At 39.5% G+C, this 144,179-nt stretch overlaps 4 protein-coding genes across 10 annotated transcripts; 1 reads left to right on the plus strand and 3 right to left on the minus strand.

The window, feature by feature from the left end:
• Positions 1–8,839: 8,839 nt before the first annotated feature.
• Positions 8,840–20,400, minus strand: cfap65 (cilia and flagella associated protein 65). Of its 2 annotated transcripts, none has more exons than XM_019268923.2 (35): positions 20,273–20,400; positions 19,907–19,989; positions 19,346–19,518; positions 19,151–19,253; positions 18,631–18,797; positions 18,170–18,378; positions 17,717–17,853; positions 17,404–17,629; positions 17,002–17,270; positions 16,719–16,901; positions 16,407–16,624; positions 16,145–16,301; positions 15,934–16,059; positions 15,418–15,669; positions 15,187–15,326; positions 14,980–15,064; positions 14,713–14,859; positions 14,435–14,597; positions 14,122–14,250; positions 13,795–14,008; positions 13,450–13,578; positions 13,182–13,272; positions 12,945–13,030; positions 12,721–12,787; positions 12,400–12,510; positions 11,878–12,069; positions 11,419–11,580; positions 11,122–11,265; positions 10,813–10,929; positions 10,532–10,666; positions 10,398–10,448; positions 10,057–10,277; positions 9,766–9,894; positions 9,260–9,616; positions 8,840–9,176 (listed from the first exon to the last, which is right to left on the minus strand). In XM_019268923.2, the coding sequence occupies exons 2-35, from the start codon at positions 19,985–19,987 to the stop codon at positions 9,107–9,109; spliced, it is 5,241 nt and encodes a 1,746-aa protein (XP_019124468.2). In that variant the 5' UTR covers positions 19,988–19,989; positions 20,273–20,400; the 3' UTR covers positions 8,840–9,106. The 2 variants fall into 2 exon arrangements, with proteins under 2 accessions (XP_019124468.2, XP_019124467.2); XM_019268922.2 differs by having other exon boundaries at positions 16,407–16,627.
• A 343-nt stretch (positions 20,401–20,743) lies between these two features.
• Positions 20,744–24,830, minus strand: mnx2a (motor neuron and pancreas homeobox 2a). The gene is made up of 3 exons (XM_027291079.1): positions 24,143–24,830; positions 23,042–23,202; positions 20,744–21,915 (listed from the first exon to the last, which is right to left on the minus strand). Exons 1-3 carry the CDS (start codon positions 24,609–24,611, stop codon positions 21,565–21,567), a joined length of 981 nt encoding a protein of 326 aa, XP_027146880.1. The 5' UTR covers positions 24,612–24,830; the 3' UTR covers positions 20,744–21,564.
• A 12,949-nt stretch (positions 24,831–37,779) lies between these two features.
• Positions 37,780–91,403, minus strand: myo1b (myosin IB). Of its 6 annotated transcripts, XM_027290969.1 has the most exons (33): positions 91,103–91,403; positions 82,789–82,935; positions 79,770–79,885; positions 66,330–66,424; positions 63,677–63,781; positions 62,169–62,215; positions 60,082–60,145; positions 58,136–58,234; positions 56,938–57,041; positions 55,457–55,604; positions 54,671–54,789; positions 54,058–54,144; positions 53,890–53,955; positions 53,233–53,238; positions 51,100–51,204; positions 49,391–49,453; positions 48,975–49,175; positions 48,475–48,701; positions 47,777–47,977; positions 46,656–46,749; positions 45,620–45,769; positions 45,431–45,499; positions 45,239–45,325; positions 44,792–44,878; positions 43,702–43,788; positions 42,720–42,806; positions 41,133–41,207; positions 40,902–41,036; positions 40,431–40,537; positions 39,996–40,128; positions 39,444–39,596; positions 39,056–39,186; positions 37,780–38,964 (listed from the first exon to the last, which is right to left on the minus strand). In XM_027290969.1, the coding sequence occupies exons 2-33, from the start codon at positions 82,912–82,914 to the stop codon at positions 38,832–38,834; spliced, it is 3,507 nt and encodes a 1,168-aa protein (XP_027146770.1). In that variant the 5' UTR covers positions 82,915–82,935; positions 91,103–91,403; the 3' UTR covers positions 37,780–38,831. The 6 variants fall into 6 exon arrangements, with proteins under 6 accessions (XP_027146770.1, XP_027146771.1, XP_027146772.1 ...); XM_027290970.1 differs by lacking the exon at positions 53,233–53,238 and having other exon boundaries at positions 91,103–91,402; XM_027290971.1 differs by lacking the exons at positions 43,702–43,788; positions 44,792–44,878 and having other exon boundaries at positions 91,103–91,401.
• Positions 91,404–92,263: 860 nt separating this feature from the next.
• Positions 92,264–98,497, plus strand: LOC113748180 (basic leucine zipper and W2 domain-containing protein 1-A-like). Its single transcript, XM_027291152.1, has 12 exons — positions 92,264–92,389; positions 92,919–92,992; positions 93,540–93,716; positions 93,930–94,024; positions 94,135–94,200; positions 94,344–94,479; positions 95,772–95,881; positions 96,126–96,296; positions 96,558–96,704; positions 97,006–97,144; positions 97,444–97,566; positions 97,770–98,497. Exons 2-12 carry the CDS (start codon positions 92,929–92,931, stop codon positions 97,799–97,801), a joined length of 1,260 nt encoding a protein of 419 aa, XP_027146953.1. The 5' UTR covers positions 92,264–92,389; positions 92,919–92,928; the 3' UTR covers positions 97,802–98,497.
• Positions 98,498–144,179: the final 45,682 nt, after the last annotated feature.

The raw sequence follows: 144,179 nt of genomic DNA on the forward strand, positions 1-144,179 counted from the left end.
TCTACCTCTCCACCTCACCCTCGGTTTCTTCCCCGGTTTCTTTCTGCATTATTCTATCTGTGTCTCACTCACCCCCAATTTCTCTCTCATCTTGTCCCTCTCTCTGCTGGATGAGTGTGTTTTGTTAGGGAGGGCTGATTCTTCATACTTGGCTGAGGCTTTATGGACAATAAAGATCTGATTTCAAAGTCCGGCAGGGTGTTGGGCCTGGGGTCTTGGCTCACAGCTTTAGTTGCCTGCTGGGAGGAGACACTGTACAGCCTCTAACCAGATGGCCATCAGCCCACATACAGTAGATTCATATTGTACATTATGTGTATTGTTCAAATTCTTCTATATACGTCACCACCACAGTGTGGATAGAGTCACTATGCTGCACTGAACACCTTAAAACGACTGTTAGTGTTACCCAGGAGGCAGATTTATTTCTGATAAATAGATTATTTATTGTTGACTGAACAGAACTGGTTCAAGAACCAGAGTAAATTAACTTAACAAGCTGATATTGAAACAAAATATTACAGGAAATGCAAAACATTTTATTTTTTTTTTTATTTTTTTTAGTATTTAAAATGATCTTCTTTTATTATTTGAGATATTTCAGAGATTCCTCCATGTACCACTGGAGGGAGGTTGTGTACCACAGGTGGTACACGTCGTGGTGGTTAAGATATGATCTAGACTTCATTGGCATACATTTACAACATAAGTTTGATCAACGTTCAGTGTGGTAAATCACTTGCCAATTTCAAGCCGGTTTTCATGATAGATTGACCAGAAACCAGCTGACTGGTTGCTCAATATTTAAAAAGTCAAAACCACATGTACTTTTGCAGAAGGAACTTGTGGTTAATGTGCTAAAACCACGTTTCTTGTCCTCCTGTTTGCCTGTTAGTAACAACTCTCAGAGCAAGAGATTCAATGTCCTACTCAAAGACACTTCCACAGGACAAATGGTAGCCAACACAGGAGCTGGACCCAGAGTTCTATGGTTGAAGCGTAGTCTCTCTGCCCTCTTAGCCTTCTTTCCCATGACGACATGTTGACCTTAAACAGCTTTGTGATCAACTTGAGACCCTTTAGTTGTTTGTTCCCTGACTGTTTCATCTTAATCACATAGCTCAGAGTGTAGATATGTTACTTGTCCTTCCAGCACGTATAATACATCTGTAGGGACTTAGTTCATTGTTGTAAAGGAGAACGCCCTGATAGATACAGGAGCTTCACTAGGACCTGCCAACAGTGCATTTTTCAGTCATTACATTTAACTTATAACATTGTTTTTTGTTTTGTAAGATATTTTGAATGATGACAGGGATGAAATACATGATATGCGATTGTGTATAGAGAAAGATAAGAACGTTGGGGGTGAAACAGGGATTTACTTTGTGACATGATACAAGTTGGATTGGGTCTCACGGCATAGCATGGTCCAGAGTCTTATATTTCATTTTATTTAACTGTCGGTTGAATTCATGTTCCCAGTACTTTGTGTTTAGTGCTGTTTAGCAAATGTTATTATTAAGTGCTAAACTAGATTGTGAACATGGTATCAGCATGTTAGCAGAAACATGGCCTTGCAACCATATAGCATATGCTGTAGCTCACAGCACCACTGTACCTGAGTACAGACTCTCTGAGATGCCAGCATAGAGACAGAACTATGTCCAGTCCACTTTAGCATGGTCTAGATTGAAATATTTTCCCTTAATGTCACAATGTCACATTGAATATACTGTGCTAGAATAGAGTATTGTGCTGTGTACTATGTGTCATATTGGACAATACTCTGTGAGGAGGCTTAGCGGCACCGAAAAGAATTACAAAACAAACGGTTGCAATAACTTGCGGTTTCCCCGTGGGTCTGTCACTGATTGAACTGAAAGAGCATTGGTCCGGGTTACGAAGTGTTCCCTCACTCCCTCCTCCACCTAGGAAAAGCTAACAGGCCTAACCCCTGTCCTGCCACACCTATCATACACAGGCTACACACACATTCCCCCTCTCACACTGCTTTCATCTGGGCGTGAAATGGATTCCTACTGTCTGCCAGAATGCACCACCTATCTCTGTATGTGATTCTCTTTCACCCTCCTACTCTTTTCCTTTCTCTCTTTCCCTGTGCCACACATGTGCCCTTTTGTTTCCATAGAAAAATACCTCGCCCACACTGAAAAGTCCACAAAACACATTTTGCGGGTGGATGTGATCGAAAATGAGTAGAAATCCCACCGGAGCTAATATTTTATATGACAGCTCAAATTAGATCTAAATCAGAAACACATGACGGCCCTAACCTTTTTAAAACAAACCACAGTCATCCCTGGAATCCCCAGGAGAAAGGCATGTTCATAAAATTCCTTCATAACTGGCACACACATACACACACACACACACACACACACATAGTGAAAGTGTGAGAGGCTGTAGTATAAAATATTGATACCTCCCGCTGCCACATGATTTTACATGTCCAGAAGCAGAAAGTTTGTTTTCAGAGAGGAAGGAACTGAGGTTATGCAGAATTATGGTCTTGTTACAGCAAGTAATGAAAGTAAACCCTGTTCCACACAACTGCCTCTCACCAAGAATGGCTGCAATCTGTCAACAAAAGCTACATAATTTGGTGTGATTCCTGTTTTTGTCTCTCATTGGGCTGGCCCTTGTCGGCTCAATGACCCTATTATAATTGGATACACATTATTTAGATCATAACAATCTGCAGACACTTGGAATAGACCATCTTAACAGTTATCTGTAAGAATAAATTGTAACTCTGGTGATGATAAGGAGTTAAAAGGTTCCATGAACCAGGTATAGATCTTTTCTTAGTAAGGTCTAATTTACATCACTTAAATTGCCAGAGGAATTTGAATTCAAAGTTCAAATGATCTCTGACATAATCTCCTCCTGCAGCGCCATATTTGTACACAGACAGAGAGTAGAGGAGAAAACACACAACTACATAGTGTCTAATTCTCAAGGTTTTTATTCAATTTATGCATCTATAAATGCAATTCTTGTAATGTCTTTTTAGAGGATTATTTCATTGTTTTAAAGGAAGTACTAAAAAGAAAAAAAAGCCACATTCAAAACACAAGACTGGAAACACTTTTAAATTCTTAGTTCACATTATAAATTTACCAGCTACATAAAAGTGTTTGAGCTTTCTTGGAATTTTATAGCTTTGATAGAGTTATTAGTGAATTGTACCCAGCAGCAAGAAGTGTACTTAAGTAAGGGGAAGTCAGTCAGGGGGAACTATTTCAGTTTTTATTCTCTTTACTCTTCGATATTTATTTCACAGCTATAGTTGGCAGTGTCTTTGCAGATTAAAGGTGCCCTGTGGAGTGTTGAACCTCTTGTAGCAAACTTTTTCATTGTTATAGTTGCATATACACAAGGACACACATACACGTGGGTGGGTACACTTTCTGATTCCTTCTATTCCACTAATCTACAGGTGGTGAGAAATGCAGCAATGTGCCAGTAATGGCGGGAAGAAGAAAACTGCACACTAGCTAACATGGATGTAAACAATGGAGGTAAAAAAAACAACAAAAAAAAACATTTTAGGGTCATCATTATTTGCATTTATCAATTGCATTAATTGGAAGTTTCTTAGACTTCAAGAATATATACAGTATAATGACCTTTGGTGACACTAACAGCGGTAATACTGAATGTTTATACTAACTAAGCCCACAGGGGACCTTTAAGGTTTACATTCAGAACATGTTATATGAAATATGATTCAGTGTTACAGATTCAATTGTCCAACAGTATATCACAAAGTAGCAAAATGAGATCCCTGTTAATGAGTTAAGTGCTGTTTACATGTTTCTATAATAATAATCAAATTATACAATTTATGATATGGGGTGCCCCGATTTTCTTCCATCGTCCAAAGGTTGATTGGAGACTCTAGTGGGTAGAGTTATGGATGCATACGTTTACTTTTCATACTTGAAGTACATTTTACGAATAATTCTAGAGAGGTTTTGAACGCAGGATTTTAATTGTAATGTAATATTTTTAAAATTGTGGTATTGCTACTTTACTTAAGTAAAAGATCTGAATATTTCTTCCACAACCGCCCAACTAGAATGCCTTGGAATATATGCTTTAATTTATAGGGGTCAACAAAACGATAACAGCCGCCCAATATTACACTCAGGGCGTTACACATTGTGTTTTTTTTTTACGGGTTATGACATCAGCCCATCGGCAGCTAACAATAATAATAATTAATAACAGATTAATAACAGAACCAGAGCCATTGGGAACATGAAAAATGCTGTGCAAGAACCTAAAAACTCCTTTATTGATCAATTAAAATTTGAGCTGAGGCTTAACTGTGTCATAACACAAGAAAACCAATTTAAAGTCTCCTGTCAAGGTTCAAAACATTTGAGTATCAGTGTGATGAACTACCACACTGTCGTAATTTAACCATTTGGACTGTGTTATTTTTAATCGAATAGCGGCAATAATTTAGGCAAGACTGGGACAGAGTAGACAAGTTCTCCAAATACATCACATCCATTTGTGAGTAATGATAACATCACAGCTGAACTTTTGATTATTAGATTAGATTTGGCCAAAGCATAGTGTGATGTTATTCCCATACACTGTGTGTTTGTGTGTACATAGAATGATGTGTGTACCGGCATGTGTTTCCACTGTGTAAATAACATTTTATAAGTTTCCAACACTTTTGCCAGTTTCACCCAGGAGCACAAGGAAGTTCTTTTTGTCTTTACAGACGTTTTTAAATGTTCAATGTTTTACGTTTAAGTTCAAAAGCTAAATGTTATTACAGCAACACAAATGCCCTCTCAAGAAACGAAAACTTACATAATTTTTGCTCGCTTTTCTATTTTCGTCTCAAAGCACACACACTCAAAGCACACACACACACAGTCAGAGTGACTATTCAGTGTGATTCATCAGCATTACCGGCAGAACAGTAACTTTATTATAACAGATCTTATCTAGCCTGCCATGCTCTCCATTTGAAAGCTCTGGGTCTTTTCTACTCTTTCTTCTTTGTCCAACTCGTGTCCAGAGGGCTTGTGGTGTTGCACAGAGATAGAGAGTTAAACCAGCCAGATGGGTAACACACACACACACACACACACACACAGATTTTCTCGGAGATATGGGGTGCAGATGACTTTTGGATCAGCCTTCATTCACTGAGCTGTGTCTCACCAGCCACATGCATGCGCGCACACACACACACACACACACACACACACACACACACACACAGCACTTAGGACACACACATAGCTTTTGTAACAGAAGCACATTCCAGCATTGGCCTTCTTAAGCACCAATATCACAATCTATACTCATCACAAATTCCTCCACCGTTTGAAGAACAGAACAGAGGGTTTCATTTATTTAAGTGTAATTTTGATTCCAGAAAAGATCAACACAGGGTATGACCTCAACAATTAACACAAGAGACATTATCAAATGTGTTGTCCAAGCATCGAACTCTATGCGTTTGCACATATTTTAGACACGATGCATATCAGAGTAAAAGCTATGTATCTCTGGATAAGAAGTTGTAATTTTCTGTCTTTTATTTGACGAAAACAAAAACAGAATGTGGATAAAATTAAGCTCAGCTGTGACTCGAGGAAACGTGAACTATGAATGAATGTCAGTTTGTTTGTATATAGCACCATCTTGTGGACATTGTTAAAAACCTTTGACAGACAATAACCAGCAGAAGGAGGCACAAAGGGACACTAATTTTGTCAGTTTGAAGAGGACTTTATTGACTTCATTGCTATGCCAGCTACAAGAAATCAGCTGTCAATCATAAAGAGAGCCTCTCCCCCTTTTTAAGCTTCTTATAACTCATTAAAACCAAACCTATCAGAAAAATTCAATGAAAAGCACTTTAACATAAATCAGCCTGAGAAGAAAAGCGAGAAAATGAGAAAAACAAAATTAACAAAAATTAATTTCATGAGAACTTTGTCCCATCTATTTACATGGAGGGAGCAGGCATTGTGACCAATACTGTGCTCAAGCCACCAGGGGGAGATCGAGGTGTTCTGGCTTCACTTTTTGGGGGGATTTGTGTATCTTAATTCTTCCTAAATCTTATTTTTATTTATGAGTACTTTTATAATCCATTATGTGCTGCTGTGACAAGTGAATCTCCTCTGTGTGGGATCGTCTATGTTTTGTTGTTGTTGTTTTTAATATATTACCATAGATACCAAAGCTGTGAAACCCACAATAATGTATTATTAGATTACCACCATTCATAGCTCCATTATTACTAAACAGAAAGGTTAGCCAGAAGCCAGTTAGCCATTTGTATATTGTTTATGTATTTATGGTTTATACTGTAACTGATTTATAAAGAAGTTGTATATTACAATAAAAACACAACTTTTTTTTATATATATATATATATAAATTTAAATTACTTTTAGGTCAATAAATGTATGTATTCTGTATTTACCTAACATAGTGTTTTGTAGGACATAAATGATTTAGTGCTAGTAAAATAGATGATATAATATATATGTATGATCGGCCAATCAAAAAGCAGTATACGTTTTGACCACAGAGCACATGTAAACCATGTAATCTCCATTTTCGTAGCCACTGTGTTTACTTTTCATGGTGCGCACATAAACACAGCCGCAGTCCAACAGGTGAGCACAGCCCCTCTCCACACCCCGGTGCCCACACTAGGAAGATGAACTAACTGTGTACCAGCTTGGCAGACGTATGCCACCTAAAACAGCTGTGAGATCAGCCTCTCAGTCCACACAGCAAACCACAGAGTAATGCAGTTGGGCTTGTTAACATCCCCCCTCTGAAGGAGAGGTGATCCCTGAGCTGTGCTCCATGCTGGCAGGCTTCCCCAGCAATGACAGGGCAGAGGGACTGGCCACTTTACTCTGGAGCATGTGTTGAATTTGGCTTAGAGTCCTCAGACTGATGAATGAGAGCCTGGACTCTCTGTCCAACAAGGACATGAGTGTGACACAGCTCTGCCACCTGGGTTTTAGGTGGCATTCACCCTGGAAGTCCACCAGACAGCCATGCTGACACAGGTCCTGGACTGTGTAGGTGTTGCTGTAGAGGAGGACATTGTCTCTCCCAGGGAGGCTGCCAGAGTGTATGCCCTGCCGGCTCTGTGTTACAATCCTGCCAACCAGCAGCAGACACTCATGCTGTTCAGTTTGCAGAGGCACACAGCGGCTGGTCCATTGGCTGAAAGCTGCTCAAGTCAGCAATGTACTGCAGTACCTGTTGAAGTTACAACAGAGACGGGTAGGTAGAAAAGCCACTTCTACAGCTCCTCTTTGATTTGTGAAATAGGATTTCACATTTCTCACATCTAAATGGTTGTTAAGGCTGTGCTGCAGGTGTCTTAAGGGGCACTGTGGATGTGTATTTCTCACTCTGTAATTGGTCTTTATACACTTAAAACCAAAACCAATGTAATGGTATAGATCTGCCCACTATGTTAAGTATTATAAGAGGATATACTGATATCTGCCAGAGCTGATCAGCACCATTGTGAAGTACTGTCAGCAAATGAGGTGCTATTCCAAACTAATCTTCAGGGTTGTAGCTGAGAACTTTGTTGAGAGGCACACCACCCTACCAAACAGATAACCATAGAGGGACTCAACTATCTCCCAAAGGTGAGCGTTATAATTTTGTAATGCTAAATACAGATCAAAAGATAATAGAATAAGCAGTGTGAAAAAGCATATTTTATTATTGGAAGATATGTATCAAGAACTGCTCTCTGAAAGAGGTGCTGCATGCCTGTATCCACCTGGGACGCTTCCCTCTCAACTACATGTCCAAAATCTTCAGCCTGTTCTTCCTGCAGAGGCTGCAAGGTGTGTGTAAGCCTGCTTACTGGGAGAGAAGAGGAGGGGAAGAGAAAGTTTGTCACAACCAGTCATCAGGTGTTCCTTCATTTCCTGTCTGAGATTCATAAAGGATACACACACTGTTAAGCTGAATCATGTCAGGGTCAGCTGTGTGCTTTGCTGCTTGTTGCTGAAAACATCTGCCATGACAGTTTATATTCAGTTTTTACAGAAATGTGACCTCATTGCCTAAATCTCTATATGTCAAAAAAAGTGAACATTATACTATAGTATATATACTGGATTGCATTGTACTGGTGTGTTATCCAGACTGCCCTACTTCCTCCATGTGAAGAAGTTTTCCTCTGTGGACCAGGCCTTTCAGACACCTATGGAGAGTCTCTTGTACAAACAGGTCAAAGGCCCACTAACACAGCTGCTAGGAGAAAAGTTTTACCCAGCCTCCTGGCTGGGTAAAACTTTTCTCGCAGTGGATTCATTATAGGTAAGCAATAACCATACAAAATATACTATACGATCAAAATGAGAAAATGTGTCAATTTATGTACTGTAGCTACTGAACGTCAGTCTCATCGCATGCATGATATAAATGTTATTGGAGCATTCTATTGATCATAATTCAAAATGAGTCGATCGTGGCTCATTTATTCAGTGACTAACCTAAGAAGGAGGCTGCAAAGACGAGGAAAGAGACACGTGTGAACAGGAACCATTTTACAGTGCTGTGATTCTCTTGACAGCAACAGTCTATTCATTTGTTTCCTTTGAGCATCTTCAGACACAGGCTAAGCAAACAGTGCAACTGAGAACTAATATGAACGGTCTTTGTGGTGTTTTTGAAACTATCATAGTAAAGGAATACACATCAACCTATTCAAGAGTTAACTGATCCAAATAATCCCCCCCCCCCCCCAAAAAAAATGCACAGAAATAATGGATGTACTGAGGATGCCTTTGAGTCAGTTGTTGTATAAATATATCAACTCATGGGTCCAGCTTAATTTACACTGCAAATTGTTTTAACAATGAAGAAATCGTTTGCAAGTCCTATAGAAGCAGCCAACAATAGTTAGGGAGGAGCAGGACAAACAATGGATGGCACTGACTGGGATACAGGAGAGTGAAGATGGAAAAAAAGAAGGCCGATGGACAAAAAGTTGGATTTTAATGAAGATCGCAGAGGGAAGCAGACCTCTGGGATGTTGGATTGATGGTGGGACTCAAATTCCTGCTGGTTCTTTTCTGTTCCTCTCTCTCTCCTCAGCCATGGCTTTGGACGTCCTCCTGGTTCTAACAGAACACACAATATGGTAACCAACAAATAGATGAGTCACACTGCCAGAGTGTGTGTGTGTGTTTGTGTCTGTCTTTACCTGGTAGAAACAGGTGGCAAGATAACACTGCGTGGGTGCGCTGTAAGTACAAGCTCTCCTCTGACAGCTTCCATCATCAGGTTCTGGAGGGTGTTCAGCAAAACATCCTCACATATGTCAGCAGACACATGTTCCGCATGCAGTGTATTCTGTGTGTGGGATTTGGTTTCTGAACATCCTGCAGTGCTCTCACTGTCCACTGCGCTGTGCTGTTCCCTCTGCCCAGCGACTGTCCCGCTGAACTGAAACTGAGGTTGGACTGCAGGGTGAGAAGAAGTTTCTTGTTGCTGGTAGGTGATGGGCTTGGATGGCGAAGTAATCAGAGTCTGGGAAAAGGCTGGATCATCAAGTATGCCCCTGGAAAGGGAAAGAGGGAGAGAGACCATTTATTGCTACAATGCTCTTAACCTAACTGTACATCCAACCATCTCCATTAAAGCCAATCCTACAATTCCATCTGATGTCCCAGTGTCTGTGCATGATCAGGCTGTCTGTGTGAGTGTTACCTGAGCAAAGAGGTGAGTACGTGTGTGGTGATGTCTCTCACAGGGCCATGTGTTGGTGAAGGCTGCCCAGCAGGGAGGGATGTGCGTGAAGATGCGGTTTCAGGTTGTTGGGGCTTGACTGACTGGATACTTAGGAAGAGAGCACAGATGCAAAATGTTTTTGCTACTACATACAAAATAAAGATCAGGCTCTGCATATTAACAGTCACAACTTATTTCCTAGCCTATGTTTAGTTATGTTTATGTTTAGCATGAGAGTTCAGTCTGCCTTTGCGTCTGTGAAGGTTTTACCTATAGTGCTCATTGAACTGGTTGGGGAAGTGTGTGTAGCACTCCAGAAGCTCATGGGAGTGTGCTGTAACTCCCAGATGCAGCAGAGCAGGATGGGGGGGTTCAGGGCACTTCCATGCTTTTGCTGTTTCTCGCTGTGCCTTCCGCTCAGCTCTTGTTATCTTGGTACAAATGGTACCCACTGTTTCACAGCTACCACTGGCACAAATAGGAGGAAGAGTCTGGAGGGGAGAGAAAGTGAGACATAAAGGCACAGTATAAATGAAGCGGCACACTACTGCACAGCTATAGATGAATTTGATTACACAGGACAGGCCTTATATTTACAGTTAATGAACCACCTTGTATTTCCTGAGTGGTGGCCCTTTTCTTACTGGAGATGCTACAAGTTCCTGTAACAAGATTAAAAGGTGAATACAGCGCAGAAGACAGTTACATCACTGTCATAAATGTTACTTTCAATTTAAGGAAGGACCTTATCTGTCATAACTCCTTGGTTTTCTGGAAGGGTTTTGTCTGTAATAGTGAATTCATTTTGCTGTCTCTCTTTCTCTTCCTCCCAACGCTGCAAAGCATCACGATACCGAGTCAGTGTGGCTTCCTGAATAGCCTGGAGAGAGGAAGAGAAGAGAAGTGTGTGTAGTGATTTGCAGAAAAGGATCATTTAAAACAATAGTGTGAAAAATCAGGACTAAAATTTAATTGAATATTAGAAAGAAATGCAGCTTTAAAGATACACCAGTACTCCTGCGGTACCTGGCATATGACATCTAGCTGATAACAAGTGGGGTAGTCGGTAGAAGTGAAGGTAAGGACACAAAGGGCACTTTCCCCTGGACACAGACTACCTTGCTCTGGATAGATCTGCAACACCTGAACAAAGAATCTTAACGTCAGGCTTTACAAAATATCCAAAGAAGAGAAATATAAAGGAATCACTGATACACAACCTGCATATATTTATGACAGACACAAAGAGGAAGGATCGGCTTGTTTCTTCAAGAATAGTGAGATTTTGGCTCAATATATAGAACATTAAACAGGCTAGATATACACTTCCTGTACCTGCTGATTGCTCTGCTTGAGCAAGTCCCAAGAATAGTGGACAGTGTCTGTGTGAGACACATTAGTCAGGAAGAGGATTCTTGAAAATCTTGAGCACACAGGGATGTTGCCTAGCGAGACATTGTCTTCAGACAGGAATACCAACTACAGAACACACACACACACAGACATTAAGATTAATGCATACAGACTCAAATGGTCACAGATACAAAGACAAGACGGCTCATAAGGAAGACACTGATGGTATTAAACAGAATAAATTCAAATATGATTTGAAAAGATAAGAACTGCCCTCACCTGTCCTGGAAAGGGCAGCCTCTGGACACAGGGCTCAGGTGTCTCTCGAGTATCCCTAGAGGTAAATGGATTTTTAGAACCCACTGTGGGAGAATAAAGCCCACGTCCTTCAAACCTCACCAGCGTGGAGTCCCCATCCTGGACGTGGATAGGAATATCCATCTGGTGATACACAGAAAGAGACAAGACTCAAAATGTACTAGTAAGCTTAGGGTATAAATATTGTGGTATATGTCATTATTACAAATAAATGAACAAATGAAAAGTCATTAAATGATTTACTTGTTTAATAAGATGGCTTTCTGTTTCAGCTTGATTTCTAAATGTTCTCTTACCACACACAATGGAGAGAAACATGATGTCTACAATAAAAGTTGCTCAAACCAGTTGTATAAAGGGTTTGATGCGAGAGTTGTAGGAAGGCAGTGGAACATAGGATAAGTTTGCCTCGATCCTTACGTGGTACATTTTAGCCTCCAATGGAGAGAAGATCCATTCCACTCTGGCCGTCTCCCCAGGTAGGACCTCTCCTTCTGGATTGAGGCAGCACAGCAGTGGATGGTTAAAGTTGTCCACCTGTAGCTGTGACAACACAGCCGAGTCTACCTCATAACGGACCGGCAATGCACCACCATTGTGCAGTTCATACACCTACAGGACAAACAAAAATATATCAATTCTAGCCTTTTAAAGAAGCTGAGGTTGTAACGTTTGAAGAATTTTTAATGTACATGAACATATTCCAGTCAAACAAGCAATGGACCTCCAAAACAAAAGTATTATGAAAGCCTGTAAATAGTACAGAATGATCTTTGGTGGCCAATTGCTGCTTAGTGGAACACATATATGTTAAATCTGTGGAAGCTGTTTCACCGAATGAGTAAATGTGTGAAATACTATCAACTAGAGCACAAACTATTTCAATGCACCATTAATAGGCCACTCCTAATAGGCTTCATGTTAGAGAAATGAAATACACACCTGCCTTGGAGGAGTACAGTCCCCAATAGTTACAGGAGTAAAGACATGTTGTTTGGAGGCAAAGTGAAGATATGATCTGTCTCTTTCCACCGTCACCCCTTGAAAGTTCAGCTGCACACAGAGCCACAGAAGAAGCTAACATAAAATATCTAACAAATACACAGACTTCACCAGCCCTATAAAAGAGCCAATACTGGAATAGCACTACTGAAGTAAAAGAACTGTGACTTATAGCAAAGAAATTAGCATTTTGATTCTACCAGTATAGTGAAGTAGACTGATTGTGTGTGGTTATTGAGTCTTGAGTAATTCATGCCTCACCATGATCTCTCTGCCATAAGAAAGTTTGAATACGACAGGAAACCGATCTGTCCCAGCAAAGTCATGGCTGTGAAAGACAAAGTTTGGATTATTTTGCCTAGAAGAGACATTGTATACAGATACCTCCTGTGTCGAAAAAATGTCACTAATTTCTAATAATTGCTAATGATTTTAGAAAACCCATCCCTGTTACATGTGCTGCATCCTTTACATTGATTGCTGACCTGTAGCTGAAGTGTACTGCCCTCTGCTGGCCAGGGAGCAAAGTTCCAGAACGGGGAGAAACGCTGAACACATGGTTGTCCTGAACCTGCCAGTGAGATGAAGATATTTGTGTTTTGTCTGAATCTTTTTTTTTTTCAAAGGATCAAAAAGGTCAGATTTGAAATATCTAAATAGCAATCAATTTCAGTTTCAGTTCTATTCTAAACTATTTCATATTTTTAGGTGACATGCCTGACCTTCATCTGGTACAGCTCCGTGCTGCTGAACTCTCCTGTCTCTGCCCAGTACTCTAACTCTATCAGTTGGTCCTCTGGAAACAGGAATGACCTAATAGCAAAGAGAAAAGGTCGATTCAAATCGTCTCTGAGGCTCTAGTGTATATAATATTTTGCACTGTTTGTTCACTAAGTAAACAGAACAGTTTTGACAAATATAAAAAGAATGCTAAATGCAATTATCTTGGACTGGATTGACTGTATTCTCTAGAGTTTGATTTTTAATCACCAGTCTACAGGGATGGGGCCTGGGTTGTGAAACATCAACACAAAAGTTGAGTGGTCTGAAGTCAGTGGAGCAGCACTAAAGTTGAGATCCAGCATGGTTTTGGTGAAGATGGAAGGACACGAGCGCAGACTAGAAGGACAAGAAAGGACAGGGTCATCATTGTATATAAGTTATCTACTGAAATAATGTGTATTATAATATATACGTATTAAATAAAGTAATAAATAAACACTAAAATCATGAATGTAAAATACAGAATTAAACAAAATCTGGATGAAATTCAGACATTTACATTTCTCACAAAATAATCTGATGTTCTATGACGTGATTTAACGTGATACTAACCTGTGTCTGGTGGGGGTTGTATAAGTGAGTTCTACAGGGGAGGGGTTGGAGAGCAGGTGCTTGTTGAGGCTGTCCAATGAGAAGAGTTTCCACAGATGCACCTTGCTAAGTTTGTCGACACTGCCACTGCCGAAGACATCGATCACCTTTAGGGTGGGAAACACGCCGTTAGCTCGTACCTCACACAGTGCTTGGGGAGGGGATGACACAAAACCTGGGGGGAGAGCGAGAGAGAGATATAGAAAGATAGCAGTGGTCAAAAAAATGGCATGTGTTGCCATGGCTACATTTAGGTTCATAGTGTATATGTGTGGGTTTTCTATCTACCACTGGCATTCAATGTCTGGTAGCTGATAGTCCACAGGTACTGGGCTTGTCTCTGTGGTCTGATGGTGGATCGAAGCAGCATTGTGGAGTGTGAAGCGATTGTTCCCCTCTCACAATCCAGCTTTAGGGCTAAAAGCACCAAACAGGACATATTTAGTTCATTACACTGATTCAACCACTGTATATCTGTCTTTTGTTACATCTACAGCCCAGACAGGCTCTACAGTGAAGACTCCTCGGTCACCTTACTAAATGCACATGTTAAAATTAAGAAAACTGGTGAATATCATGCAAAACGTCAGAAAAAATATACTTGGTGCAGTTCTGGGATCATGAATAGGTTCCTCATCCAGAAGTATCTGCTGCACAGAGAGACAAAAGGGGACAGGACAGGGACTGCTGTTCACAAGAGGAACCTCAATTAACCGATAGCTTCCCACCAGAATCTCCCCAACATCCAGAAACGCCTTTTCTGCCTGGGGAGGAACAACATGAGTACACAGCTTGGTTGGGTTGTTCAGTCTTCAAAATGTGAATACAACAGCCATTTGAATTTAGTTGAAAAGTTCTAGTATGCACACACAGTCCTACCTTTATGAAGCCTTTAGAGCCCATTCCTATTACTTTAAGGGAAAGCTTTGACTTGTTACACCCAGGTGTCTGGATCGGCCAGAAGGTGAGACTAGGTTTGAGTGTGTATGTTTGTTGTGCCAGTGGGCTGAAGGACCATATCTGGGCCTGTAACGAGTCATGAAAAATAGTTTAAAAAAAAAAAAAAAAGGTAAATAAATTCTGATTTGTTTAAATCAGTTGCACAATTTCTGTAAATGAGTTTATGATTGTTGTTGTTTCTCTCACCGAGCTCTCATTAGGATGCAGTTCACCGGCATCTGGTTCAACAGAGATAAGCTCCTGGTCTGACTCTGGAATGCTCCACTGGAATCTATCATAAGGGACAATCACAGAAAGCCAGCTGTAGACAAGATTAATGATGTTTGGATAAATGCAGACTACAAACATTACAATGAAAAATGTCAGAAATACAGTACTGGAATAACAACCAACCGCAGAGGTAGGCAACTAAGGTTCCTGATGAGGTGGGTGCGCTGCGTCCCTGAGCCCACTGCTGTTGGGTGGAAATATAAACTGCCATCTCCTTCCAGAGACACACACAGCTTTTCCACCACACTGACGACTGCCAGTTCCTAAAGAACACAGAGACAGACGCACTGCAAGAACTGTGTGGTGAGTGCTATCATTTCTGCTTTCTGTGTTCCTGTGTTGTCTATATCGTACCTTTGTGTGTTTGGCTGAATTGAGCTGAAGGCGTACACTGTACCCCTGTTTGGGACTGTCTTCTGTGGGAGTTGTTCTGAGGGTGAGGATTTGGTGATTCCCAGGCTGAATCAAACCACAGCTCGGAATTACAGACACAGATTCTGCCAAGGCAGGGTCTGAGCTGTGGTCCAGACAGAAAGTGAGTGGCAAGTCTCCACAATTTTGGAGGAGCACTGTCCGATAGGAAAGAACACTAAGGGCTGGAAACACCTAGAAAGAACAAAAACAGTTACCAGGGTATCCTCTCATAGTGAATAGCAGTGTTATACAATGTTGTTTATACTGGTCTCAAAGGAACATTTTTAGGCATTTTTTCTAAGCTTACTAAGCATCTTTTTTTTTGCTGTTTATTGAGAGAATGTCAAAACTATAAATAAAGGACAGACTACAGGAGACAGATAAATATACAGAGGGACAGAGAAAGATATACTGTTTTGTGCTGATTTGTGTTTCTTTCTCATGCTTGTGTCTCACCACTCGTTGGGGCTTCAGGGAGCAGCATGGGATGAAATGCTCTTTGCCTGGCTGAAAGGAGTGGCCTACAACTCTGACAGTCACACACCAGGGTGGACACAGCAGTGGCTCCTCTGTATGCTGATTCTATGAGGACAGAGTGGCAGCAAAATATGTTGTATCTTATTCAAAAAAGAACTTACTACTTACTACTATAGATTATAAACATTACCTTATAGTATGCAAAGCACTCAAGTTGTGCTGCGTGCAGAGTATTGAGCTGCGCAGGGTCATAGGTCACTCTGAATGAGGTGGACTTCAATGGAGCCAAGTCACACAATGAGGGAGATATAGAGAATGGAGAGTCTTGGGCAGCAGTCCACACCAAGCTGGAGCAAAATCAAATGCAACAGAAACCATATATAAAACCGTATGTAAAAAAAATGTATGTAGTGCCATAGTAAGGAGCCACAATCCATGGCGTGCAAGGGTACCTGAGTTTCCCCCTAGTGTGATTGGTGATGGAGACAGACTGACTGGAAGTGGATGAAGTAGACAAAGAGGACATTTTGTGATTAAACAGTAGCTCACTGGGCACCACGGATACATGTGTTGATGATAAAGTGGAGGAGAGGGGATCCATGCGCCCCAAGCAGGATTGGTAATATTCCTCCATGGGAGAAGGAGCAGCATTCTCTGGTCTCTGGTGTGACTGCTAGAAAATGACAGAGGAACAGTGAAAAAGACAGTCCTATATTTATACTGAGTATCCTTCAAAGGATAGACACATCTCTTTGGCACTTTACCTCCTCCAGGGGGCAGAGCAGTCTCTGTTTATCCTGATCTTGCTGCATGACACTGAGAGTGTCTAATGGGTCCTGCCTGCGGTACCAGTGGAGCTTGTACAGTACCAAGTGTTCAGGTTTCAGTATGGCTGACTGCTGGAGCTCTGAGTGACAGGTACCAATCAGGTCACAGAACATGGGGTCCTACAGGGGAGGTTAGGTAAGTAGATAGAATGAATTGAATCTTGATGGCTTGTGTGTGTGTGTGCTGTGAGTGTGTATGCATCTGCATATTGGCTCCTACCCTGTGCAGTATGAGACATGCCACTCTCCTGTGATGTGCAATAGGCTGTGTGGGTCTATAGACTGCCTTTAGCGTGGTATGGCTATGTGGCAATACAATGCCACTTGCTGGCTGGATGCTGAACACACTGTGCCCACTGCAGTCCAGGTCCCATTGGAAGATAGCCTCAACTGACGAAGAATTAACCAGCTTCACAGTCTGTACGACTGTTCCTCCTTCCTCAACACAGCCAAAGTCCACCACAGAGGTGGAGAATGAAACTTTGGGACCTGGGTTCAAAAGAAATATTTTACACACATGTATCTAATTTAAGATTATGAGTAAATGATTTATTTCCCTCCTTTCTTTGCAAAAACATGGATTTTTAGATTGTGTATGTGTGTGCTTGTTTGTGTGCTGTACCTTCACAGTTTCCAGTGAGTTTAAGCAGTATGTTATTGAGCGCCCCTCTACATTTTAGAGATAGGTAATCAACAGAGACAGTATCCACCACAGCAGGAGTATAGGTGACTGTAGCCCGTAATGATCCACCAGGTGCCACCTTACCCCTAGTCACATCACAGCTGAACTCTGACCCCAACAGAGGCACCCCATTGGACAGCCGTGAAACAGAGAAAGATGCAGTCACCTGGAGGAGAAAGGGCAAAAAGATGGATGAGAGAGAAGGCCATCGAGACTGTACATTTGTATTTGTGTATCTTTGTGTGCTACTCACAGGACAGGGGTTGAAGATGTCAAAGTGTTTCTGCAAGCTTTGGCCGACAGCCACAGAGCCAAAGTGCAGCAATGGATCACACTGTTCTTTTTCAACCTTGGTACATGGATTTCTCAGCTGCAGACAGGGGTACTTGGCTGAAAAGGAATGTAGATGCAAGACAGCCTCACTAATGTAAACAGCAATACAAAACCAACAATCAACCTGAGAGCGATTTGCTTTCTCATTCTTATATATGTAATGAACCAACCCCAACCCCATATGGAAAACAAATTGTGCCCTGGACAATTCTTGTTCAGGCACTGATCATACAGACTGTGGTACTGATTTATGTATCTGACTGTGTTTTCAAACTGGGTAGGTTTGATTGGTAACCTTTGACATCTATCTAATCTGCATCCAAATCTGTGTATCTCCTAATCTTAAAATTTTGTCCTGTCTCAGTTGCAGTACCTAGCCCCTGCAGGAGCACAGTGCAGCAGCTCTCTGCCTTGTCCTCTTCTTCTCCAAACCAGCAGTAGACCTGTTGCTGGTAGACCAGTGCCTCTTGTGGCCGGAATACCACTGTGATGTGACACTGCTGGCCAGGCTTCAACAGGCCTTGCTCAGGGCTTAGTTGGAATGGTGCTGTGCAATCCCACTGAAAGTATGTCTGGAGTTTACTGTGGAAATATGAGTTTTCAGAGTAATCAGGAAAACACAAAAAAAAAAAAGGTAGAGAGGGGGACTGGGATTGATTAACAAGAGTGTAATAAAGGGAAATAGTAAAGAGTTTGACCTCTCCTTGCTGCAAAGCAGATACACATAGGTAAGAACATGAACACACACACACACCTAATATACATTCAAAGAAAGCATTGTTCATTTTCACTTCTTTTCTTTTCTGTATTAGTCTCAAACACACTTATATCTACCTGACATTTCTGAGCAGGAAAGTGGTATGTTTGGAGTGTTGAACAGCACAGAGTGGCAGCAGCACAGAGTCAGGCACCTCCAGGGCATGGCAGGGAATGGTGGCATGGAGGTATACTTGGAAGCTGCCATCTTTACTTTGAAACTCAATGCTGTCCTCGTACTCACACTGCCCCAAGCAGTCAGACAGACAGACAGACACAGATAGAGGACATGAAACAGGAGAAGTAGATCACATTACATCTCTATAAACGTGATATGAATAACATTATTTCATCTTTTTAAAGTCATATATGCTTGTTGTGGTGCTGTTTACATGTTTTTCCTGCTCAACAAAAGAGTACAGATTCAAATTCTAAGTAAATGTAATTATTTAGTCTTGTAGTACCTGACCATTTTTGGTGGTGAGACTACAAACGTACTTATCTTGAATTTAGACCACAGATGAAAACCCATGCAGCACAATATTTTATAAATTATTAATACTAATAGATGCAATTTTGTATAAGTGTGTTTTGTTACCCTCTGGACTGGTCTAAAGGTGACTGGTACTGAGAAAGAAGTCCCTGGGCTGAGAACAATTGTCTGGTGAATCATGGTGGTGAAAAACTTGGATACTGGAGGCCTGAGAGGGAGCAAAGATAAAATATTAAAAACAATACTCCTAACTTTTCTGTATGTGTTTATATGAACATGTTTATACATGTGTGTGTCTACCTGACGTGTAGCTTCTGCAGCTTGCTATGAATATTCTTTAACACTAATGTCTTGGTGAACTCTCTTTGTAGGTCCCAGTCCTCCCAGACCAGCTCTGGTTTCATTTCCAGACCTAAGAAGCAGCTTCCTCCTTGGCTGGATGCTTGTCGCTGGTGCTTTCCACCCTGTTGCCTCTGGTGGGTTGGTGGGGCATTGCAGAAAATGTAAGTTGAGATGAATGACTTTCCAAGAAATCTCAGAAGATGCCAAAAAGACATTATATACATGCTTAAGCAGCCACACTGATAGCCATATCAGAAAAGCATTGTGTACATCAGACGACAACATTATATTGTAGGATAGGCCTGGGAAGAGGAATGGAGATGTGTGACTGTGTAACTACTGTAACTGTTTTAGGACATACATAACAGACTTATATTACGGTAAATGTGACAAAATGTCAAAAATAAAATGGTGTATTTTTTCTGCCATAGAAAAGACAAAATTTCTTTCGTAAAGTGCCATAAAGCACAAAGAAAACATGAACCACAAGTCATTAATGATGACAGGCTGTTTAGTTACTTTGATATCTTTCCCAGCGGTGGAGGTCTTCCATGGTGATCCTGAACCTAAGCGGTCAGGACCCCGAGCCTCAGCTAACATGCCTGGAAGAAGAGACAATTCAATTATCTAGACATTTACAAAATATATATATAACCTGCTGTAAGTTTCCTGCTGCCTGGCGTTTAGCGTGGAGGATTTGTTATTGTACACAGTTTCATTTAAACATTTACACTCTGACTCTGTATTTATCACCACGTTTAAAGTGTTTTTCAGGTATTACGGTAAAAAAGCACCATAACTATTTGGGTAATACGTGATGTAGAAAGCTGTTTAACGTCACTGCTTAACTAAAACACGGCAGGTCTAACAGAATAACGTTCTTACCTCCTTTCAAACGTCAAAGAATATAACTTGTAAGTGTTGTTTATTTGATTTGGGGAGTGAAAACACCGACAGAAACACTCCCGCAATGGGCTTGAGAAGTTTGTCCGCCACCGCGTTGCCATGGCAACCAATAAACGTTTGTGTCACCATGGTAAATACGGCAGGCGAGGAGGGACATTTGCGGAACATCATTACATCGCGAAATAGTATAATAATTATTATTATACTAATAAAATTATTGTGGTACACAATGACACGAGGTTATGACGTACAGTTATCAAGACGTTGTGATGGGCTGTGTAAATGTTGTTCATGAATAGATGACAGTACCCAAGGAATCCAACTAACTCACCTTATGTTGAAAAAATCAGGACTTTACATTTCATACAATTTCATTCACTCTCACAATAATTCAACTTTACTTATTTATTTTATTTTTTTATTTTCTCCACAACAGCACTAATGTTGCATTTCACGTGAAATATATTAAATTCTATAATGTTAAATTATATTATAACATAAAAGCTTAACATGACAAAACGTTTACAAAATATTAACAGTCAGTTTCAAATACAATACAGTACGTGCAGCCATTCATTTCTGTGTTTCTGTGTGTGTGGATTTAACTAAAGATAGCATGCAGATTCAAGAAGTTAATACAAAACAAAGAGTTGCATGACTATATAGTCAAGAAAAAAAAAAGTACTTCCATAGCAACAGCTGCAATTTGCCACACCCAATGCCCTAAAAGTTTAACTGGATGAATGTGAATGGATTATTTTGTAAAGCCTTCTTAAAAATATTTTTCAAATATTAATAGAATATTTCAGTCCAGTCCAGTATTTGTAACAGATCAGGACCCACTGATAACAATGTAACACTCAATAACATGAGTCTTCAAGTTCATTTTTCTGTCTCTTAGTCCATGAAAGTGCTATTATCCATTCATACAGTTTAAGTATATGTACATCCATAAATAAATGAGCATATTGGCAGCACAGGAGCATAGGCAATCACTTTCTTTCAATCACATGTAAAGCATGCACAAAAATGCCCATTAGTTATTTGTAGGTTCTGAAGTCATAACTTAGATGTATTGCAATATGCACATATGTCAGTATATCCTTTTGCTAATTCGGGAGCTCCAGATGGCACTATGGGTTGGGCTGTGAAAAATGAATGATGCTCTTCATGCCACCATGTTTGTGCACCTGACTGCATTGTGTATTGTCTTCTCAAGAAGAGTAATAAACATATAAAGACATACAATAAAAGCATGCTGAGCTTTATGACTATGGGAAAACCCCACTTCCTGTTCTTGGCCCTCCCTCCTCCAGCTCCTCTTCTGAGTAAGAGCTATAGTTTCCTGTTCCTTCTCCAGCATGCCTCATGAAGCCTACTGAGCCTAAAGAACCTGCCCTCAGCACCTCTATCTCCTCTTTTTCATCCTCATCCTCAACCTCCCCTTCTAGCTCCTCTTCATCCTCTAGGCTCGAGCTGTGTGAATCACTCTGAGGCTTGGTGCTGTGAATATCCATCCCAGTTCTTTCTGTGTCAGTCAGTGGAGAGGTTGGCGTTGCTTGTTCCTTGGCTTTGCGACTTCTCTTCCACTTCATACGTCTGTTCTGGAACCAGATCTTAACCTGTTGGCAAAACAATGTCAAGTTAAGTTTAATTTCACTTCTTTATTTCCATTAACAGTTAATGTGAATGTTAACAGGAAACCATTAATCATATGTCATAAAACGGATGTGAGAAGCAAGCTTAAACATATAGCTTGTATGGGAACGTTCATAATAAGTAAAATTAACAACATATTGTCATATAAAACATATACAGTATTTCACACTTTAAACTTGTGGCCACACAAAAAGTAATATCATAGCAATGACACTGCTTTCCAATCTAAAATAACTATTATTGGTTACAATGACAATGACTCATTCAGTTATCATAAAATCATATAGCACAAATTTAAAGAGGCCACAAATGTTGTTTTTTAACTGCCTTCAGAAACCTATAGGTTTCTGAAGAACCTAACAGCAGAGTAATTTTTAACCCATTTTTGGGTAAACAGTCTCAACCCAACATGCTGGGTCAAGCCCATAACCCAACCCTGTTGGTCTAAAACAACCCAGCGTTGGCCAGGTCCAACTTTGGACCAGCGTTGGGTTACCCAAATAACCCAAATTGGGTTATTTTCAACCCAGCAGTTTTAAGAGAGGCAGCTCCATCAGCTGTGGAACAATTTAATGTGAGCATCTCTTTTTCCAGTAATGAAACTGGTCGATTAAGGAGTTGATTAATGAGATTAATAGATAATAATATAATCATTAGTTGTAGCCCTAATTTGTTTACCTATGTTGTTGACTGCCTATTGTGTGAGACCTTGGTTTAACTATGAAAACATGGAACATGGAAAAATAATTTGACTTTCTTTTTCCTAATAATGACTTTTTACAAACCACACAGCAGGTCATCAATACTGCTCAGTCAGCAGCTAACTATTCTGTCTGTAATGTTGCAATATATTCTAAAAGTAAATCAAATACAATACACACTTTTTAGTACATAGTGAGCCTATAAATAAATGTCTGACCCTGGCCTCTAAACAGACGTACATCAATTTACACTGTGCAACTACATTGCCCTGCAGCAGCATGAACCTGCATAACCTGACAGAGATTAGGAAGGATGGAGATAAGGGAATACAATAATGTACATTGTGATACAATAATTCAAAACAAAAACATCCTCCGGCCCTCTCACCTGAGTTTCAGTCAGCATGAGTGAAGTAGCCACCTCAAAGCGTTTGGGCCTGGACAAGTACTTGTTGAGTTTAAACTGGTTTTCTAATTCCAGCAGCTGCTGGCTAGTGAAAGCTGTCCTGGGCCTTCGACACTTCCCCAACATACCTGCCTGGGCTGGGGCTGAGAGGGAAAAGCAGACAGAGGCAGAGACAGACAACAGCAGAGAGAAGGGTTATTATTTGATTATTTTAATAATTTCTATAGGAGCACAATATCTGTATTAGGCCCACTATTCATAATAATACTGGACCTACAAGCAAAGGATGCCAAAAAAACTAAAAAATCACAAATCATTCCAAAATCTTCTAGTTTACAGTTCATTGTTTGGATTCCACAGGCCTATATCTACCTGTTTGTCCTCCAGCCTGTATATCTTAATTTCTCACTGTCCGTTAACATTTATTGCCATGATGTGAACTCATGGTGAGAGGATATTGCTTTGGAGGGGTAATAAACCATCACAGAGGGCCATTACCTTAATGAAAACACTGTAAATGTTACCAATTGATTAAGTAGTAGGTCTATTTCAGGTGTTACCTTTACCGTAAATGTTGCAGGTTTTTATTTTTTTATGAGATTGTCCCTTCAATGTCACACTGACACTGTCTTTAAAAACAAAAACAGTACCAGCACACACACAGGTGTTGTTAGGAGGCACTAAAATCATCAACATCCACTTAAATTAGTTTGCCTACTGTTTGATGTACTAAATAATAATAATAAAATTTGTGTGTGTATATATATATTTTTTTTATGGCATATATATATATATATATATTACAGGGAAACAAATCTATTATCTGAACGGTCCATATAAGGGGCGACATTACTATTTTTTCACTATTATAATTAATTCTATAGGCTATATTAAATATAATTATGTAGTATTTTAAATATTAGGTTATTATTACTGTTGTTACTCATTATTCTAGAGCTCAGAAAAATAAACACCTGCTGTCATGGGGATAGTTTAAACTCTGATCCACAAATTCAGATCTTAAGTTATAGGAAGTACGAATATTAAAGTTTGTAACTACAGGTAACAAGAAGATCCACTCACCTCCATACTCTCCCACTCTGGGTATCATCATCCCGGCTCTGATCCAGTGCTCCAACGGGAGCGTCGCGGCCATGGTGGCCCCCTTTAGCTGCTCTGGGTATGGCTGCATCAGCTGCGTGAAGCCGGGGTACATAAAGGCGTGGTGCTGGCCTCCGAGCGCTGTAAGAGGATACATGGAGCTCGGGTGCATTCCCAAAAGACCCCCCTGGTGCAGAGTAGTGAATCCTGATTGGGACAAGTTGACGAGGTGGGATTTGGACAGGAGTCCTGGCTGGACTGATGTGGAGTTTGTTGGGTTTGGATGAGGGGAGGGCGTCTCTGAGCCGCGGTTTGACACCGGACTACCGCCGGGGCTCCTGCTGTAATACAACCCTGGGGACGCACCGTCGCTGTCGGTTCTCTGTTCCAAGTCGTGCGCCAGTAGCGCATCAATGCGAAAGTTTTTAGATTTCTCCATGGTGGTGGTCATTCTGCCCCAAGACGTCTCCAATTAACACAACAACACAAAAACACAACTCCTGTTCTAGTTAATATATTGTATTTGTGTTCTGATGAACTTTAAATAAGTCTAATTTCTGAACTCCCTATGCAGGGTCTTAAAGTTAATAGAACCTACGAGCCTATATTGTCACTCCTCTCCCCTGAAAAAGTGTCTTCTCTCTGACCTAGGCTAGTCTTGTGCGGGGACCACTTCACTCACTCCAGCAGTGAGCTGAAAGATTACTCACACCCAATAGCACTATAAAGTTTGCTCTGTTGTGATTGGTCAGAGAGCCCTGCAGCTCAGGGGCAGGCTGTATTTCTAAATGGTTAATTTTAGGCATTTGTGCGCTCCTCTATCAGCTGTACATGTTGAATTTTGGACAAATACAGTAAAGTTGTGTCTTTACACGAGCAGTGTGGCAATAACATAATATTGTAGGATGTTAGAAATCAGGCCATATTGGTTACTTTCAGTTTAAGAATTTAAAATCCTAGTATAAGACGTAAACATATGCGAGTTTTTCAGTTTGTGTCTTAGCTGTCTGGCAGTTTGACCTCATTTTTTATCCCTGCGTCAGGTGTGATTGAGGTGTATCTTTCTCACACACAACATGCACACATTACACATTCACAAGCATGTGAGACACACACAAACACACTTGAAAAGTATATTGCGTTAATTACTGTAATGTCACTTTAGCATTATGACGAAATTCATCATTTTACAACTAACTCTTCATTAAATTTTATTGCCTGCTAAGGCTGCCATAAACCCAACTGTTGTTATCAGTGGTTGCTGCTATGATCGGTCATCACCACACTATGGAGCAGATAAAGGGGGCAGTAAAGTGACAGAGAGCAAACTAATTTTCATCTCCACGCAGAGTAGAGTATGGACAGGTGAGACAGAATCCTGCAGTAGTTCTCTGGAGTTTATTTTCTCATTGATCAGATATAGTAGCTCACAACTTCATGAACTGTGTTGGTGGCAACAGTACATTTTATATAGTACTGTAAACAAAGTATGAATCTAAATCCAGCTTTGTAGAAGACACCAAAGCTTATTCCTTCTTGACCTGAAAAGATAAGGCTTCAGGTTGACTCTAAATTGCATCTATGTAGACTCCTGCCATAGATTAACTAGTGATGATTTCCTGCACCCGGTTTATACAGGACTGATAAGAGACATTTACAAGCCTGGGAAAACAAACTGTTTTTCACACTTCAAAGACAAACACACCAACACCTGCTGAACTACCCAACATAAAAACTAAACGGCCTATGCAGATACATATATGTCTGTTCAGGCATGTGTGCACATCACCATCATGTCAAATGAGTATCTGAGTATAATTATATGAAAGTTTTCAGACATTAAAATTCAGAAGAAATCATAATAGATTGTGTTTTTTAAATATTTTGTATCATTACTCAGGATCACATAGAGCCATAGACCACAGGTGAGCTACACTGTATACAGAACAAATGGCTGTGGAAAGAAATCAGATTAGACATCTGATGATATTTTGCTGCTGCTGCTTATTGTTTCTATCTGTGAGACTATATGCACAATAACTGTTTAGAAAAGCAATCAGCCTAAACTTGTGCATAAACAAGACAACAAATAAATCTGTTTTGTTCCTTTATCACCTTTCTTTTTGTCTTTTAGCAAACTAAGTGATCCATTTGCAAATAAAAGCATATCTATGACAAAATAAATGCTTTGTTTGTTAGTAATTAGGGTTTTTTTTCCCACTGGCCTTGATAGTCAGAGAGGTGGGTGTAATGTGTGAAGAACCCGGGATAGGACTGAGGTTGTAAAAGATAGCTGTAAAATAATTAATACTCTGTGATCTGTTGTACTTTAGATAAGGAAGAGAGAAATGGTATAGTTCACCATTTAATAAAGTTTGTACAACATATATCGACACTGAAATCCAAGCACAAATATCACAGCGTTTGAGATAAGGTTCAGTAGATATAAATATCACACCACTGAGTTATTGCAGGATAATGGGACTGTGATTTATGGTCAATACTGTAGATTGCCATGTTAATAACCCTTAACAAAAAAGTCTTTGTATTCATTTAATGCACACGCATTGCTTTTCATCATTTTACAAACAGATAGCATAACTTGATACTTTGTTCAGTCCTCTAGTATATTACTGTACAATCAGGTGTATCAAGTCGACCTATCTGTGCCTTGTCTGATTGAAATGGAAACATTGTTAATCAATAGCATTCCTTCATCTACAGCTGTCTTTATTAAACCAGAGGTCACGGCCTAAACTGGACTGCAAGTCTGTTTAAATAAGTCTTTCAATGTCAGAAAAGTTTCGATTTCAATTTAGATTTGTGATTCAGCGCCCCCAGTTTCAGGGTGCAAGACCGCTGTCATAAATATGGACAGCTGCATCAACAACTTTGCTAACATCCAAAAATCAGGCAAGTACAACAACACAAGACATAGCAGCCGGATAATATTACTTACCAGTCCAACAACAGGAGGCCCAGGTCAGTGTCTGTCTTTCAGTCTTTTATTTTTCACTGAGCTCTCGCCAACAACTAAAAGACAGAAAGTCCCAGATTTACTCATGTCTGGTGGCTTCTTGCTCAGTCACTCTTCCCTTCTATGTTCTTCGCTTCCTCTGTCATCCTTTTATCTTTACCTCTGCCATGTCTACTGAGTCTGGTTACATGGCCCTCTTACCTGGCTCTGGTTCTGGCATGACACCAGCGCTGTGTTTTGTCAGCATTCGCCTGTGTCCCAGGCCTGAAAACTTCTTCCACCCAGTAGTCCAAAGCTCCCGTGCTAAATGTTAAACGGACTGTGCCTTACTAGTTTTCTTTTATGCAGATCATCTGATTAGTGGACAAACCGCTCTACCTCCTGAGCCAGCCATCCTACCAGTTTAAACACCAGCACTTCTCTGGTGCTCTGAGTACCAAGTTCTGGGCAGTACATCAGAGGGGAAATCACAAAACATAAGATATAAGGATCACTAAAATCAGTGACATAGTTGTGATGTGTGACTTCTTCTGCAGATGTACAAAGTTCCAAAGGTGCAGAGTGGGAATAAAGACATACTATTGAGAGTCTATAGTCATGAACATTTGGCATTACAACTGCTCTATTACAGATGGGATCGTTTTCTAATAGCCACGTTTGGGCTACAGCCACACAGGAAAGCAGGCACACATGTTTGTATTCATAGACTTTCTCTCTCTCACACACACACATACACACACACATGCACATTCACAAGAGCAACAATGCAGACGACAAAGTCAAAACAGACAAGAGCATGTCTGGGAGACACTGAACAACTACTCAGGCCATAGCTCCTCTCTACTCTAAGCTGTAAAGGAACCATTCATGTTGCCTCTATTCATACACAAATGTAAGAAAGGTTAACCCAGTGGGCGATTATGTCAGACCTCTCTATGTTAAAGGCAAAAAGGTTATGCTATTCTTGCACTGTGCATAGAAATCTAGGAGAGATAGAGGCAAAGAGTAAATCAAAAGTTGTTGTTTTTTTTTGCAATATGCCAAAAAAAGGCTTTTTGTGCAAAACAACATAATATCAATAACATAACATGAGTGAGAATTTCTCACAAATGAAATGAGACGATTACATTTGCACAAACTTTGTGTATGTTATGTCATGAAGAAGACATATAGAATACAATACTAATGATTATTGCAAGATATTGCGAGCTAAATATATTCCCATCTTTTAAATTTGTTGAGAAAATTTGACCATGTTTATTTTTATATTGCACATTAGGAATTTAACCACACTGAAGACATTAGTGACCCTTGGCAGATGTAAATTACACAGATTATCAGGGCCAGTGTGTTAGTGAAGTAAAATATGACTATGTATCCCAAGAGACATTAAGACTAGAAGAAAATCCCCTGAAATCCTCAACAGATAGAGTATAATAAAGCCTGTTGTTCTCCTGCTGTCTGTGTCCTATTGTGGTTTCAAGTCTAATATCTGCTTTTGGCTTCTATTGTTGTATCTATTGTCATGTCTCAGTTTTGCTCTGATTGGCCTAATGGGCCGCAGGGGAATATAACACTTCCTGGTTGAGCAGTGGTGGGTGTCCAGGGTTGCAAGGTTCAACGTCGTTCAAAATGAGTTGATTAATGACAGCCGTCACCGCTGAGAGCGGGCCATAATGAGGAGGACAAGCAGGAGGAGCGGAGGAGGGGAAGAGGAGGGAAAGGAGGGGAGGCAGGAGGAGGAGAGCTGAGATTAGATGATTATTACTTAGCACAGTAAACAGAGAGATGACAGTACAATGAGATGAAGCTTCAGGGTAGAAGAAGAGGAGGCACATAGCTAATTAGTCCTGAAAAGAGGTCTGTGAATGAGAGGAGGAGACAGACACACGTAGAGCTGGTTAACACACAAAGAGAGGGGCAGCAGAGTGGTGGCTGCAGAGAGTAGTTAAACATCTGTTGCTCTGTGGGACAGCCAGACTACTCTGCAGGGTCAGGTTCCCAAAATACTCAGAACCCAAATATGTTCTTCCTTTAACACAAAAAAAACCCCCCCACAATGGCTGTAAACTAGCTTCTACAAAATGTGTCTTCTCTGTAAAAGGTTTGGATAACTGGAACACATTTTCTTCTGAGAGGTGACAAATCACTTCTGTGGATGTGTTTTTCTTACACAGCAAACACACACATTTCATACACATACTCGTGCATCAGTCATACAAAGTTTTTCTTCATCAGACCATTCTTATATAATTTAAATAGTATATAATTTTCAATATTGTTTTGTGCCATCCTCATTACAGTATTTCTTTATCCGGTTAGACATGATATCATAAATACTATAATAATGCTAGAGATGTAAATGTTGACATGTACCAAGGGAGGAGATTAGAGTCAAATTATTTCCCCTCTTAATCATTAAACATGATGTGATAAAATTAAGCATGACTCCTGCAAGACTGAATCTGGATATTACTACACACATCTGTTAAAAAAAAAGTTCTCGATAGAAAATAAATATATAAAAGGCATACCAAGCAGAGCCTGCTGCAATAAACTAAAATAAAGTTTGACTTGAGAAAAGTGGGGCTTGGAGTCAGCTGGCTTAATCCTCTTGGGACTTTAAATATCTGTAAGAATTTATCTATCTAGAAGAAAATCCCACAATGGATGGATGGAGGTTGTAACAGTCATGGAAGGGGAATCATAGAAAAACAAGACAAATATAACAATCTATTTAAACATTTTTTCATTCACATTTTTTATTCTGAGTGTTCAGGTATGAGTGAACAACAACTCTCCATCAGTTGCTTCATTTCTATGCATTTTTTATACCACTATCACTCCTGCATGTTTAATCGAGTCCTCATCATTCTCTCCACACCCCTCCATCCTGTCAGCGTGAAGACAGTTCAATTAGCCTCGTGGTTCGTGGACACTCCCACCAATCCATGTTTGTGGGGTTTAATCAGATCGGCTGTGTGCAAGTGTTTGTGTGTGTGTGTGGGAGAGAGAGAGCGAGAATTAGGGTTAGGTGATGAAGGCAAATACATAATTCTTTATCACCACCACAGCTGACACTGCAACACCACCTCTCTTCCCCTGCTTTTATTTATTCCCTTTTGCTCTTGTTGCAGAACCTGAAGAATTCAGATGAAAAACATGAGGCAGATGAAATAATAAAAGACTGCAGGGAGAAGCTTATAACTCAGGGAATGAGTGTAGGTTACAGGTTTTCCTCGGAGTGACTGCATTGTCATGTTGCCATTGTCTGTATACATAAAAGAGTACTGAAATGACCTGTATGGTGATTTATGGCTTTAAAGCAATTTGGTAAAAGAGGCAATAAGCAACCTTGGTGACACGTGTCCTCTACTGTGACATCTTTATCATCGGATTTGATTGGAAAGATATTTGGTATACATAGTGCTTTGTGTTGTTCAGCCATAGTGTTAACTGAAAAAAATCAACAATGAGGGTAATTGTGTCACCTAAAAAGCTTTCAACTTTGATTTTAAAGTTCCTAATAATAAAAAGGGATACATTAACTTTAAGATTTTTTTAGCCTTCATAACAGCTTTTTCTTTATATAATGATGATTTGAAAAACAAAGTCAGTTCACTGCTACAATTTAATACAGGATAAAAAAAAAGTGTAGTTTACACTAATGCAAACACACAGAAATAGACCTAAAATCCACTCTGTGACGAATTTATGCTACAAATGTGTTCATGTGCTTGTGCACAACATGTTTGATTTCTCCTATACATAAGGGGGTTCGGTTCAAAGGCTATCCAGGGGTTAACGTGGGGATTAGCTTTGCTTTAATTGGTCGTTTTGACAGAGGCGGGACTGACAGGCTTAGAGGAGGTGCTGTCACCGCTTGATGTATGTTGTCCCACACTGAAGACGAGATTTCATTTCCCTAATTGATTCCCTCTCCACTTACTTTACACCTACTTCTCTTCTTGTTTTGCTTTACCTTCTGCCCGTATCTCCTCTTTGCCTTTGCTCCCCATCCCAGATGTTGCTTGTCTAATGGCAGTCTGAACAATTTAATCAGTAACAGTGATAGGCAATGAAAGACCAGGTGTTGAACCGATTAGCATCATTAGAGGACATATGAACTCTATGATGAAGAATCATTATTCCCAGTGTTTCACTCTGTTTCACTTTGAGCAGCTTCTGGGTCGATTAAAAAGTCAGTTTACACCTCTGTCAGCCAAAAAATAAACAGCTATTAAGCCCCCAAGGTTTGCACGTCGAAGAGCAATGTCCATTTTGGGTTATTATATCTGTTTCAAATGAAATTTCAGGGATCTTTGGACTAACATGACAACAGCGTCTGATAGCCTTGGGGCTATCAGTGAAGGGATAGACCTGACTGAGGCAACCGTGAGAAAAACATCACAAGTTCTAGGTAATTTTAGGCTTTTTCCTTTTACAACTAGTGAAGAGCAGTAGATAGTAAAGAGTAAAGTTTATGGGAAGACAACATTATGGCCCACATGAGATGACAATTTCCTTAATGCACAGGCTTTGGATGGTGGAGATGTACACGCATGCACATGTTAGTTCAGATCTCAGACAACTGAACTGATCAAGTTTCCTGCTCCTGTCTGTAAATGAGCACCTAATGATGTGTGTGCAGCTATTTGCCTATCCCTATCAGTTGCACAGGTGCTTGTTTTCACATGCAGACATACACATTCACAGACTCATGGACTACTTGGTGCAATGATGACTGAGCATAGAGATAGTGATGATTAATAGAAAAGGACCTGTTTTTTGTTTTTTTTTGTTTTTTTTACTACAAGATTTCTGTTGGTTGATGTGACCAGCAAAATTTCTCCAGAAGTAAAGTCAACAGTCTTAGATTCTACCAAAAAAACAACAACTTAGCTTTGGTTGGTTGGTCCACCACTTTGGTCTATACTTAATTACATATCTCAGCAGAGAATATTGATGAATTTAATCCCTTCGTTAATCCCTTAACATTTTATCTAATACAGTGCAAAATACCTGTAAAACTACTTTGTGTTTAGCGCTAATGTTGAACATTGGAGAACATTATACCTGTTAAACCATCATCACCATTTTCGCATGCTGTGATAGCACGCGAAGATGCCAGCATGGCTGTCGACCTTTAGTCACGTCAAATGGTGAAAGAGATTATTGAGAGAGACAGAATATATGAGTGAAAATTTGAGACCACCAAAGCTCAGTTTATATCTCTAAACTTTTTTTTTCGGGGCACAAAAACTCAAAAAAAACTAAAGACGATATTCTTATAATGAAAAAAACATTGTGTATGGTCAATGATTCGTTCAAATTTCTTTTATTGTCTCATAAGTGAGCGGCTCTGAAGCTGTGCCGGTGTCTTAAAAGTTAATCAGTCATAGCTAAAGTTATATATTATATATAAGCTTTTCTTTTATTTCAGCAAGCTACAAAGTGAAATGTCTGTGACCGAATTTTTCAAAGTTAGTAATAAGCCTTTAGCCGCATTCATCTTACATATATAGAAGAGATGAATAAAGTAATTGCTCCTTGCTTCACCCATGTTCAGCTAGCCACAGATGGTGCGGCAGAAGCCCTTTTTTTTTTTTGCCTCAATCCTTAACTCCCCTCCTCCTTCCATTCTTTCCTATTGACGTGATAATGGCTACAAATTGATGAAGCCATTGAGTGTGCCGGTGACACAAGGGTGAGTGGGGACACAAACTCTCCACCACCCAGTAACACTCATTAATCAGACCTCTTCCAGCCCTTGTCCCCTCCCTCCAGACTACCTGACACACTGCCAGGGGCAGTAATGTAACACTGTGTGTCTGTCCCCGTCTGTTGGGGTCCATCCCTGTCTGCCTTTAATTCTACCTAATTTCTACACACTTGTTCTCTTATGTCTGTATGTCCAAATCAGTCACCACAGTGTAGACTCATTATAAAAGTGAGAGTGTAATTGAAAAATGATGCTTCTAAAAAAAAATCTCAGATGAGTTAAACGATGAGTTAAAATTGTATTGTTCTTAAAAAAGACTAATTAAACATTTGGAGCCACCTCCTGTTCAACCTTAATTTGATATTACAAGGATATTACAAGGGGGGGGCAAAAATAAAAAAAAGATACTGAGAAGAAAACAAAATGACCTCCAAACCTGAACATTCACCTTATTAATCCTGCATGGAAGGTACACAAAATGAATTTCCTTCAAATGACAGATAGTCTGTTTCTGGTCTTGAGGGGTGGTTTCATTTAAATCACAACATAGATTTATGCCAAAGTAAATCAGTGGGCTGGTGGCCAATGTGTTGACATCTACATCCTAAACTCCCTCACTCAATAATGAAATCAGCCTTGACACTGTGACAACTCAATACAGTCAATACGATTAACTAACTTCCAGCACACGTAGGACATGTTTGGAACATATCACTGAGTAGATGGTTTGAGAACACAGTCAGAGAAATGCTTTGCTGCTGTTACATGTCCCTGGAGGCAGACAATATGCTAATTAAATTACAACAGAGAAGTCACAATATGGCAATATCTCATGGTCCAATATTTTATGTAGAAAGGAGGTTACTTATGAAGATTTCCATCTCCAATAATATTCAACATTAAATTAATGGCTGAAATATAAAAAAAAGGTTGGGAGAAGGAGAAAGGTGGGAGGAAGGGTTTATATGCTGAATTTAGAGATTCATTAGTTCACACTGAACTTTGATCTTATTGACTCTAGTCGGCAGTAAATTCAGGACTTGGAAAAACCCATGGTAATCATCCAGGGGCATAAAAATGGCAGCTTCCTGGGTTTAATATTATTTGGCTTAATTGGGTCACATAGTGTGCAAACTGCAGTCATGATTAACATAGTTCCAGTTGTGCATTATACATTTTTGCATTATGGAGGCAAGATTTAGGTTTTTTTTTTGTTTTTTGTTTTTAAAGGGAAGCAGGTCAAACATGCAAAGCATTTTCTGGCAATGTAAAATGTAAATGCATTAAAGCCTCATGAGTAATGTATTTAGAATAATAACATGCATCGTTTATCCATAAAATATTTGAGAAGATCTCATGTCAATATCAGATAAAGTTGAACACAAACAAGATCTTAACAGTTTTATTAGCATCTTCACCAATTTTCCAAGGCCTTCCAATTTCCTCTTTTCAGACCCCCTCTGACAATCAGTGCTTTTAAAGGGAAGTTATTGTTGACCCCACAAGCTGAATTTGACTGACCCCTAGTGTCCAGAGGCAATGCCAGCTATTTCAGGCCCTTTTTAATGAGAGAGCAAAGAAAGATAAAGCTCCACAATAACTAGATCTTGTGTCATCACAACAGACTCTTTAAAATGATATAATTTAGAAATTAAATATGGATTGTAACAATTGAAATAAATAAATAATGTACAAATCAATACCAGACAGTCTAAACTGTCATTAAGCGAAGTTTAAATGGTGGAAGCCTGGTGATCCTTGTGGTGCTTGAACTGAGGCGACTTTACAAAAAATGTAAGCTGTCATCAGAAATAACTGACAGCAATCAGCCACGATCAGACATATCTGAAAGAAATCTGTGCTACAAAATTGCAGGAAAATAGCACATTATCAGACACAACACTCTCCCAGGTCACCGTTTATCTTGACTGCTACCATCAGGTGAGCACTGCTATCACAGCATCAAGGCACACACCACTTTTCAAAGACAGCTTTTATCCCCGGGCAATGACTTTTCAGCAGTCAGTGATGAGTAGCTACAGCGGGGATTTTTTTCATTCATTCATGACCCCTCACTTATGTTTCTATTCTTTCTTTTTTTTCATTCTAATACTATACTTTGTTCATATGTAACAATGTGTGCTGTGCATACAGTATAGCATACAGTTGATCAGAGAACAGCTAATGGCACAGCTGGAGTACTGGATGGACTGTTTGAGTTTATTATGCACATTCTTCCCTTTCTTTTAAAAACATTACAGTAGGCTATGCTACCATCTAATCTTACTAAAAATAAAAAAAGAACCTATAACTAAAATAAAATCCTGTTAGTGGATGGTTAATTACAGTGGTTTGGGTATAAAATGTTGAGGAACAACACCTTTTCACCACATTTTAAAACATGGCTAGGTTTCATCTCCTTGATACCAAAAACATATTAAACCCATGGGCTCAAAAGATTAAATATCAATTGATACATTTCAGGTGAACAGTAGTAACCCAAAAAGGAGCTAGCACATTTTTATGAACTGAATTTCACAGCAGCACTACAATCCACTGCAACCGATAAGATTTTGGACAGGATGTGAAATCCCACAAGGAGAGTTCCCAGATTCATTCACTTGTTGGAGTTTCTCTAACTGCATGGTCACCCGGAAACATGAGGGATTATGCATACTGAGGCTTTTGAATATAGTTTTGAGTTTGAGGAAAGCTGCTTTATTCAGTGCAGAAATAATTAGTAGTTCAAATTACATACATTACCCAAACAATACAGAAGTCTTGTAAAACATGTGAAATACAGTCAACTATGTTAACGGAAAGAGAATATGCTTTACAACATATTTATTTCAAAAAGGCATATTTGCTTTACGGTCAACTTCAACTTCAGTCCAATAAAGAAAACTTTATATTATAAAAGGTTTATAAGTTGCACATAATGCTTGATCAGCTTATTAAGGTTTTTATTATCAGTAAAATATATCACTAAGGTAAATCTTCTACTGTACGGTATATCCTTGTGCTGTGCCCTTTTTTTATATTGTAATGTCATCTATAATCCATGGGATGTCACTAAAGACTACCTAATCCCAAAGCAAAAGCAGCGTGATCCTACTTTCTATTTGCCCCCACTCTGAGATGATCCAACTTTCACTAGAATATGTTAATATCATTCTGATCTTTCACAAACAAAACTCAAATGTGTGTTCCAAGTGAGAGCTGCAGTCATATAATCTAAGATGAATAAAGCAGATCTGATAAATGTAAAAGTCCAATATTAGACAAGTAAATGGCAACAAGGACAGTGAATTTCCACAAGCCGCTCTTGCCCAGTTGTGCTGATTTAATGCAGATCTCATCATTGTCTGAACAGTACAGGCTTTGCAGGAGATGGGATTGTGCATTGTACAATTCCTTTGCACTCCCACTGAGGGTTGGATATCCACTGGGAGGCTCGGGCTCCTCCTTCCTTTCCCAGCCTGCAGAGTGGTGGGAACCGGGTACTGGGCAGCCCAAAATGGTATGCTATTTTTACCACTCTGTGCTCGATCTGAGGGCTGCTCCCTGGAGACCTGTTGCCGGCAGCTCTCCCCAAGCCGCGGAATTTAACCCTAGGACAGCTCTCCCCAGAGGTGATGGAAAACATCTGGCCAGCTGCTTGACGACAAGGCTTGGTTGTCCGGCCTCAGTGCTACTTACCCCCAAAAGAGTTTTCAGTACTGGCCGACACCTTGTTGATTTGGCTGATTCCCTCACAGGAATGTAATATTTAATAATCTGATTAATTCTTTAATATCTGAGGGTAGGCTCTACAGAAAATACATCAAAAAGTGCCACTCATGAGTAGGTGTGGATGACTTTCAGAATAAAACAGCATGTGTTAACAAAATAATAAGAGTTTCACAAAATCTCAGAACATTTATTACTGATTTTTATTTAATTTAAAAAAGATTACTTGTAAATGTTACACTGAGTTCTATTGAAACATATCCAACTTCTGTCTCTCAGCACAAGTTAACATTAGGCACACAAGAATGCAGACATCATTTTGCAGTTTTAGCTGTTGTTCAAATACGAAACAGAGAAGAGAGAGGGGGAGGAAGATGTCACCTTAGCAAAACTCCACTGAAACTATGCAGTGCTAAGGAAGAGAATACATCAAAAGTGGCTTTCAGCTCAATCGTTCCCGTGCAAGGGACAGCAATGCCTGATTTCTCAAGTCCCTGTAACACGTGTGACATCAAAAAGGAAAAATACAAAAGCCAAGGTACTCTGGATTGCAAAAAAAAAAAAAAAAAAAAAAAAAGACTAGACCAACTTTGGCTGTGTTATTCCCTCACAGTCACCAGAGAAACATCTGGTTGACTTTGAAATCAACAGTACAAAACCCACTACCACCACATCCAAATAAAGATTATTATAGTAAACATACCTGAAAATATAGCACTCTGTTGCTTCTTTGAAAACGCAATTTTGGATTGTATAAGCTAAAAGAATCTATGGTCATGTGCGCTTAATATTTGGTCTTTCCCCTTCAAAAAAATACACATTAGGTCAGAGTGGGTCAAGCACTACTATAACTCAAGCTGCAGTGGCAAGAAACAGCTATTTCACGAACACAGCAATTAAAATTGGGATACTAAAGAAACCCTTTGTCCATGCCAGGGCTAAAGCCTATGGAGCCTATGTATAGCTTATGGTACAGTGAGGGCGACTGCTATGGGTTGGAGGAGAACAATCGAGACAAAGAACTGGATTTATTGCACACACACACACAAAAAAAAATCACTACCAAGGGTTTCACTTAATATGGTGAAGACACTGTGGAAGGTGTGGTTAGGTTCGCTTCTTCTGGTTGGATACTTGTCCTTCCACAGGAACGTCTGTGCTGCCTTTGTCAATATCTTTTAATTAAGTCCCTCTTAAAGGGAGGGGGTCTTCTAGTTATACGTGACATTCTTTGAGTTAAGGATATGATTTCAGTTTACCGTAGCTCTTCGATTAAATAAAAGCTTAGATAACTGCACTGTGCTCGGAGAGGAAATGAAAGTTGATCACATGTACAGTCAAAACTTACAAGAAATTACCACTATAGCTTGTCCCTTGTTCAAAAACATATGACAGTGATATTGTCAATAACAGTAAATGATCAGGGTGAGTCACCTACATGGTTTTTCTGTTTGTATTTGTACACTGACACGTGACAAGTCATGGGACCTGTTCAATGGCACGTAGGAATTGCAGACACAAAAAAAGTTTTTACAATTATCTAGCAAATTACATTTGACTTCTTAACTGCCCACCTTTTTTTCCCCTCCAGAAAAATACAACATACAATCAAATTTATTTTCATGTCATCCCCTTTTGGTTACACGAGGTGAAAACAAGTGCAGTATTTGGTCAGAAATACTAAATCTGACAGGCCAAGCCCAAAAGTTCCCAGGTCATCTCAAATTTTAAGCCAGAGCTGCTTAAATCAAAATAATGGATGAGTCAAGGCCAGTTGAGGCTGGAGCTTGTCATAGAGTTGTTATAATGACATTTTCTCTGAAGACTTATTAAACATACAGGCAGAACAATCATTATTAATGTCCCCACTGGTATAGTAAAGTCTCTTGTGCTCCACGAAGACTCTTTTTCATCCATCCCTTTACCCCAGTTTTACAAAACACCGGTTAAACATTTTACCAAATTTCTGTGGCATGCAACCCAGAGAAGGGCTTTCTTTGCCAAAAAAGTGGCACATGGTTACAGCTATAGTGGTGCCATAGTAAATCTGATAAGAGACTGGAGGACAGAACAACAACACAACAGGCCAAATAAATGTCATTTTTGGGCTCAGCGTGGGCGCTGGGGTGATGGTTCTTGAGACGAGAGGGTACGGAGTGGGTGGCGGTTCGGTGTTTTAAAATCGACCTCCTCCCAATCTGAGCACTCGGGAACAGCACTGGATATCTCGTGAGAGAGCTGCACTATGCCGTTGTGGGCACCGACACCTCTAGCAGGCGGTTGTTCTTGCGCTTGCAGGACACACTGTTGCCATTCTTGGGGGCTCCTTGGATGAATTTCACGCACACTTTATCTTGTTTGAACTGCACCAGAAATCTGCAACACACAAACACACCATTAAATGTCATCCGGGTTGGCAGACAGATCAAATCCTTTGACCGGGATAACCAGATTTTTTTTTCCTTACTCATCTGAGATGTCAACGAGGAGCTGCTCCCTGTCTGCATCCGTGGCCCCGGTGCGGTGAAGTTTGGTGATGATCTCAATGAGATGTTCACTGCTGAGTAAGAAATCTCCTTTGATGGCTGAGGCCGACCCCTAAAAACAGAAATCACACAATGAAAATTAAAGTCCAGTCCCCTGAAATCATAAATTAAGTAAACTGCATACAAAACATTTAATAAAAGTAAGGTAATAACACAATGGGCTGCTACTTAACAACTTCAGTGTCTCCATCTTTAGATGAGAAGATGGATACGACTCTCGTTTGTTATAAATGTGGGTTAAACCAACCAGACTATAACTGAATCATGATGGCACTAAAACTACACATTATAACACCAGCTTTCCCTCACCTCTTTGAGTTTGAGAGCAAAGAAGCCGTCGCTCTGTGTGCTGACCGACACACTGGCGAGGTCTGGTAGAGGAACGCTGGCCTTCACCTGACCTGTCTTCTGGTCAGCCAGGACGACGCTCTTCTTGGTCAGCAGGAAGATTCGAGCAGTTCCCTGCAAAGCACATTAAAGACAGTTCACCCTACGGTCTCTCAATATCACATTGTGCTACATCCTTTATAATAATGTGTTTTTAAGTTTAATTTTTTATTTTTAAGCGTCACTCTCGTCTTTAAATCCAGGACAAGGTTAAAAGTAAAACATAATACACCTGTCCAGATGTCTATGCTATCTTCTGGAACAAAAATAATGCAAGTTGTTAAGATGTCAAAAAATAAATAAAATACATATCAGATTGCTGCACAGCTGGGTGAAATACTGATTTACAACTTAATAGTTTTGTGCTCCGCTGGCCTGTGTGGAGCAAATCTCTAAAACAGCAGGGTCACGATGTAATCTCTTACAACAAGCTGAAAAGATTGTATATATTGTAGTGTGAATGATCTTTCTTACCTTGCCATTGGCCCTGTTAATCTTGTTAACCACATCAGCCAACAGAACCTTCTCATCCACGGCACTGTTGAGTTTCTGATATTTGGGGTTCTTGCTGATCTCCAGGTAGTCTCCTTTGAAGGGCTGGTTCACACTGAGGCACAAACAGAGACAAAGACACATAGGAGGTATGAGTAGGACGAGGGCTTTCTGTTTTATTCAGAGGTCTTCAACCTTGTTCAGCCCATTTGTTACATTTTTTTTTTAATTCTCACAAATTATTTTGGTATAAATTGTGAATTATGACGGAAATTGCCAGACCCCCTGCAGTACCTCTGTGGACCCCCTAGGGGTCACAGACCTGGTTTACATCAGTGGATCTCTTCATCTCATAGCAAATAGTATATTTATATTCTGATCAATAAAGATCAGTTTGCTCCAGTGAATTCCAGGTACCTGCTTGGGTAGAGAGCCTTTTTATCCTTGAAGATCTCACTTGCCTCCAGCTTCTCCTCATAAACTGCCTTCTTCTCCTCAGTGAATTGGCTTCTGTATTTCTTGCACTGAACACACAAACAAACACACACATGGTTTAAATAAGGGCTGCTGATAAATATTACATATTTTTTGAATCGCCTATCCAATATATTCTATTCCCTGGTTTCTGGTGTGTTGCATGGATCTTGCAATGTGTTATTTACCATTTACCAACAATACTCATTCTATGTCTATATTTGAGCTATAATAGGCAGGATCATTGCCCATTGACTATTTTACTGATTGGTTTAAAGATTTTGTTAAATTTAGTCAAATGCTTAAGTCATGCTCATAATCTTTATTTCATTCTAATATGCGTATGTGTGTTTGACAGCATAAATCATAAAATGACAGATGGTAGGAGAGAAGCTATGGTTATTTGTAACCAACCCTCCAGAGATGGAAGATTCTCCGCAACTCTTTGTGGACGCCATCCAGAAAGAGGTAAGGCCTAGCGGGCCAGTTCTTTTCTATGGGTGACATCGGGGGCATGGTGTTCTTCAAGCCCAAGAAGTATTTTTGCATCTGCACAAATAGACATGAATATAAGCTGTATTGCAAGGGCAAACATTTGATAAGTTTTTATGCATTTATTCAAGTAAATATTCAAGTCTAACTTACAATTCTCTGGATGATGAAGTCATAGATCTTCTTGCCGGCATTTGCCCTGAAGAATTTTCTGTACTCTCTGCGGACCTTTTTGAGCAAAAAAAAAGAAAAAGAAAAGAAAAAGTAAACAGTAAATAGCCTGTCAATCATCAGTTTGGAGTGAAGCAGGGAAGAAATGAAATACGCCGATAGAGTAGGGACAGTATACACAAACAATACTGGAGTAACAGACATTTGGTTAGTCACAAACAATGAACACCTGCAACAGACAAACTCCAAGCTGCTGGAATTAAAATGACAATGATTATAAAAAATAATTACTGAAAGTCAATGATGGTTATGACAAATGACCTTCATGGCGACCTCACTTGCACAGATTGAGTTATGAGCAGGTGCATTGTGGTCAATTAACATGATGAGAAGATTAACGCTGCAGCAAATGACGAGTGTGATGACAGTTCTTCTAAAACCAGACAGAACCGCAACATAAAAATCACCAAAAACAAGGACACATACACACACAAACACACCTAAAAGCAAGGAAATAACAAGCAAAACAATTACTGGTGGAAACTCAGGAAAGTGCTTCTTTATATGGGGTTAGTTGCACAGATGCAGAGGAAACAGTCAGAGTAGGACATTTATAAAAGGCAGGACAGAATGATAGAGAGAGAGAGAGACAGCCTCTGCTATGTCAGTCAGCCTCTGTTGGTTTACATTTTCAGCATTAAATTAAAATCTGTATCTAAAACTACAAAATTACAGAAGGAAGTTTAACCCTTTTTAGTTTGTCATATCTTACTATTTACTGCTAAAGAAACTGACCCGATGAAAACATTTAAAAGCTGTGTGTTACTTGGAGTAACCAGAGCCTGGTTTCATGGTTTCATTTCTTTGAACACCTCGAAAGATATTTCATTCTACTCCATTGCACTGGTTTGTCCATCAAAATCTCTGCATATAAAGCAAAACCGATCTGCATGGTAAAAAAAAAAAAAAAACTCATTGTGGTAAATTGGATTTTTTTCGTCTTCCGTTTCAACTTCCCCTTTAAGATGACATCACAGTTACTGTGTTAAACACATTTCTCTGGGCCACACAGGTGATGAAGGGGGAAATGCTGTGAGAGTGCAAGTCCTGCAAATCCCACATGGACTGCACTGCAGGGCACATAGCATATTGCAGGGCATATTGTAGGGAAAATATGAAAACCTGACTCTGCGATTATTCCAAACAGGAAAAAAGAAAAACAGTTTGTGCTCTGGTAATCTTTGTGAACAACTACACGTTGTGGTTTTTTGTATTTGCCTGGTGATTGTGCATGAAACCAGGTGTATCACTGTTTTGGTGGTGGGAACGGCAATAAAAGTTGATGTAATATATCAAACAATAACCTAACCTAAAGTCTTTTTGTTGAAAGCTGCACACAGTTTAAAATAATGCTATTGTGGGTGATGAAATTGTGATCGCAGCACTGAGCAGAAAGTGGCTTCCTGTAGAAGTGTGCAAAAAGTAGACAGTTGTGGAGGATGAAGAGGTTGAGGGGTGATGAGTAGGTGGCAGTCTTGGTCATGGCTGTGCCGTGGGGCTGGTAGGTACCTTGAGTCCCTGCCAGTAGGCCCAAATCACAGCGACAGCATGCTTACGCCTGGCCTCTTCCTTCAGTCTCCTCAGCTCCCTGCGAGCCTGTACAGTGGGTGGGCGGGAAGAGACAAGAGAGCGGGAACAAATGAAGCAAGAGAAGATGAGGAGGAAGAGGGATACATAGTTTTGCCTGAGGTCAGTAAACATCAAATACACACACACGCACACACACACACACGCTCGTGCACGCACACACACACTGCACACCAGCCATCTGTAACCATCAAGAGACTGTAAAAAGAACAGCTCTATTGCTCCAGACTCCAGAAACAAATGTGGCACACTGTGGGTCATTTGAACATTTGTTATCAGGAGAACTTCTGTAATGGAAACAGACTTGGGTCTTTTTAGTGGAAACGGGAGAAGAGCAAAAAGTCAAAAATCAGGCGGCAACGGATCCAAACAGTTCCATCTAAAAAAAAGACAAACTAGTACCGCAATGCAAAGAGCAAACATGCATTAACTACACTAGAAGGAAGAAGTCATGCAGACGGCAAGCAGCATGCACTGATAAGGCATGGACCATAGAGGAAAAAGCTGAAAACACAACCCAAAAAATGATCTCATCTGTCCCTGAGGTGTGTGTGTAGAGACTGTCGTCTTGGAAATGGGGTTGCCTACATAACCTTTAATCACTAATTAGTGCTTACATATGCAAATATATTATATCGCCAGGCAACAGAGCTATAAAGACAGGCTTCTGTGAAAATGACTGTTTAGTGTATTAATTAGTCTCCTCTTTTAACTTCAGCATCCAGCGGACGGGTGTGTATGTGAGATAATGTATGGCCTTACATAAGTGTTTAAAGTGGGTTGAGCAGAATGATGGATATATTGAGGTTTTCTTGGGGGTGGGAGATGGGAGGGGAGGAGGGAGTCGATGGAGGCGGCAAGTCACATAGTCACGGCAAGTCAAGTTAACAGGCTTCCCAAATACCTTGGTGCCCTGCCAGCCGGCCCAAATGACCGTTACGGCATGTTTATTCCTCGCCTCCTCCTTCAGTTGACGCAGCTCTCTCCGGGCCTGATGAAAAGCGATGGTAGTTGCGGAGGAGGTTAATTTCAGTGACAATCAAAACTTAATTGTCCCAGGAGAGGGTACTGGGTAGGTGTGGAAAAAGCATTGTGAGGAGACATTGACGAAGGACAACAAAAGATGTCGAAGAGATGGGACAACTGGGTGATTAACAGCGCTATGCGAGCAGCTTTTAGTGGCTGCTCACATTATTTGACTCTGTGTGCGATCGTGATTTTTGGGGGAATTAAATGGGAGAGTCTTTGTGTTTGCTAAGAACAAAGTTTGCTCATGGAATAGTTGTTACCAGCATCTATAATGAGTCAGAATCAATAGATGTGAGCAGGCTGTGAGACCTTGAAATACAATATTGATTGTTAACAACCAATGATATCTTAAACGATAACACACTAATGGCCGATAAGAAGATAATAATAATAATAATAATAATAATAATAATAATAATTCCATGCTAATTTATAAGCACTTCCTGGTGGTTTTGCTGTGAGCATAACCGTATATTAAAAGAGAGGCTTCTCAGCATGAGCTAAAGTAGATAGCACAGGGACATCTGTCATCTGTGAGGTGGTAGGCACTGTATGGCTGAACTGATTAGATTATAGAAAAGAAGGTAACACATTTAAAAACACCACATTGGACAGAAACCAAACCAAAGACATACACATTTAAAATATGTGTGCCATGTTAAAGGATCCATTTAGAAAGCTAATTCTGGTTTACAACTCCATGACTGAAGGAAAATCTTCAAAAAAAAACTGCCAAAATCTATCAAGACGATCCCACATGTGACAGCTACAAAACAGAAAACATGACGAACAATAATAAGGCACATTAAACAGGCCAGATGATAACGGTGGGACTGGGATTGAGGTTTATTCAGAGGAGCTGCTGCTACTCTATTAACCAGTGCCATAGAGGGGATAGGACGGGACACGGTGTATAGGGATGACAAGCTGGGACGGAAACACACTATGGGCTGGGGTTGAAATACCTTGGTTCCCTGCCAGTATGCCCAAATTACTGTCACAGCATGTTTATTCCGCACTTCTTGTTTTAGACGTCTCAGCTCCATCCGAGCCTGGCGGGACGTGGTGGGCATTCGGTAAGAGCGGATGAGGACGTGAGAAGGAAAAGAATCAAGGAAAGAAAGTGAAAGAGGAGTGGGGGGAAAAAAAAAAGAGAGAGAAGTGGCAGTCGTGTGATCAGCAAAAGAGGCAGGATTAAAAGGGAAACAGCAGCAGCAACAACATCACGGATGGCTTTGTTAAAGAACAGAATTTTTATGGTACTGTTGGGCCATTAGGCAGGAACACTGCATAAAATGAAAAAAGTATTTTAAGCAATTGTGTTAAGACTTTAAGAGCAGTTTTTTCTTCAGTATAAACCCAGGCAGACACTCCGCTGAGGTAAACATCTCTCCGCATTAATGAGTCAGTACCTGGGTGCCGTGCCAGAAGGCTGAGATGGTGGTGACTGCCTCTTCGCATCTCTTCTGATATTTTAGCTCTCGCAGGAGTTTGCGGGCCTGATGGAAAAAGCATACATATTAATGTTTTTTTTCTGTCTCTGCGTGGCTTCATGCTTCATGTCATATTATAAAAACAGAGTGAACTCATCGGAGGGTGCGCACCTGCCATCCTCTGGTGTAGGACTGCACCACAGTGGTGGCACTCTTGATCTTCTGGTATTTCTTTTGTTGCTGCAAGATTAAAAAAAAACACACAAACCAAAAGACAGGGAATTATTAACGCTTGATGAATTGACGCCTTTGTGTTTATGTGTGAGTTTTTGAGTCTTGAGTTCCTTAAAAGAGCCTCACCGCATATCGGCGGTACCATGCTGCCACCACGATCTGACTCTTTTTCAGCAGCAGGAATTGGCGACGGCACTTCCAGCCACGGTAGATCTTCTGAATGAGTGTGGCCAGATCTTGCAGGCATTGCCTCCTCCTCTCCTCCAAGAAGAAGAGCTATTGGGAAGGGGGAGGGGGTTTATGAAAGGGAAAGAAAAAGTATTTAAAAAAAAGTATAAAGAAAACACATTGCCCTCTGTGAGATCAATAGAAATATATTTTTATCAGAGGACAAACTGATTCAGTGATATTAAGAACAATCTATCTTCAGAGGGGGAAAAAAATATATACTTTCTTGCTTGGACTTCCAGCAAGATAATAAAAAAATGACCTATGTGAGTACATTTACAAATTCAGGACAATTTCATAGTCCTGCTGTGAGCCACTGCAATTTAATCTTGCATTGCATACATGTAGGAAAACAGAATCTCTCAATGACATATTTTTTATCTAACTTTATTTCACTGGTATTGTAAGAGAGCTCAAAGAGCTTCAACACAACAGAAATATTTTCTGGATTAAAAGCAACTCAGCTAGATTCGATGTAGCGATTTCCCAGCTGCAGATATTATAAGGGAGATAAGTTGATCAGATAGAAAAAGCATTTAAAGAAAAAAAAAATTCTTCTGCTATGAGATCATGTTATCCCAAGCTGTGTTTGCTCCTTTGCTCGGGTTGGGAGACTCCATTCAAACGCTGCAGGCTTCAGCAGTTGAAGGGCGCTGCGTAAAGAAGCTAATTTCCCATGTTAGATGGGATGACTAAGTGAAACCATGTGTTTTCAGACTGGTGGTTGCATGCTAATTGCTGAAGTGGGGGCTCCATGTGCAGCCCACCCTGCTTTACAAACATCTTACTGTGAGAAAACAGGGCTGCTGAGCACACTGGATTTAATCTTCAGACATTCAAACATAGCTTGATCTATCAAAGTACACAGCAGATGTCAACACTGGATAGAAAACATATTTAAAGGATGCAGGGCTTATTTTTCTGTGTTTTCTACCGTTCTTGGGTTCCTGATGAAGATCTTGGAGCGGCCATACGAGTACTCTTCTGTTGGGACCTGGAGGTCAGCCATCAGCACCTCCACTCCTTCCCTATGGGAAGCCAGAAGAGTCAGCCGGGTCAACCATAACATACTTGACACTCCAAGTGGCCATAAACAACACAAGAACAACTGTATACAAGTAGTGCCAAGGTGCTGGACAGAAGAGAGAATAGAAGAGAACAACATTGAGGATGTAGAGTTTCAGAAATGGAGAAATGGGAAAAAAAAAGGAGAAAGAAGCAGATCTAGAGACACATGTGGACAGAGGAAATAAGGAAACCACACAAAGCACCGAGGGGTGGCTGAACAACTAGAGTAGATAGGAATCAGTACGTTTACCAGCACAGAGAATGAACCATTTTCCTCTTTGAACCACAGCATGTTGAGAATTTTCATCCGTATCCGTCTGTCTTGTTTCATATCAAAGAGGAAAATGGTTCATTTCTGCTGAAGGGTGAACAACTGGTATGTAACAAGACTGCTCTAAAAAGGACAAAAAGAGGAGTTTCATGTGGAGTATGAAGATTTCTGAAACAGTGCGTGTGCACTGTATGTAATAATTAGGTTGGATAATAGTTACAAGACAAGCAAACATCAATATTAAACTATGTGTTCATATTTAAAAAAAAGTCTTTCCCTGAAAGAGCTATGTGTACATTTGTTTCAGACTGAGCTTTCGATCTTTCAAACCATCAGTATGTTGGGTAAACTGTTGTTGAGGTTATTGTTTCCCCTCCTTTAAACCTTTGTGTATCCAGGAAAGAAAAAGTCATTTGAGCCCTTTTCAAGCAATAACCTGCTTCACATTCACACAGCTCCACACAATCACACCTGGGAGCTGACCACTCCAACTACAGTCTATTAGTGGTGGTCACAGTCACTCCACTGGGATTACTCTGAGGTTCACTGCTTTAGTTAAAGACACTTGAGAGCCTTTCTCAGTTTCCACACTCACATTTTCTCACAAAAACCTCGGAGGGATTTGTTTTGGCAACAGTCCAGTGACAAAATCCCTTTTCCACTCCCTTCACCTGTCCCACAATTAGCCACTGCTTCAGAATAAACACAATTACTACCTTGCAGGACCTCTCCAATGGGGCCAGGTCCGTTTGCAGAGCATTTTGTAGCGTTCCAGACAGGGCTCATAGGCCTGGCGGAAGGCGTAGCCTGCTCTCCTCACACGGACGTTCTCCATCAGGCCGAGGTAGCGTGCCTGATGGCGGACAAGGGAGTCCGTGAAGATGTGGGATGCCTTCTTGTCATTTGGCTTGATGCACCTGGGAAGTAAGAAGAGAGGTTGTTTACACCAGGGTTAGACTGTGTGTGGAGCTGAAATCACCCTTTGATTAAAAGCAAATATGGGCCAGAGCCACTGTCCAGATTTAATGAGAAACAAATCAAATGGCAGCATATTTTTATTTTTATTGCTCAACAATACATTGTTACCGTTTACCATTTCTTCTACATTAGCGGCAGCTGTTTCCAGAACGTCATAGATTCACAGACATATATATAAATATTAAGATTCAATATTTTTCTACTCACTATGAGCACATAAACTGATCTACATCTGCCAATAAACATGAAAGTACAAGAATAATTGGGCTAGTTAATACTAGATATAAGCGTTGCATAAAGGTTGACTGGACAATCCATTTCCTATTTATTTAGACCAGAAATGAAAAAATAAATAAATGCCAGTGACTACAAATCTCAACCACAAACATGCTACTGGCAGGTTAATATACTCTCTGTATGAATGACAGGACTTTACCGGATGTAATTTGGGTTCTTGGTCTGCAGGTTCTTCATCAGTGTGCCCACTGAGGCTTTGAATTGAAATCCAGCAGTTGGTGGTCTCTTCAGGTTGACTTTGGTTGGGTTGCCCTCAGGGAACAGCTGTTTGATGAGGCTGTGGGTGGCTTTGTACATGGCCTGGGACAGGTCTCGGTATAACAGATCATTGTTCTTGTCTACAAAGCCCTCGACACGGTACAGCACCTTCATATGAACAGGGATGACAGATATGAGTAATATGTATTTACTTTGTATTCATGGAAGGACAACTCTTCCCTTTATACTCTCTTATAGTGCCCTACTGAGCGCACATCATGAAATGAATTTAATTGTCTAACTAGATAAATAATTTGACTATATTACTATCTATATCACAGTGTTTCCTCAATTCTCTTCATGGCACTGTATTGTTTAACAAACATATTGCATTTTATCTGCAAATCCCCTATTGTTCTATTAACATCTTGTGCTCAGTACCTTGCCAGCATAGTGTTGGATGCGGAAGCAACTGTGGGGCAGGCTGTGGTCAGTGAGGAACTTTGAATTCTTGCTGAGGCGACTCTCAAAGTGCTGATGTTCAGCACAGATGGTGTTCAGTTTGTCCAGGAAGGTCTCGTCTGTGACTGTCCCTGGCCTCAGGCACTCCTCGTCCAACATGGCCAAGATGCCATTTTGGTGCTGGACATAGCAAGTTTGGTAGACATAAAGAAATTTGGTAAGAAATACCAATTATAAAGCATTCAATACTCAGAGTTAGAATTATTGGTTTGGCATTGTTTTGTAGCCTGCAGAATGCTTGACTGCTGCCTGTGCTACAGCTACAAAAGCAGTCAGACCTGAATGTGCATTTACACTCTAGTGGCTTGCGGTGGAGTATTGAGAAGCTGACTCACATTCTCAATGAGGTCACAGATAATGGCATTGTTGAAATATTCAATGTTGGTCCACTCGATGCCCTGTAACAAAAGAAATGAAGGTCAGAGGGACAATAGCTTTTCTATGTTTTACCAGAGCTAACAAGACATTCTTTCCACACCAGTGAGACTCTCACAGATTTGAGTGGTTGATGAAATCACACTCTTGAACCGGCCTGTGATTCAACAACGCCGAGCCCCTGGTCAAGTACCTGAAGGATAGATAGTCACCTAATCAGTGCTGCTCTCACCAAGTACTGCAGGCTTTGCAGTAAAAAATAAGTCAGCGTGCCCACTTTACAATTTTATCAAACCCCTACAAAACTCATACATTTGTAAAATGTGATGCCAAACATACATTCCTGCTGTACATTGTTATAATCTCCTCCATGTTACAGTATCACAAAGTAAAACTAAAATTAATACTTGAGTAATGGAAACAAAACATTTCTTGCCTCTCTTTCTGTCCATTAAATGTGCCATTTCTAACCCTCGAATGAGTGGAGAGCAATGTATCCACCTCAGTGTGTCTCTACCTCTCATTTAAAGCCACAAGTTTTAGAAAGTGAGGTTATACCACGTCTAGACACTTTAATATCACTAGCACTTTTTTTTTACATGGGAAAATTGGGCCTAATGAGAACAAATGTTCTGAAAAAAAAAAAAAAAAAAAACACTAAATGGGATAGGCCCCTTAAAGTTACAGTTCTAATTCTTTATTTAAGCTTTGATCATGAACTTGAGTGCATAGATGATTAAAATCAGTCTAAATGTTGGTACACTAATGTTCATAGCCCTATTTATTCTTGCTTCAAGTATTCTCTGCATCTCAGCCTTCCCATCACCAGAGTAGAGACACAAAGCCTTTCTGGTAGAGGAGAAAGAAGACAACGTCCATCATACCGTCTAAAAAAAGGCCAGAGTCCCCTTGAAAGCCCACTCTGCTAACATTGAATTCACAGCAACTAATGGTTGGGGAGCGTAGCTTCAGTTGATATAAGGGATGTGACAGATATTTTGAGGGAGAGGGCGCCAAAAAGGTGTGGCGTGAATTGATTGGTCACTGCCCAAATTCCTGATTGGTGGGTCCTCCCTCCCTTCTCCAGCCCTGCGGTATTTTCCCATGCTGTATACTGGATAGAGGCCAGAAGTGGAATATCATTGGTGGTGCTGTTAGTAGGGAAGGGGTGTGGGGGTCACCGCTGCTGCACTCACATGCATAGAGCTTTGAAAAGAAACAGAACAGCTTAAAGGCCCCACAACGGGGGCAGTGTTTACTCTCACTGGAGTAAAGGATCACTTCCGTCCCCGAGACTCCACAGAGGGGAGACGGGGGGAGAATAAACCGATAGCATGATGGATGACATAGACGGGATAGGAGGCGCAAATGAACCAGGAATGCGTCTGGGTCAAGGGCAACAATGTAGATTTAGCCGAAAGAGCATGAGAGGTTAAACAGATGAGTGACATGACCAGGTTGGGATCACGCTGCGGGCAGCCTGCGATGATGAACTGCCAACGCGACAAATTGAGTGCCGACATGTTGAATGATGTACATGCTCAGTTGCAGGTGAGAGAGTGTATCCAGGGCTCCAGGCTGGATTCGATGGGTAATTTGTCCAAGTGTCCACTACCAGTCTACTCATGGAGTTCATGAAGCATGTGTGAAGGTGAGTATACAAACGTACCTCTCGGACATACTCCTCCTGCTCCTCACGCAGCGTCAGCTCAATGAAGATCTGCTGCAGCTTCTCGTTGCAGTAGTTGATGATAAACTGTTCGAAGCTGTTGTCCTGTATGAGCAGAAAAAAGCATTTAGTACCAGCTATTGTCGACATGGTCCATCCTCAAAGTGCCTGTAACTCAATGTAATTCTATGTTATGGTCAGTGAAATGGCTTTTCTTGCTTGTTTCGACTGTTAGGAAATGTTCCATGAATGTTTTTCCTCACACTGACATTTCCTGCTTCAATTTCTTATTCTTATCCCTCTCTGCAAGCATTTATAAGTATGGCCACCTCTTGCCTATCAATCTCCTTTTTCAACTTTTTTTACATTAACATAGGGAAGTGTCAGAAGTTACATCCAGTTCAGAGGAAACAGCCTCTCTGAATAAAACCCTCAGCTTGAACAAACTACAACCTGCATCTCACTCCTACTACTCAACAATTCCCTTCCTCATCACTTTGACAACCATCACTGAACAAACATTTCATCTACAGAGTAAACGACTGAACCAGTAAATCTCGTTTGTGTACCCTGTAATGATAAAAGTTCCTGTAAAGTATCATATATTTAATTAAACATTAAACAATTAAAAGTCATAACAGGTTTTACTTCACAGTTCTCTATTGCTGTCAATTATGACCATTGAGTGGTGAGTCATGCTTCTTGGCAGATGGCCTTATTGTGTGCTGGGTTAGGTTAACATTCATTTGCTAAGGACACAACAATGGTTAGAACAGCATGTTTAGTCTAAGAGCTCGGAGTGAAGGACACGCCAAGGTTTCTCTGACCAGGAAACAGAACACGTAGCCACAAGGAGAGCAGTTATTAATGTTAAGACTCCATTTCCTTATACTGAGAAACCGAAATGTCATCTTCACCCCTAACACACACTCACTCACACAAAGCTTATACACAGGTGGCAGCAGACACCAGACTGAAATGTGACAGCCTTTTACTGTAAACCTAAAATATTAAAGCTGCAACTGTGCTGTTTTATGACAAGCGGTTTATAGCAGCTTGAGGAAGTAACAATCTTGGAACTATGTTTGAAGTTAATGCTCTCACTTCTCAGAAGTGTTGATTCACTTTCCCCAAGGCAGGGGAGAGTCTATCATTGTAGATGTCTGCACAGAATAAAAATATGAATTCACAGCTAGGAGACTGCTCGCTTAGGTTAGCACAGAAACTGGAAGACAGCTAGCCTTGCTCTACCCATAAGTTAAAAAAGAAAGAAAAAGAAAATCCACCTAGATGTGCCTCCAAAACTCACTAATTAACATGTTATGTCTCGTTTGTTTAAGCTGAGCAAACTCCAAAGTGTTATATGCCGAAATATTTCTTGGCTGGGTGCAGTAACTCCCTGTAGTGAGCAGCCCCAATGGGGTCTCCACTGGTTGCCTCATGACAACGGAGAAACTCCAGAAACTTACTGCTTCCAACCAAGACATACTCAAAATGAATGCTTTGGGACAGAACTTGGCAATCTGTTTCAGTTTTTATGCTAAAATGAGCTCAGCTAACTGGCTGTAGAATCATATTTTGAGCTATATTCATTTTCTCAAAGGGAATAAGGGTATGTCCCAAGATTATTCCTTTAAACTACCTATTTAAAAATAATAAAATAATAATAATAATAATAATATAATAATAATAAAATAAGATAATAATAACAACAACAATCATAACTACACTGAGCTAAATGAAATGCAGTCTCATAAACAGTCCTGCAATAAAGCAGATTTTAGTCTATCCACATTGATATAAATAGGATGGACAAAAAATTAAGAAATGCCTCCAAAATGCCTGCGAAGATTGAAAAAAAAAAAAGCCAAACATTTTACTGTAACCTTCATGAATGTAGAATTTATTGCAGGGCTGTTGTATTAAACTGTATTTGTTTAGTTTTGGTGTACCTAATAAACTGGCAACTTCATGATGCAAAGGTGCCTTTAGCATCTTTTTCAGCTGTGTGACTATGCTGCACACCAGGAACCCTGAAATCGTCTTTAACGAGGAGGTGAATTAAGTCAAAGGGAGTTTAGATCACAGCATGCACACTGGGAGAGCACACAGGCCGATGCAGGTGTTACTTACTCCATCCTGGTGACCCAGACACAACACAACAGTCAGAGGAGAGGGAGGACTTGAGAGTGAGTGGGGTGAACAAGCAGGCATATGAAGAAGACATGAACATATGGGGGTGGGGGAGGACTGAAGGCATCAAGCAACAAGGCAAGGGTATTCAATCTTATTTTAGTCTGTACATTGCGACAAGACTCGGTCTCGCATGTGTTTGCATGCACATACATGCCCAAATGTCTGGTCCCTCTGTAATTAACATAACTGAAAAACACAACCTATATCTATGTTGTGCTATTTAATGTTGTAAAGTGATTACTGTGTGATACAATTGGCAATATAGCCATAACATGAATATGTGTATTTTACTGTGTATTAAGCAGTTCCTTTATTTTGTGGCCATTTTTTTGACTGTGAAATGCTGATTTTTAATGTTGAAATCACATTGTCACTAAAAATAAATGTCACCCGCTGAACTAATTTGACCTGAATGTGGTTTTATCAGCCCTTACTAACTGCTGATAAGCTCCTCACAGATACCAAAACATGCACGCAAAACAGCCTGGGGCAAAATCCTTTTAAATGTGATAAGGTTGGTTTGGCTGGTCAGATTCTGTCCTTGCGGCTTATCAGACAAAAAGGAGAGTGGGTTTGATCGGGCATCTGTCTTACCTCAAATATCTCAAACCCATAGATGTCCAGCACACCCATGACCTTGTGCCGAGTTTTAGTTTGTGCCTGCAGGGAGACAATATTGTCAGTATTGAATATAGACTATGCCAGTGTCTGAAAACAGAATAGTTTATTAAATGAACTGAAATACATTTCTACATTACTTACTTTAATGCTTTCGTTTATTCTGGTAACCAGCCAGCTAAACAGACGACTGTAGAGATTTTTGGCAAGGGCGTCTCGGGCATAGTAGGCCTATAAAAAACACACATTAAAGGTTAATTCATACTAATTGTCACTATATATAATACTATATATAATATGCAAATACTTGCATTTCTAGACAGTAAAAAAAATGCAGGAAAAGAGAACCATCAACAAACATACACTGAATTTGAGGTCCAAGAACACAACCAACACAGGTTAATCTCTCCATAAACCATTTCATCTTCTGCTTTTGGACATGGCCAGTGTTTGCAGCATCCACAATACATAAACAGTCTGTGAACTCACTAACCCTTAAACATGACCTACATTTGAATTTCCAGGAGGAATATAACTTATCTATAATGGAGAGGTTTTCATGTAGCACTGAGATGGATGAGAGTCGGCAGCCAAAGGAGCAAGTCAGAGGGAAGAAATGGCCCTTTATCTTGTTATGCACTGTGAGGGTGTGTGTGTGTGTGTGTGTGTGTGTGTGTGTGTGTGTGTTAATGTCAATAGAAGTAGGACAGAGATGCATTGGTGCAAGACAGATTAAGACAGTAACTATCCCTCTGACCTGGGCCACATTCAGTGTAGTGGATACTTTCTCCATCTTAGCCTCCACTGTTCGGTAGCTGAATGCTCTTTCCAGTACTGACTGTTCGATCCCCAGCAGCTCACACATCTCCTTCAAATCTGCAGACATGTACAACAACAATGACGATAAATAAACCACTTCTGCAAAGATCAGAGGAAAAGGATAAAACTCTGGCCTAGTAATCAATATTGTACATTTTATTATGCAGCTAAACATAAAGGTGGTAGATCAAGTAAGTTAAAATGATAGATGTCAACTTGTTTTGTTTTTGAAGATTCAGATCACCATCTCTATATTCTGAGACATGAACAATGTGTTGCAATATGATCGCAACATGCCAGTGATGCATATGAAAAAAAGGAAATTGTGGTACTAAGATGAATCATACCATGGTCAGAGAGGGAAATATGTAAAGGTAATATTTGCCTAAAGAGAGCAGCTGGGGAGTGATAATAATTCTTGTTATGTCAATTCTAAAATACAAATATGTATCTGGTGAGGGCAACTGCAGAAAAGATTAAAGCAGCCAATAGGGGGCAGTGCCTTAACATCAGGCCAGCTGTGGGTAAAATAATAAATAAATAAAAACACAGAAATACAAGGAGTAAATAAATACAATTGTTCAGCTTGTCTGATATTGACACCCAGATGGCTCAGGTGTCAGTGAAATCATACTGCCCAGTCATTCAAATGAAGTTGAAAATGAGTTATAAAAAGGATCAGAGATAGTTTCACAATAGATTTTTTGTCATCTGTCAAACTCACCATTTTTGTCCTTAATGCGGCTCTCATCGGTGCCATTACAGCGTGACTCTGGCTTGAACTCAATGTTGCCGAGCTTCAGCACGGCTGCCACCAGCTCCAGCACCGACTGCACCTCGTCCTCCATGAAGCCCACAATCTGCATGGCATTCTGAGAGGGAACAAAAAATCACAGATCAGCTCGTGTTATTAAGAAACATGGACACAGGGTTGAAAAGGGAAACCGAGCTATAAATGCATTGGAATGTGACGGTGTCTATGACTTTGGAAACACAGCAGTTCAGTAAGAATGAGATGTTATTATTGCAGCCTGTCAGCACTTTAATTAGTGTTGTCATGATAATGAATGTGACAAACAGGGCTGTACACATTCAACACAAATGTTGAACTTGTATTTATAGACGCTGGAATAATTAAATTGAAAAAAAAAGATTGAACATGGCAGTGCTGCACCAATTAATAAGCTGACAAGATCACCATGTCTTTCTAACTTTTAACTCAAGAGTAAGACTTTCTTCAGACTAAGGTCTCTCTATTTTCAAGAACTCCAGGCTAAGAGTACATTTGATTTACATAATACATAAGGGTGCCAAGAAGAGAGGAAACCAGCAAAAACTCATAAAACATATGAGCTCAAACTACCCATAAAAAACTGCAAATTACCCAACTGAATATTTAAAAGTCTTGAACTAAACCTTAGTCCATCATGCTAGTGCCAAATATGAAACAACTTCCTTTACAAAGCTGCCAAAACAGACAAATAATGTAAAGAGTTTGTTTTACAAAAACCCACAGCTTTATTTTTCTTAATTGCTGTGGTACTGAAGTCAAATTTGTTGAAATTAAACGTAACACCATAATTAAGACAACATTCCAAAATTAACATTTGACTTAATGTTAAAAGGAAAGGAAAGCGTGGCCGTCTTTGGCTGTATAACAAACAAGCCCATGTGTGGGGATTCATTGTTTAGAGGGAATGTCCACTTGGCGTTTCCGGCGGTGAAATGCAGCTGGATGGGGAATACTGTGAAAACTCGATGTGAGAAGTGATGAGAAGCAGGATGTGAAATGCAAGTAAGCAAGTAAGCAAGTAGGATGTGACAGACTGCAACTGCGTATACAGTAGCTGAGTAGAACACGCTGGAGCAGGACTGATAACAATAGAGCGCAGTAGAAATAATCTCTTATGTTGTAGACACAACATCATGTACAGATGCCGAGATCTTGCGTGTATGTGCACAAACTTGCCAACTGCCAACGTCTAACCACTGTTGAAATGTTGGGAAACACTGCACATGGAATTCCCCAGATGGACTTTGGTATTTCAGGTTTCAGTTTACTTTCAACCTTTTTTTTTTTTTATTTTTTACATTTCTAGCAGTCCACAGACATCATTTGGATTTATTATTAGTAATATCAACTAAACTCAATTTATGTCTAAATTAGAGTCAAATTATCCAGACAAATGTGTGTGTACTACTCACTCTGACTGTCCTGAAGTTGGCTGCATCATCCAGCCCGTTGACTGCAGCAGAGTCCAGGCTCAGGTAGTTGTACTTGCTAAAGTCCCGATCCAGCTTCAGCTTCTCTGTGGCACACAAACCATGTGGTTGCTATTTAAACCACATTTGCTTAAAAAACAGGTTTGCTAAAGACCTTTCTAAACCTTACTGAAATTAAATCCACATTACACACCACTTTGTCAAGAGGTGCCTGATAAAACACAGTTTTGTATTATGTATAAGCTTTGCACTTGAAGGTGCAAAGGTTCAAGTGGGTGACACCCCTGCACTCTGAATACAGATTTGTCCTTGAGGCCATTGTCACTCCAAACACCATTTGTACACAGTAAAGGCTCCTGCTGCTGTGAAAATTCTGAAAGATCAAATGGCCTTCTTAAAAGCCCCCCTATCTAGTAGCAAAGAAATCTATTCCTCTTGTGGGTGCATGTGTCAGATTTCATTAGTGGTTGCATTAGCTACAGCTGAATCAAGCCCCCTTGATGTGTGTGCTGCAAAGTCAATGACCATTATATTGTTCTCCTGTGTTCAGGACATAAAACAATGCTCTGTCCACAGAAAAGCAAATAGAGGGAACAGGTTTGTCGGCTAGTCTTTGTTCTCTGCGATGTTTGTTAGGCAGGAAGATTGAGTCATTAATGCATCGGCCATGTGTTCGTGCAGCTGCAATCCTGCTGGGAAATATTTGTGTAATATTTTACTATAAGGAAGGACATACTGATGGATCCAGATGACAATGAAAATATGTAATTCAAAACCTTAAATAAGGGAACACAACTCCATGGTCATGTTAACCACCTCAATCTGCTCTATGACAGCAAAATCAAAACAACAACAATGGCAGGTCTAGTTTCCTCTGGTTAAGTTCGCTTACTAGCTACTGTGATGTTTGATTTATTACTTCCTGTAAACAGAGCTGTGTATATTCTGAGACCAGAAATTATTCCAGGCATACAGGCTAAATATATTACAACATCAGTTTGTGGTTTGGGTTGGTAATAAGGATGGATTTAACAGTATTTCAAAATTACAGTTTATCTCATTTTCATGGGACCTTTAATCTTCAAGTTAAGTTTATCACTATATGATATAAAAAATTAAAAATTAAAAAATACATTGACACTTTCATTCAGCTCTCATTTCCAGCTTTTCTATGACTTACTGAGTGTGTCATCGGAGGCTCCAGACAAGAGCTGATAAAAGATGTGGAAGTTCCTCTCTCCCCTTGGCTGTTTCACCACGCGTGACTTCTCCAGCAGATCTAAAAAAAGACAACAAAAGGAAACAATGACAATGATGACAAAAAGTCATTTCCTAACAATAGTCTTCACACAAACTGGTGATTCACTGAGGTGTCCTTGAGTCCTAAGTGTGGGGCTGACCTACTACGATAAGCATTAAGGAAGCCTCACATGTGTATGGAGCTCATAGGGGGTTCCTGGTTTAAACTACTGTAAATATTTAAGTTGCCAAGGTGACCAAACCAACGTTGGTAATTATTTGTGTGTATACACACACAGACACACACACACAGACACACACACACAGACACACACACACACACACACACACACACACACACGACAGGAAGTGTACAAGGAAGAAACCGCAAAGTTATCAAACGTCAGCCCTTTCTCCTGGGCTGCAGACCAAGAGCAACAGTACCTGATTAAAAGGGGACCCATCATCTGCTCACCGCATTAGACCGAGTATGATTTAATTAAAGACCCAACTGCCGAGTTCAGCATATAAGGATGATTGAGATACTTTTCACTGGTCAGTCTGGCTGAATAACAGCATTTAGTTTGTCTGCTCAGAAAACATCTTATTTTAGGATCCTTAAGAGTTTACATAATACTGAAGTGGACATTTTAGAAGAAAATATCCACATGGACTGCCATTTTAAACCATGCCCACATTTCTAGCCGAAAAAGAACTGTTCCTGGCTTTGCCAGTCTTTAGACTAAACTCTGACTCACCGGGCGTGTGGGTGCCGAGAGGACAGAAGTGCCACTTTGCACTGCATCTGTGGATACACTGCAAGCGCCTAACAAGAGAGCCCTACACAGAGACCTGTGGCTCTCAGAGTCAGTGGTGGATCGGGCTGAATTGTAAATCTGTGGCACCCACTGGCCATGAATCATATAGGAGGCAGCATCAATAATACAGCATCTGTGACTGAGTGGCTAGCAGCAGCAATAAAGACCTTGGATCAGTAATGCAGAGCTATTTAATGTTTTTAATATACTTCTTTTTACTTTTGTGTAGAGACTGAAGTGACCTTTCACATTGTGTACAGCCAAACCGTTCAGTCGTCATGTTTTTGCTTTTTAGAGCCACAGCTCTGCATTTATTGCGTACTCTGTTCACAACATGCTCTCTCGCCCAGAGATAAGCAAACACACATTAAAGTAGCAATGTGGAAGCAATATCCTGTTGAAGGCTTTGCCTGCCAGAAACGTTTTTACCACGCTGTCATTAACAAAGCTACTAAAAATTGGCTTTTCGAAAGATTATCTCAGTTGTAGGATGTATTAAGGCCTTAAACGATGAACAATTAGGTGAAAATAATGAACTGAGAGGCGAAGAGAAATCCACCCAGGCTCGCCACACAAGAACACCCTTAACCATCTGTCTAGCCAGCTCCGTCCGAAGCAGTCACATGTCAGAGGGCTCTCCTTCACAGACAGCCCCTTGTGCTGGACTAACTCGGGCAAACAGACAAGAGATTCATTTGTGCTTTTGGCCGTCAGTTTCTCTCTTTGTTTCTGTGACCTCTGGCAGAGAAGTCAGTGCAGTCAAAACAATGTGAACAGAGGCAAAGTAAAACTAAAACAGAGAAAAGAGCTGCGTCAGTCAGAGTCAGCGCTTTGTTCAGTCTGGAAATAAGATTGTTTTCCACGATGAATTGATCACTTTTAAAAGGCCTTTACAAAATGTGCAACTGTACCTCAGCAATTTGAGAATTAGAATGGCCTTTCAAACTGCTACTGAAGATAAACAGCAGATTGGACTGATACGATAACGATTAAGGAACTATAATGTGTGCAAGAAACATTTAGAGATATTCATTTATTTTAACAGCATTTTCAGTTAAATGCTACTCACAGTTGCTGATGACTCCACCGAGAGGATCTCCTTTGAAGTCAAACTCAATGTCCATGTACTTTCCCTGTGGATCAGAGCACAGCATACATTATAGTTGATATACACTGTATGGGCTGGGGCCAAAAACCCAGCTCATGAGTTCAGACTAGTAAGAATCTCTGCACAAACCCATTCAAGTTACAATACAGCACCAGCTGCCAATCATAAGCCACTATGAAATAACTGGCCTCTGTGGAGGGAAAGCCCCTTCCTCAGCCAGCCAAGTTCTTTCTACAGGGCGACTAAAACAAACCATTTCAGGCCCCTCTTTTTCCTTCTTGTTTGAAACTTGGAAGTTAGAACATAGAGTCCTGTGTGTTTGATTCCCCCCCCTTCAACCTTTCTGATGTATTAATAGCAGACACGTCCTCAAAAGAGTGCACTTCAGCCAGATTCAATAAGCCTGCTGCCCTCAGCAAAATGAAGACACAGTTTGAGTCACAGTTCTCTGATAAACTGATGGAGTACTGATGAACTCGTATCGAGTGGAGAGGCCCGAGGTTCATGTCCAGAGGTTTATGCCAAGGTTACCTAAATATAAACATCTGCAGATGAGGGCTGTAATCCTTTATGATACTCCCCTCATAACTACAAGTCCAAGCATTGGCATGTGTTCGCATGTGCTAATGTAGGTACATGGTTGAAAATAGTGTGAAAAGGAAATCTCAAATTGGGATTGGAAAAGTCAGTTGGCAGGTAGCCTGCTAGCTGCTACTGGCTAGTATAACCAGTTTCCATTCAAATCCATCAAACATTCAGGCAGAATCCCTTTAGCCATATGGCACCAGGTCAGTGTGTTGCAATCAGACCTTAGGGTGTACTGGAAGTTCTTCAGAAAACTGACTCCCTTTTTTTTGAAGAATTTGCATCTAAATAAACATTCATGTCAGAAAATGAACACAAGTGGTAGTGTGATAGGGCTGATCTGATGTAATGTAATGTAACAAGGGAGGTAACTGAAGCAGGCTGCTGCTGGATTGGGTCTGCCTGAAACTACAGAGCCCAGAAAGTGTGAGAATGCCCTCTTGGGAAAACAAAAACACACCCAGTCTCTTTTCATACTGCCCCTGCTTGGAATGAACTTATTTTCTGGATTCTGTGTACAGGGTGATACAGACACTGAATCATCCTTATGGTATGATCACTTGGTGCCTCTTTCTTAGGGATTTCCAGAATTTCCTCATTTTTAATCCGCAGTAGGCTGTTTGGGTAACCAGAAGAGCAACCTATCTAAATTAACTAGCGATACAAGAGTTCGGTTGGCATTTGGCCACGCTGTGCAGTTGATGAACAGCAATTTAGGTCAAAGGCCTTGGCCTGTGTGCTATATTCAAAAAGCTTTTTAGAAAGGCCATTTAACATGTGCAATTCCAATATATCATGTGTGCAAGGCCTGCTGTAATTCAGGCAGTGTGTGGACTGGCGTACAATACAGATCTAATATACTGTATATCTTCATGTTATGTGGGAAATCTAGCAGAATGCACATGGGACAAAGGCGCCCGGTAAAGCTTGTTAGCACCATTAGGTTTTGTTTTTATTAATGCTTGATATCACAATGTTGTTATGAAATATGTGGTGACATACAACACTTACCAAGGACATGCGTCTACAAGAAACATCAGCCATAACAAACAGCCAAACCGGTTTATATGAACAAACTCCTGCACCTCCACTGAAAGCCTTTATAAAAGGCTGTTGTGACTTGAATGCCGCAGCAGAAGTACCGTAACATTGTAAATCCTAGTTTAAGTTCAATTTAGTAATAGCCAGGGAAGCAAAGCGCATGAATGAGAAATCCACTGAGAAAAGGAATTAAAAGAGATCTAGAGGACACAAAAAGTAGGGAATTAAGAAACACTCTGGGGCTTATTTTGAAGGAAAGAGAAAAACATAGATGAAAGTGCCAGATTATGCACGAGCTCGAGTGAAGTCTGAATGAAAACATCCAAGATGTTCAGAATATTTAGCAAATGAGGCCACATTAGAAAAACAATAATCTAATTAAACAGCACCACTTGTTTATTGGCTCTGACGAGGATACTTACGAATCTGGAAGAGTTGTCATTCCGCACTGTTTTGGCATTTCCAAAGGCTGAAAAGGGGGGAAATCATAATGGGACATGATGAAACTACTGCAACCAGTGTAGAATTTTATGAAAACCCATCTAATAGAACGTTATAGTAAATATATTAAAACTAGTCAAAGCTTGTTTACAAATATCCCAAACATTATTAATGATCCTTAACATTGTGCCTCATTCCAGCTAGCTGTCAATCATATATGGGGCAGATGTCAAAGCCATTTGTGCTGATGAAGTCCCATAATTCTGCATGGATTAAGCAAAGCACCAGGGCTTTCCAGGCTTGGGGAGGACTGAACCTTTGCTGTCACACCACTTTTAAGTCAAAGTGCTTCAATATGTGCCAGTGCTTATAAACAAACAATAACAAATACGATATTACAAACACACTGTTGCCGGGTATGAATATTTGTGCGTGAGCACATTAAATGCATCACAAACACATGTGCATACGTAGGCCTTGTGTTAGATGACCAAGTTAGTATTTCGGAATAATACTTTCCAATCCAGAGCCCTCTTAATTCTCTTCCAACCATGGTTCTACATTAAAATGCTATTAATGTCTCATGCATCGCAGCACTATTAGCATAAGTGCTTGATTTCTGATAATGGCTGATTAAAGTGCGTTTAAGTCAAGCACTGAGAACCGAACGATAATCAGAGCGAGAAATGAAAAGAAACAGAGGGTGACAAAGAAACCAATAAAGATTCTGTAAAAAGCCAAACAGACAAAGCATCGTAGACACATTGGGAGCAACACGATAACTGTGCTCCCCTTTTCCTACTATTTTCTTTTTCTTTTTTCGCTTTAGCGTTTTAGCAATTAGATCGGCAGGAGCTAAACTCTTGCAGATGTGCAGGGTTTCTGCAGCGACTCAACCCGGGCATACAGCTTCATCATTCATGGGCATTTCCTGCCCACTGCCCCCAATTAAAAGACAGCTGTTCCTGCGCCAGCACTGAGCTGTGGGAATGAGACAGTTCGTGTGTAGGGAGAAGTTGGGGAAATAGAAGTGTCCACAGTAATGCGGTGTAATACAGTGTTTATGGGATGCCTAAAGTTCTTTTGCTGATTGGTTTACTCATGTGTGACAGTCCAATTTCCACGTTTATGTGCCTGCCATTGTCTATGTGCTATATCGAAAAGTTATGTTTTTGTAATTGCTGTGTGACTTATTACGTTAGGTGGGTAACTAGGAGAAGTTCTGCAGTGATGAAATGTATTTTTCTCAAACCAAAACCTTTCCAAAACCAAAGCAAAATTATCAAAGACTATCATTAAACTCCATTAATGGACCAGCTACTGCACTATAATAGGTAGCTGCAAATAAAAATCATTCATGTCTTCCAGCTTTTTGGAGCTTTTGAAATCAGGCAGCACTGTTAATCTGTTAACACAGATTCAGTCTCTGTGAAGACGGTCCAGCCCCTGAATTGGGATGCAGCTCAGAGTTTGAATGGCGCTCACTCACCCTCCAGCACGGGATTGGACTGCAGCAGCTGTTCCTTGACCTTGTTCACCTCCTGGCCCTTCCCACACACCGCTGCCACATATGACATCACCAGCTTACTGGCCTCTGGAACACACACACACATATAGAGATACATATTAGGCCGAAGCTTTTCTAGACATGACTGAAGAACAAGTGCGACATGCCCACCCATCAGACCATTCCCCATAAAATTCCCCTTACCTCATCCCCCCTGACACCCATCAGGGCAGGGTGGGAATCATTCATTAGTCTGGTGTACAGAGTAGAGGAGGAGGCCTCATAGTTTAGACCCACTTTGTTTAGTTAGTAGCCATTATTGCATCATGTTATCATCATTCCTACCGATTTCACTGGAAGCTAGGAGGGTGTACTGAAGAAACACAACAGCATATGGATCAACAGAGATGATCCCTGAACATCCACTTCTCATGTTAGAGCCAAAGCCGATCTTACAGACTCAGAGATAGTGTGCTGTGAGTGAAGAAGGTTCCCAATTTTCTTTTTCTTTTTTGGATGAGAAATAGGAAACACGCTTGTGCTGTCTTAAACAAGTGACATGCCTTGTAGGATGACTGCTGGCATCAGGATCATCTCTCCCGTCCAGTAAGATGACGATGAGATAAGATGATGTGCCAAGGAGGGATAAGAAAGAGCACAGCAGTAGTTGCTGGTATAGACTGCTGATGACTCTGGCACACAAACAGCTCATAAATTTAAAAACAAGATAGAAGAACGTGTGCCATAGAAAAAAAAAACCCACACACACTGCCTTGCTGAGTAACAAGGTATGCACTGCTTAAACTTTTTCATTTTTATCTCCCAGGATTGGAAAATCTTCCTCAGCCAGCACCCTGACAGACTGACAGACAACAGGACTATGTCTCCTGTGTGCTTTGCTGGCATCTGATGATATTCTTCACAGCTCCTCGCTGCTATAGAAGCCACAGCCAGACAGAGCACAAGAAAACGCCCAGCCAGACATGAATGTCAATGACCCATATCGATGGGGTAGGCACATTTTTGATGGCCTTATCACAAAGCTTTGGGGGCCGATGAGATTAGCGAAAATCCAAATTTATCTCCTTGACTTGGCTGAGCAGCTTCTTGGAGTGGGGTTTGTAATATCCGTGAGAAATTGAGAAGGCCCAAATAAAAGGCTAGCACGACATGCAAAACAGCACTCCAACTCTCAATAGCTCTACCCTGGGGCTGCCACTGCTTTTCACTATTGAAGTGATTATAATTACTCTTATACAGTGTTGACAGTGGCTTTTGATATAATGGTTGTGTGGCTGTATGTTGATGTTTGCTACCAAAGTGTTTAACAGAAAGTTATGCTGTGAAATGTGAGCTCAGCAGCCACAGAAAGACGTACCAACACAACCATCAGCATGAAAACGCAAGTCATATTAATACATCAAATGATTTAGCATCAGTGCAGAGGTTCACAAATATAGTCCTTTTAACAAAAAGCAATACAGGACATGTGCATAACATTTTGCCTTGTAATATTGAAGACAGACTTCATTAAATATTCCAAAATAGAGAGAACACTGTAATAGTTGATTTTTTTTTTTCCAGTATCGCTCACCCCTTGATTAAAGCCACATGGCCAGTTTTAAATTGGAACCAAATTGGACACCAATTACAAATCACTCCCACACTTAAAGCCTCTCAAACATATACAAATCCAGTTTGGTAGATTTACAATTTTCTGCTTTTGAAGCAGACAGTGAAATCCCATATCAAGTCTAGGTACCAGCACAGTGCTATAAAAGCTTTTGGAGGAGACCCAGGGGTCAAGGTTTAGGACTGTAAGTAGTTCTTGAATATATGTCGAATATATTTACCGGAAGATGTTTTATGAGTATTTTAGACTTCTTTCCCAAAGTTTGTGCTCTGCCAACTCAATATGGCTTTTACCTGTGATACAGCACTGCTAACAGAGACCAGGAAATTCCATTCCTATTGGATTTATCTAAGGTATGTGAAACTGCACCATAACATGGCCTCACTATAATAAAAAAACAACAGAAATAAAAAGGACCAAGGACACAGCTGTCTCTAAAATCAGCAGGCTACATTTAGTATATCTAGTCCAACGCACAGACTGACACAAGCTCTTGATGTTGACTGCAAACCAGGAGTTACTGTCGCCTTTCATGTACCAACATGACTGTTCTCAAAAAGAAAAACATGGCATCAAGCTGCATTTAAAAAAAAGTCGATCTGATCTAAATCTGCGCTGTGGCTTTATACAAAATAACCCTCATCTTACAGTGGCCTTTAGAGATACGTTTCGACTACACTTTAGTCAAAACACACTACAAACAAGAAGCCCTGATGATACATTTTAATTCTTCAGGGATATTGGCTAACTACTGGGTAACTTGTTTACTCTTTTCCTAATCATGTTTTTCTCTCCTTGGCTCCTGATAAAGATCTTTTCATGTTCATACTAGAAACCGATGTGTTACTGATACTGGTAACCTTAAGGTGTGTTTGTGCCAAGGACATCCGTGATATGAATATGTGCAACAGAGCCGATGAAACAAAGTGATCGTTGTGAGTCAAATTTTCCCAGGAATGAACAGACGTCAAGTTGAAAAATAGTTCACATTTTGCCACTTACCGGTTTTCCCAGCCCCACTCTCTCCTGTGATGAGGATGCACTGGTCCTTGTCCTGGTCCCTCAGTGAACGGTAGGCCTCATCTGCCAAAGCATAGCTGCAAAAGACAAAAAAAGCAAGACATCATAAGTACATACCCTCAGCTTACATAATCCCCTCAGCGAATTTTTAAGTGTTTTCCAGGATACTTTGAAGGTGATGTAGAGAAATAGGGGTTTAAAAAGTTCAAGGAATTGGCATGCTACCGTGCCAGGCCGCATGGCGTCCAACATAATCAATAGCATGTGGTTTTATTGGAAATTAGGTCGAATCAGTAGGACAGCCACAGAAGCTTTTTTTAGCTACACTGGCTGGTTCACATAAGCGATTTGGCTTGAATAATTGGAAAACTGATCATTTCCAACACTCGTTTTCCTAAACTTAGCTACTACATGGACTCAAACACAAACACAAACAAAGAACAGTCATATTAGAACTTAGAAGTACAAATTGTTCTTCTTTAATTATACCCTGGCAGGTGTTTGAATGCAATTAGACACTGAGAATGTAAACCCTTTGTGTATTGCTAAACGATAAAAGTGGAGTGACGAAAATAAAATGTATCCTATTGTCATACATTCCAGGACAGTGATACAATGGCAAAGAACTGGACTATTGCTGTTACACCCCCACTGGATTCCAGAACAATATATTATTTGTTCTCTTTATGCAGACAAACCCTTATGATGGTTTGAGAGATGGGTGTGGATGGTGTAAGGGGCCATATCACAATGACAACTTTTTAATCTTTTGTGGTACCAGTAGTATGTAATTTCAATGTGATGCACTCAAGAAGAATGAACACTAAAAGGGTGAGGCTCCAGCAGCAGTTTTAACAGCTTCCATTTGGCAAGTAAACAGTCATGTACAATGCTGCAAGAACCATGTTCTAACTTTCTCCTCCAGTAGGACACCAGACTGCAAATTAACTTTCTTCTCCTGCCCCCACTTACTTTGGCATTCATTACCCTGGAATTCTTTCCAAAACCGCGACTGGTAATAGCTGTGATTGTACCTTATGACACACTCAAAATGTCTTTGCTGTTGAAAAATTGGGTGAGTTAAAGACAAGGTGAAGTGGATTCGGAAGACTGTAGTCATCTAAGACCTCCATGATGAGGTCGGCAGGGTTTAAGGAGTCTCTCCTTGAGTCTGTCTGAACTGGTGGACCATCACAGGAAGGCTAAAGGGTTGTGCAATTGGGGAGAACATCAGTCACAAAACTGTTAAAATGTCCTTGAGCAATCAATACCAGCTCTACAGGTGGAGTCTAAATATAACTACCATGCTACTAGCTTCAAAACCATAAAGGGCTTAATAAATAACATCTTTTTAAAAAAAATATCAAGCTAAGATCAACATCTTTAAGTTGTATGTTTCACATTAAGTACAGGGTAAATCTAACTTGAGGTAATTTTGGAGGAATGCATCAAAATAGTTTCTCCCCGGTGTCTAATTTGGCCCTTCCCTGGAGGGTAGGGGCACTCCCAAGTCTCCCAGGTCTGACTAATATCATTAATCAAGTATTTATATGCACTAAGTGTAGTAGACATGAATGCAAGAAGGAATGTCTGACATTCACTGATGCTGACAGGGGTTTTCATACAGCTCTAATGGACGGGTCCCTAGCTGGGTCTAAAATGAGATATTGAACTCTGAGCACAGCTGCTGAGGTTACATTTACTTGTAGATGTGATGCTGTCAGATTCAAGTATGTTGCACATGGTAATGTAGTGTGGCACCAACCAGAAGGCTAAAGCACTGGTTAAACTGGGTTCAAAGTGATTTCTAAAGAGAGACAGCATTCAAAGCTGTATGCTCAAAGGTTATGTGGGATCATTCTAAAATCTGATTATTATCTAGTCCAACTTCCACAAATATACCAAGGCGTGGAAAAAGCAGCTAATGCCTGAAAATGTCTAAATTTAATTTAGGGTACAGCGACGAATGTATTAGTGGAGTCAGTGCGGTGAGGAGGAGAACGCAGAGTATATAATCACACGCTGAACTAACACTGACCTCCAATTTGAAAAATAGATGATTGCTAGTAAGAAGCCATGACTGGTAGGGGGGGGTGCAGAACCCTAAGCTGTCTAATGGAGCTTAGGGTTCTGCACCATCACACATTGTTTTGGACCAGAGCCCATGAAGCCCTGCAACCAGTCCCCTCCTTCATCAGCACCCAATGTGGGCCCTCCACCACTAAAGCAGAATTTCTCATCATAAAAAATCTTTTGGGTAAATTTTTAAATGGGGGTCCTATTGTTGGTGCTGTATGCTTCATTTACTTATTTTAAAGACCTGGACTCAAATATGGTTCGTAATCATTTTATATCTCACCCTTACTTAGCCTACTGACTTTACATTGGAAATCACATCAAACACAGTTTTGCAAGTATGAAACCTTCATGGTTTAAAGATTCATAGGACAAGGAGTAACGGTTGACTTTGTTTGTGTAAGTGTCCTGTCAACAGTTTTACAGATGTTTGGGAGTTAAAGGGAGAATTAATTAGTTTCTTAGATTACCACAGTTTGATGCTAAAGAGGACTGATCATGCCAGATCCCACTAGGTCAGTGCTGAAGCAAAACATATCACTGCCAATGGTAGTAAGCAGTATTGAAGATCATTTCGGTATTTGAAGACCAACAATGCAAGTTTCAAAATATTTAAAATTAAATAAATCTGCATTACACATGCTTAGTGGGCCTCAATGACGCATACAATTTGTTATGGTTAGAAACTCAGAAGGAACACAAAAACAACTTAACCTTAAATCTAACATTTTTGGTACCCTCAGCTGCATCTAATAATTTTTTCTGTCCATCAAAACATAAGGCTCACACTCCGAAATCCCCACCCCACAATCTCGGATCACACCCCAACCCCTGCTCTCTCCTGTACACCACATTTGTATGGATGAGACTTGTCACAGGACATTACGTCACTGTTGAAAAGGGCCGCACAGCACAGCAGATGTCTGCTTTGTGAAAACAGCCCTGTTGCCTGACCTGATCCTGACAATGACCCAACCATCACACAATTATCTGGCCCCCAGAGGAGGCCTGTGTTTGGGGGGGGGCACATATGAATATGAATGGCCATCACATAATCACAATATGAACAGAAGTCAGCAGAAGCAAGGGGCCACACCCAAAACTGTGCAAGTGCACGCAGATGATATACATGTTTAAATCTGAAACATTTCAAACAAAACATGTATTTTTATTCCCACATACAAAAGCAAGAAAAACACAGCAGAACTACAATTAATGTACAACCCCTGTGGCTAGAACATTGTGCTATCATTAGGACCATGAAAGCAGTATGAACAGCAACTGGCTGTACCACTTCACAAATCTGAAAATTAAAATGACGACGAAACACCAAGGTCACCATCAAAGGCAGAGGAAGCAGTGAATGAGACACCAAAATCCCAAAAGGCCTCCCTGATCAGTGTGTGTGGAGCTGGGTGTGCGGGGTTAGGCTGGGATAAGGCCTTGGACCATAAGTGCTGCTTGGCACCTCCCCTTCACATCTGCCTGCAGGCTGTAATTTGGGCTTGCACGTGGCAGCGGTGAACACAAAGCCACACTGGCATGAGGTAAGCAGTAGAAAATAGCCTAGTCAGTTGTTTTTACTACCATCCTCTGGTAACTAGGGCACCGGAGAAGATGATGGGCCTGCAGTGTGTGACCTGAATCTTAAACAGGGTGGAGTGCTTCAAAGGCAAATGCAGCACACTTTAAAAGTTGTGATTTGTAGACGCTAATGAAGCTGTAATGTACGGGCTGGAGCACAGCCCACCCAGCTACTGGAAGATGACAGGACTTTTGCAAACAATAATAATCTTTCTCAGAGGATGTTAGCCATGCCCTCATACTGACAGGCAGCACATTTACATTTTTTTTTAAGTACAACTTTGTTCAGTTCCCAAACCCTGAACTCTATTCAGTACTTTGATGCTAAATTCAGCTAGGTTTCTAGTATGTGTTTGAATGAATGGGGGAGGGGTGATGGGGAGGAGGGGGAGTAGTACAGTAGTCTGTGATCTCAGTGTGATCTGGTTCCTCCAGGGGCCACAGGAAATCCGCCTGACTCTGATGGAGTAGCCAAGGAAGCAACTCTTTCCTGATGCTTTATGACCAGGTGGAAGAGTGGGTGGCTGTTGCAAAAAAACACACATGCATCCACAAACTCAGTACAGTGGCACGCATTCAGAGATTGTAGGCGAGCCTGCTAGTGTAGGTGGGCAAGGAGCAGATACACAAATACAGCCAAAGATCTTGGTGGTTATGGGGAAGATTGGCACACAGGGCAAGAATCTATCCAACACGAGATCACAATTACATTTAAAAAGAGCACATCTTACAAGGTGAAATAAAGAACTGCATCAAACTCTCTAAATTAAAAGCACAGAGTGAAGTACTGCTGCCATGCAGATCTCTAATTTATTCAACACACACTGGAGTTTGCCTTAGAGCTCTGCTAAATTACTCATTGATACTACCCCACCCATACATCAAACTTTGAGGGGGTCCAGGGCTTTAATTTACTTTGCTGCAGAGCAATTTAGTGTTCCATAGCAGGAGGAAAAAAACACAGGCTCTAGTTGTTTGTCTGATCCTTGGAAAAGCAGGAAATAAGCTGAGTAAGGTAGCAAAACATCCTCAAAGCAATACCCAAACAAAGACCTGTCTGAGCCTCTTTTAGCAGATTTGTGTGAATCGCCATTCAAAATTCAAAAATGACTCCCAATTGTCAGCTGTTAAAAGGGATAAAAGGAGTTGACCAAATTGGCTGAGTCATGAGATTTTATACAATGATAAATGACGAAGGCTTTGTGCTTTTGGCGAGAAGATATAGAAAAACATACTTAAGGAAAAAAATACATAGCCACATGTGCTCAGCCACAGACAGGATGATGGAAAAAGAGCAGCGAGATGTCTTTTTATAGCCCAGAAAGCACCAGCTCTGTCAGGTTTGAGGACTTCCTCTCTTCACCCTGCTCTCCATGTCGTAGCCTTTCAGTGTGGCAGAGTTTCTGGTCACATCAGGGCTCTCTGTGACTTTGCAACATAAAGAACACATTTTGACACTGAAGCATAGTCTGGCTGACATATAGTGACCATCTGACCTTTGGTTAAACAATCTGTACTAGATTTGTGTGACGATTTCTCCTTGAATGACTGCTCAACATTTGCCCAAAAAGGAGCTTAAAAAAAGAAGAGTTGCTCTTTGAATCTACGGCAGGAATGTTTTCAACATATCACATTTTATATTTTATATGTACATATGGATTAACTACGACTCACCTTAAAAGTGGATAACGTCTCATCTTTATACACACTTTTGTTTGGAAAAACTGTGTAATCTTTGAGCCCCACAAGCATTTGCAACACCCCATACACACAAAAAGAAAGCTCCATAGAAATAAAATGTTATGCCTCATTTAGTACAAGATCACTTGGCATGTCTTCAAGGCAGAGCAAAGGCCTCGGGCTGACCATGTGGCCTACTGAGTACATTCAGACAACAGATATAGTCATTGTGGGTCTGACCAACAATTTAATGTTGGTCCCACATCGGCACCACAGTCACACCTTCTCTAGCTCTACACCAGAAAAAGGAGGAGGCAGCAGACTGAGAAGCTTTGGTAGAAGGGAATAAAGCAATCAAGGGGTTCGTTTTCCAGAGCCAAAATAAACCGTTTGCAATGAAATATTACAGTTAAAAAGGGTTTAAGCGAAAAGACCCTGGTTCATAAGATGTAAGAAAGCTGAAAGTATTTCAACTTTTGCAAAAGTCAGTCAAAGCACTGACATCACACAGCAGCATTTTAAAGCTGCCTTGGCTGAAATAAAAGGTCATCATAATCAAAGTCAAACATCTCATCTCCATGTCACATGACTTTCAACATTACATATAAACCTATCTATTCTTTATTCTCATTTACTTAACTGCATCTTAATCTTGCTGAAACATGATGCATGTAAATTGCCCAAGCCTCAAATTTCCATGCAAAAAGCTAGCTTGGCACTATAGATTAAACACCATAACCCCGCTACGATGTCTGGGAAATTATATTCCCAGTAGCATTTACAGTCTTTCTATGTAATGCCGACCTGACCGTTTGGGAGGTTTTGGCCAAATATCCACAGCCAGTTGAATCCTCAATCCAGACAAATCAGTTCCAAAAAAAACACTGACAGCTTGTTTGATTTCATGCGACCAATCAGATGATGCCTCACCATCACTACAGAGCAGCCACACAGTAAAAACAGCTCTTCAGCAGTACCACAGCAGGAGGCCTCCACCACTTTCCATATTATACTGCTTCAACTACAGTAGGCTACTGATGTGTATCACCAAAGGCTCAAAGACGTGCAAGTAAATCAAAATAGACCAAAAAAAAGATGATTTGGACCTAACAAAACAATACAAATGTTTTGGTTTGTTTGTGCAGATAATAGTTAGCTAGCACCTTATTACTGTCAAAGATATAGGGTCCCATGTTGGAATAATATTCTACACAACTGATATGTGTCTTATCCATTTCACTTATCTTGGTATGTCCCTTGTGGGTTGTTATGCAAGCTGTGCACACACAAAAAAAATAAAAATACATGATACCAATTGTTCTGTATGAATAGATAGAATTTACAACAGTTCTTGGTCGGTCACAGACTAAAAAAATCTATTAAATTAAATGATGTGGTCACAGAAGCAATAAATGACAAAGCAGGCCATGTTTAACCAGCAGTAGATACATTATGTTTGAAGAGAACAGAGGAATTTATAACCTTCCTTTATTAATGATTGCCACTAGGCTTAATGAACTCAGATACTAGATGTTACCAAACAGAACCTGGTTCACACTGAAGTTCAACATGCAAAACGGCACAAACCCTGAAGTAGAAATAAAATTGTAATTCATTTCTTAACTAGTATCTGGGCTCTATGACAAGTTCAAGCTTGTATTATAATAATCACAGCATTATTATACGTGTTTATGAAATATAGCCTTTTTCCTGGCATGGGGAGTGAGGGGAATGATATGCAACAAAAGTCCTGGTCCAATCTTGAACCAGGACAGTGTGGTTACTATATGTGCCAAGGGAAAGCCATCACCAACAAACTGAAAGATGTGTGTATGTAACAGACCAAATTTCGTGTGAGAGCTCTGCCTGTATACACAAATAATTGATTATAAAAGGTTGCATTATCCAATATAAGACATTTGCATTTTATTCTTGGTTTGAAGAGGTGGGTGGAACACACACACACACACGCACACACACTTCATCTCTCTCGGTTCACAGAGCTCACCATTACGCCAACACACAAGCTGGAGAGGACTCACTCTACCCACCTGAGTCAAAATGCCATTTCAACAAGTGCCCACTTAAATCTACCTACGTACAGGTTTTGTGCTGCAGCTCATGTAGGCCTCCTTGAAAATAGTCGTTTTTATATAATAACAAAACAGTGTACATGTGGAATAAAGCTTGTTACCAAATAACAGTGCAACTGCAGCTGTAATGGATTAAAAAAAGGGGGGGTACGAATGAATAGATCCAAAAAGATGTGTTTTTTTTAAATGGAGATGTGCCTGTCCATGAATCATACCTTTTATCTGGCAGTGAGAAACAACACACCAAATAAAGCCTCCTTATATTTTATATATATTTATTTGGGGCACCACAGTTGTAGGCCGATTTGAGTGAACTGACCAAATACATTCTCCATTTTACAGTAAATGCGAAATTTACAACGTTATTGCCTATGTTCAAACTGACAACACTGCAAAGACAAACACTGCTAATGCCATGATGCAGTAAATGGCTCCAAAGTCCAGCCTATCCACAGAAAGAGCGTTAAGTTATCACTGGGCTTTTATCCTTATCCAACATCCTGCATGTAAAACGACACCCAGTGATGCTTAAGGTCTATTCATCAGATTTGAAATGAATCCTAAAACAACTAAATGGGTAGTTGGGAGTTTTGTGTTGCACAACATAATATAATTTGCTCTCAAGCTTGGCAGCGGTTTGATACAAAGATGCCAGTTTGACAAACGCTAAACACTACTACTTATTCATACACGGCTGTTCTTGCACTGGGGAATTTAGCTAAATACAGGACCTACTGCAAAAACCACAGTTCAATGCAAAGGGTCGTGGGAAATCGGATAACCCGTTTAGAAGCACCACATAGTTATAATGTATGCACGCATTATGTAGGACGAGATTGCATAGAGCGAAAGCTTCTGGTGCGATGTAGATCAGGCAGGCACTCAGTACAATTACTTCACTCCCACACAAGACCAATCTGTGCATTACAACGGAGCAATACTGTAATTGTATAAGAGCAAAGGTAAAATCTTGACCAAACCGAGTACTTCACGTGACCTCATGATACATGAGGCATTGCACAGACACACAAAAATGAATCAACCACTCAGTGGTATCTCTCAATGCCAAAACTCTACAATAAAGCAGATTTCACAGTCAAGCAGTCATAGCCATGTGCACGACAGCTGACATCCGCCTTGTACGGGGGCCTCTTTGCTCCATTAGCCAGTCGTGATGCCCCCTGTAGCAAATGCTCTAGTGGCACAAGGTATTGAGCGCTGAGAGCATCGGGGGTCTCACTACCTCATTAAACATTGGGGAAATACGATCCTACCCTAGAGACACAGAGCTAGTGGCCTACACACACACACACACACACACACACACACACACACACACACCTCTCAATCTGTGCCTGGCTTGGGTGGCAAGGGACATACAATAGATGACTCCAGGCCATCTGTAATGCTGCTGTGCATAGAGAAAGGCCACTTATTAGTTCATCTCTAATGCTACAAAAGTGTGTAGAGGAGGGAAACACCTGCCAGTTAATTATGAGGCGCCTCATCTGGGCAGAGAGCAGTTTGCTAAATTGGCCGGCTGAGAAAATTATGGACACATGAGTGGCCCTCAGATGGCTTTTCATTCAGATATCTTCAAATGTAAACTAATTAAATGTCTTACAAATTTCCATTCAGAAATATTGGACTGAATGGTGCAATTTCTGCATTTAATTTTCATAGCTATGGATATGTATTATTTTTGGAATAATGCGTCTGTCCCTACAAATTAGAGTACTGTTGTTTACAATTGCATAACAAGCTTGCCGTCATGCTTGTGTGACCTGTGTTCTCATTGATGCCTTGAAGTCTTTGTTTTGTTGTTTTAGTCTTCCGGAAATTATTTCTTCTTCAATTTAAAATCTTTCACATCTGACTTTTTCTTAAGTCATCAATACATATGGCTCTGGTTTCTGGCCTAGGCAAGAGCCACTGCTTGTCGTCAATAACTTAATTAAGATGAAACTTAACAGGCAATTAGTCCACAAACAACTTTAGAGATGGAGGACCAGCTGCAGCTCTCCCTCAAGTTGATGTTGCACACACACACACAGACACATCTCCATTTGTCTGGGGAGTACAAGAGCAGGTGTGAAACAGATGAGCACCTGCACATACACAGACTGGTCCTACACAAAAGCACTGCGATACATACACAAGGCATTTCAGACATCCTTGGAGACACACACACACACACGAGGAGCCAATGATGATGCGACAGCTTTAATCAACAGCAACACGTTTTACAAAACAAATTCAGCTCAGGCACCTTTTCCCGACTTTAATTAATAACGTGAAGATACATTACTCTTTAGTCTTATCAGAGTGCTACAACTACAACAACACCAAGTTTGATAATGAATGAACATTCATACAGAGTGTCCCATGTGCTCTGAGGACAGATAGGATAGGCCAGTGATTGTTTTAGTGCAAGACGACGCAAGGTGCTGCTGATCGACACATTTGTGTTGTTGACACAGTGTGTGTGGCTTCATACTGGTTTCCGAAAAAGAGATCTAGGAGTTGAGCAGTTATCTATTGCTTGTTAATTGCTCGGTAAATTATCTCTGCAGCAACATTAAGGTGAGAAATTCTATTAAAGCCACAAGCTTTAATAGAATTGCAACATCATTCAATGCTGTTTTGGTTTAAGAAGGAGATTATAGTTAAAATATTGTCATAATTTAATTTATTGTAAAATGTGAAAATATGATATGATTTTTCCCCTCTCTCTGTCTCACAGCAAGTCAACAGGGCTTCAGATACATAGCTCTCTCATAGATCTTTAGGGGCTACGTCCAAACACCCCATTGACTGATGCAACGTGTTTACAGCTGCTGATTTTATACTGCTGAAGTGTCGATTGAGGATCAAACACAGGAAGAGGAAGATTCCTAGAGACCCCCTGTTGTTACCTTAATTAAAACCCAACACTGATCCCCTTCAGTCACTGTTGTGATAATGCCCTTCAGACAGCTGAAGCTCAGCCATAAAAAAAAAAAAAAAACTGGTGAAAAAAGAAAAATGTTTTTTGGTGTGGAAACATCACAAGGAAATTGATTTTTTTTTTAAGTTATTGACTGGAATCTCTGTGTCTTCTTTCAAAAAGTATGTGGTAGTGTGCCTTATTAGTCTCTTCTGTGGTCAAATGAATTTGCTTGCAGACATAATATGGCTGAATATTTCTTGTGTTGCTTGCAAAATTGTGTTGTTTATCTACCCCTTCAACCAAATTGTCATATTTGTTACATCTTCTGTCATTTCAGTATACCGGATAGTCACAGATTTGGTTTGGTTTTCTTTGCCTTGCTGAAAATTCAAATAGAGCATACTTGACGACTTCTGAGAGTGTCTGCCTCTGAAAAATGCCATAGAAAATACAAGTCCAAACTTGTAAAAGGCAGAATATGGCAAGGCTGCTTTTTAACTTTAACATATTTCCTTTAAGTCAAGTATTGCCTAGTACATCTATTTACTATTCCCCTTGTACTATTACTGTGGCTTTACATAAAGAGACAGAAGATAAGTGAGAGGTCTAACAGGGAAAAATGAAAAATAGCGATTTGTTTGTGTTTACGTTTAGTGATAAATACTTACTACGCTGATTTGAATACCAGTCAAGTCAAATGTATTCAAATTACAACATCTAAATGTGTTTCCAAAGCACAACTATTCAACTGCTTCTGGGTTTCCATATGCGTTTAAGGGAAATTCTGACATACTGGGAAATACACTTATTTGTGTATTTTTTTTTAACAGAGAGTTAGATGAAATGATCAGATATGAATTTCCCATGTGCTCAGTACACAGGTAGCCTGATGTTAGTTTATCACAAACTGTGGGAGCAGGTCGACTCGTGCCTTCTAACATCTCCAATAATAATAATCAAATAAATGAGACAATAATATAGTGTCAGAGTGACCAAAGCTCGAATGCAGGACAAATAGTCTGAACTGTGATAAAAGTAGAGCCATTCTGTTTGCTAAAAATGACATTGGGTTGAGAATAACTGTGCCAATACATTTAACAGGACTGAGGGTTTAACATTGCTTGAGGACGATCAATGCAAATCCACAAAGCATGGTCCAGATGGCCTGACCGGAGGATTAAGATCAATTTATGTAGCATGTTGAAACAATCTGCCTTTGAATGCCATTTTAGGTATTGTACAAGAGCCTGTCCTAATAAAAACAGGGCTTAATTTCTTTACTTAAAGACTAATGGTGAGATGATTTAACATGTTTAGAAGTACATTACAGTCAATTGAAATAATTTCTTTTTGGTTATGTAACAAACTCATCCATCACTAGAGATGCTGAGGCACGTTGCAGGCTTTTTTTAAATATATTTGATGCTTCAGTTTGGACATTTATTTTCTTGTTGTGTGTCCTATTTCATCTCGTCTCTGGCCTCTGGTCAAAGGTAAAATATCTTGGTCACTCTGGTGCATCAGCCAGATCACTTGAAATGACTCAGGCAAGTAGTCTCATGCAAATAAGGCAAAACCTATTCTCCTGAAACACCAAGCACATCTGTCATCTCTTATTCCATCCTATAGAGCTAGCAACTGCGAAGAAAAAGGACGGTATCTACATTCTTACATGTTTATCTCAAACAAATGTTTCATACTTTCATCTCTGTCTTTTTAAGGCAGTTTTTCAGTTCATGTCAGTGTGGTATGAAAATGATCTTTGACAAATGGCTGGCTGTTTAGCCTTTAGCCTCCGGTAAGTGTCCAAATTATCTTGTGCTATTGCAGTTAAGAGCAGAGAGCATTTTTGAAAATGCACTGCCAAACAGAAACGTTTTCTAAATGTTCCAATATTAACCATCCTTAGATTATCTTTCTAATGACATATGATCTAACATCTCTGCAAACACACCGTGTTTTCCTGGAAGTTAAAGCAACAAGAGGGGGAAAAGGCCAAATAAAGCACACCGTTACCTAATAATAAAATAATGGATTTCTCTGGGTTTGAAAATTGTTGGAAACATTTAGGATAGACAATACAAGTACACAGCTCAACAAAACACATAACATGGTGGTGGTATTTGAACACTGTTATGTTAAAATATTAGCCACCTGGTCTGTCCTATGACTGGCTTACATCAGTGCGCAGCCAGAAAATGTTCATGGTTAATTCTCTGTCCCAGCTTTAAGCCAACAAAAGCACATGGTGAGGAAAGAATGTTTTCTTTTGTTTGGATTTGTTAAATAAAGGTTATCACTCAACAGGTAAATCAGGATATCTCCCAAAAACCTGATGCATTCCTTTATAACAATGCACTGAGTAGCAGACCATGACAAAACCTCCTTGTACACACCGATAGTCCCTACTAGTATACTAAAAAGAAAAGAGGGGAGAGACGGGCACTGAAAAACAAATAGGGGCATACCAGTCTGAAGATGTGTCATGCCAGCTCTGTATAGCCGGCTGTAAAGTAAAGCCAAAGAACTTGCTTTTGTCTGCAGGGAGTATGTCTGTTCTGGGACAAGGGCACTCTTGCTCTTTCAGTCTGTGTCTCTGAGGGGTTTTGCTGCAGCCTAGAGACACAGCAGGCTAATTGACGAGTGCTGCGCTTTGTTTTATCTTGGCAGCCTAACAGAAATGCTGATTTAATGTTGCCAATGGACAGATGGCATGCCACAATGCTGAATGGCCAGCAGAAGCACCAGACTGACTCTCCATACAAGAGCTAGTGTCCGTCTGATCTCAACCCCCCCCAAAACCTTACCACCTCATTAGTCACTGGGTCCAAATTCATAATCCTTGCAGAGGTTTGCAACACACTGTATCTTCAACAGACAGATGTGAGTTCATGCCCCATACAATATTCAGACGAACAAAGCCTTGAAAAACACTTTTGTGAGGTGCCAACCAAATTTAAAACCCTCACTGTTGAACTTTAAGTGTTTGTGCCTTAAGCAAGGCATGAAATTTACAGAAATACTAGTCGGTTTTGGAGAGGATGTGGGAGACAAACTCACATGTGTGGACTAAGCTCATAGAAGTTCCTGTTGCGATACTCCTCCACTTTGTCTGGCGTGTAGATGGGCAAGGACCTGTAGGGGTTCATGGAGATCACCACACTGCCGATGTAAGTCTGGAGGGAGAAGAAAAACAGTTGGTGTGAATCCATGTGGCGTGGTGTATGTATATAAATTTTCTGTTTTTCACAGGCTGACAGGAGCACTGTTTAACATCTTGTCCTCTCATCCGTCAGTTTGGATGTTAATTGTTAAGTCAAAATGGGAGGAATTCTGTCTCTGTCAGCTTTTCTCAGCTGGGTATTTTTAATGCATTGTTGAGGCATGCAATGCCTGAAGTGTAGACATGTAAAAACAAGGAAAAGTTTATGGAATCTATGGGCTGGGCAGTCAACACAGACTGCAAAGAGGTCAAGGTGCTAACAGAGGGTGTTATGGTCCAAGTGTATGCCCAAGTATTCATGCTGCCATAGATTGAAAAAAGAATGACCTTTAGGTGAGCTGCGTGCCATTAAATTACCTCAATGCTGTGTAATATTATTAAATCGAAGATATCTAATATGTCTGCAGCAGGTTTTTAAATCAAAACTCTGTTTCACATTTTTACATAAAAAAGCACTTTTATGTAACATTCACACAGGTCCTGTTCAACAGATAACACTTGTCAGATATTTCTGAGAACGAATGTAACCAGCCATCACCATAATCATCATCCTCCTACGCTCAAAACAAAGCCCAGATAGCACTTTCAAACATAAACCTGAAATATTTTTTCTTTGCTTTCCATGGTAATGGCTGTTGCATAACCCACTCTGACAAGAGTGGATCATGGCCTTCTCTGTGGCATTGCCACAACCTCCCACAGTCTCCTGTTCAATAGCCCACCGGAGGCAAACTGAGTCCTTTTCAAGTGCAGAGGGCGGGTACAAAAGAGAAAGTGTGTGTGCAATGTAAACAAAGTATCATGTGTTAATGATGGGCTCAGAAGCAGAAAGAACAAAACACATTTCCACATCATAGAGACAATCACAAGTTGCAAGGGACTTTCATGAATCTTCTGACAGATCATATCATAAAGTTACTGCAGCCATGAAACCGCTGTGAACTGAGGGATTTTAAGCCTTTTTGCACAAGATCCAAAAAAGTGTCTATAAACAACCAAAAAGGGTGTAGCTTTATACATATTAACCTACACTATCAAATGTGGTGCAATGTTTTTTTATGCATTTCTATTTCTTTTTTTCCTTCCTGCTATTTTCCCACTACTAAAATGATGTAGTATGACAACAATCTTTTGACCATTTCCAGCAGAGCTTGATAATGTGCACAGACTCACTCTAGCCATGCTGTTCAGGTAGTTGGTAATTTTCTGCTGCATGTTTTATTTTACATTTCTACACCTGCTGCCCTGCTTGTTACAAAACTCCATCTGTTCAGTCACTAAAATTATGGCAACTTGGACGATATACCACATGCCCAAAAAGTTAAATTACCTATTTTTTTGGCACTCGGCTTTTAAAGAAAAGGCAGTATGACAGTTTGGAAATGTGTGTACAACACAGAAAAGATAATATGTCTAATTTGGCAAGTGCTTTAATCTTGGGTTATGGTTAATTAAAAAACAAATGCAATTTTGTGTAAAACTTATGCAAGTGTCTTGCACTCTTCATCTGTCATGGAAAGCCTTTAAACATGACTTATACTTGGAATTGGTAGTGATCATCCTGTTATAGTTTTCATGTACAGCACCTAATGCTGCAACTAACAATGCAGAGCTAATGGGTCAAAAGGTTAAGTGAAGAGTTAAACTTGTGAAACACTCATTGATTCTTTTTTGGTCAAAAAAGAAAAATGAGTTGGGCGTAGTTAAGAGGGTGATTTTCATTCTCTTTGATTTTCCACAGAGTTATTGGATACACGATGCGCTGTCCCTCTGGAAAACAAAGCCATGTTTCTTCTGCTGTGAGCTGTCATATGATAGTTTGGGGTGGGGGTTGGGGCCATTTGTAAGGAATGATGCCACATGAGGGAAAAATACATTCACATGCAAGGATTGTACACCACAAATTTATTGGATAAGTACAGGCTTCAGCACTTTTCCTGGTCATCACTCTTGAGGTGCAGCTTACGCCACAAAAAAAAAAAAAGCTTCCATTATGTACTTTGAACCATGTGATTTACCTTTCCATGAAGATGCCATTTTTACTTTCACTTCATAGACAGTCAGTACTAAATTAAAAAAGGTTATACCAGAAATATTACAGAGCATATATATTACATAAATAGTTTTAGAAAAGGCACAACTGTGCATATTTCTAGCTTCACAACATTTAGGTCAGCACCACACAGGAAATAAAAAAGTTCTGAGCTTATAGTTTTGGACAGAAAATTGAGGGCATTTGAAATATGAAGACACCATTCCCATTCCTCAGCAGGATGTGGGCTGCATCTCGACAAAATATCTAGCGCGCGCCACTAAAGCAATCATCGCTATATGAGGTGACATCATCCCTTGGGCTCTGAGCCCTGTGAGCCAACAGCAGCCAGAGCAGAGCTGTAATCATCTTGGCTGACGTCTTGAGCAGCCAACCTGCAGAGGAGAAAACCATGGAGCATCACAGCACAAAGCACCAGAACCAATTGTCTGATGCTGGCTTGATAGTTCAACAACCCCCCATCCTCTTGAGATAGACAACCAGGCATCCAGTCTCTTCTTGTCCCTGAGCTCTGGATTTCATGCCCCATTTAAAGGCATCATCTACATTCCTTGGTTATGTGATTTATTGATTGGCTGGTAACTGTGGTCTCTGTATCTATGCCACCACCATAGCCAGTAGGCTGAATGAGTGAAAGGAATGGAGGAACAATAGAGGTCCTTAGGGAGGGCCATTTACACCAGTCTTTGGAGGCAGGGATGAGCAGAAAATATTCACACAACACAATATTGTTATACTGCTCCTTGAATGAGCTTCAGTTATATTAATGAAATCATTATTTGAAGATAAAATGACAGACTTACGTAGATCTCATTGTGGTCAAAGCGGTTCCTCAGGTTCTCAAGGAATGAGTCTTCAGAGAGGGGTTCTAGGAGGACCATGTCGCCAACCCCAATCATGTTATCTAGAAGTGACGTCTTCACCTCCATTTTGGCTGCAGGTGTCCCCCCCTGGACAGAAATACACAAGAAGGAAAAGATACATCACACATACTGTACATTCAAAAAGGTATCCTGTGGAGTTTTCGACCACTACTACCACTATGACGCAATGTTTCTATGAGTAGGGTCATTTTTGTTTGTATCATGCACCTACACGTGTGCAAGCGGCATTAGTGCCACCGTCATTGGCGTTATTGTTTTCACACCAGTATGCTGATAGACAGGTGGCAGTGCAAATACTCCAACAAACAAAACGAGTCCACAAAGTCACAACAATGCATGATTTCCTTAAAAATGCTATGCTTTGTATATGTTTTAAGGAGGTATAAAACAATGCGTTTTGTCAAGAAACACTGATTACAAAAGGCCATTAGGCCATTATTTTATGTTTCCTGTCCATTATTTGTGAGGTCTCTGGCAACTTTCCAGCATTCCCTGATCAGAACATAAACAGTCCTAAAGTTAGCCAATGCAAATAAACTCTGGGGTGGACATGTTTGTACAGCAGTGGTTTAACTCCAGGGGAGGAGTAGGGCCTTATGATTGGCTCTTCGGTCTTGTTCTCTTGTGACATGTGAGAATGTCCCATAGGCAATTACATAACTAAGGATCTTTGCCATTGACCTCTGGGTGTCTGCACAACTGGAATCTGCTCCTGTTTCAAGGCTTGTTTGAAATAATAATAATTTTTAAAAAATGTGCAAAACAGTTAACTACTTCATAGCTTTGCTTTTACCTCGCTTGCTTGTTGCAGCAATATAATATTTGGGGCTGGTAAAGGATCTGGGTCGGAGTGCACCATGACAAAGACACTGCTAGGGGTGGCAGTTTTCATTCCAGGGTTGCCTCCCTCTCTCCAATGGGACAGTAATCCCAATGCTATAGGGATGGAGATAAAAGAGGGGCCTAGAATACATTCAGGGCCTTGATACGGGGCTTTGCTGTACTAAAAACCCAATGCCTGCTGTTGTGACAAACAATTGAGGCCATGTAGTCATCTACCGTTCCCTGCTTCTTCTTAGTGAGGTCTTTTTTGCATAACCAGAAACAGAAGCAGACACTTGTTGGTACAGAACAAAAATATGACAAAGCGACATATTGATGTGATATGCTTTTCAATAAATAAAGCAGCAGTGAGTGGAACATGCCCTGAAATTAGCCAACATCTGACACTGGCCTGTCTGAGGGGGGAAAAAAACAAAAATTTCCTGCATAGATTAATATCACACAAATATCCAACAGAATGTTCATGTTTGGGGATTAAACACATGGATCAGAGGGTATTACAGTATGTGAGTTGCGGCAACTGGTGTATAGCCAGGACAAGCAGAGTCAAAGCTCCCAACATTTTAGCACAAGCCCCTCTATCAGCCGTCAAAATCAACTTTTAGCAGCAGCTTCAGAGCAGCATGACATTCCAGAAAGAAAAAAACTGATCTCCTGTGTAGACTTCCACGTTACTTTTTCCCCTGGCTTCTGTTCCCCTGCAGGGTACAGTGTTATTGGCCCATAAAGAAGTTGCCTAGCTCTTGGTAGGAGGCAAGACTCAAGTTCCAAAACCACTCACTCTTACACTCAGCATGAAAACAAATCTTTAATGAAAAAAGTTGGACTAAGACAGATGGGGGAGAATGCTGAGAAATGACTGATGTCAGTTTTGCAATTAAAATATTTTTAAAAAGGGGGCTGTAATGCTGCACAGACAGCAACAGCTTGAACTTGACTCAGGGGGATGTGCAAAAACAGGGGAGGCATATTTGCTTACACGACTACCTGCGCCCTCCAGTGAAGTCTGCTACTTTGTGCCTGAAAACTAGTGCAATGTGCTGATCTGATGGCATGGTGCCAAAACATTCCCAGTAACGGCTCGTGTCTACCCCAATGTTTTGGTTGTGTGCAATGTAGTTTTAAAAATCAAGTAGTGTTTTTTTCACCTTCTTTTAACATAGTCGCTGATTCGCTGGAGGGATGAAACAGCAATCAACCTATTTCGAGATGCCGCACCATATGTTTTCTCTCTGCAGGGGTGTGAAGCTGTTGCTTCCCTACAACATTTCAGGTTTCTGTGTGAGCCTCAACAGGTAAGTTTTAGATCATTTTAAATAGATTTCTGGAGAAAGAATTTTAATCAAAAATATATACCCCACATGTGAATACACTCAAATTTACGAATGAATAACCCTCATTGAATACTGACTATGCAGAGCATCAGATAATGTATTCAATAGCCAGGCTCAATCAATACTGCCAATTACAACTAAGCAGTTAACTACTCAGCAAAGGCAAACTGCCTGACACAGACAGAGCTGAAAAGTGCTCAGTGTAGTCTCTGGTATGAACAAATAGGAGTTTAAAGGACATAGTCTGCTCCCCCTCACTGAAAACAGATGAAGCCTGTCGGTGACCTGAGGGAAAACACTATGCATGTGTCCATGTTGCCTGCGTGCCTGTGCCATTCTGACCAACAACATATTGCATCTGTCTGCAGCCTCGATGCCGGATGCCCTCTGTGCCTAACCCACTAGCCCAGATTTGGAGCTGGCTGCTAGGCAGCCAGTGACACAATCCCATTAATAAGAGTTGCTTCCTGCTGCTAACTGTTGTATTGGATCCAAACAGGGGGAATGAGAGAAAACCTGACAGCCTTGATTAATACCCAGGGGATTATCTTCACTGCGGAGTAGTGGAGAGATTAGAAATATAACCAGTCAATATTAGTAATGGTACTTTTTGTTTGCTTAAATGTACACAGGAAGGACAAAAGGTCTATTGCTATAATGATTTCATTTTTCATTAAACATACTCATCTTATCAGTTTAAATCCAAATGACTGTACGATGAACCTCTGGCAAATTACTCTTAGGAAACTGGATTAGAAGAGTCCCGCTTTATCAATCTCTCTGATGCATTTTGCATCATAATTTGATTAAATCCCTCTGATGCATGCAGTAGGTAAGCATCATATGCCCACATGGTTTGGCTGTTATTAATCTCAAATCTAAATCTCGTAAATCAGAGATGTAGCAAACAATTATGGTCAAAAACCCTCATCTGGACATCTGTCACCTTAACTGAGTGCGCTTTCCAAAACCCGATTGACCCCTCGTTAAAGTTTGGCTCATTAAATGCTGACCTAATGTAGCAAAGGCATATGTTTAAAATAAACATATTTCAGATGGCTGGATCTGAATGAACAGCAAAATGGAAAGTGTTTCGAAGGGATTCCCTGGACTTCCTGGTGCAACTATCCTCCATCACTCACCGTCAGCTATCTGCAATATAAATTCAATGCAACACCTGCCGCTGGAACTACGTACTCCCCTCCACCCCCTCCTCCCACTTGGTGTCACACAATATACATTATGCTGGTAGAAATCAACTAGGCCACGCCTTGAATGTCAGCCAAAGGGCACCACATGAGTCACTGTTTTGATGCTACATAAGACATATAGTACAAGTCACAGAATTATATTTTCAAATCAGAGTTTGATCTATAATTCCCACAGATTAAATTGCTGCATTTAGATCAGCCGAGTTGATCAAGAGAAAAAATAAAAACACAAGAGAGTGAGAGATTTTATCATCAAAAGTCTGACAGCGATGGGTGGGCTGGACCTGGGATTTCAATGCATGTAACCAATGTTATGAGACATGCTTTGCTTTCTGCCTCTGATACTGACCTACATTTCCCTGCAAGATCAAGCTACAAGGAAAACATCAAGAAACACCATTAAATGTACATATATTATTTACAAGCCGTAGGCTAAAGCCTCGTGTTCTTTTCTGTTCTTTAGCAAGGAGAAGTCACCGACCAAAAGTCAGCCATGCAGACAGTCGTAGGTGTTTTGTCTTGAGAATGCAAAAAGTGGAGCCAGTAAAGCAGCTGTTACTCATTAGGGCTCCTTAATTAAAAATAAAGCAGGTCAGAGCGGTTATCAACTTGGAAATGGTCGATGTTTTCATCACAATCAACAAAGCAGGCTTACAGTCTACAATGCCATGTGGTCCGTGCGGAATTACAAAAAGGTGGAAATGACAAAAAAGGTATTGTGTGAGCTGCACTGAGATGATTGGCGTCATTTTACCTTGGGAGCAGTTGTTTGAGAACACAGTGGTGTGGCTATGTGCAAACAGATGATAATCAAATCTATTATGCTGCGCAATCGTCTGTAAATTTCCCGCACATCAGCCAGCTTTGTCACGGGGCAGGGGAGTCACAACATCAAAAGGCCGCTGGCAATGACACCAATTTACGCCCTCCCTGATGGGAAGCGACGGGGCATGGGGGCTGCGCCAAAGAGCAGGCCAGGACAGAGGGGACCAGCCTCAGTCCAGAGGCCTCAACACCACTCCAGGTGTGTACAAGAGAGATCTGTACAAGAGTGTTAAAGCAAAAGGTGGGCACACAATTAAAGCGGTAGTTACTCTACTCGTAAGCAGACTAAAAAGTCTCAACAAAGTGAAAATGGTTTTGAACAATGACTGCTATGGACCGGTTTCTGCCTTCTGTCAAAAGTGCACACATTTGCGAATAGCATAGAGTTTTCATGGCACACAACTATCCAGGCTGGTTAAACATAAACCCAAACAAACACTGGGCTTTATTTACAATACGGCTCAAACAGCAGGGAGACATCAAGACCGGTAGATCTGCAAAACATGAGCGTACAGCTGGCAATCAAAATGACAAAGGATGCAACCACCACCGCACCATAATTAATCCACTAAGCATACAAAACCTTGATTGAAAAGAGACCAGACCACTGATAGGAATAACTGTATCGTGTTACTTTTAAGGCCTCTGAGAACATATTTTACTCTATCAGCAATGGGATCCTACAGGACCATAAAATAATTGAACCATTTGAAGAGCTCCGTTAATGTCACTTGACAGATTTCTGTATTTGTTGTGTGTGTGTGTGTGTTTCTTACTGATTTAAAGTGGGTGGGGCTCAGATGGAAAGTGGTGATGCTCCAATCAGGTTTTAGCAATGTGGTGATCAAAGCAGACAGTCAGCAAACCATTACTCTTTAGTGGAGCAGGTCCAACAGAGGAGGTTAAACAACACAACTACTGAGTTATGACGGCTTGCTCCATTTTGCACTCTCTGGCTCTCGGTCCCCTCAAAAGAACAGTCTTGTTTATATGGCTTACTATTGGTCAATGGCGTAAATTTACTCGTCCAAATTGCCCCAAGTTGAGCTTAATGTGAACGTTTTGCAGACTTACTTCGTCCTTGCGAGCTTGTGCTTTTCCATACGGTGACATGTCAAAATGTCTGCCACTGAGACACCGTTTTTAACTTTAATATTTGCTGCATAAATGTGTAATCATTGCAAAAAAAAGTGAAGATTTCAATTTTTCAGTGGCTTTAAAGAATGTGTAACTTATAAGAGTTTAAGTTTGAGCTTCAAGGATTTATTGATTTCCACAAATAGAGCAGAAGTGATTTATACACAATGCATAGACCAAGTGAAAGCTATGAGCCCCTGCCACCAATTTTAACTTTGCATCATAAACCAGGTGGCCATTAACTCTGTACCAGACACCTTTTTGCACTTACAGCTGCAATAATCAATGAGAGGCAATCCTGTAAAATGTCATTAGGAACAGGTCACAAAACATGCTCATATAGTTTTGCAGAAAAACCCAGCCTATGGACTATTTTGTACAATTAATATGGTCAACGCTTTTTCGATCAGCTAACAAATCACTGCGCCCAGGAGAATCCTGCAAGGTTATAATTTTTCACTTATTTTAGTACATGAATATACTCCAGTATAAAATGTTCCCCAGACTGCTCCGCATTAGCAGTTTCAGCATCATCCGCACAACAGGCAGTCAAACACTTGGTCTGGCTTGGTTTCCTATAAGTGAATGGATAAAGCAGCTGTACTGGACTTAACAAATCAACAGTGAGCTGAATCAAAATGTACAGCATTATTACCCCAGCTCCGTAGGGAGACCAGGGGCATAGAGTTTAAGCAGTTAAGTTCAATGGGTGGAAAACATTGTGAGTCAAATGGCACTGGGGAATGTTTTTTTTTGTTTGTTTTTTTTGGGATCATGAACTTAAGGACAATGTGTGAGATTTTTACACATACAGTAAGTAAAGCAGCAGAATCACAAATGAGATCTGGTTTGTCGGTGTTGCTTTCGAAGATTCTCTTGTAAAAGAAGGTGCAAAATCTGTCACTAAAGGCTTTTCATGGTCCGGTCAGTGGAGCTCCACGTGTGTGCTCCCGTCTATCTCTGTTGATGCAGGGCTGACACAGGACACACGCCTCACTACACTAAGCTGCATGGGCAGAAAAGTGCAAACACTACTCATCACCGTGAAACAGGGACTTTGGTCCTTTATACGCATCACATTAGACCACAGAATCTCATGCGACAGTGTTCGTGAAAAGTCTTTTGGTACAAAAAAAAAAAGACATTGATGCAACTAAAAGCAGGCCAGCCAACAAGCTCACACAGAGGAGAGCTACTGGAGTGGCCAACAGTCCCACACAATGTCGTCTTCCAAGTGTGAGCTAAACGGTTGTTACTTTTTCCAGGAGTCTATCGAGCAACTCTGACTGCTTACCACACACTACCTTTCACAGTCATCTTACATCACAGTTTGTTTGATCAGTGCGGGTAATAAAGTTCCCATCTGGTTTCCCGACTGAGACTCTGGCCAACAGAGGCGGGACGTATTTGTGGAAAACCACAAAGAGAAAAAGACACAATCCTTTTTCTTTTTCTTTTTTTCCTTTTTTAAATGTCTTATCTGATCCTCTTGGGATTACCGAGTTCACAAATGGAATTAGGAGTTGAAAAACTGCAGGATTCTAAAAGTAGAGCCAAGCCTAGAAACAGTCTGGCACCAAAAGCAACAAACTAGAACATTTTAAGGATAACAAGACTGCGAGTTTGTAACATGTCCACACAATTCATGTTTTGAATCACTTATGGCCAAAATCTTGCCTGAATGAGGAAGCATTAGGATTTCTATACTAATTTATGGAATTTATGCGTTATGCAAAAGAGTTCATGTCAACGTAAAACTGACATATTTGATTGATGCACTAAAATATAAAATAAGTATGTTGAATCCAGTTAGCATGGCACTGGGTTTTTTTTAATGTGAGCGTGTCTCCAATAATGATTTAGTCTATTTTTATCGACTGCAAAAACAGTGTATCTTAATATTATAACTTTTCCATTATCTATATTTTTCTTCCTAAAAAGGTTTTTCCTCCTTTGATTTTTACAAGTTTCAGTCTGGATCCCTGAGGGGAGAGAGAAAGCAGGTCAACTCTGACAAGAAGGAACTTTGGGGTGTTTCTCAGCGTGGTGAATAGTTTTATTCATGCAGTCCATGCTGAGCAGTAATTTATTCCAGTCAGCAGCATTAAGATTTCTTAAAACCTGTGGCGTAGTGGAGGGTAAACCCACCTTCAGTGACTTTATCCACCTTCAAAGCTGACATTGATCTTGTTCTGTTATACCATAAAACCACAGATTATGGTTTACATAATGTAAGGATATACTTTTTAATGAAATAAGACGGGTGTTTGACTTTGAATGAGGTGGTGGAGGTCAGAGTTTGCTGCTTTTCATTTAGCCCCGCATAAGTGACTAAAACGCCCATTTCACAAAGAACTGTACACTCACACATTGCTCAGTTGTGTGATGATATTTGGTGTTGCTGTGCAGGATATTCTCAATGTGCGCTGTGCCAAACTTTAATAACAGTTTCCTTCTTTAAAAAAAAAAAAATGTATTAGTTGACACATCTGCTACTGTCCTCAGCGTAGGGATCTGCAGTGGTTTGACTCATGAATTACAAAGATGGTGTTTAAACCAGCAGATGTAGGCAATTAGCGACATTAACATTGCCAAATGGCCCTCGGTTTGGATTAAAGACAGAGGGAGCGAAACTAAACTTGGTTATAGTTCTCTCAGTTTTATCCTCTAACCATGAGAAATAGTTCACAAAGAAAGAAAGAAAGAAAAAAAAAAAACCCAACCCCCTCCTGCACGAAGAGGAAGAATGAATGAGTTGGGAAGCAGACGCTCTGAAGACTATGCAAAGTTAACTTTGGAGAAAAGTTGCAGCGAGTGCAACAGTACATAACCCACACGGTAACAAAGGACTCGCAGCAACCTCAGAGAAGATGTCAAACTTGCCTCTTAATCACTGCAAGAGTTGCTCCCTCTCGTCCTAAATCCACTCTGCGGACAAAAGTAAGGATCCCAGAGGTGATTCTCCAAGTGTGGAGTGGCTCCTGAAGCCCCTTTTTTTCCCCGCTGCCTTTGAGTTGAACTCGTATCTTGCTGTGCTGGATGAGGCTGAACGTGGCTCTCATCAGGATCTCAGCACTTTGAATGGAGCTCTGGATGGACTTGAGAGTGAAGGGTCCGCCGGGCGTAGGGAGTGGCTGGAGCGGCGTCTCTGGGCTAGTCCAGCGTCCCCTAATCACCTCCAGCGCGGGGGGGGAGGTGGGGCTGTGATGCTTTCAAATGTTGTCGGAAAGATTGGTGGTTAATTTTTTTTTATTTAATCTTTTTTTTTTTGTCCATATGGAGAAGTCTTCCTGAGTGATCACTGTTATTATGTGGAAATGCAAAGTGTTTATCAAACACCAGACTTTTTGGTATTTAAACCACACATCCATTATGCTTAACCCCGACTTTCCGTAAATTAGAGGTTAGTTTTTTTTTCTTAATAATGCATTGAGACTTTCTGCAAAATGAATGACTGAATTTCAGAGGTGGACTGATCATAAATAATGCAATTTTAGGCTTAAAAAACGTATTTAATCATGTTTGAAGAAGTTCATGAAGTTAGAACTCTGATTTACGAGGTAAAATTTAACGCAACATTAAAGTCTTCCCTTCATCCCGCACACACACACGCACAGATAGAGCGTCCACCTGAAAGCACAACACCCCCCTCCTGTGTCTTAATGCTAGATAGCAACGACATGTTTAAGCCCATTGTTTTTAATTATGTTAACTATGTGTGAGTTTGGTGTGTTGACAGTGAGGGGTGTCAGGAAACTGATCCTGGAGCAGTTTTGTTGGAAACGTTTCTTCTCTTCGTTTACACGTGAACTACAGAAAAAGTCACCGAACTGTACATGAGGAGGGGGGAGTCTTTTATAAATATAGTCGTTATATTATATATCTTGTTTAATAGACAGGGAAGAAATACAACAAAATTACACTATGTAATATAACTAGAGTTAATGTACCGCGGTTGTCTACCTCTGGCATGTTTTTCTCCGTTTTCTCACAGTTTGTGAACTGTGCCCACCCCCCTCAACCCAGCGCACTAATGTAACGACCCATATGGAATCGGTGTTAATGCGCATGCGCGCCAACAATTTCCTTTTCCCTGGACCTGATTGCATTGATATTATCCAGTATTAATTTTTATTCCACGGACTGATTTTGCTCATAAAGAGGATTCAGGTGAGCCACTTTTTTTTGTGTGTGATTTTATTTTATTTTTTTTTATTGAATGTAATCGTGCTGTGCTCGTTTATTTGACCGTATTGTGCCACTGCGACAGGAAGTGCACGTTAAACGAGGCTAAAGCTGACTGTGCTAACACTGAGCTAACGCTGGCCGTTGGCTGTTTTTATAAAATGAAATCATATTTAGTGTCAGTTTATGTTTTTTTCAGTCTAATCTCGCTTTAACAACATGTTAGAAAATATATATAGTGAGAGAAAAAATGTCATGTCATCTGACACATTCGCATCTTAACGGTGAGCAGCAGTAACTCAGTGTTTTATGTCCTCCAATCATCATTACATGCCTCATAATGTGTCAGGCAAAGAAGGAGGCTTAAATCAGCCCTCAGCATATGATTAATAGCTGTTTTCATTCATTTTTTATAGCCTAACTGTGTTTTTTTATCATAGATAATAGGTGGTGTAAAAATGTAGTTTGCATGTCCTAATCCTGACTTATTTAATTTCCCCTTTTTGTCTTCCAGAGTGTCTTTTATGAGTAATCAAAGGCAGCAGAAGCCTACGCTAACAGGCCAGCGTTTCAAAACCCGGAAAAGAGGTGAGAAATATGAAATCATAAAAGTATTTGATGGTCATTCTTTCAAACAAAGTTGGTCTTCATAAATCAGCTTTTATGAGGACAGCTCTGTTTGTCTTCCAGCGTTTCACAGCACTGACCTTTGGTATCCCGATACCTTATCTGCTTATGATCACAGACACACAGTAGGACGATTGTAAAGTTTTATTACTGGAGACCATACGTTTGTTCACTGGCAAGGTATTCAACACATTTGAATTTGGTATTAAAGGTATGTAGGCCAAAACGGTTGTATGACAGATAAATGGATTACAGTCATATTCCCAAATTTGTGAAAAATGTTGCAGGTTATGTTACTTGACACGTAACCTGCACTGTTTTTTTTATTTTTATTTTTATTATTGCTATTGTATAAGCACACATGGTAACCAGCAAACACACATGTGTCGTCCTATAGAACTTATGCCTTATGTAAGGAAGAGAGTATTTGGATATGTTCATCACCTGAAAATGATTTTGGATACGTCTTAGGTAATTGGCGGGGATAAACTCTTTTGTCTTTCAACAGATGAAAAGGAGAGGTTTGACCCTTCCCAGTTTCAGGAAAGCATCATACAAGGTCTGAACCAAACCGGCACTGACTTGGAAGCTGTCGCAAAGTTCCTTGATGCCTCTGGTGCCAAGCTCGACTACCGCCGCTATGCTGAGACCCTGTTTGACATCCTGGTGGCTGGTGGAATGCTGGGTAAAGAGGAAGGACTCTTTCGCATTTGTTTTGCCTTCACAAAAACATTTTAGAAAATATAAGTCATGCCTGAGCAGTCCCTATTTTAGTGTAATTGATGGCGATGAAGTCGGTTTAATGGCATTGTAGACACGAACTAACAAAGTGAAGCATCTTACTGAACGTATGCAGCATCAGACTCACAAATAAGAAAATGTGGTTTTTTTTTCTCAGCCCCAGGGGGAACCCTGGCAGATGACGTGACCTGCACTGAGTTCTGTCTCTTTAAAGCACAAGAGGACATGGAGACCATGCAGGCATATGCACAGGTGAATATCAAATTCTTTCTTTTCACTTTTTATCGTAGCGAAATTAAACATAATTTTTCTCTTGGTACAAATAAAGAAACATTTTCTGTGTTTCCTTCTTTTTTTTTTAGGTCTTTAACAAACTTATTAGGCGCTACAAATATTTGGAGAAAGGGTTTGAGGAGGAGATTAAAAAGGTTTGTCTTTTACTAGAGGCATCTTTACACGAACACACCGTTACTTGTCCAGGTCAAGTTTCTGAATTCATGACCATTTTATGTTACGTTAAGTTTCAAGAGTTAAAAAAAACAAAACAACTTTGTGTTTTGCTCTTTGGTAGCTGCTGCTGTTTCTCAAGGGCTTTACAGAGTCTGAGCGCAACAAGCTGGCCATGCTAACAGGGATTCTGCTGGCCAACGGCAATCTTTCTGCATCCATTCTTAGCAGCCTCTTCAATGAAAACCTAGTCAAAGAAGGTACCTATTCCTCTGCCTATTCCCTTCTTGTAGAAGTCGTGTTTTGTTGTTTTGCGGATAAGATCAGCAGGTAGAATACGTTAGACTAAGGTGAACTAATCTCATCGAATCTTGATCATGAGCTTAATCGTGAGAAAAATAGACCAACCATATAAAATGCTATTTAGAGTTTCTAGTCATACAACTGACGGGAATTGCTCGTTAGTGACCTTACAAAATTAACACAAGCACCTGCATTATTACATCTTTTTTGTAACATTTCTCTTGCAATTCCAATGACGACAGGATTTGACGATTATTAACAACATAAATTAAACATTTCAGGGAAATCTCCATAAACCATTGTGCCTAATGCCAGTTTGTAGTCACACATGCATGCAACTTAATTTCATAGACTGACCCCAACAAAGGGTAACTGATGAAACTATAGCCCAACCAACGCCAATACTGATAATGATATTTGAAATATTAAAAACATCTCAAACCTGATATTTATCTGCCAACCAGTTATAAGTACTCAGGGTACATTTTACAGTTTGAAAAATACACTTGTTATTCCTTTCTGGTGGATTTAATTAACAGACAGTGTTACTAAACTTCTTCAAACTGCAACTTCATTAAACATGCACTGATGCCAAAACATCCACAGTAACCTTACACACGTTGCTTAGCATCATTTCAAGACTTCAGACTTCAGCTGACATAGACATATGCTTAACGCCCACACGAGAGTAAATAATCAGTTGATTGTCTCTATTCCTAATTAAAAAAAATAAAATCTATCACCTTTCCAGCCTAACACCTTTATTACGTGCTTGGGGTGTGAATTGATGTCTGGAAAACAGATGCAGATGGCAGTTTTGGCAGGTCTTGCTTTGACTCGGCATTATCAGTCAGTTGTCCTTTGCTTGTCAAAGAAATAAAGATGCAGTAAAAACTGTGGTTAATGGACAGCTTCAGCCCTGTGATCATCATTTAGCTTAATGTATCAGGACCCTTCAACCCTCATGATAGATCGATGGCGGTTGGTCTCACTTTTGCGAACTGTGTCATTTAAATAACGCTCATTTAAATCACATTTTGTATTTCATTGAGATATAGTTATTTATTACACCTGTGGTTCAAATTAATTGACTTGACTGCTTTTGTTGTTGGTTTTTTTAGGGATTGTTCCAGTTAAAAGCTGTCAAATCACATTCTCTGGAGTTGCTTACTCATGTATTACTCAGGCCTAACTTTATCCTGGCAGGTCTGTTAGCAACAGCTGACACCTTCTTCGTGCATTTGTTCAGGTGTTTCGGCATGCTTTGCGGTAAAACTCTTCAAATCCTGGCTTTCTGAAAAGGACATCGGATCTGTTTCTGCCAGTCTCCGAAAGGTTGGCATGGACAACAGACTCATGGTGAGAATGACAACTCAAATAGGAAATCTTTACAAGGCCAAAATGCAGTCAGGGTCAGCAGTTTGTCTGCGCATACTAAACAAGAATGTTTTGTGAAAATAAGACGAATAATCTGCACCAGTTTTGTTCCAAGTTATTGTGACATCCAATACTCAACTGAATCGAACAAAGGCTTCCTAATTGCTGATGAGAGCTTGTCTGGCCGAACGGGCTCTGCCTCAATATTTTACTGTGTGCTTTTTAGGAGCTGTTTCCTGCCAACAAGCGTAGTTGTGAGCACTTCTCGAAGTACTTCACAGACGCCGGGCTCAAGGAGCTTTCGGACTTTGCCAGAAACCAGCAGTCCATTGGTGCTCGCAAGGAGCTACAAAAAGAGCTTCAGGAGCAGATGTCACGTGGGGACCCCCTCAAAGATGTAAGCCTTGTTAGTTGTTCACCTTTTCTGAGTGAGGGTGGCACTTTAGATTGCTTTCTTTTTAACTTCTGTCTCCTTTTAGTCTTGGAGTGCTGGAGAAAAGGGTGCGGTGAATCAATGACAAGTTGCTGAAATTCACTCAAGCCGAACATATTCGCTGATCCTGCAAAGCCCTCTTTGCCTTGCCAGGATTCAATATGGCTATGGTTTGCCTGCTTTGCCAATAACACGTGTTTAAGCTCTCGGCTCTGGTTCTTGCAGATCATCGCATACACCCGCGAGGAAATCAAGAAGAACAACATCTCTGAGCAGACAATGATTGGACTAATCTGGTCGAGCGTAATGAGCTCTGTGGAGTGGAACAAGAAGGAGGAGCTGGTCACAGAACAAGCCATCAAACTTTTAAAGGTGACACCTCTGTTATTATGGCTCTGCTATCTAAAGAAACATACAGGTGTCACTCTTAAACTATGCCTTAAAGGTGTTTCAAAATCAAGGCTGCTGTAAGCTTTGAACTTGGCTGAGAAGATAATTGATTTCCTAACCCAAAGCTATTCAGAGTCAAAAATAAATGTAAGAAATTATCCTGAATGTTTTTTTTTTTTTCTAAATTCCATGAGGTCTAGAAACCTCCCGCTCACCCTTTGTGCGAATCTTTACAATTTCTGCACAGCTCTCAGTTTTAATCTTCCCTGTTTCACATTCTCAGCAATACAGCCCACTGTTAAAGGCGTTTACCTCCCAAGGCCTCTCTGAGCTTACTCTCCTGCTGAAGATCCAGGAGTACTGTTATGACAACATCCACTTCATGAAGGCCTTCCAGAAAATTGTCGTTCTGCTCTACAAAGGTAATCTATTTGTGTTCCCTTTCCCATTTGTGGCTGTTTTTTGTTTTGTTTTTTCATCTCCGCATTTGTGGGAAAATATTCATTTTTAAAGTGGGGAAGCTATGAATGATGCCAGATGGCCAGAGATTATAGCCAAAATTGTCTTGATTTATGTCGCCAAACTGCCTGACGAAGATTGTTTTTCGAGCACCTGCAGACCCATTTGTGCTGTTGGCATTTAAAAAAGTGCTTATTTTCTTTAAAAAAAAAAAAAAAATACTTTTTTTATGTCTTTATATTTCTATATCTTTCTCCTAAAGCGGATGTCTTGAGCGAGGAGGCGATTCTGAAGTGGTACAATGAGACCCACCTTGCCAAAGGAAAGAGTGTTTTCCTTGAGCAGATGAAGAAATTTGTTGAATGGCTCAAGAACGCAGAGGAAGGTAAGTGTTGTTCTTCTACCTCCTCACAAACACAGCAGGATTTGTGCTGAATAACCAACCAATTTAACTGATTTGTCCCCTGTTTTCAGAATCTCTGTTCTGTTCCACTTCTGAGTTTAAAAGACATTGATGATGATGATGATGATGGCTCAGTTGGCATCGATGTTTGATTATAGCGCTGATTGATGTTTTCCTTTCTCCAGAGTCCGAGTCTGAGGAAGAGGAGGCAGACTGACGACCTCTAGCTATAACTACCACATTGATTTGTATTTTCACATTAATAGCATCAGATGCAGTAGAAGGATTTGTAACAGAAGTCTGTCTATAATTTGTTTCCTCCTTTTTCTATTCCCTCCTCATATATAGTTCAACTGTAATGTAAGGGCTTTAATATTGCTTTAATTTTCAACATGTTTTCTGTCTGAATCAATACTTGTACTCTTCCTTATACTCCTTCGGGAGCCGGTCACAGTGCCACATTTAGCTAAATAGATGGAAACCCCTTTCATGTAATATATAACGAGGGAGGCTTTTTTGGATAGATGGTTCCCTTTTTAAAATTAGCCTGTTTGGGGGCAAATTTCACAGCTATTGTATTTAGTCATGGAACACTTATTTGCCAGAGGTCCATCTGTGTAGCCATGATATCTTGGTCCCCTGAAAGGCAAAACTGTTTTTGTAACCTCATTTCACATTTCTGCCAATTATGTGACAACTTCTGAATTTATTTATTTTCTTGCCAGTTTATAGATTCTGTCTCTATTGGCCATGGGTATGTGCCATTTCAAACAGCAATGATGACAGCTGCAATGCCCCATTTAAAAAAAAGAAAAGAAAAGAACTTTAACTGTTCTACATCTTATGTAAGAGAATCATGCTAACTTGATTTCTTTTATTTACAGACTTTTTAAAATAAATGGAAATTAATGGTTTTCATTACTGCTGTATTCACTTTTACGCACAGTCACGTCAAATAACTATTGTAGTGTGAACATGCAAAAGAGAAATATTCCAAGAAGTTAGAAGAAATTATTTCAGTCCTATATATGCAGTCAATCATATGGAAAGGTTATTATAGAAATTCAGCTAAATCCATCAGTTGTGCCACAGATCAACCTCCAATTTTTCCATTGGTTGATCTCCTCTAGCCTCACCTAATCAAGTAATCAAGAAAGGCAGCCTAGCATGCGTGACCTGAGGTGCAAACAACCATCTCATACACCTCACTTCTATCCCACTTTAAATGGTAATTATGGCTCAGTCAAGCATGCAAAAATGAGAGCGAGATGGTGATTCAAGATGTTATGAAAACAGAGGTCCACGCACATTCATTATGACAAGTCGTTTTACTGTCCAAAATATGGACCCTTTATTTTAAATGCTATGCTGCAGAACGGATAACGAATTTTGAGTGCATATTTTAATCTCATGCCTGTCTGGGGATGTTCCAGTGTCAGGAAACTTGGTTTTGATTTTCACAACCACCCAAAATTTCTATTTGACAGTTCTTACATCGGTAAGGCTGGACTTCAAAGTGTTAAAGCAAGACCATTATCTCTTCCTCTGCAAAGGAACTATTCATGCATACTTGAGTATGTTTTTTGCATATCTTCCAGAGGAAACTGATTCACTTCATCCCTATCTATTATACAGTTATTATACAGTTACCGAGGCCTTCAGTGCACTGGTTATGGTTAGAAGTACAATAGGCAAGTAGAGGAAGCTGAATGACTGAATAAGAAATGAAACCGTGGCTACATTTTCTCAAGTGTCTTTTTACAATGATCTTGCTACGCAGAATGGGTAATGTGGTCCAAGTCGGCATGCATATTCCAAAGGAATATACCGTACAGTGCAGCCGAGCACAAAGGACATTATTGATTGATAATTTTCACTCAGTACCAACAGATGGCAGTAAGTCCTTAAGAGATGCTTCCTCCTCATATTAAAGCCCTCTGCAGTTTAACAGGGAAGCTCAAATAGAAAATGCCATTTTGAAGAAACCAGACTAGAAAGTATTAGACACAGGCAGAAGTACAAAGTATCCGACGAGTATTTTCTCTGCCTCTGTGTCTCAGGAGGATTTGTTTGCCTTTTGGTTTTATTTAGTCGCTCTAAAGAACATGAAACAATTTGGGAGAGTGACATGTCGGCAGGGGGAAACACGACTGCTTTTAAGATTTGTGTGTGAAAGACTGTGCACATTTGCGTGTGTGCAGCTCTGAATGGCAATGATGCCCACCCCTTCCTGTGCAAAGCATTGAGCATTGCCATCTTGGTGGGACTGTTATCTGCTTGTTACCAGCATTGCCTCACTTCACACCACAAATGGAGAGCTCCTCCCTGCAAGTCATTTTGTACAGGCACTGAGCATAGCTGTGTGTTGAAGAAGGCTCTGGTATAATGAGCTGTGCACACCGTGACCTGACAAATCTGTTTGTTTTGCTCATTTGCCATGTTTAAGTAATTACATATGCTGGTGAATATACAGTAGATATCCCAAAGCGTATCTGTTTTTTTTTTTTTCACAGGTGTATAGCAAGGCTTGTCAAGATGTGACAACCGGTGGTGCTGAACATACTGCACAAGACAAACCTTGTCTCAGTGACAGGCAGGGCACACGTGTCTGCATTCCCTTACTGACTTTTTATGCCGTTTTTTTATTTCATCATTCACAATGCATTATGTGGAATTTTATTTTTGTAATTTTTGGAATGATTTTTTCTTTTAATGATATGAAAAAACATAAAGCGCATAATATTGATTTACTTGTAATTTATTTGTGAAAAAAATTCTGAGTTAAGACTTCCTGTTTGAACTGAACAGACCAGCACGATGTGCCAGGGAATGCCAGGGGAGTTGAGGAGAGCAATTATTCTGGATTTCACACTGCGGCTTTGGTCAGTAAACATGACTCAGACTGCAATGCAGAACTCATCTGAATAATGTCAGAAAACAGAGGGAGAGACAGAAGAATGAGAGGAGAGAGACTTGAGGTTTTTTTTTTTTTTTCCTTCCGATGATTTGCTAAGTACAAAAGATGCATCGTTTTTGTTTTGGGCAGCATTGTGTCTCACGCCAGGTTTTTCTGCTCTGCTGCTTTTGTATGTGTGGAAGACCACTCTAATGCTAGGCTTAGTACCCAGGTGAAATATGGAAATGAGGATCAACATGTTGACTCACTAAATGCTGCCAATTTGTCCTCAGATCAACTCTTGCCAAACAACCTAAAGCAATGCAGCTTCCCAACCTCAATGTGGTCATATTATGGACAAGTGAGCACCGCTGCGACTGGAAATAGCTGCTAAGCTCTTAAAACCAAGAGGGCTCAAGAGTTTTTGGGTTATAGGCTGACAGCCGCTGTTGTCTGTCAGCTGTGTCCCCACTCGGCTCAGGATGGTTTCAGTCCCTGGAGGTAACACCACCATCCTCACCCGCTTTGTCACCTGAAGGCAGGTGGTACATTGCTGCCCTTTTTTTTTTTTTTTTTTTTTAATGTGGCCTGGAACAATTATTCTCAAGGTTATTCATCACATATCCTGTTTCAGAGGCAGCTTAATTAATGATGACAACTATAGGTGTGAACTTTTCAGACCATGGGTGCTGCCTGACTGAAAGTACTGTACAGTCTTTGGGCTTTGGGGTCTGTATTCCTTATTTTTCTCTCTCTTATCAGTCTTGTCTTTGTTGTCATGATTTATTTATTATTATTATTTTTAAATTAAGGTAGTAATAATTGTCCTATAATACCCAAATATCTGTCTAATGTTTAGGCAGTATAGTGACAAATGTGACATGGAAATGATGATGCAAATTTGTTACAAATTCTATGGAAGTCTCGCAGAAAAATAGATGTTTATACCCATGCAGTTCCGTACTCACATTTGTTGCTCTGGCAGACAATGCTGGCATGATCAATTCTAATCAAACCTTTCCACAGTGATAGAAGAGTGATAGAATCGCATCCTTTGTGTCAAACAGGAGGCAGACAGATGAGACAGCAGTAACATGTTGACAAAAGATTTATTGTAGGGAAAGAAGGCGTACGGGCAGAAACATATAGGTGCAACTGCAATGGTGGGTGTATTGTAATACACTACAATACCTTTTACTAAGAGGGTCTTGACTTCATCGCTGTTCTTCAATTCTCATTTTGCCGTTCTATCTCTAAACCGAAAAGATAAAATCTCACTATATGTTTTTCTTTTCATCTTAAATGGTAAAAAAACAAAAAAACAAACAAACACAATCCGAACAGCGAGTGAGGGATCATTTCAAATGATTCAGCTGTGGTTATTGTGCACCCTCTTAATAGCTTGTACACATGCTGCATAAAGCAAGAAAATGTCTTGGCTACCCTTTTACAATATCAAACAGAGACAGTTAAGCAAACAATTATAAAGGTTAGCACTACAAATTGGGTGAAGGGAATTATAATTGAAAGGGTGAAATGGCCGAGTTGTGCACACAGGGTTCAGTGATCTGGTGGTCTCAACGCAGCCTCAAATAAGAGCATCTTCACTCTCTGAAAGCCCCTCTGCCAGCTTATGGGGACCGCACTCAGTGTGTGTAATGGCCTGGCTGTGAGAGTCCAGGGATTTAGCAGCTAGACTTGAGTCAACACTGAGGCTCATCACAAACATCATTACTTTCTCTTGGCTTGTCCTTTTCCCTCTTCAGTGGCCCAGGTCTGATAGCTGTGTACAAACGACTGGGAGCAAAGGGATGGATGGCCTAGTTTGATAAAGAATGATCGACTCAAGGGCTGTTATTTACTGGGTATGTGCTCGTCTTTGGTCTTCAGGAATCTTGAAGAGAAGACACTATTACCATCTCACCCGCTGCAGCTCACGTTGCTTATTCAAGAGTTTCCACTAATTATTCGTACATCTAATCATTGTCATCAGGGTTTAACAGGCCACCGCTGGAAATGATGTAGCTGCATTCAGTTGGAGCTGCGCAAGAAGTGAAAGGGAAGGGGTAGGCACTTTGACAGAGCCCTCATGAGAATACCAAAGCTACATCACAACACTTTGGCTGTGACAAACCGCACTGATAACTTGCAAATGGAATGAAAGTTTGCATCTCCAGAATGTTTTTAACGAGTCTCCCTGGAGTGTGCCATAATGACTGTGGAACTCTGGAATGAGAGAGAGAGACAGTGTTCGGTCTGCATGCAGCTCTCAGCTTTCTTTTGCCCGTTTATGCACCAGCGGCTCTGGGGACTCAGACAGGCTGTGAAAAGACATGAAAAAGCCTCTACAAAACTGTTTGTTTTTGTGAGGAATGGCAGAGTAGGGAGGCGGAATCTTCTTAATATTAAATAACTACTTTTTTTTTTCAACTGCATAGCAAATATTCAATAAAAACCTACCCGAACATAAAAAACATTGCTTTTTTTTTTCAAATTGTAATAAGAAAGAAGCTCAGCGAGGACAGATTAGACAGGAAAACCTTTTTATAAGACGGTTCTCCAGATTCAAGAGTCTTTTACACTTGAAGGGTATTCAAAATGAGCTTCACATTTCAAATATGGACATTTATTTTTTTTTGGCATTACATATTTAGATGTATCTTTATATATAGTATGATTTTTCTTTTGGTTTGTTTGTTTTTTTACATATGCTTCACATGTTTCACCTAATCTTCAGGAAGCATGGGGAACAAGCGAGCATCATCCTGGGAATCAACCCGACATCCTCGAGACTAAACGATAGATTACAATCATATATAGTATAACATTACTATCTCTAATTATGGATCACGTTAGCTGAAGTAATTTGGCAAGCTTACATATCCACTCAATGTGTTTTGCTAATGATAAAGTTAGGGGAACCAGCGAGCTGAAACCCAGTGAGGGTGCATGAATCCGGCTGCCTTGCGATGCCAGCTGACAAAGAAAGCTCCAAACGAGTCAGCCAATTTATCAGCCAGTCATATTATGTTATTTTAACTTATATGCATAATAGGCAACCACAGAAAGCAAAATGCAGCATTAGGCTACTGTAGCTTTATCGGCTGACTGCAGACTATACAGACTTCTAGACTGGTTCTTTATTTATATTTTAGCCTAGTTTAGCTTGACACTAAAGTCTAAATTCAGGTTCTGCCTAGTGATGGCGTATGTCTCCAAAAATGTGTTTTTAGAAACTTCGTTAAAAAAGTAAAAGTGATAAGCAATCACAGATGACTTAACACAACCAATTAACACTACAGAAGCTGGATTTTCTGTAGAGGCTTGATCAGTTCTTCTGAAAAGAGGAATTATCCAGCATTTAAACTTCTGTGGCACATTCACACCCGCGTGTAAGTGTTGCTTGAGTTATGTAAGAGTATGAATTGCTGTGAAATTCTAGGGCAAAGATATTATTACAAAGGAGAGGTAAAGTCTACAGAGAGATGGTTGTCTGTAATGGATTCCTTCACACCTCTTTTAGACCATCAGTTTTCTGCACCCAAGTTTAAAGATCCAAAATGTTTTTTTAATCAATATACTGTAAATCCTATATACATGAACATAGTGTAAGTATAAACAGACCATTTAGGGTGGATTTTAGGTTAGATACACTCTTCATATTCTGCAACTGAAAATAATTCACTTGCACTGGCCTGGTTGTGATGGAAGAGGCAAAACATATTTACATAGCACATTTTATATAAAAAGACAAACTCAACAGGCTTTTTTTTAAATTGAAAAAAATCCATTCACAACCTCTGTCAAACAAGAAAAAAACAGACAGAAAACCATGCATACATGTGCAGGCAATTTGAGAGGGGATCCCAACCCTTCTTGTTAGCGAAATGACCAAAAATGCATCCCCCTTTTCCATCCCCTAGTAGCAGAGAGAGTGGAGGAGCAGATGGGTTGTTTAGTTGAAATTATGCTTTCTCCGGTTGAGGTCTGTGCAAGTTAAAATCTATGGCTCTGAAATAGCCTAACTGTGCTGTGTATAGAGTATTGTCACCTTCATGATATGATGAAAGTGACAAGAAGCAACGTGTAGTCGAAAAAAACAAAATACACCCCAAACAAAGCAACCTCTATAACAAAATATTTTAGGGGATATAAGCAGATATAGTTTTTACTATAGGGTTAGAGCTATTCCCCCTTAAAAACGAGCAGACTGACCAAGGGCATTCAGTGTTTTCTTCGTAGTCCTTAGTAAAACCCTGGCTTTTCAGCTGTGGCTGAGGTAACCCATTACCAAGGTCATAACAGTATTCATCTTTTTTTACATTTTATTTTAATGTTTCAAAGTGAACTATATAGTAAGAAGGAGGGTACAATACAAACATATGTTTGGATGAGCAGGTAAAGGGTAAATGGACTGTACTTATATATCAGTCTTTCAGTCTTTAAGTGTTCCGTTCAGTCAGTAGATCGTAGTTTGGGCCCAAATATATGTGTATAATAGGTTGGTCCTACCAGACCAGAAAGTGAGGAAGGAAATCAATCTTTACAGAAGTAACAGTTTATACGATCCTTGCTCTGTAGCTTTGCTTGATATTCAGCCGACTGGAACATCTATACTTTTCAGTGGATGCTCTCTTTGGCATTATACTGTCTCCAAATCTTCCAAACCAGTTACTCAAATATACCTCCAAGTGAAATATATTCATGAAAAATATATATATATCTAAGACTTCCACAAATAACTATTTTTATATGAATGTGCTACTTTGAGGATAAACAGATACTGGATGTAACTCCAGTTCTATGAGTACATGTGTAGCAATCAAACACTTTTAGATTTTGATAATTGTCAGGCACATAACCCCTTTGTAAAACCACAACATGTTTTTACATTATTTCTTTTGAACAGGGCAATGGTGAGGGTGCTGGGCTTTGACATCAGAGATCAGTGTCTGTATGCAGACTATGGTTGGGTTTAGTCAGGAGAAGCACATTGGTTAAGGTTAGGAAACATTGTGGTTGAAGTTTAATGTAAATAAACATCTTGTGTCTTAATTCACTGAGGACTTTTTCAGTACTGAACCAGAATATGATCTTTCCCTAATTTTCTACCTAGATAAACAGTGCTGTACTCACTAGGAGCAGATATTGTATTGTATATTTTTCCTCTACTCCAGAAATCTTCAGAACAAATGACTGAGTGACTGAATGAGATTTTTCTGTGAAGGAAACAAAATTGCACATCTAATCCGTCTTACTCATTCAAGGTGAGGTAGAAGATGACAAGTTAAGCATCATTTTAAAAGATCTTTGAGAGATCATGCCATCTTTATGCACTACCTAAAGATATTCTCATAGATGTATTATCGTTCCATTGGTGTTCAGCTGTACCTAGTTGTTGTGATCTGCATTACTTTTGTCATACAAGTACAGTTATTCTGAATTCTATATCTAAAAATGTATGGTGAAGTAGACACATACTCAAATTAAACAAAAAAAAAAAAACGCTCAAAAACAATTCACGTGCAGGCCCTATAGTGAATTATATTGATTGCTGAAACACTCCATGTCACACACATACGGTTGTATACAACAGCGAGATATCAATTTTCATACTACTGCTAAAATCTGCAGCAATCATGTGATTCTGAGGGTTGTGTTATTGTGAGATATTTCACACAGTCTAAAAAAAGGGACATCTTGTCTTTGTCACTGAAGAGATAAAAGAGGTGAAAGCCATCATGCCTTATTGATTTCACCTTTCAAAGCCGGAGATGAAGCGAGAGGAATAAACCAGGCAGAGGAAGATTTTAAAAAGACAAGCCAGATTGTGTTTTGCAGCACATAAAATTCAGTGTACACTTTTTGAGCTGGTCAGATTGGTCAGTCTGGTTTTGTTTAGTAAATCACGTAGTGGTAGTCATGGTATTATAACTTCTAGTTGGTGGCTTCAACTTCAAGCGTTTTCCTTCATTACTCAATAAAAAATAAATAATGTGATTGTAGCATGTTTGCACAAGCTGTTCCCTGCAGTAGTAGCCTACATATCCATGCATCATTACACACCACTGGGCAACGGTTCAAAAGTATCCCAATTAAACCAGCTTCATGCTGACATCTAGTATGTCGGAGTAGACATGTTTTTATGGCCAAAAAGTAATTAATTGGGAAATGCAACACCTTAGTACATGCAACGTACTGTAACAAGGAACAATGTCAGCTGTATTTAATATTACTATTACATTACATTTTATTTTTATTGTACTTAGCAACCAGAGAAGGAGAGAGAGGCTTCAACAGTTTAGGATTATCAAAGTCAAACCTGATTTGCACAGGTAATGTAATACATCTGACCATAACATAATTCCTCAGTCACCTATAGTTTAAGAATCTTGCAGGCGTTATACAGGAGGTGGTATGAAAAATATTCATTGTATTCTGAAAATTTGTTGTGGTCAAACATTAATATTACATTGCTGGGTGTAACAAGTGCTCCGACTGGCTATCATTTGAACTCTTGTGGTATGCAAATTTTTTAGGTGGCAAAGATGAATAATGTCTGAGGAGCAGAGGCCCCAGGTGTGACTTCTTTCTGCCATTTTGAAAGTGTAACAGATTCCAGAAAGCTCTTCTTAGAGCACAAGTGGCTGTTTATTAGTAAAATAGGCCACAAATTTAAACATGCAGTCATAAATTACCAGGACAACATTAACTTACCCCACCAAAGTTTAAGGGAATATAATTGTTGTTCGTTGCAGCTGCAGATATTCTTTGCGGTGCATTAAATTCAGGTGCGTTTACACAGACTTACTAAATTAGTTGCCAGATTAATAGTTACCAGATTTTGAATTTGTAATACAAATGTAAAAGTTTGACCAGTATAGAAATCAGCAGCAACACAGGTTACAGAATCACAATCTTTTCCATGTCTCCTAACCTCTTTCTCCAGCCTTTACTATCCCACTGGTTCATAACTAGACCATAAAAATGCATTTTTACTGTACAGACTGTATTGTCTTATGGTGAATCACTGAGGTAGTCTATCTAACAGAGAATAGCACATACTTGCCAAAATGTTGACTGAAGATGACAAATTTTAAGTATATGGCCCCAATTTAAATAATATTACCACAGTACTGTTTTAGCCTGCTGGTGTGACATGATGGTAAATAAGCAAGAATATCACTACAACCTTTTAATCAACACCAACGTGTTTCTCCTGCAGTTTAAGGTGTTATGAAGCGCTTTCTGTTCTGCCGTTCCACTACCTCAGAAGTTTGCTCAACTTGGGGGCAGGTGTGTGCCTGAGATAATCACAGCAGAGGTGAGGTCGATCTGACTGCACTCTGCACTGCCTTGTCTACTCATCAGCTTCAGTAAATCAACAGCATAGATGCCATTTGCCAATAAATATGAAATACACCATAAAGGACATCAGTACATTACCTGATGTTTTTGTAGTATGACTGAATGAATGTGTGTCGTTTGAGCTATAGACTGACAATCTGATAAAATAATGGTTATCCTTCAATCAGCTTTATTTACTGTTTGTAGGTAGAGAGGTAACCATTTATTTGAAATGGACTGAAATGCTCTGGCTTTGTGACCAAAAGTGCAGACCAGACTGATTATTTAAGCTTGAAAGCTCTGCAGCCACTAAGGTAACAGGCATGATTAATAATACCTGCTAACCCCTGATGATGTATTATTGTTCTTTTGTGCAATTAAGCAGTAAACTACTCCTGATTGTATTGTGTGCATATAAGTACACAAGGTGAAGTGATAGTATGAAAATCCTGAAATGGGAACGAATAATTAGAAATATGAAAATATGGAAGAAAAACAAACAAAGAAAAAGTACATCTTTGCAATTGCAAGTTATGTTTGTTGTCAGTTTTTTGAAAAACATTGAGCATGAAAGTATGATTTCTTTGCTCGAAATCTTCCTTCACTCACTGGAGTATTTTACCTAAATCCGCAACCCTTTCTTCCATATTGACTGCACCACAGAGTGCTTTACTCAGACGAACAAAGTTGTCTAAAAATCATGAATGTCTTTTCGTCCATACGATGAGGGATTTGAATTAGAATAGCTGTTGAAGCTTGTAAGTTGGGTAAATGTATTGAAAATCAGAATAAGCAGCATGGTTAGTGCCTCAGCGAGCACCCAACAAGCCCTGATTTATCTCTGCTGGCTGATAGGAGACAGTGGGACTAAGTCATCCAGACGTTGTGTATTAAAACAGTCGCATTATAACTCCATAAACCACACAAAAAGCAACAGTGGAAGTGTAACACACACTGACACGGACACACAGGAATGAAGTGGTGTGCCAGTAAGCAGCAACACTCTACGGCAAAGTCATTCATTGACAGAATCAGCATAGAGGGTATTTTATCATGAAAAGTTTGCCGTAAAGAAAACATTTGTTGGATTTATGCTCTTCCAAAAGAATTACACACTGTTGGAATGTGTTATGTTATGTGTAGCCACACTCTGTGATCAAAAAAGATCAAAATGTTTTCAGGAATGTAAGGTCTTCTCTATGCTTTAGATTCTGAAGATTCTACAAATGCTACAAAAATAAAGTACATGTTTTCTGGGTGTATACATGTAGGCATTTACAATTATGTACGAGTAAATGTAGAACATATAAATATTTGTATATATACTGTATGTTATACCCCAGCTGAGTTTGCATGTTCTCCCTGTGTCTGTGTGGGTTATCTCTGTGTACTCTGGCTTCCTCGCGCACTGGTTACTGGGTGACTCTAAATTACCTGTAGCATCAATTGTTGTTCGTCTCCATGTGTCAACCTTGTGAAGAACTGACGAGTTGTCTAGGGTGTTCCACGCCTCTCAACCAATGTCAGGTGGGATTGGGTCCAGCCCCCTGTGACCCCGATAAGGATAATTGGTTATGAAAAATAGATGGATGATATATGTGTGTGTAATATTTCATTGTGCAACCCTGTGTTGTAACATGACAATACATGAATCTTGCTGCCATGACCTTTTTTAGAATAAGGTTGGCTGCTGAACATTTCTATGTGTTCTATGGTTACATTAGAACATTTGAAGGTCTAATGAATAGAAAAGTCAACTCTGTTCTATAGTCAAGACTGTACCCTGGGAAAGTAGAGCAAGCAAATTGTGAGACCATTATAAAAGCACACAATATGAAGCTTTCGGTTATAATGTCACCAGAAAGGCAGTCTTTCTTAAGAGAGCATGGCAGCTGGGCAATATGAATAGAAGAGGAAATAAAATGAAGAATGAGACAGAGTTTAAAAGATGTAGTGCATGCCCTGATCAGCCAGCCTATATAGGTGAAATTCCAATCTCTTTGAATAAAATGTTCTCTTTTCAAAGTGTGTACTTGGACTAGCCTCAATGAATATATCAGGCTTGGCCAGAAGTTTTAAAATGTATACATCCTGCACCCTGCTGTGGGTTTCTGATCTGAGCACAGAGGAAATACCTATTGATGAAACAGTTAATACATGGACATGAAGGCCAAGGTAAGAACTCATGCTGTAAATTGAATATACGTGAATGCACAAGCTGACCTTGTTGCATAGCTGTTAGTGTAAATTTCTTCTGTGGAATGAGAGTCTTCAGTTTAAATGGTAATCTTTGACCCTTTATTAATTCACTTCAGCTTTACTTGTATAGCACTAAATCACAACAGAAGTTATCTCATGAAACTTACCATATAGAGCAATTCTAGACCATATACCATATTCTTAGTGAGTATCTATACCATAATCACCAAGAATTACAACCATGAGTAAGCACTTTGCAACAGTGGCAAGGAAAACTTACAACCATGAGTAAGCACTTTGCAACAGTGGCAAGGAAAACACCTCCAGAATATAGCAATGAAAATAGCAATTTCTAGATTTCTACTGTAGTTTTATGAGAGTTGCATGATGTATGGTGATTTCATAGTGGACAACAGTGTATCCGTTACTATGCAGTACTTCTGTGCAGTGTCTCCAGCATAATTTTTAAGTGAGCATGGGTTTTATGTTTTGTACAGGTCACAATATAGACATAGTACAGACATTATGGAACCAAACATGACTGACCTGAGTATATGTGTGTGTGAGAGAGTCAATGAAAGATTTATCTTGAAGGTCTTGAATGCACATATAGTTCACTATAAACTCCTGTTGCCTTTTGTGACCCCACTGCACTACACATTAAACTTTCCATATGAGGGCTTTTATTTTGAAAAATTCTGCTTACTCCAACTCACCCACAATGTGGGAAATGGAGCAAGCCAAAATAGTCTACATTTCAGCTCTGATTATGGCTCTAAGTCTGGACACAATACATGCAGTATGCCTACCTGTGGTGGCTGCTCTTCAGGGGTCTCTGTTAAGCCATTTTTAAACACAGATGTGCAAGATGCATATGAGATGTACATTTTCATACATTTTTAAACGCATTAAGGCCCTTAAAAAAGTACTTCATTTGTAGTAGATAATAAAAATTCCTTATATTTTAACTGGTTGCATATGTGCAATCAGATAACTGACCGAGCCTTTCAGTAGAAAACTGATTACTGCTAATTGGTATGCATTGTTTGCAAGTGTGTTTAGTGTTTATATTACTTTGTCCACATCTCTAAAGCTGACAGCCTTACGGTTTGATTTTATTATATTTGTAAACCTCTTACTGCAAAGTTGGTGTGAGCAGGAGGGCATCTCCAAGCACTGGCTTGTAAATTCAGGGGAATGTCATAAGGCCTGTCACTCTGTCACTACTTTCAGAATGCATTCTGGCACTCCATCCCAGAAGTCACAGTGCAGTGTGGAGCCAAACACTGGATTGTTTATAAGCAGCAGCCAGTGACATCAAGCCCACAAGCTGACCACAATCACGTTATCCAATGTTTTTCTATGAGGGTGGCAGTAAAAAGAAGAATTAAAGTATAAAAATAGATGTGATGAAAATGTCACTGCACTGTAGGTGAAAACTCATTCATGTGAGATTTTCATGGATCGCCACAGCTTTTTAATTCCAGTGTTAAATCTTTACCAGACACATTTACACTTTAATGACCTCAAGTGCAGTGACAGATAACTGGTTTAATTTCAAAAGCCCAGAGGACTTAATTATCATCTAATTCTTGGTATTTCAAGGTGGTGAACTGGAGCAACAACAATATTACTACGACCACCACCACTACTACCACTACTAGTAGTACTACTAATAATAATAATAACTCACAGCTGTCTCCAGCCACTACTTTTACCCATATCTAACTAATGCCCTCTGGAAATCCATCTCTATTTATTATGTTGTAAAGGAATAGAGAGATAAAACGAGTATATCCACCGCTGGTGTCTTAAAGTCTAATCTAAGTCTACTGCAATTCCTCTGTCTTGATTGATAGCAGGCTTGAGGGACCTGCTGCTACAGCTCGTTGTTTGTAAGACAACAGAAACGTCTGCCTTGTCAAATAATTACCTGTAACGGCCTTGTGATATGTGTGTTACGGGCGTCTGTCTGTATCCATGCACACCCATGTCAACAAATGCTGTCACTGACAGTATAGGCTTATTTTTAAGAAGGTCTTTGGTTGTCAGGTTCAGTTTCCATCAGTTTAATACCACTCTGAAGCACACAAATGATTGATATTTCTGACTGCAGTTTGGTCTGTAGTCCAGTGGACCCTGTTGTATGTCCAGTTTCATCCAGAATTAAGTGCATCTCAGAACTGAATATACTGCATGATATATTTTTTTAATGGAAAGTGAGTTTAATAATTTAAGAGGAGGACTTTAAATTGAATCATATAAGATATGTGAGAGGAAGAAATATATATAAAAAGCTGATATACTGCATCCAATATACATGTATATACTGTACAGCTCAAAGGCAATCTGGAATGAGGTCCTCACCTGGAAATTCCCCATGGAAGTCGAAAGGAAAATAGCCCAAGTATAAATGTTATGAAGCATGGCAGCAGAGTCATGGTCCTACACTTATTTATAGTCTTAATTTAGATGGACTGAAGCAGCCTGAGGTAACAGTCTCACAAACATGAATTACAAAGTATATCATGTTGGCTGTGCAACTGTCAGTGACAATAGATCTTTTTTTAAGAATAGATTTATTAAATAATAGAAATTAAAGCCTCTTATCTGAATAGTAGTGTTTAATTATGTGATTAAAGGTATGATAACCTTTGTCTATTGCTGCTGCGGGTGTACAACAATGGTGACTTTTTATATTAAAATAGTCCCAATAATGCAATGAGCACCATGAATGAGAATTTTATTCTTTGACAAAATGCTCATTAAATTCATGAATTCAAAACAAAGTTTTTCAATCCTCCTTAAGTCTTTCAATGATTTTTCATCCAGCACACTAAAGTCTGAACAAGCAAAAAACAAAATAGAAAAAAAAATCACAGGAGCCTTCGGAGAGTTAGCCAACCTATAAATGTTAAGCAGTAGGAGCCTCTTTGCTCTCTGATGACCACCATAGTTATCTTCCACCAAGCCTCTTGCGTAAGATCAATAATCTGGACCTGTCAAATTCAGCACGATACGCAATACATTGAATGTATGTGTCCAGTCTACCAGAGTGTTCGATGCAAGCCATAGGGTATATATCATATGTGAGATATGTTGCTCCATGATGTTAAGGGCTGCTCAACGGCACAAATAATGAATGTGCTTCGTTCTTCTTTGGGCTACCTAGTAATGACTAGCTAGCAGAATAATCACCCGACTTACTCACTTTTACCTTCCATACTGATGTGCTCCTGTGTGCCTTCAGGGGCTCAACAGCTTGAAGGAATCACTGGGCCTTCTGCAGAGCTGAAGTTGAAAGGTTTCACCACATCATTTTGAACCTGACTTTCAACCTTGGCTGCATAAGGAGAGAAACACAGCAGCAGTTCATTAATTATATTTCTTGAATGCAGTAGCTTATGAGTAATCCAGAGAGTTATGATATAAATTATCTTTTTTGAGATCACACTGAAATAGAAAATGGTACAGCAGTGTTGAATGGAAGTGGCTTTCTGTACCGGTATAGCACACATTACCTGATGCTCAAGAAAAGAAAATGTTTTTCAGAGAATGTGCATTAACAGAGCAGCACATGGTCTATCAAGGAGCACAAAAGATACTCACAAGACATAATCCTTCAAGGAATACAACCACGAAAGCAGCACTGAACAAGGATGTTACAGCAATTTGCAAGCTCCTAGAAATTATGCCTATATACAGCACATAGACCACACCACACTAAAATAGCATATACAACACATTGACAAGACAGACAACTTAACTTTTTAGAAAAAACATAATAAATCAGAAAGCAAAATTCAAAAATACAGAACAAGAATTATTGTTTTGGACTGGGCAGAACCTGAGTCAATTCAAAATATTTCGAAAATCGGAAATACTGGTCAGCAGTACTTAACACACACACAGATGTGCTGCCTGAATCATATTACGAGTTAACCCTTTGCTTTTTTTGGGTACAATTAACACAGGAAGAAATCACAAACAGTTATTTTTTTCATTTCATATTCTTATCTTATTCTTCTTATAGTATTATAAGGATTGTGAAGTGACGGAAAAGAGACTCGTATGTTGTCTGTGAATTACTGAAGGAAACTTCTTGTCCTATAGTCATGATTGTTTCTTTTCCTCCCCATGTGTAGCCTCTGCAGGAACTTGGGAACTGTGGGTTTGGACTGATTCAATAGTTTCATTTGATTCTTAAATGACAGCACCTTTACACATATTTTCTGCGTAGGCCATACTTATTCCATAATTGGCTCCCAAGGGCTAAAAGTCTGCCCAATCTTTCCCTGATTCTCTCCTAAATTCTAACAATGGCATCATTGAACAAATAAAAAGTTATGACAGACAAACTGACTGTAATAGATGAGAAGAAAAGAATCCTCACTCCTAATGCTCATTATCCCTCTAGGGCTTCAACAGTTGTCATGACGGTGAATAAGCTGAATCACCAATAATGTACATTCTTTCTGACCAGAGCCTGGGGATCTTCTTCCAGTAGCCATGCAACATGTTGTAAAATGCTCTGGCATCATGCCAACTGCCAAGCTAACCTAGATTTACATGACATGTTGTTCACCGTCATAAAACCTGTTGTTAGGATTTGTAAAACCTGGGCCCAAAAGCAGAACAGGGACCATGACTGCTGTTCATACACAAGTCTATCCAGATGAATCCTGGGTTGAAGTCCAGTGAGCAGATTGAGAAACAGAGGTCGAGCTGGGCGGGCATACAATTCTGAGCAGGAGACAGGCTGGCTAGCAAACAGAAAAAAAACAGGGGGGGAACTTGAAAGACAGGACAGCAAAAATCGGCAACAAACATGAGGAAGATCAAACTAGAATTACTGTCATGGCCCTTGTGTGTGTGTGTGTACCACAGATCTGGCAGAGACGTGAAGAGCCAGGGTAGATATACAGAGCCTTTATTAGTGGATGAGATACTGGTGTGCAGGTTGCAGCAGGAGGAGAATGATTCAGACAGACACACATAACATACACCATCACAGACAGACAAACAGGGGACTGACAAGAAACACTAGAGAGGGGGAAAACAGGGAACAATAGGAAAGAGGGAAAACACACAGCTAGACCATGACAGCTATGTGATTGTTGCAATGTGGTTTTATGATGGGAATGTGACATCCATCGATGTGTTTGAAAATGCAACTGAGATGTGTGAAGTGCTTCCACTGTAGGCCATGAAATGAGATGGGACAGATATGTATTGACCGGGGAACAAAAGTGATGGAAATGTGTTGACACTGTAGATTTTGTCGAATCTGATCGCAACACCTCTATATGAGTTTTATGCTGACCAACACCAACTGATTTTTCGAACAATTTCACTGTCACGGAAAGACTGATCTTTTGATTGCGTACAGAAATTACGTTTAATCACAAGAGCAGTGTCAACAACCAATAGACGTGTTCTCTCTTGCACCATCAGGAACCAGGCAACTGGCTACACAGTAGTAAATATAGAGGGGACTCTGGGGAGATGCGAGAATGTGAAGTCTCGGTTCGCTTGGACTGTAGAAAAGGAGGAGAAATTGGTGTAGTTGTGGAATGAGTGAGATTGCCTCTTTGACGTGCCCTTCCATTTGTACCACGATCGAGTGGAGAAGAAAAAAAGTGGACAGAAATTGCTGCAGCCCTTAAAGCACAAGGTCAGCTGTGGCAAAAAGCTGCTTTTGTTTCTCCTCCATTGTTCTACAGTTTTTATTTTTGTAAAAATTTCCACCAGGTGCAGGATGGAAAATAATCTTTAAATGAATCTAGTTCTTGGAAATAGTGACTGAGAAAGATCCGCAGTCTTTGCAAAATCTTAAAAACCTTGTGACTTTTGACACTGGATGTGAGCAGTTGTCAGACTTCAGCCTTCTAAAGTCTTTTCAAAGTCTTAGTTAGACAGAGTTCATAGACCAACGAGAACACTTATAGACACTGATCATTTGCTGTCTGTTCTTGTAGAATAGTCCCAATGTGGTCAAAAGTTCTTAGTTAGCAAAGAAGAGGAAATGATCAAACTGACTGAATATCAGTGGCAATTGACATTCTTCAGATAAGCCTACCTTCACCTGTCCTCTTGATAGCATCAAAAGACTTTTAAAGTCAGTAACACTGTACAAAAAATTAAAAAAATTAATTAAAAAAAAACTCCTGGTATCCTTGGAACCAACTAAGGAGAAAAATAATGAACTTACTAATGAAATATTGAATTAGTATTGCTGCTTACCAATAAAAAAATAAAAAAATAAAACACGTATCTCCTCAATGTCACTTTTATATAAAATAGTAAAAAAATTTTAATTTCCCTTTGATGTAGGAGAATTTTTACCTGATCACCTGATAACCTGAGAATCATCAAACATGGGGATTCAAGATTGTCAGTGGTCGGCAATCTGAAAAAATACAAAACACTAGACCAAATGAAATGTAACAGTGCCCATATGCTCTAATTCATTTACATTTTTACATAAAACAAATCATATCTATTCAAGTCAATTTTCATGGAAAAAGAGGGGGGAACACACTATCCGAACACGGTGTGCAATCTACTGGTAGTCTATCTAACAGGATTTTTTTTTTCATTCCCCTTTGCTGCTGGCACTTGTTCTTGTTCACTTTACATGAGAGGCACAATTCATCTCAAATGAACCTATAATGTCATGATTTGCGTCCAGATTCACAGTCTGTATGTGCTGACATCATTAGAATACTTGATATTAGATAAATCGAAAGCATATAACTATCTAATTTAACATTAACATGACAGGAAAAAAGTATGCCTTTGTAAGTATGTGCAATTAAGTGAATTTACATACTGCGATGAATATTAATTATTATTTATTATAAAATAGTATATTGGATATCGTAAGTGTATTGTTGTATATTTTGTGATGTTTTTGTGGAGGGTTTTTTTTTTGTTTTGTTTTTGTAGGGCTTGGTGTGAAGGATTTATATCCTGTACCAACAAATATTCAATACATCTCAAAATTTCAGTAGTGTGCAGTCTGTTTACAGACATCTGACGTATTATTAACATTCCTTTACACATACATACTAGTATGGTAAAGGATCACCAGAAAATCATTCAGTTGAACTAAATACACATGGAAAACCATGTACAATATTAACCACCAATGTTGCCATTGTTTGTATAGTGTTGGATGGTGCCTAACTTCATATATTATGAAAGAGAGATTAAATTTTTTAAATGTGGCATGTTAACCCAATAGATTGTAGAATGGTGCTGCTTCACTGAGAATCAGATAAATGAGCATTTCCCTTCTGAATCCAAACAAAAAGGTCTATCTCGATAACGGAAAGAAATCGGTAATCACAAGTTGTTTTCATTTTAATAAAGTGCAACTTCCTCCTTACCAAGTATGTGGCATGCATAGCTTCTGGAGTTTGATTCAACACACATTTAAGTAGAGAAAGGAACTTCAGGTCAACTTATATGTGTTTGATTCCTGAGTCAACATTCAGAGGATGACAACAAAAAAGATCCTTCACTGGATAAGTTTTCAAAGTAAAATTGAAACATCCCACAATTTAGCCAGACAGCATGTGGTAGTAGGTGGTGTTTTTGGCAAATGATGGGAAAAAAAACAAAAACAAAACATAAGCTAATTTAGAGCCTTAGTGGAAAAGTTGCTGACAAGGCCAGTCATTCCTACTGACTCGTTGAGGCACTTCCTATGGATATTCAGCATCCATCCCTGGCAGTAAGAGCCAAGAAGGTCCCGCTTTAACTCATGTCAATGTCTTTGTAGCTTTCCACTGTGCTGCTGCAGGTAGTGTCTTTGGCAACTTGTTCGAAAAAAATCGACAAATTTATATGTAGGAAAAGTTTCCATGACCTGGCCAGTCTGACTACTGACCCAAAAAACAGTATAAACCCCCTGTGTAAGAGCTGGTTAGGTAGGTACAGTTTTTTCATTGTCACTCTCCCCAACACACTGTGAGGTCAGGATCTCTCTGACAACAGAATCTAAAGGCATCTATAAGATTACAAAAACAGGGATCCTTATTGTGGTGATTTTATTTTATCTACGAGAAAAAAACCCATGGAATAAATCAACATTATGATGTACATTTCAGGTTCTGGTTACTGATGATGACTTAAGTGAGTTAAAATAACTAGATCTTTATTTTCATTGCTTTAATTCACTGGAAATAATTGTAAAATAACGGGCTACAGTGAAATATTGAACGGGTGCTCTGGAGTCTAATGACAGCCTAATAGGTGGAAAAAGATGAGTGAGAGAGAGAAATGAAAGAAAAAGGTGACGGATGTACTGGCTTATGTAAACTCACAACGCTGAATACATTTGTGACCACTAAATAACTTTTCATTCAAATGAATGACAATAAAATACATAAACCCTATCAAATAAGGATCATTGGGGTCATTATATATTTTAGTGAATACTTCGTAACTTATGTAAGAGCTTAAGAGCCATAGACAAAATATCTCAGGGGACATTGTGTGGAAGATTTAAATACCCTCTATAGGACTGATGTTGAACAAAAACATTATTAAAACAGCAAAGACATAAAAATATGGTCTGTAAAGTGCAGAAAAAGACATATATATATATACCAGAATGGTGTGGCCAAATGAGCAAGTCATGAGTTAGAACTGCATCTACCATATCAACAGCCTCCGTGTCTGGCACAAGACTGTTTGCACTGCAATTGCCTCCTCCAGTTTCTGCTTTTCCTAAGCAATCACCTCGTGTTTGGGCTTGCTGTCTTTGTTATTGCCTATAAATGACAATGTGATGGCCACAGACACACATGGAACTATCATCCCAATCCACACTCTCTCAGCTCATTAGTTTGCTACCTACAGGTTAATTTCTTTTGCATTCAAGCACATCCAAACAATTAACATCACAGTTGGTTTGATATGAAATAAGTTAATTTGTTTTAATTCCTACATTGTTTAGATGAAGTGCTTGTGTAGCCGGTCTGGCCCAACACTCCATTCTCTATGAACCCAGCACACCTTTCCTCAGCATAGCCTGCAGCCGACTGAGTGTATGACTCATGTGCCACTAGCTTTTACGACATTCAGTCTTTCATTAAAACTAATAAAACAAATTTCATTTCATTCTGATCGAGTGGTTACAATTACAATGTCCATTCAAAAGCTATTTGCTATTTCCAGTTCTTGAATTAATGTTAGACTTTAAATTTAAACATGAACATACCATAGTTTTAGTTATATATTGTAATTTTATAGTGTAAACCTCTCCTGGCCTGTATTCAGAATTTTTATCAAGGTTAGTCCTTCAAACAGTTTGGTGATTTAAATATTCATGTGGGTGCCAATAGTTATACCCTAGTACTGCATTTATCTCATTATTTGCTTCGACTGTCTTCTGTCAGTGTAAATAATTGTCTTAACCACACCCTTAACCTTGTTCTTGCATTGAACCTAACATTCAATAGTCTCTCCATGAAATCCCTTTTTATCTGACCATTTTTAATAACTTTTGAATTCCTGTTCCTGGACCTCAAGCTTTTAGGCAGAAACTGCTGCAGCAGATGTCTATCTGATAGTGCTGCAGCTAAATTTAAGGAACCGATTCCATCAGCATTTAATTCAATGTCATATCTCAATGTAACGCAGGACTTGTTTCCTACCTTTAACCAATCTCAAAATGATCATCTTGTTGATAGTGTTGCAGGCTCACTGCGAATGACACTCAACTCTATTGCTCCTCTAAAAAAGAAGATAGTGAAACAAAGGAGGTTAGCACCATATACTGTAACTCCCAAACCCACAAATTTAGGCAAAAAATCTGAAAGCAAATGGCGTTCCACCATACTGGATTTGTGTTTAGTCTTAAAACATATAGAAAGGCTCTCTGTAATGCCAGAGCAGCCTATTACTCATTATTACAGTAATAGAGAAAAATAATAACAACCCCAGATTCCTTTTCAGCACTGACAGACAGCCACAGTTTAATTGAGCCATGTATTCCTATAGATCTCAGTAGTAATGACTACATGAGCTTCTTTAATGATGAAATCATAACTACTGGATGCAAAAGTCAACACCTCCTGCCGATTTATCTTCAGACACATGAACCTTAGACACAGCTGTAAAAACCTGATATATATAGAGACTGCTTTTCTCCCATTGACCTTCAACAATTTCTTCACCCAAGCCATCAGCCTGTCTCTTCCAAGCAGGCTAGTTGAAGATATTTTACCTTTAGTTAGAACTTCTTTACTACATATGATTGATCTGTCTTTATTATCAAGACATGTACCACAGTGCTTTTATAGTAGCTGTAATTAAATCCTTTTCTTAAAAAAGCCAACCCTCCCTTTCACAGGGAGAGTTGGAAAAAAAATCGTTTGAAAAAGTCACTAATGACTTGGGTGACTTTCTCCATAAGAACAGTTTATTTGAGGATTTTCAGTCAGGATTTAGAGTGCATCATAGCACAGAGACAGTGAAAGTTACAAATGACAAAGTTACAAATTCCATCAGACAAAAGACTTGTCTCTGTACTTGTCTTGTTTGATCTTAGTGCTGCATTTGATACCTCTGACCATCACATCCTATTACAGAGATTTGGATGACATTAAAGGAACCGCACCAAGCCTTACACATTCTGTTATCCGACTGACAATGCAAGAATATCTAATACATACAAGTTCACAAGTCTAGGGTTTCAGAGTAATACAAATAGTTCAAATTCATGAAGACTGAAAGATGCAAACAACAACAACAGACTGGGCTGTCCATTGATCTGAGCAGCCTTTTGAAAGAAAAAGATATATGTTCTAGGCTTAAAGGCAGTTTGTACTAATGGGTTTTATTTCTCCAGTGCACATTTGTCCGCTCCATTCTAAACTATTGTTTCATTCTTTTAAAACTTTTCTGTCACTTCACAATAGTTAAAATTACTGGACTGAACACATTCCTGATCTGACAAACACTCATCAAGTGCCTGTCTGGCACTGGGCAAGTCATTTACATTTTTGTCTTGACCCTCTTTTTCTTCTTCCTGTCACCCATTTTGTAACTTCTTTGCAGTTTTGTGGCAAATTTAGAGCTGACTTTAAAAGGATGGAAAAAGAGAACAAAATATTGAGGGTATATTTCAACAGACGACAGTCACATGATTTTATTCTGGATATGATTTCAACAAAAAGTCCCTTTGAGGCTTTGGAAACCAGCTTAAAAGAAGAGTGACTATGTAAACAAACAATGCCAGTAGTGTCATCTTTTCAGAGCTGCATGGCCTGCTGTTTGGAGACTGAACTACAGCATGAGGTTGACTTTTGAATAAAAACATGAACTGTTTATTAAAAACTGTCATATGATTTTTTCTGTGCTCTTACAGAAAATCATAACCAACCATTCAAAATGGACACAGTGTACACAGGCATAATACATGCATACAGAAAGCATGCAAGCTGCTACAGTACGTGCGATTCGTTCCGTTTAAGTGTTTGCCATGGTTTCTTCTATGGTTGCATGAGCTGTAAACATGGAGACAAAACAGCCAGTCTCACCGAAATAAATCCTCCAATTAATTTTCAGTGTTGGAGTCCACTTCCTACCTCAGAGACCTGGCACTGTGATGCCCTGGCACTGTGATGCTCACTATCAGAAATATCTTAGACTCACAGACCAATGATCTTTTCTTCTGATATCCAACAGTACTTCCAGAGAGCGTGCTACAATTTACAATAATAATTTGTCATGTATCTTTTGCAAAAAGTCAATGAAGAAAGAGATTTTTATTCTTTTATCTGTCAGTAAGTTTTTTACTATTTATTTATCTCCAGCTCTCCCGACATTATTTTTTCTTTCAGATTCAGCATTGCCTAAACCATCACTTTTCCGATCACAATATTTATTTTTTAACCGTAAATACCTAATTCCTTTAACATCTATAGTGTCCTTACTGATGAAGCCTGAATGAAAAAGCATCTGTTTTCTGTGTTTTTGAATAAATATTGCTATTCATCTATGCTTGATGTCTTTGAGTTAAATACAATAACTGGTGTCAAAGCTTCCCACCACATACTGGAGCCAAAGCTCTTAGGTTCACATAAATGCCCACTGGAGCTTTTCAAGCTAGATTTGTTTGGATGGCTAATGAAATTACAAATGAAAAGCAATGCTTACTGGCTTATAAACTGATTAAAATTCAGTGATCAGTAAACATCATGTTTGAAAATATCTTGTGTCCCGCCTTTAAACACTGAAGTACATTTTTTTATAACTGCGAATCACACAGTACCATTACATTTGATCATCCTACCAATCCAATTAAGCTAAGTCACTTATTTATATCTTGTAAAGGTTAATGCATACAGTGGTAACTTCACCAGCTCTCCAGTGACTAACATTTTATCTCAAAATGCAAATGTATGGATTTTCAGCAGTGAGCAGATGATCTTCCCTGCAGATTTCAATTCACTTCTCAGTTTTGAAAGTCTGTGAATAGATTCACTTGTTAAATAATTGCATTTTCCTCTGTGTCATTATATATGAAAGTCAAAATAACCTTTAAATACCATTGATTATATATTTTTCTGTATATCACTGTACAACATGTAGACCTAAAAAGAAAAGGCACGTGAAACTGAGTATCTACATGTGATTTAAACAGAATCTCATGCACCTCTTGTATCTTTGTCAAGTATTAGAGTTCCACACTATACTTGATGGGTAATTTGAATTATTTTGGTCCATATCTGCAATTTTCTAAAGGTTACATGCAGTGCAGATGCATTTGTGTGCAGAATTGGCATCATTTTAAAGGTTAGACAATATATAATTAAGGCATTAACTCCTAGACCCCTTGAAATAAAAGCCTCTCTTCAGAGTGCCTTTTTCTGCTACTGCGTGGAGCGTTTTTATCTGAATCATTAAAACCAAACATAGAGAATGCATACATACTCTTTTGCTGCAACGCGATAGCTGGGACGTTGGAGTTGCACAGAACAGAAGGCTTTTTATTGCTTCACACGTTAAGGAGATATTATGGAATGACAGTAATGTGCAATAAACCGATACTTAATGTGAGAAATGAAACAGTGGCTGTTTGAGAGCTTATTGATTTATACCTTGTGGTAACTGCTTGGTGACAAATTGTAATGGTAGCACTGACAAATCATTTCACTTGACTACACTCAGATTCATCTGTGTACAGTGCATGAGACCTGTTAAGTGCCACTTTTTGAACCAACTTTCTATTAAGAGAATGCTGACATCAGCAAAAAGTCATGCAAGCACCATTTATAGGAGGGTTGGGAACAGTGTGGCTGTGTGATTAGTCAAGAATAAGAGCCTGAAGTTTAATTAAAGTCATCAGGCAATTAGGAGCCAGCACGATAATGCTTCACAATGCATTTCTGTCTTGTCCATTACCCAGGCTTAATCAAAGGAGTCCCTTCACTGATGTTATGAGCTATAAATGTTACAATGGTATATGGGTCAGCCACATGGAAACCACTGTTGAAAAATAAGCATTTGTCAATTAATTTAAAATGAAATAATAAATGATATGTCATAAAGCGTATGCATCCTCGAAATGTAAAACTGTAATAAAGCTGTAAGTAATTGGGTTGTACTGATGTATAGATTTACCTTGATGAAATGGGTCACATTAGATAAACACTGGTCCTGTAGTACAACACATTTTATTGGGAAATCATTATTGAAATCATTGTTGAAAATGATGTTGAGATTGGCTGTAGAGTATATGTTAATTAAATCTACTGCAATAGAAAGTCTTGTTTCCCTGTAAGCACCTTCTAAACTTTTAAATTGTGATATATTTATTGATGGCTAAGATGTATCCATGGTTGATTGATTGCAGGGCTGTGAAGGATGAGGAACAGCAGTGAGGAGGTGCAGACACAGTATCCACATTGATCTGCAATTGCCCGTGTGCCAGACACCAACACGCAGTAATGGAGTGTGAAAGTGGAGAAGATGAAAAGTAACAGATGAGGAAAAATGATCTTGACCAAGTACACAGCTGATGTGAGACCCCAGGTTTCATCGTAATGATTCAATACTGTCAATATTTATTACTGTAGCTCCATTAGCAATGACTGTAGCTCATTAATATGTATGCAGCAGCTCTGGATGGCCTTCACAGTCACTGCTGTTCAGTTCCAGTTACATCAGATTGAATAGGACAAATAAAAAAATAGAAGAAAACTGGCATTGTTAATGGACATTTGGACCCTTTTTATTATCAAACAAAAAATGAGGTTATTGGGTTTAATCACAGTATTGATTGCCTCAGCACTACTTATGTGTATTTTTCAAATGTCCATTGCTGATTTATTTTTTGTTTTGTTTTAAGTTAATTACGACAATTACAGATTGTCAGAACAATGAAATGGAAAAACAAGGCACTATTAAAAAAAAAAATGAATGCACTGCCCTTGGCTGGTTGGCTATAAAATCACCCTGAAATAACCTTTTCATTCATTTGGAATATATTAACATAAATTAATTAATATATATTCACATAATGTGTTCATCCCTTCAACACTTGGATTATTATTTATCAATAACTGAGTGACATGTATCAAAATGCACAACTGTGGGATAGTCTTAGTTACCTGTATGTATTATATTATTTATGGGCTACTCTGATATAAATATTTCATATATACAGCTAGGTTGTTATTTGCAGACCACATATCAGAACTGGAGAGCCTATAATTTTATCAGTCATTGACAATAGGGAAAGCAACTAATAGATAGAACATGGGGAAAAATGGGTTGTTTATTTTCCCTTTATAAGTCATATTCATTTAACTTTAATCTATATGTTTCCCCTGTCATCCATGCCCAGTGAGGTCCACCCTGCAGTTTGACAACCACTGGAATGCCTCAACATTTTCTGACCAACTGATCACATGCATTTTTAAAAAAATCCACAAAAGTACAAACATATATAGGCTAACATTGCACATAAATACATATTAATATAGTTATAGTCATAATCTTGACTGTGAACAGTTTTTAACATTATGGTATATTTCATGCATTCTCAGTGATCTCCTGACTTTAGCTTGTTGACCGTCAGTAAGCTTACGCTGAGTCTGCTGTTGCTGCTGGCTATTTGCTCAGTTTTAGCTTTTTTTTTTTTTTTAATGCTGTGCTTGTTGCTGGCACTGCCTGAGATTTGATTTATTATAGCCTGAACTGTTGGGGTTTTATTGCTGTCAGGAATACTGTAATGTCTTGTGCTTCTGGTTGCTAGGTTTGCTCCATAATGTTGCTGGATTTATGTTGCTTCATATGCATGGCATTGATTGCAAATTACTTTCATGTAGAAGTGAGAGTTTGTTGGTTGTTTAGTATGAAAAAATATCGATGTCAACAACTGAAATATGAATATTTCTCTTTATAGGCAGCGACGGCCATGGGCATATTTTTCGCTATATTTGTGATGGTGATGGTTTGAGGTTTTTATTCTACCAGCTCTGTGCAAAAAATGTAATTTGTGTATTATAATTCTTGTTCTAGGAAGTAAGTACAGTAAGTCAGTGCTTGACTTGGAAGAGCAAAGAGCAAGCAGAACAATGCACTTTTCCAGCAGCTACAATGAACTATATATTGTAGCTCACAATGGTGCACATAGTTTGCCTCCTCTTGCAGCATGTTTGTCCATACTTAATATTCAGAATTAGAATATTTTTCATGATGGCTTCAGTGTAATTTTTTTTTCCTCATCAAATCGAACAGCTCATTCTGGCTAGCTCTCTGGGAGGTGAGAGAACTTTACTTGCTCAGACAACCGTGGTGTTGGATAAACAAACACTGATGGTGTCAAATTGTTACATTGGAGGGTTAATCAGGGCCTTGTTAAATGTGCAGATTAGATGTGCTGTGATTGGGGGTTGCAGTTTTAGGAGAATCATCACATCTGTCCGTCAAATTACAGAGCTAATCCATCCGTATCTTTTGTGTCATAAAGTTCACCAAAACAAACTCTGCCCATTTAACCAGAAATGGTGCAAGCAAATCTGCAAGTGAAGGATTGGATGCACATGATATTTCCAGTAAAATCACCTTGTTACTTATGTGCTGTACTTTGTCTCTTTGTCTAATCCTTATTCATCTACTGTGCCCGCTCTCATCCTTACAAAACAGAGACAACGTAAGTGGTACAGATAGCACATAAGCCATTGTGGCATTGTTGTTCCTGCCTGAAGATTTGCTGGAGTGCATTTTGAATAGTTCATGCCAGAGGCCTGGGGCTATGAGTCAGTCAGTGTCTTGAAGCTCATATGGCAGCAGCCATCTTTGACAAGTTAATTAATGACAAGCTTCCCTTCTGGCTGCAATGCGAGGCAGCTACAGCCAAAGGTGAGATGCTGAGGGGAAATACGCAGGAAACTTCCTAGAGCTCAGCTCAGTTTTTGATCTGCTGGGATCGTTGATATCATTGTTCAGTTTCATTTATGGAGATGAAAGTGGGGCTTCTTTTTACATCTACAGTGCTGACAGCATGTTAAAAAGGCACGGTTCAGCTGTGAGAGTTTGACTTCAGACTTACATTTCAATTCAGAACAACATTTTTCCTTTCAATTCATGATAGTGTCTGAATATACAGTAGACAGTTTGTTGTACTTTTTAATTCAGTGCTACAAAAACCTGAATAAGAACAAAATAGCATCCAAAGCTAAAAAGCATTAATAAATGTGAGGAGTTTACCAACTTACTCGACACCTGTGAGAGACCAGAACAAATGAGAGTCAGACACGAGAGCTTTACTTTGTACAAAGGGCACCCTGCCACTGCAACATCTAAGCTACAGATAGCAGAGAGGCGCAGAGCAGTTCCTTGTTCCTTTATTTATAGAAGTTTACATGACATGTGACTGGACAGGGGCAGTCCCTGTTCCAGTAAAATAAAACATTTGATTCATCATGAGTACAGTGTAGTAAGATGAGTACAGTGTAGTAAGACTACTGATGCTGGGACATGTGACATTCTTTTAGCCTTCTAACAATAAATAATGACATCAGGAGTAATTATTTTTTCTATATTATGCTTCGATTTGATTTACTTATCTGATTTATTACAAATAAATGATGGTGATACTGTAAGGACAATTTCCTGACTATCACAATAGTCACACTTAAATGTAGCTCTTTAAATTAAAAGGAACCACAATGATCAAAGCACAGGAACTGAAAGTCATTGGAGCTTTCTTGGTGAATGCCTTGGGTGAGCAGCCTTCATCTGAATGAATGTGCTGCTATGTTTGGACACATTATCCTGTCCAATGTCATATTTTTTGTCAGTCTATGAGTCCAAACAAGAATTCTTTAAGTTTGGAAATGGGTGATGAGTACTCTGCCCTGTCCAAACCAGTGATCGCAGTGAGCCTCACAGAGAATGCATGCTGCTCATTTTAAAGGCTTCAAGCCACCCACGAACAAAACTTATAAGCCTCAGACATGCTGACCTTTTATCATGCCGTAGTTTTATTTATTTATTTTGCTTGTGCTCTTAAATAGAAGAATGTAAAAGCCCTGGAGACCAACAGGAATTAGCTCTTAATTAAAGCAAGCTGCAAATTACATTGTCCAGTCCCCGTGGCAGTAAATATTGATAGGTGCACAAGTAGCAGAACTGTCCCCTTACAGTTATTGGAGTTATTGGCCCTCAAACGAATGAAGGTCCATCATTATCTCTGACAGGAATAATCCTGAAGGGGATCATGCATTTGACCATGTGTGTGTGTGTGTGTGTGTGTGTATTTGTGTATAGCTAATCTTGCATACTGGACCATCAGCCTGTGATTTTATGCTCAAGGACCTTTCGTTGTTGTGGTGATTCAGTGTTTTGAACCTTGAAGAACCTTTGTATTGACAGCTGTTGAATCCTCATTCTTCTTAACCAGCCAGGAGGAACCTCAAGTAATTAACAGCTGCTATGCTAAAAACAAGACGTCTGTTGTGGGCCACATTTGGTCTTAGAAACTCTTGGTCTCCTCTTGGACTAACGCCATATCTGATATGTTATTATCCACTAAAATTAGAAAATATACAAGATGAACAAATCCCTGATTTAGTTTTTTGTTTTTGTTTTTTGCTGCCATCTCAACTGCCTTCCTCTTATTTGGTTTTACGGAGTGACTATGAGCCAACATTAAAAGGTGCATGCCACCAGCTATGGCACCAGACTGTGTAACATTGCTACTTTATAAAAAAAAAAGTTGCATTTATAAAAGTGGTTCTGAATATTAAACTTGTTTCATTTGAATAATTAAATAAACCCTCTTGAACCTTCAATTTTTATTTATTTTTTTGTTGTTTTTTTTAAACAGGCATTTAATGCTCTCCTCGCTTCCTAAATCCTACCAGCACATGTTCAGCAGATTCCTTGCAGTCACAAGTTTCACATTTATCTGACTCTGTCTTTTTTGTGGTGTATAAAGTGACTGAGTGAGCCAGGAGGGAACAACTGAATAAGATCCAACTCTTCTTTATTTGGGAAAGGGATTTATGGTGCCTGTATTTTTTGTGGTGTGTTACAACAAAATCTTCTAAATAAATAACACTTACTGTCCTGTTCATCCTGCTTATTGTCTCCTTATGAAATTTATACAGTTAGGTGAACTCAGGAAACCTCCTTGGTTTGCAATGCAATGCCATTTCACTATTCATTATGCAAAAACACTATGCAAAAACATTAAACTTTGCAAATCTCTGCTAGTTGCATCTGGCAGTTGTGGTGGCATTGCAGTAGGCGCTTCACCATCTGTTGCCTGGTCGAGATCTGCATTCTACTGAGTGCACTCTTCTAATGTCGTGATTCAAAATAGAGATTATCCTCTCACTTCCTGAATGTAAGGTCAAACAAGCAATATTTCTGACATAAGAATTTCGAAAGTAATAACTTTCCACTGATTACTCCTGTCAGTTGTATCCACATTACCGTGTCATTATTACACCAGGAGCCTTGGCACATAAGAAATGCTTTTTAGCAGAGATACTTTTTCTGATGGATGTTTTTTATGGCTTGTGAGAGCAAATCATCATGTTCAAGCATGTCAACTATTTCAATTTAATGTCATTGTTCTGTATTTGTAAGAAACTTGTCAATATAATTACGTTGTTAACTCACCAGAGTCCAGGCACATATTCTCTGTTAAACTGCCACAAGGTTAAAAGCTTTCTAATACCAAAGCCAGTGTGTGTGTGTCTCTGTCCTACTGTACTGTATGCGTAAGCATATCCATGAACTGTACATTCTTATGTGTCATATACGTTGCAATGGAATACTCTATTCTACCCACAGTGTGGCACCCTGCTGCTCCAGTGACTGCAGACCAAGGACATAGCTGAATAATGCAGCAAAATAAAGCCAGGCAGATTACTGAGGTACGAATGTGATTGTAAATGCATGATAGCTTGGTGTGAAAAATCCGCAAGGCACGTCATTATAAAATAAAAACCCTTTTCCAACTGTGCAACCATGTAGGATTCAAACTGTGTTATGACTGTCATAAATTGAAAGCAATTCAAGCTCACAAATCTAGGATCAGTAAATCAAAAGTACAGTATATTTTAACCCAGAGGTTGAGGAATGTAGTTTAATTTTAGAGTCAAATTATTAAGATGTGGGCCAGTCATTGCACAGAGTGATTGTTCCAGAGCGTTTTAAAGATCTTGCAGATGATTTGAATTTCATAAAGTATAATTAGATCTCTGTGAAGCGCTAGTAGTCCATTGCATATCAGCGCGTATAACATCAATTGTATCTGTCCAAAGGTAAGTAATACACAAAGTGTCCTGATTTTCTAGGTAACAAACGAGACAGAGGTGAAGAGGCCCACAATTTGAAGTCTGCCTTAATTAATTTTTATCATTCCAAATCGGATAATTTGAATCTTTGAATATCTTTTGTCAGTGGTTGTTTGGAAAAGTATTATGTGGTAAAATATTCTAACCTCTAGCTTCATGGATTTGATCCTATTCAGCTACAAGGGCATTTGTGAAGTCAGCCATTGAAGATGGGTGATAAAGCCTCGGTTCCAATTCATCCGAAAGCAGTTGTGTGGCATTGAGGTTAGAGTCCTGTGCTGCCCAGTCAAGTTCTTACACAATAAACTGTTTATGGACATTATTTTGTGCAAGTAGTCAAAGGCATACTGCTGGCTAAAAATATCATTACTGTATACATATCATTAACAGTTTGCTTTTAAAAATTGCCCCCAACCAATACAAATAAAGACATGAACAAAACTGTCCACACACTTTTGTAAATGTATTAGCAGGCAATCACAGTTGCATTGCAAGTCATTAAATACAATTAGTATGCAGAAAGCACCACTCATGCTGTTGTAAATTGTAAATGATGAATATGGAAAAATCTCACCAAATTGTAATTTTATTTTACTGACAGAAGTATGTATCGGGTGTAAAGTAGATGCACATAATTAAGTTTTGCTTTTGTTTTTGTTTGTCCGAGCTGCGCTAAATCCATGAACATTTATCAAATTTGTAGTGATTCATATGATGATTGCATTTTTAATAAAACATGTGATGTCCAAGTTGTACAACGTTGCACCTTTGCAGAAACGCTATATGATGAAAGAGCAGAGGTGGTGTGTGCTGTGTTGGTACTCAGCTCTGTGAGTTAGATACAACACGAGTGCAAACGATCAGGACGAAACACACTTAAATTTTCATATTCACTTACTGCTTAGAAAATGTGTTCCTTGCTGCATTTCCCCAAACAAATCCAGATGGCAAAACAGGCGAGTGAGAGGCACATCGCATTCAGAATTATATGCATACCAGCCTTTGACAATCCCTCTGTTCCCGTTTTACTTTGTAAGTCATCTGGATCACTTGCTCATTTAATTGAAAATAGCTAGCATATGCTGGAACAATAGCGGTTATATATGTATGCAAAAAGAAAAACAAAAGAAAAACTGGAAGATATTCATACACTTACACATTTGTGCATTCTACTGCATAATAAGCTCTGACTTTATACACTGGTCAAAGATATTGTTGAAGGTCTGAGAAATGGAAAATAAAACAATTACGGTTTTATGGACGAGGGGGAAAGATGTTGGCAGTAGTATTCACTGGAAGCTGTAACGATGGCGTGCCTGAAAAATGGGGATGAAATCGTTGAGTTGTCAGATTGCCACCTGGTATAACATACGAGGAGGGAGATGAGCATGAAATCCTCATAAACCAAAATGCAGCAGTCTATCATCAAAGTGAGATGAGAAGGAAATGTTTCATACAAGGTCACAGTGAAGCAAATGTGACATTAAAAACAGCTCAAGACGTTAATTCACTCTAAATGTGCCATTTATATGCCATGGAAAGCTTACCTGACAATATATGCCTTGTAAAGCTTTGTACAAAGGTCATTTGGAAGTTTCTCCGACACCATTAGAAACTTTTAGGGGTATTACTTTTTTAAAGTGATGACAGCTGACATCCGAAAAACAGTCCTCAGCATGGTGTAGTGTCATTTTTGGCAACAATCATTTTAATATTTGATCAGCTACTTGCGAAGACATGATGGGGTCTGATTGCGATATATACCACCAAGTGATGGCTTCATTTGTGAACCTATTTTATGTTGCCAGGACAATAAAGAGTCTGGATTTATAGCTATTTATGCGGGCAAGTTCTTTTTTACGCTTTGCAGACATCCGTTTCTGTAATTTGCAATTGTAAATTGCACAGAGGTTATGTCACAACCAGACTGTGGAAAATTAGACTGAAAATTATATTTTCACTCATCTTCAGCACAGCGACTTCACTTGTTTTTTTCTTGCACTGATAAGGTTTGTGAGGCCCGAGACTTGTTGATCTGTCATGGCTGATGCACCAGCTGTATTCAAAGACATTTAGCTGTGGGGCCAGTCAGGTGTGAGAGGAGTTAGACCTGGGAAGTCTGATGGCTATTAGCAAGACAATACCCGACCTTGGCCTTGCTATGTGAGCTGCTTGGCAAGAAATGTGCTCCATGGTGAATGCAAATGAAGGGGATGAGTGCAGAACAAGTTACCTGGAACACTGTGAGTAAGCGTAGTCTGTAGTCTGTAGTCTGTAGTCTGTAGTCTTGTTTAGCATGCTGCTCACTGTTGAGCTGTGCTTTAATATCACCCTTGTTTTCTAATAAAATGACTGCAGTCCATAAAAGAATGTGGATAATTTGGGTAGGAAAAAAAAAAACAGGCAGAAGGGCGACTGAACGAGTGATGCAAACTAGGTATTTTAAGTGGTTTTTCATATGTGGAGACCAGTGCAGACTCTCTTGGGCCCTCAGCTAAATTTTGCTCATAGGCCCCACCATTCAGTGCATGTAAATCATTTATAAGCAGCCGCACTCCATGCCCCAGTTCTGATGTTAGCATGCGTGTAATTTTCACAAGGGGACCGGGGGTCACACCCTCCCGAATATATGAAAGAGAGAAATTTGACCATGATCCAAGGTGCCATTCATTGACATTAAGTTCGAGCTCTCGCTATTGTGTGTTTAATTACACTTGGTCAGAGGAGGAAGTGTCATACCACAAAAGAAACAAAAGAAAGATATTATGAACACAGTGTATGTGCGCACACAACTTTTAGTAAAAAGAGATGCAGGTTTGAGGTGAGAACCAACACACTGTGTTACTCAAACACTAGAACAATATTATTTGCAGCATGTTTTTATTGTGTTTATTATTTCAGAGTTCGACCGGCACAGGAAAAAATAGAACGTTTGTTAGAGAAATTGTCTAATTGATCCTAAATAATAACCAGTATTATGAAGCTGTCACCTGTCTCTGTTAACTCTTTTCAACATCATCCTATTAGTCTGTTTTTTGTGATGTCACAGTTTCACTGAATTATTAAATTTAATAGATATTAGAGTGTTACACAGCCTGGAATACAGCAAACCTGAACATTAGTTACTCTACTTTTTACAAGTTCTCAGCCGCCCTTAAGTTTACTAATGTTGAACTGAATTGTATGTGAATGTCTACTGTGTATGTGTCATCTGTAACTCATATCTAGTGTTTCTGCAGGTGTTGGATTTGGCACAATCACCATGTTGTAGGCAATATAGTAAGCTGAAGAGCTGGCATTAGTGGATAGAGACTAACTCGAGTTAAAATAAAAACTGAATATTAATACTTAAATATTAAAACAAACAACTAGGCATTTTTAAAAATGAACAATTGATTAATTTAAACTAAAAGTGATGGAAATCATATATATTGTATTACAGAAATTGGAAGAAACAGGGGTTTAGAGCCAGACAATGAGCACAGACAGATTTCAGAAATGACAGCAGAGGAAATTAGAGAAAACCCTAACCAACCAAACGTTAAGGACATACTGCCTCAATTCTTCGAGTTGGAGACCTTACAATTTCAGGACAGATGGTTCCAGTGGTACCCATGGCATCATCACAGTTTTTTTTTTTTTTTTTTTTTGTTAAACCGGGTGCTGTATTGTGCCGAAACCTTTTAATGAACAGAAGTCACATCTAGCAAGTAAGCCAGATCCTACTTCTTCTTTTTTTTTCAGTGGATTTAGTTTGGATTTAAAATCTGAAAGAAAGCATTAGAAAGATTTAACCGTCATTGTTTGTTAAGCAGGAAACACGAACATGACTTGATACGCATTTTTAAGTAAAGACTGGCCCATCACTGCAAAACATACATGCACAAAAGAAACAGCAAGAGAAAACCTCTGCAAGATTGTAGGTGGTATTTAGTATTCAGCTGGCAAGGTGACGCTTTGAGAGGACCTGAGATTAATGAGGAAAACTTTAAACTTTAAACAGTTACTAAGGTACAAAGAATAAAAAAAACAACCCCATACTGACCTCCTGGCTTCAAAGACATTTAGATTTTACTAGACCTTAGGTGCAAAATGAAACACTGCAGATCATGAGCCATCACACAAGCGATAAAGTTCCTATCACTAGTGCTCTATGATCATTGATGGAACGCAGGGCATAACTGGAGTAGAGCAAGAATGAATATGCCTTTGTTTTATTGACAAACACCTTGAATTCACTGGATTTTATGAAGTAAATAATGCAAGAATGAGGGAATTAATAAGGTGGCCACATCGACTGGATCTTCCAGTTAAAAGAGAAAACCTCATGTGTAAGGCGTACAGGCGAACCTGAGGGAAAGAACATCTGCTAGCACAGTATGCACATTTTTCTGCTTGCTGTTTGAAAGAGACTATGGATTGCATGAGACTTTCACATGAATGCTTAAACGGACAAGTAAAATGACTTAATTAACTGTAGATATGTGAAAGACTGTGATGGTTAAAAGAAAGTGATGTTGTCTAATGGCATGTATGTAACTCAAACTGTAGCCTCTAGTGTCAAAGTCACACAGCAGTAAGATGGCTGATTACATCCAGTGTACGCACTGACAGAGGACTGAATGTGCCGTTGAGGTGCTGCTTTAGCTTAGCAGCCTGTGAAGGGTATAACGCCATGTCTACGCAGGTGGCACAACGTGAACAGCATATTCATTCAGAGCACAACACACAATCACTGGTGTTTGTGTAAAATAGACTTGAAGCGTAAAAATCTGTTTTTGGTCATGTGTACGTGATACATGGCCTACAGATGCAGCTGGATTGATTAAGCGTATCTGTTCCGTCATATGCCTGCGAGACGAACGACTGAAAAAGAATCGCCTCCTGTGTGGACACGCTGTTAGACTTTGTGATAGAATAACAATGTCGTTCCACCAACACTTTTTCGTGCTGAATGTAAACATACTGTATGTCACTGATGCTGTCATTTGACTCGTTAGTTGTTCTTTTTTACTTTATTAGTTACCTTATTTTTATGTCCACAAGAGGTTATTTGTCAGAAATAATAATAATAATAATAAAAACATAAACATGAGTTAGCGTATGTGTTTGACCACTGCTGTCATTTCTTTTGCAGGATGAAACAAATATAGGCTAATATGAGAAGCTGTTATACATCCATGTAAATGCAGCGATTTGCAGTGAAAGACTGAAAGACTGCCGTTCAGGTTGGTGGAGCTATGATAGAACTAATGTGACATCACTAATGTGACATTACTAGACTGGACTTTAAACTAATGAGAATGATAAAGATGTAATAGGTGGCACCTTAGCAGGTGCAACAAAGACGAGAGAGCTGGGGCGATATCAAACAATCATTACTATTTTCAAGAGTTTTGAGAACATCCAAAATACATCAGCCAAGTGCAAGCCCATTTTAAATTCTTAAAAATCAATTCCTTGAAGTTTAAATAATCAGAAAAGCAGAGGTGGAGGACGTACTCTAGATCTAAGATCTTTTACTTGACTAAAAGTAGCAACACTACAGTGTACAAATACTCTTACAAATGCCTTGCAAGTAGCAAAAGTAAAAGTGCAATTATACATTTTGATGCATTAATCACTTTAATGTTGCAGCTGGTAAAGGTGTGACTCATTTTAAAGGCATATTTATATATTTACATGTAGCCTAATCTAATTTATAACTAGTAGCTGAAATTACCAAAAAAATGTAGCAGAGTAAAAGTATAATATATAAAGTCAAACCTGTACTTAAGTACAGTAGTCGAGTAAATGTATGTAGTTACATTTCACCACTGCGGAAAACATTATCTGTGCAACATTATTCTATATGAAGTAAGCAAACAAGCTGACCTGCATGCTGCTAATTCATTCTCATGAGATTTTTTTTTTCTTTGCACAGCTGAGGGAATTTGCTGTGCCTAGTCCATGCTGTCGTGCTGTGTCACTTTACAGGGGGAGCATGGAGGCCTGTGTATCTTGTGTACCATGTATAGGATCAACCAGACAGTTGGGTCCTCAGAGAGTACTGAGGATACTACTTGACTCTCAGTTTTAGCCTAGTCATCACAATTGTGATCTGAATTTATGCTACCATCTTTAAAGTGTATTTCCTAGTTCCTGTGAGGTTTCAAATTTGACGACTCCGGCCAGATTAAGGCATCCCATTTTCATTTTTTAAAGGATGTGATGAGAATGGGCTTTAGACTATTCCTTACACTTTTAGTGATTATCGGAAATGCAATGTGGGCTGCAAATACTAATGTGCAAATTTAACTTTATGGATCACTGCGCCAACATTAGAGAGAAGAAAAGGGGTACACTGGTAAGATACTAAAACAGTGTTAAAAGATTATTATAGAATGGGAGAAAATTTGCATGGAAAAGTATTGATTATAATGAGGAATCAAAATTGGATTAGCAGCAGGCTTTATAATTACACCTCCACAATGAAAGCACACCTTTAGTCTTTAGGGAATATATGTGGCATTTCTTTTTCACAATAAATTACAAGTATCCTGAATCCATAGTATAACAACCACCACATGACATTTCTGCACATATAGAAGAGCTCCTTGGAGCTTTAAAGTAGAATGGATATCCCAACATGGTGATCACCAGGGGAAAAGAGCTCTTGTTCATGTTAGCATATATTTACCACCAAACAATACAGCAGCATAGACACACTCTCTTTAGAGACTGTAAAGAGTTTGTAGGCAGTGATTCTGTGATATGATGCTTAGGGGTTAGGTTACTGCACCATTGTGCCACAAGTCAAGTTGTAGTGGAAGGAATTTTAGGTTATGTGGCATCTGTCACACTGTAAGCACAGAAACAGGAAACACCAGGGATTGGACCCAGATGCAGAAAACTAGGAGGCAGTGTAGTACAATTGATTTAATTATACACAAGTGAAAGCATCAAATGCTTACAGATAGTTAAGCAGATTCAGGACTGGTGGTCCAGAAGCCAGAGCCACCACACTTTGAGCTTCACAACAGCTCTTCAGAAACCTACGTGTGTCACCATCCATCCATGTTTTATACTGTCTGTGGCGGAATGGACAATCAGAACTGGCGGGAAAAACAACAAAGGAAGAAGATAAACTTGTTTATTAGTAGTTTATTTTTTTCAAAATAAAACAGGAAACACTAAACATGAAACCCAAGACGATGACAGGTTCTCAGAGAGCATCTGTAGAGCTAAATTCAACTCGAGTTTATGTACCATTCCAACTTTAATTTTACATGAACATCAACGTTATACTGGAGGAGGTTTGCATTTCATTTCTTATTACATTATAGAGGTGCTTCTGAGGGCACAAAGCAATTTTCACATTTCTAATATAGAACTGAGAAGGCACTGAGTGCAGAGACTTTTTAAAGCATTACTCCGAGTATCATTTTATAGGACATGAAAAATATTGAAGTGCTGATCAGTGTTGGTGAATGTTTGTGTAGGGGCTGCTGCATTCAGATGATGCTCATTAACCTTGTTAAGGCTGTGGAAATCTATGTGCTCCCACACATTACACTTGAAATATATTACAATCAATATGTTGTAAAAGCTGCAATTAACATCGATTGTTCTTACATGATTGTGTCATGAATCATGTTTTGAGGTAACGGCACATGGTGTATACAGGGGACTAATGTAGCTTGAAATCTGACCATAAAGGTCATTACAAGTTATCAGTCAAATTACAATGAATTCTAAAGCTCACAGACAGACCCTTTGTTTACTTGCTTAGTTACTTAGCTCAATTCCTGGATACCCACAGAATCATGACTATGTTATTTGATCCCACAGACACTCAACACTTGATTGAGATACACCTAATATTGTTGTTTGACATAACATCAGGCTACACCAAATACATAAAAAAAAAGGTCTGCCCTCAAGGCATTTCTTAGTTTCTGATTCTGGGAACGTTAAAAAGAGATCTAGGCTGTTCTATGTGATTTCTTTTTGAAAATGTTTGCAATGTTTTTCACTTCCATTCACTGAGCCTCCTCTGAAACTGTATGGAGTCCTGCTGAGGTGGCACACCTCCCACTTTGAAATCACCTGATATCACCTTTAAAATCTCGTGTCTAAGCTGAGTGCAGCAACATGTTGGATAAATTCTGGCTGAAGTCTGAATAAAATCAATTCCAGTTGTCAAATCAAGAGGAGTGCAGAGCATTGACTGCAATTTCCAAGTATTTGGTATAATGATTAAGATTTATCTGACTTTCTTTTTGATTTTCTGCCTTCCCTGGTAGAAGTGTCACATATTGATACATGTTAATAGCAAATGAATTGAATTTTTTGTGGACACATTCATTAAAAGACAGTCAAGGAAAGCAGACCTCTGTTTTAGATGTCACAGATATTGGGGCAATTAGCAAGAGTGCAAACATTGTCATACCTGAATAATGTTCAATTTGTGGATAAAACATAAACTTAAGCATTTACACTACCCAAGTTCCTGGGTAAAACAAACAAACAGTTTCTGAATTTATATCAGAAAGCTTTAAGTAGACAAGGCAGTTGCCATAGAAGCGGTTTATAAATGTTATTTGTTTCCAAATCCTGTGTCATAACCAGTATCAGATTGGTCTTTTCTCCTGAGACATCATCTATCATAGTGACTGCTGACCACAATTAACACAAACATCTCTACTTTCAAGTGTGAAGTTCTTATCTGTTCAATGCAATAATGGCACGATGCTTAAGAACACAACACATAAATCATCCCCCGGATTCGTCATATTCAGAGCCATAAACTACAGTACAACACAATTACAATTACATTATACAGTCCTTTTAGCACCTACGCTTACATCTACACACTTACTGTGTTTTAATGTTAGAAATATCAAGTAATCTCAGAGTTGTACTTGGTGGATTCATGTAGTCTACTAAACTGACTGAGTCTGGCAGCTGTTCTTTACATGCACTTCTATTGTTATCACAAAACTTGAAAGACAAATTTATAATCTCAAAGGCAGGCAGTGCGTCACAAGACCTGAAAATGTCTATTTCAGTGCAGAGATAATTAAATACTTTTCTTTTTTTAAGTTTCTTTTCATGAAAAGAAAGAATTTCAGTAGCTTGGTCGTTTTGACAAATCTCAATAGAGTAAAATGTTTTACAAAGATTTGAAGAAAACAGGGTAAAACAGGTTCGCAGAAGGACAAGGGGAGACAAATGATAAAGACAATAAATGTGTTTTTTACAGTACATTCTCAGAATAGTTTGATCATCATCAGACAAAAAAACATGAAGTTCGTTTATATAAAATGTATAAATGCATTGCACTGTAATATGTTCTGATGCTCTTATTATTCTTTTATGTTATAGTTATGCAATTATATCCTTGGCATTACTTTGTTTAATGTCACTTGTAACTGTGTAACTGATTCTTCCTGCACTACTCCTACTATCAGTGTTATCCCATCTCGTAATTAATCTCATCTTGTTGAATAAAGAACTGAAGAAGCTTCAAAAAATGAGAGGCAAAACATCTTCAAGAGCTTCAAGAGCTTCATAAGTCCAGTCACCCATGATAACCAGGCCGGGCCTCATCTCAATACTACATCCATGGTTCTAATTATGTGTCTTGTGATGCAGCAGTTAATAACAAGCACAGTGCTAACACAGACAGGTGGTAACCAGCTTTATGATACTGTTATTAAGGCCTAAAGCTATGCATAATGAAGAGCGAGGTCACATAAATTGACAGGTAGGTGCCATGACAGCCACCTTGTTTGAGCAAGTGCTCTTCATTAAGCCTGCCTCAGCTCCACCAACACTCTATGTCTTTGCCCACTTTTGGAGCTGGAGATGGAGTGGTTGCACAGCGAACATTTTAATATGTCATAGCAGGAAACTCACAGGTATATTATTGATAGGTCCTGTTATTGTTACAGGTTTACTGTCACTGTTAGTGGGAGACTTAATGGAACTAAGCTGTCATAAGTCTTCCTGTGTTTTTCCTGCTATCACATGTCGAATTGTACAACCAGTCCATTGCTCCTCTGGGATAATAGAGATAACCCAGATCCTGATCCTTGGTCTATCATTAATGTTATCACTTAAATCTGAGTTTTTCTTGCTATGTCAAAATGTCTGCAGTGACTGCAGATGTCCAAAACACCTTTTATGTTGCTTCATAAACAGTGTTGTTGGTATATGAAATTATAGTAGTCCATGTTGAAAGTCTTTACATCTGTGTAATAAACTAGTGACTGGACAGAGTCTGAGTGACGTCCCCCATAGGTTTCCAAAGTGCTGCTCTGAAACAAAAAATATGTGGTGCTGGCCACCAGCATGTTGGGTGTACTGCCTCTTCCGCCTGCCAGCTAATCTAAATATCGGCAAAGACGTGGATCTTTGGCGGACCTGAAGCAGCGGAATGATGCCTGGGTGCTGTAATGAGCCATCTGTAATGGCACTTACCCCAATCAAAGTTGCAACACTGTTATTTATGCACAACTTTAACTCTTTTTCAATGGGTGAGTTAAAAAAAAAACAAAAAAACGAACCCCCCTCACAGTTGTCATGAACAGGAAAGTAGCTATAGAAATTAACCAAAGGCGTTGTCTGTACAAGACTGTAAACATGTTAATTTCTGCTGTGAAGTTGGGCATTTTAATACAGGGATTTATGGAGATGAGAAGAAGAGATGACTCACTTCCGAAGCCTGTTTCAAGCACTTCCGCATTGACTTAATTTCCCAGCACCGGAGGTTGAAACATTTTGTGGAGGTTACTTCAGTCAGTGAAAAGAAAGTTCACTGGAGTCCAAGATGTCTTATGCTGAAAGGTTTATTGAAGCTTGGCAAAGGTAAAAGAAGTATTTATCAATACACTTGTCATTACATGATACTGCCTCAGTTTTGAAGAAGATGTCCTCTCTGGCTCGTCTATACATGTCCCACTACTCTACAGTTCCACAATTACTCTATGTCACTAATTGGTCATTAGCACAAACAAGTAAATGTGTTTATACTTAGTGTCCTGACATTGTTATCTGACTTTGTAGAGACTTCTATATTATCTATTGTGTCTATGGAGTGAGACACCTCTGTCCTCTGTTATAGTGAATGTTATAGTGGTGCTGGCCTTCCTCATCACTAACATACAGCTGATCTGTATCTCAAGGAGGGAAGTGAGTATTCTAATAACGATCTAAGATTTAACCCTATCCCCACAGTGACCTCAAGACATTAGTTTGTTCTGTGAAAACAAAAACATATGTTGCATGATAGAACAGAAAATTCCCTCATACAACATTTTAAACTTTGTCAGGATTTTAAAGCTTTAGTCATTCAAATGGGACAGCGCAAAACAAGTTGTTTGGGATTCGGGTGGGTTCTCAGAAGTGTTGCAAATAGACAGCTCAGTGTGTTTCAGCTGCAAGTCACTTCACTGGTAATTGTGTAAACAAGAACAAACTTAGAGAAAAGTTTGAGCTTGAGAATCGCTGCACTGCAATTACACAAGATCCTCCACTGTGTTTACCCTGATTAAATTAATTGGAAATAACACCAGGTGGTTGCAAAATAATCCCACACAGATCAGACTTGTCAGTTATATCTCAGTATTTCAGCCAATTTATGAGAGATATGACAGGCTCATTAGTCTTATTGGCCTCCAATCACGTTTCTCTATTATTAAGTATCATAACCTCATATCCTATCCTGATTCATGTACTTTGCCTATAAGAATAGAAATAGCATGTGTTGTTGAACATGAAGGACACAAGTCCCATCACTTTCTGTGGTTCTTGCTGCTCTCTCCGAAGTGCAATGCACAACGTGTGCAAAAATACCCCCAAAAACCCATCAAACTATCGAACCCTCATTCATTTAAATAAGACAACTGTGTTGATGCTCCATGTATTTTTTAAATACAGTTCTATGTTTGTTGATCTGAACACACACATACACACACTTTTGTTTACATCATGAGAAATTACATTTGGGTTTGAATTAAAGAGATCGATCACAGAAAGTCCAATTGACAGTCAGTGTGAAAGTTTGAGTCTTTGAAAATTTGTGTTGTAAAATAGCTCTACAACTGTATATGCAGAAAATCTAGGTTTGCAGTTAAAAGAAATGCAATTTTCTTCACAGTAATTGAGTGGAAAAAAGCATGGTTGACAGTGTTGTGAGGGCAATTACTGCACATTATACAACCTACTGCCTTTGAACTCAACTGTAACTAAAGTTCTTGAAAGTTAGACTGTTGACGGATTAGCTTTGTTTTGATTGTCTCTTCACAGACACACACAGCTCTTAATGAAGCCTGAGCAGAGTAGATAGATCCAGCGTCAACACTTAAATAACTTTTCAAAGTAATTATTCTGCCCTAATTAGGTTGGTACCTGGTTCCACATATAGAAACACTCCTAGGTGAGAATTAATATTTTGGTGTTATGTATCACAGTTCTAAAACAATGTTTAATTTTACCAGATAAACATCCAGTAATATAATTAACAAAGGGAATAGTAAGAAATCCCCTTTTCAAACTAAAATGATATTGACAGCTAATGCAGGCTTATAGGGCAACAGGGTAAGATAAGCACATCCAGAAGAATTGCAGTTGTGATAAACTTAGTTGAATGTGCCATCGGATTTCAGGATACACTGATTTTTTGCTTTGACCCACTGAGTTCATATTTTTTCATGTATGAAAAAAATGCTCTTCGATAGTAGGTATGAAAGAAGAAAAATATGCCAAGACATTTCAGTATTAAGGGCTCCTGTGAAACTGATGTTACACCAGGTTTTCTTTTCTTTTCATTTCACTACCAAGAAACATTCCATTTCAAATCAAATCGAATCAAATGAACTCAAAAACCTCAAACCTAGCTAAACTTGCCTCGGGTTACCCGGTATCAAACATATGTCCTGTAACTACGCAAAGAGATAACAGAAAGAAGACCTATTTATAAAGACCAATAACCAAATCAGGCTAATATATTCAGTGGAGCCTCTGCTGCCTGTACAGTTTATTATCTTCTCAGATTGGCAGTCTGGGTCTCAGGTTTCCTCAGGCTGGAGATGGTTGGTCATACACTAAATTACATATTGAGGCTTAAGGACAAAATGTATGCAGTCCCTTGATCAGGCAATATCACCTCTTTGGGTTTTATTAAACCTAAGGTCTGTGAGATGTGACTTCCTGTCTTTGTCTTTATTTGTGAAGATAGTCTATAGTCCATGCCTGCCTTGAATTAAATACTGGATATCATTAATCTCTTTTTTTTTTCTTTTCATTTATGGCATGACGTCAGCTCAGAATGGAAAAGCATAGTTGCTGAAGCAGTAAGAAGTACTAGCTTCATGCTTCAACAGAACTTCAACAATATCTTTAACCTCACACACCTGGACAGCTTTTGTACATCAGACGTTGCCTAGCGACACTGTGTTCACTGCTCATGTATTATTCTGCATGTTAAATTTAGGCTGGAATGCAAAGGCAGTTATCTCGTGGCAGCGTAAGCAGCAGAGAGTTGATGCTTAATTGCATATAGTTGATATCTGGAATCTGATATCCTGAAAACAGTATCAAGATAAAATTAAAGTCAGAACGTTTTTTTTTTTTTAGCCTTCGTACATGGGGCGGATGTTCGACCAAATGAGCTAGTCAACACACCCGGAAAGTTTTTTTGACCGAGAACCAGGAAAGGCCACATAGAGCTTTTTAACACAGTCACACCTCTGAATCAACGAGACATGCAGCCTGGGATGCTGTGTTGTTATTGGCCAATCAGTCTCTTTCTTTCTTTATGGCGGTGACCCCTTTAATATGTGCTGAAGGGTTGTTGGGTCAAGCTATAAATATATACAGCATCGCAGTCCATTTTATTGTAAACAGTCAAGACTTTGGTTTAAAACAGCTGGTTCCCGGGTGGCAAATGACACGCATTAGCTAACTACATTATCTGATTTAATGAAAGGAACTCACTCATCTGAGAGACCTCAGCAGGAGGTGCAGCTCCTGTAGACAGCAGAAATATTTCATGCTACAACATATACTCAAACACACTGTAGCATGCTGTAGTCAGTTAATTGAAGTGACAAGCGACGGCATCAATCAAATCGTTTTAGTGTTTATATAGCACTCCTTATGCAGGGTTACAATGCAAAGAGTTCGGCATAGAACTGACAAGAAAGATCCAAGTGACCAGAAATAAACTCTCTCAATTATGATGTGAGCACCTTCTGAAGAAGCTGGTTTTCCTCTGTTTTTTGTGTGTTGATAAATGTTCTTTGTGTGTGTGCGGATTGTGCATGCAACAATGGCTC

This window comes from Larimichthys crocea, chromosome XVIII, assembly GCF_000972845.2.
Source record: "Larimichthys crocea isolate SSNF chromosome XVIII, L_crocea_2.0, whole genome shotgun sequence".
Lineage (NCBI taxonomy): Eukaryota > Metazoa > Chordata > Actinopteri > Sciaenidae > Larimichthys > Larimichthys crocea.

What these genes read in the sequence shown, in the direction of transcription:
- mnx2a (XM_027291079.1), bottom strand. Translation starts at nt 24,611, where the DNA reads ATGACCACCACCATGGAGAAATCTAAAAACTTTCGCATTGATGCGCTA. An exon ending in CAGAGTGGGAGAGTATGGAG is followed by an intron (nt 23,203 to 24,142) that starts GTGAGTGGATCT and finishes TTTCCCTCTCAG; the next exon opens with CCCCAGCCCAGGCAGGTATG. An exon ending in TCATGCTGACTGAAACTCAG is followed by an intron (nt 21,916 to 23,041) that starts GTGAGAGGGCCG and finishes TTTTGCCAACAG; the next exon opens with GTTAAGATCTGGTTCCAGAA.
- cfap65 (XM_019268922.2), bottom strand. Translation starts at nt 19,987, where the DNA reads ATGTTAGCTGAGGCTCGGGGTCCTGACCGCTTAGGTTCAGGATCACCA. An exon ending in CACACTAGGGGGAAACTCAG is followed by an intron (nt 16,302 to 16,406) that starts GTACCCTTGCAC and finishes ATTTTGCTCCAG; the next exon opens with CTTGGTGTGGACTGCTGCCC. An exon ending in CAGTTCAATGAGCACTATAG is followed by an intron (nt 9,895 to 10,056) that starts GTAAAACCTTCA and finishes TCTCTTCCTAAG; the next exon opens with TATCCAGTCAGTCAAGCCCC.
- myo1b (XM_027290969.1), bottom strand. Translation starts at nt 82,914, where the DNA reads ATGGAGGTGAAGACGTCACTTCTAGATAACATGATTGGGGTTGGCGAC. An exon ending in CGGTGGAGTCATCAGCAACT is followed by an intron (nt 58,235 to 60,081) that starts GTGAGTAGCATT and finishes GTCTTTTTTTAG; the next exon opens with ATCTGCTGGAGAAGTCACGC. An exon ending in GAATCTTCCATCTCTGGAGG is followed by an intron (nt 40,538 to 40,901) that starts GTTGGTTACAAA and finishes TTGTGTGTTCAG; the next exon opens with TGCAAGAAATACAGAAGCCA.
- LOC113748180 (XM_027291152.1), top strand. Translation starts at nt 92,929, where the DNA reads ATGAGTAATCAAAGGCAGCAGAAGCCTACGCTAACAGGCCAGCGTTTC. An exon ending in GGTGGCTGGTGGAATGCTGG is followed by an intron (nt 93,717 to 93,929) that starts GTAAAGAGGAAG and finishes TTTTTTTCTCAG; the next exon opens with CCCCAGGGGGAACCCTGGCA. An exon ending in TTGAGGAGGAGATTAAAAAG is followed by an intron (nt 94,201 to 94,343) that starts GTTTGTCTTTTA and finishes GCTCTTTGGTAG; the next exon opens with CTGCTGCTGTTTCTCAAGGG.